The sequence below is a fragment of the Megascapheus bottae genome, chromosome 17 (genome assembly GCF_031878675.1).
Source record: "Megascapheus bottae isolate mThoBot1 chromosome 17, mThoBot2.hap1, whole genome shotgun sequence".
NCBI classification, from domain to species: domain Eukaryota; kingdom Metazoa; phylum Chordata; class Mammalia; order Rodentia; family Geomyidae; genus Megascapheus; species Megascapheus bottae.
The window spans coordinates 577928-695688 of NC_143525.1; the positions used below are offsets into that span (position 1 = coordinate 577928).

The window sequence follows — 117761 nt, forward strand, 5'->3', positions numbered from 1 at the left end:
AAGACCCTAAAGACCTGTTCATGGGGCTGGGAATGTGGCTCAGCGGTAGAGTGTGCACCTAGCGTTCATGAAGCTCTAGGTTTGATTATTCAATAACACATACACAGAAAAAAAACAGCACAAATGGGAAAGTGCTAGCTTTGAGCAAAAAGAAGCTCAGAAACAGTGACTAGGCCCTGAGTTCAAGCCCCAGAAAGAGAGAGGAAGAGAGAGAGAGAGAGAGAGAGAGAGAGAGAGAGAGAGAGAGAGAGAGAGAGAGAGAGAGAAGAGAGAGAGAGAGAGAGAGAGAGAGAGAGAGAGAGAGAGAGAGAGAGAGAGAGAGAGAGAAATCTAGTACCATCTCTTAGATTTCAGCCTTAGATCTCCACTTTAGCTGGGCACCCAATGGCTCATGCCTATAATCCTAGCTACTCAGTGTACTCAGTGTTGTAAGACAAGAATTCACAGAATATCCAGAAGCCATTCTTTGCCGGTTCGAATCTTGAAGTCTTTATTAAAAGGCCAGTGGCCGCATGGCGTCACTTCAAGACTCGCATCTCAAAGGCCAGCAGCCAAAAAATACATTCAGTGCAGTCTGGAAACAGGTCAGAAATGACAGAAACAACAGATACAATATCAACAGGATAATGGTGACCAGAGAATAGCCAGGACATAGTACATGGAGACAGGTGGCATGGTGTAATAGAGCCTAAGCTGGTTTAGTCTTAAATAGGCAGGCAGGGTCACAGGAAACTCCCAGTCCCAGGTACTGGACTGACAGGCCAATGCCTACCCTCATCTCCAAGGATGCAGGCACCACCCATCACCTGGGGAAGGGGGATTCACCTTTCTCCACCAAGAGTACAAGAGCCAGACCCTAAATCTCCTTATGGAAGGCTTTGTTTTCTCATAAGCAGAGCCCGCCAAGCTCACCTTGATGCTAGACATCTACATTTAATGTATAGCCTTTTCTCACCATTAGGCTTTCCAGCACTGGCTGGAAAAATCCCCCCCTTCCCCAGCAAGAGGTTCCAGGGTGACTGAGAAGCCCCCAGAACCTGGGCGGGCGCTGTCATGGCTGTGACTGTTTCCTTACTTAGGCTCAGCCACCTTATCTCATGAGGTTAACATTGGATTGAGGTTTAAAGCCAGCCTGAGCAAGAAAGACTGTGAGAATTTTATCTCCAACTAACCACTAGAAAATCAGAAGTGACTCAAAGTGGTAGAGCACTATCCGTGAGCTGAAGAGCTCAAGACTGACAAAAATAAAAAATAAATGGAAGTGTTAGCTCCTTTCGGAGGATAATTACCTGTGGTTCTAGGATCCAATAGAAGTGATGTAGTACCTCCTAGTTTTTCTTAAGTTAGGGCAGGATAAAGACAAAATGGAACTCTTTAAAAGGGTGACATTGCTTAGTGAATGATAAAGTAATTAGAAAAGTCTCCCCCTCGTTCCTTTTCCCCATTCTCCTCTCCCTTCTCTTCCCTCTCACTTTTTTCCTCTCCCTTTCATTTGCCCTGCCCCTCTCCCTCTCCATTTCCTTTAATTTAGGAGGATTCAACATTGTAGTCTAAAGCAGTTCAGAGAAAAATGATCCCCTAGCACAGCTGTTAACTGGCAGATGACTTGGGAATTTAGAGCAAGCCAGAGGGTCCTGATCACCCAACTCAGTACCATTGCATCTTACTGAGGTCAAGCCATAGAGAATTTAGGAGGTGGTAAAAGAACACTTTTCCCAAACCGTTAGCGTGATTCTCAAATTAAAAAAATATAACCTATTGGGTGCCGGTGGCTCACGCCTGTGATCCTACCTACTCAGGAGGCTGAGATCTAAGGATCACAGTTCAAAGCCAGCCCAGGTACAAAACTCCCTGAGACTCTCATCTCCAATTAACCATCAGAAAACTGAAAGTGGCTCTGTAGCTCAAAGTGGTAGAGTGCTACCCTTGAGTTGAAGAGCTCAGGGACAATGCCCAAGCTCAGAGCTCAAGCCTCACAACTGCAAAGAAAAAAAACTTACAGAAAAGGAGGGAGTGAGAGAATGGAAAGATTGTGAAGAGAACTGAGTCTTCCCGCTCATGCAGGACCACCTAGGAAAGAACTTCTCCACATCTAGCCATTGAAAGGCCACTGCAACCATCATTCAAAAGGGCCCAGCTGCTACTCAGACTAGAGGCAAATCTCAGCATTGTCCACAGTTTTGTAAGCATACAGAAGGCAAGAGTTTTGAATCATGGAAATGTCTACTCAGATTTCAAAGAAGTCCTAGCAGGCCAAGTCTCCCAGATATAGATCCAAATCTAAGAGGGTCTCCGATTCCCTGTGTATAATCTCAGAGAAGGTTATGCATGACAAAGATTCAATGAAAACCCCAGGGAAGCTAGACATGTCAAGAGCATGAGATACCTGCCAAGCTTGCCACATAGCATGAAGGAAGCCCTGAGTTCAATTCCTGGTTACCACATATACAGAAAAAGCCAAAAGTAATGCTATGGCTCAAGTGGTAGAATGCTAGCCTTGAGAAAGCCCAAGGACAGTGCCTAGGCCCTGAGTTCAAGCCCCAGGACAGAGAAAGAAAGAAAGAAAGAAAGAAAGAAAGAAAGAAAGAAAGAAAGAAAGAAAGAAAGAAGGAAGGAAGGAAAGAAAGAAAGAAAGAAAGAAAGAAAGAAAGAAAGAAAGAAAGAAAGAGGTAATAAATGGCTACTACCAGTAAGGCCAAATGGGTAGAGCTGTCCAAACCTATTAGAACTCTCATTACTATATCAGATGCCTCTGATGCCAGAATTTAATAAATGCTCTGTTGGGGTCTGATCTTACTTTGGTCCATCCTTCCTTGCTGTTCTATTTCTCCCTTTCAAAATGATTATGTTTACTCTGTGCCATTGTATTTTAGCTAAAGGGCAGAGGGGCTCATGCCTATAATCCTAGTATCCCAGGAGGCTAAGACCTGAGGATCAAGGATCAAAGACAGATCAGACATAAAAGTCCCTGTAAGACTCCTATCTCCAATTAACCACTCAAAAACTGGAAGTGGCACTGTTTCAAGTGGTAGAGTGCTAGCCTTGAGTAAAGGACACTCAAGGACAGAGCCCAGGCCCTGAGTTCAAGCCCCACAATCGACAAAAAGAAAAGAAATTCTAGGGCTGTGAATTTGGCCTAGTGTTAGAGTGCTTAGTATGGACAAAAACCCGTATTCAATTCAATAAGAGTGCCCAGGCTGGCTTTGAACCTCAATTTTAGATCTCAGCCTCCTGAGTAGCTAGGATTACAGATGTAAGCCACCGTGCCTGGCTCTCTTTCAGCTTTTTCTGTTTATGTGGTACTGAAGAATTGAACCAAGGGCTTCATGCATGCTAGGAAAATATTCTGCCACTAAGCCACATTCCCAGCCCCTCACATTGTTTTTAAATCATAGTTCTCCTAGCTCTGCTTCCAAATTAGCTGAAATTAAAGCTGTGAGCAACTGCGTTCAGCTCTGGGGTGGGTTTTTGTTATGTTTTGTTTTATTGCTAGTTTTAACTTTATTGAACCTCATTGTTAAGTTTGCCTTGAGTCAGGAGACTTGGAACTGGAACTTCTGAACAATGTTGGGATCATTAAAACCATGAGGTCTCGGAGATTGTCTGAATGCATTTTATACCCCAAGATTACAAGCTATGCCTTTGGGAGAGCAGTTGTGGAACGTTATGGTTTAAGAAGATCTATTTGGGTATCAAGTTGAGAAGAAGTGGATTTGTGATAATCTGTATTGTCAATTTGATTGGACTGAGAAGCATCTAGGAAGGATGATAAAGTAGACCTCTGGGCACACCTGTGTGAGGTTCTCCAGGGAGGATTAACTAAGAGGAAAAAATGCTCTGAATGTGGATGCCTTCCCTCTCCTCTGCTGTGATGGACTGAAACAATGAACCAAAGCAGTGAAAAGTCTATTGTTATTTATGTCTGTAAAGTGGCCTCTATTTTCAAGAGTTGTAAAATATTTAATAGTGCACCCTGCTTCAGTGGCTCATTTGTCAAATCCTAAGTACTCAGAGGCTGAGATTTGGAGACTAAGGTTTGAAGCAATGCAAGCAGAAAAGTCCACTAGGCTCTGCTTCCAATTAAGCAGCGAAAGTCAGGACTGAAAGCCTGGCTCAAGTGTTGAGTGTCAGCCGTAGGCAAGCAAGCCTAGCAATAGTACCAGGCTCCTAAGTTCAACCCTGTTACTGGACAAAAAACTTTTAAAAAGTTTGGCTGGGAGTTTGACCTAGTGGTAGAGTGCTTACTTTGCGTGCATGAAACCCTGGGTTCGATTCCTTAGTACCAAATAGATAGAAAAAGCCAGAAATGGTGTGGCCGCTCAAGTGGTAGGACTCTAGCCTTGAGAAAGCCCAAGGACAGTGCCCAGGCCCTGAGTTCAAGCCCCAGAGCTGGCCAAAAAAAAAAAAAGTTAACCCAAAAAGTCAATAGAAGGCCAGGTACTGGCCTATAATCCTAGCTACTCCAAAGGCTGAAGTCTGAGGATCAAAGTTCAAAGGCAATCTGGGCAGAAAATTTTATGAGACTCTCCTTTCTACTAAACTAACCTCCCAAAAGCTGAAAGTGGATCTGTGGCTCAAGTGGTTGTGAGCTAGCCTTGAGCAAAAGAAGTTCAGGGACAGTGCCCATGCTCTGAGTTCAAGCCCCTAGGACTGGCGAACAGGGGGGAGGAAATAAAGTCAGTAGGGGGCTGGAGATGTCAGCTAGCCTCAAATTGCAGATCTTAACTTTCTGAGTAGGATTAAAAGTGTGGGCCTCAAGCCAGGTGCCACTGGCTCATGCCTGTACTCCTAGCTCCTCAGGAGGCTGAGTTCTGAGGATCACAGTTCAAAGCCAGCATGGGCACAAAAGTCCATGAGACTCTTATCTTCAATTAACCACCAGAAAACTGGAAGTGGTGCTGTGACTCAAAGTGGTAAAGCACCAGTCTTGAGCTGAAGAGCTCAGGAACAGTACCCACGCCCAGAGTTCAAGTCCCATGACCTGCAAAAATAAAATAAAATACAAATGTAAGCCTTGGAAGCAGAGATGTGGCTCAAGTGGTAGAGTGCTAAGCTTGAGCACAAAAGAGACACAGGGACAGAGCCCAGGCCCTGAGTTCAAGCCCCATGACTGACAAAAATTAAAAAATAAAATCAGATAGAAAAATTGGTTCATTATAATTGGTGACAAATTATTTTCACTTTATAAACAAGAACCTTTCCATTTAAGCTAAAAACTGAGAAAATACTTATAAAAAAATAAATGGGGGCTGGGAATGTGGCTTAGTGGTAGAGTGCTTGCCTAGCATGCATGAAACTCTTTGTTGGATTCCTTAATACCATGTAACAGAAAAAGCAGAAGTGATGCTGTGGCTCAAGTGGTAGAGTACCAGCCCTGAGCAAAAGAAGTTCAAGGACAGTGCCCAGGCCCTGAGTTCAAGCCCCAGGATTGGTTACCAAAAAGGGGAGGGTACTATCTAGCTCAAGTTGTTAGAAACTTGCCTAGCATGTATGAAACCCTGAGTTCAATCCTCAGCATTTTCCCCTCAAAGAAAGAAAGAAAAAGAGACAGAAAGGGAGATGGGGAGGGAGAGGAAAGGAAAGGAAAGAAAAGAAAAGAAAGGGAGAAGAAAAGGAAATTGCAAGTTTCCCATGTCAGGTCCAGATGACCAGATGCCCTCATGTTGAAACCCTGGAACAGTGCTTTGATTTCCTAACACTTCCACCTTGCCTTCTTTCCCAGACCAAATAAACTCATATAGCAGGCACAAGACTAAAATTGATTCTCAGCTTGGACTTGGGAGATATCTTGGCTCACCTCTGTCCCCTGCCTCTAACTGTGATTCTATTTCCTACCATTTGTCCCACCATCAATGACTTTCCAACCACATCCATTACATTGCACCAGCATTTTTTCCCCCAGTCCTGGGGCTTGCACTTACAGTCTTGGCACTAAGTCTTTCCTTGACACTGTCCTTCTCAAGGCTAGTGCTCTACCACTTGAGCCACAGCACCACTTCCAGCCTTTTCTGTATATGTAGTACTGAGGAATCAAACCCAGGGTTCTGTGCATGCTAGGCAAGCACTCTACCATTAGGCTACACTCCCGGCCCCTGTTTAGTACTCTTTCTGACTCTCTATAAACACTTCAGATTGTAAGCAAGAAGACAGTCTCTCACTTTGGCTGGAGGCTCCCTCTTGCAGGTTTTTTTCCTAATAAACCTGTTTTGAGCTATCTCTTGGTCTACTCTTTCTCTTGCCTTCCCCCCCCCCCTTTTTGAACTAAACATCCAGCTTACTAAAGTCTTAAAGGGGTTTCTTCCCTTGATTATTTTTGTGGGTCATGGGGCTTGAACTCTGGGCCTGGGTGCTATTCCTGAGCTCTTCAGCTCAAGGCTACCACCCTAGCCTTGGGCCTGGGCATTGTCCCTGAGCTCTTCAGCTCGAAGCTACCACCCTATCCTTGAGCAAAGCTCCACTTCCCATTTTTCTAGAGATTAATTGAAGATAAGAGGTCTTTAGTCCCAAGCTGGTTTTGAACCTTGATCCTCAGATCTCAGCCTCCTGAGTAGCTAGGATTACAGGCATGAGCCACTGCTCCTGGCTTCCCTTGCTCGTTCTATTCCTCCTCATGTTCCTTGCCCTCCAGAACCATGGTGGTTGACTGCCATTCTCTAAGTGCAGCCTTTGATGCTGTGCTTGGTACTCGGGTACCTGCCTGGCCTCCAGCTTCAGTGCTTATGTAGGCTCCTCTCTTCTTCCAGCAATAACAGTCTAGCAGGGCTCAGCCTTGGACTCTCCTTCTGACTCCATGTTCCTTGAGTCATCTTATCCCACCCATGATTTCAACTTCCCTGCCACCCACATCCTCCAGACCTCCAGTTCTCCATTTCTAGTTCTCCTCCCTCCCCTGAGTTCCAGAGCCTCATGTCCAGCTGCCTGCAGGATCTCTCCCCTTGAATGTCTCAAGGTATCTCTGTTTCAACCTGCTGGGTCTATTTCTTTTTTTTTTTTTTTGCCAGTCCTGGGCTTGAGCTCAGGGCCTGAGCACTGTCCTTGGACTTTCTCAAGGCTAGCGCTCTACCACTTGAGCCTCAGCACCACTTCCGGCTTTTTTTCTATGTATGTGGTACCGAGGAATCGAACCCGGGTCTTCATGCATGCTAGGCAAGCACTTTAACCACTAGGCCAAACTCCCGGCCATGCTGGGTCTATTTCTATGTTCCATACCACCCTGATCAGTACAAGAGTTAACCCAAATGGTCAGGAACCACGTCTAACCAGGCCCATACTGGGGCTTGAACTCAGGGCCTGGCGTGCTGCCCCTTAGCTTTTTCATTCAAGGCTGGTGTTCGACCTTAGAAAGCGTCCAGCTTTTTGCTATTTAATTGCGGATAAGAATTCACAAACTTTCTTGCCCTGGGCTGGCTTTGAATTGTGATTCTCAGATCCCAGCCTCACTCACAGCAAGGATTGCAGGTGTGTACGATCCCTGCCTTCCACTCTCTCAGCAACCTTACTCCACTTCCTTTGTTCTGGCCCCCACATTACGTCTCACTTGGACCCTGCAGTGCTTCATTGGTTTCTCTTTTTCTGGTTCTCCCACTCCCAGCCTCTTCTGCTCTAGCCAGCACACAGGATCCAGCCCCTCCTACCCTCATCACTTCAGTTCTTAGAAAGCTTGGGACTCCCACCCCCACAGGGTCCTAGCACAAGGTAATTTCTCTGTTGAGAGAGTACCCCCTCCCTGTCTTGGCCTAGTTCATTCTTCCTCAACTTCAGATCCCAAAGCAGGAGCTTTTCTTCCTCTGAAAAGCTTCCTCAATGGAGTCAAGTCAAATAACTTGCTTACCAGAAGCCTTTCCAGTAGAGTGCTTGCATCAGGTCAAAATCATCCAGGCACATACATGGTGACTGAGTTGTGGTAGAGCCTTGGAAACATCAGCCTTCTGTTGATTTAGTTCAGTGTCAAGCTTAGAGCCTGCTTACAGAGAACCTTGAAAGGATAGATGGATGGATGGCTAAAGGGATGGATAGATGAGTATGTTGAAAGAAAATAAGACCTTTTCCTATGCTAAATTTAGGAACATCTACCACCCCTCTACTAAATTCTAGAGTTATTCATGTCAATTCTTGTTGTTCACTAAAATGATCTGGCAAGCTACAAAAGTACATACTGCAGGATTCCAACCCTATAACTTTCTGAAAATGGCAAATCCATGTTGACAGCGCAATGGTTTCTGGGGGCAAGAGGAGAGATAGAAACAAGAGGAAGACAGAGATGTTTCAGGTAATGAATGGATTCTATATGGTATTATTATGACTGTGTGTCCTCATACATTTCCCAGAATCCATAAAATATAAACATAAAGAGTAAACTCTAATGGGCTTGGGATTGTGGCCTAGTGGTAGAGTGCTTGCCTGGCATGCATGAAGCTCTTGGTTCAATTCCTCAGTACCACATACACAGAAAAAGCTGGAAGGTGCACTGTGGCTCAAGTGGTAGAGTGCTAACATTGACCAAAAGAAGCTTAAGGCCCTGTGTTCAAGCCCCAGGACTGGTAAACTTTAAGACTCATGATATAAGTTGTGAAAGTAGACCAGCTCATGGATGAATGGAGGTTTTGAAAAACTGGTCCCAGTCTTGTGGGAAATGGATCAGGTACCAGTCCACACACCAAGAATGTCTCTGAGGCTGCAGATCCAAGGAGACTTCCTGAAGGTGGTGAGTTGGAAATGGTGGGAGCAGAAAGACTGACCACTAAAGCTACATTAGACTGCTAAGTTTATCAGTACTTCCAGTGTGTGGTAGCCTACAGAATGCCGATAGAACCTAGAGGACCCAGGCTTTGTCTTCTACTCAACCAGCTAGTAAATATGGATGTGTCTAAGCCCCAGAGGAAAAGGCCTGTGTGTGGGGGAGAGTGTACAAGGGAGAGAGCAGCCATTTAAGCCAATTGGAACACAGGATATTTTCAGGGTCCAAGTCCAGCTGAAGTGTTATAGAGAGTCCTTGAAGGCCAGGGTACTATTCCACAATGAGGTGAAGAAAGGGCCACTCTCCAGCCTCCCACTCCCTATTTTCCTCCTGGGTTTCAGGGATAGCACCACCCTCTGCATTGTCTCTCAAAGGAGCTACCCAGGGCCACTTGTCTGCCTAGGGAAGGCTGTGCAAGTCTGCTCACCTGAGTATGGTGAGGGTGACCTCATAACTTGAAGGTTTTCTATGTGTCTTCCTGGAACAGCTGGAACTCTCAGTGGCTCTGATCACCCTTCCCTCCACTTCTGCACACACTGACGTAGGCTCAGGAGTGGAGGTCAGGCAAAGGGCCTCTGGCACTCAGAACACAAAGACATTCTCTGAGAGACACTGGGGTCTCCCCAGAATGCCTCCTAAGCTTTTAGCTGAACCCCTCTGTCACCAGGCTCAGCTCCCCTGAGTAGTGAGATTTCTATCTTTGACTTTTTTTTTGGGGGGGGGTGCCAATACTGGGACTTGAACTCAGGACCTGGCCACTGTCCCTGAGTTTTTCCAAAATTGGTCTTCTACCATTTGAGCCACAACTCTACTTTCAACTTTTTGCTGGCTATTTGAAGAGAAGAGTCTCTTTCCTGCCTAGGCTGGCTTTGAACCACAGTCCTCAGATCACAACCTCCCGGTGGCTAGGATTCCAGGCATGAGCCACCAGCACCTGCCTTCCTACTCTGTTTTCCTACCAATGTGCTCTCTAGAGGGGTTGTCCTCAAGGGCAGATGGTCCTTTTCAGAATAGGACTTGGGGTAGGTCTGATGTGAACAGGCAGAGATAGAACTGAGGAAAAGGGGGATGAAAACAGAAAACTGGGGGAGTGGAGGTAGAATGGTAGCCTGAAGAGCTGGGAGGAGGGAACTGGCAGAGGTATACGGCACTCGACTTGGCCAAGCATCTGGAGGCTGGCATGAGGCCTTGCACACTAGGCTGAAAGGCTCAGACAGACCAGGACCTGGCCAGGCCTGTACTCAAGCTAGGCAAGCACAAATCACACAAGATAGGCTGGGCCCCTGCTCTCCATGTTTCCCGCAAAAGGATCTCATTTGTGGAGTGCTTCCTACACATAGGACTTCATTTAGCTTCACAAGAGCCCCACAAAGGAGACTGTTAATAACCTGGCTTAGCTGCCAAATTCTGGTTTTGTTTTTTGTAAAAATGCTTAACCTGCCCGACCACCTGTGTGTGGTGTTAACCTTTAAAAACTCAGCATGTGCCAGGAGTGTGGCCTAGCATGCACAAGGCCTTCGGTTTGATTCATCAGTACCACAGACACAGAAAAAGCCAGAAGTGGATGCTATGACTCAAGTGATAAGAGTGCTGGCCTTAAGAAAGCTCAAGGACAGTGTCCAAACCGTGAGTTCAAGCCCCAGGACTGGCAAAAAGAAAAAAAGAAAAAAAACTCAGCTCCACTGAAGCTTGAGGCTGTTCTCTCAGCCTGAAGGTGCGGTGCAGTCAGTGTGCAGCTATTAAAATGATTCCTAGCTCAATTCACTAAGTGCTGGTGACTTTACTGTGGCACATACAAATCCCACATGAATGGCTGGAAAAAAACAGAGATGCTGTTATCATACACATTAACCCAGAAGGGAATCAATGCCCCAAGACTAATACAGTTAAGTAAGAAAGCTTGAATTCAAACTCAAAGCTGTCATTTCCCTGAAAGACCCTATGAAAGGTAGGGGTCAGGGCCTAGGGCTAGGGCAGGTGCAGAAAGGACACTGACTCCTATGACATGGCCCAGGAACTTCTGCCCCACGAGGTACAGTAATGGTTCCTGCCTGGCCCAGATCTCTGTGCCAGGAAATAGGCAAGTGCCCCCCTGAGCAGCCTACTGGCTCTTCAAGAAGGGCCCATGAGATCTTTCAAGGAAAATGAGCAAACCCTCTCCTCTGCCTTTCTCCTCCCCCAACTTCTCTTTCTCTTACAGGGCTCCTCACATTACTGTGGTGGAATGCTTCAAACATCCTATGAGAATGTCAATGGCTCACACCTGTTATCCTAGCTAGTCAGGAGGTTGAGATCGGAGGATTCTGGTTTGAAACTAGCCTGCACAGCAAAGTCCCTGAGACTTTTATCTCCAATTAACCACCAGAAAATTGAAGTGGTACGGTGGCTCAAAAGAGCTCAGGCACAGCACTCAGACGTTGAGTTCAAGCCCCATAGACAGCCAAAAAAAAAAAAAAAAGGTAACAACAAAAAGCTTTCTGGAAAACTGTGAGCAGTATCAGCTGACCCAGCACAGGAAAAGAACATAAACATGGAAACAGAATGTGTATACACAAAGCCTATCACTTTTTTTTTTAACTTAAAAAGGTTTTTATTGTTTAACTCACTTCCTGGGAAGTTAATTTTTAAAACACTCTTATAGAGTTTGTTCAATTGTGCTACATTCAGAAACACTGATGCTAACCCAAACCCTTAGCAACGGGTGAGAGCCCTTATCATGGCTCTGCCTGGTACAGTGGTGCCAGCCACCCACCTCCATGCTTTCTTCCAGAGATGTCCAATCCTTGAAGCTTCCTGAAACCCTGGACCCTGCAACGATGAGCCCAGAGATGCTCAAGACACTTTCTTGTCAGTCACTGGATTTTAACTTGCCTCCCATTAACTCTATAAAAGTGTTTTTAAAGATAGTATTGTATTATTATTTTGTATCAAGCCCTGGGTCACACTGGCTGCCTCAGCACAGAGGAGTTGGAGAGAACTCGGAGCCCATTGATAATGGGCAATCTTCTGCTCCCAGCCTTAAATAGACATAGAAATTATGTTACAGATGCAGGTACCGGTATAAGACATGCGAGTGTGCTATGTGCAGCAGATGACACTGTATGCGCATGTGTGCATGGAGGTGTGACATATTCCCACAGGAGCAGAGAGGTGGCAGGACATGGGGTGACCCCCTTTCACCTCTTCTCAGTCCCCCCTCTCTTTCAAGCAAGTCCTCCAATAATATGAAATCCATACAGGTAGTGGAAATCCCTTTTGTGGCCCACAAAAAGGATTTTTTTTTTCTCTTTAGAGATCAACCTTTGTACGTATTCAGTCAGTAAACATCATGCAGGCCAAGCAGTCATTATCTCAGTGAGAAGACAAAACCTGCAAGGAAGGACACATCCACGTGGGTGCCTCCCTCTTCCACACAGAGCAGGCTGACTGTCCACCATCTTAGGAGGAGGCAACTGGCAGAGCGATCTGCCCACCTGCCAGGGTACACATGGCGCAGGGTCTCTTGTATGGCGAGGCTTCCCAATCTAACAGTTTATCTTTCACCCGAGGGAAGTGGCAGGCAGGCTGGTGAAGCATCAGAGGATTCCAGTTAATTCCACCTTTGCACGACCACAGCTCTGTGAGCCCTCAGCTGATGTCACCCTGATGCCACTTCTGCAGGCTTTGCTCTGGGAAGCCTTGGGACGGAGTGCGGTGGGAGGGAAAGGGTTGCTGCTCCCAGTTCAAGCCTGGATTCCAAGCTTGATTCAGTCCAGGCCATTTTCTGAGTGGTGCTGGATACAAAACACAATCCAGGAAGGTCAAGCCAGTCCCCCTGGCTGACAAGTCAGGGGTATGCTGGGAACCACTCCCAGTGGTGAGAAAGGCCATAGTATGATCCCCAGTAGTTTTCTCCTTCCAGGCCCCATGTGAAAATTAAAAATAAAAGACAAATGAAAACAAAAAAAGGAATTTGAATTTCATCTCCAATTCTGGCCTTCTTCCTGGTGAGGTCCAGACATACATTCTAGAGGTCAGAGCCTTCCTAACAGCATTGTGTGTGGAAAGGAGCTCAGGCACCTCTATGCCCAGGACAGACTCCTCCCTGCGGTGTGGAAGCTGAGCCAGACTCACCCCACCATGGCGGTCTCAGAGTGCAGTTAAGCCAAGACTCCACCTGCCATCTTGGTCTCCTCCCTTCTGTTCTGAACCTGGGCTCCCCACAGGACGAGTTAGGCCAGGGAGAACCAGGACCAAAAGGAAGGCCCCTCAGAAGCCCTGTCCCACCATGCTGCAGATGACACACATTCCAATGCTGTCCCTGAACATGCCTGTACACAGGTCATGCAGCAAAACAAGGGAGGGGGCCGGGGAGAGGGGGCAGTCCCGGCCTCCTGCCTGCAGAGGCAGATGTTGCATGAGGGCGGTGGACTTCTGGAGGTGTGGGATGAACATGCTGCTGGTGCCCTGGGCACATGCAGGGACTCAGGATGCAGCCTCATCTTCCTGGACACCAGGGAGTTCCGGGCTTTTGCCCACTTCACCACACCCTTCTTTCCTATGAGGAGAGACAGGGGGCAGGGGGATCCCAAGGGTCAGAGCATGTACAGAGGGGTCACTCTCACACATTCATAAATGCATGCTTATCCCACACTCTTTCCAATATCCCATGGGTTCCCTGGAGCCTCCCTCCTTCCCCATCCCCTGACTCAGCTTACAACCCTTCTGTGGCTCCTTGCTTTCCTGAGATAAACTTCTCAGGAGCCTCTGATGATTCTGCCACGATGACTTTCCTGGTGTCCTTGGCAGATCAGTCAGGTCAACGATCTCAATTAGCCCTCAGCAGATGTGTGAGTGGAGGGTCTTTCACTGGCACTGTTTTCCCTTGCTCACAGGGCACTGTCATGGAATTTGGTTCCATATCTACTGGATTCCTATAGTTGACCCCCCATGCTTATACCTGTAATCCTAGCTACTCTGGAAGCTGTGATCTGAGGATCAGAGTTCAAAGTCAGCCTGAATAGAAAAGTCTGTGAAACTCATATCTCAATTAATCACCAAAAAGCCAGAAATGGAGCTGTGACTCAAGTGGTAGAGTGCCAATTTTGTGCAAAAGAGCTTACGGACAGCACCAGGCCTCAGGACCAGCACAACAATAAAATTCAACGAATCAAGAACATATGCTGAAACTCTGAAATAAGGTAAAAATCTTTTCTGAAAATTTCACTTAGCAAGTGAACATATGAAAATTAGAAAAGAATCAAACACGTCAACTCACTAAAGCAACAAAACCCTAAAATCAATAGGGCAAAGAAAAAAAAACTTAGTTCTCAATCTGGGGCAAAAAATTCACAAGAATCAACAAAGACTTTTCAATAATAAGCCTAAGCTGGGCACTGGTAGCTCATACCTGTAATCCTGTTACTCAGGAGGCTGAGATTTGAGGATCATAGTTCAAAGCCAGCCTGGGAGAACAAAAGTGTGGTCTAATGGTAGAGTGCTTGCCTAGCATGCACAAAGCCCTGGGTTTGATTCCTTGGTACCACATACACAGAAAAAGCTGGAAGTGGTGCTATGGCTCAAGTGGTAGAGCTCTAGCCTTGAGAAAGCTCAAGGACAGTGCCCAGCCCCTGAGTTCAAGCCCCATGACTGGCAAGGGAAAAACAAAACAAAACAAAAAAGCCAGCCTGGGAAGCGAAGTCCATGAGACTCATCTCCAATAAACTACCCCCCCCCCCCAACAAAAAAGTCAGAAGTATAGCTTGTGGCTCAAATGGTAAAGCCTTGATTACAAAGAAGCTCAGTGGCAGCTCCTAGACCCTGAGTTCAAGCCCCAGGAAAGGCATACACACAAATTAATGATAATAAGCCTAAATGTAAGTGGTCCTATCTCCTCAGATCAGATGACTATACTAAAAACATGATCCAGGGCCTGGGAGTGTGGCCTAGTGGTAGAGTGTTCACCTAGAATGCATGAAGCTCTGGGTCTGATTCCCTGGTACCACATATACAGAAAAAGTCAGACGTGGTGCTGTGGTTCAAGTGGCAGAGTGCTAACCTTGAGCAAAAAACTGTCCAAGGACAGTGCTCAGGCCTTGAGTTCAAGCCCCAGGAATGGCAAAAAAAAAAAAAAGATCCAATTTTTTTTTCAACAAAACAAAAATACCTCACAGGTAAAGACACTAGAGACTGAAAGCGGTAAAAATGGAAAATGACATGTTAAGCAAACAAGCAGAAGTCAAAAATAAACAAGGTCAGGTACCGGTGGCTGATGCTTATAATCCTAGCTACTAAGAAGGCTGAGGTCTGAGGGAAGTGTCTCAAAGCAAGCTTCGACAGGAAACTCAGTGAAGCTCTTAACTCCAATTAACTAACACAAAGTCAGAAGTGAAGTTGTAGCTCAAGTGGCAGAGACTAGTCTTCAGCAAAAAGCTAAGGGACAGTGCCTAGACCCTGACTCAGTTCAAGGCCGAGTACTAGCACCAAAAAGAAAAAGTAAGTAAGAAGCTTGGCATTAGCCATATATAATCCTAGCTACTTAGGAGGCTGAGATCTGAGGATTTCGGTTTGAAGTCAGCCTGAACAGAAAGTTTGTGAGACTATCGACTCCAATAAACTACTCAGAAAAAGCTGGAAGTGATGCTGTGGCTCAAGTAGTAGAGCACCAGTCTTGAGCACAGAGAGGCTCAGGGACAGCACCCAGGCCCTGGCAAAAAAAAAAAAAAAAAAAAAAAAAAAGTAAGCAAGGATAGCTAGCTTCATCATATCTGACAAAGCCAAGATTAGGAGAGATTAAAATTCATTACATATTCATGAAGATGATACATATAAATATATAGCAATAAACACACACACACTGAACATCCAATTTTATGAAGCAATCACCACTAGACATAAAGAGACAGAGATGCAAAAATAAGTGCCTCCAGCACTCCATTCTCAACAATAGATCATCCTGATCAAAAAAAATCAACAAACCTCAGAATTAAACATTGGAATTAGTCTTTTTTTTTTTTTTTTGCCAGTCCTGGGGCCTGAACACAGGGCCTGACCACTGTCCGTGGGCTTTCTCAAGTCTAGAGCTCTACCACTTGAGCCACAGTACCACTTCTGGCTTTTTCTATATATGTGGTACCAAGGAATCAAATTTGGGTCTTCGTGCATGCTAGGCAAGCACTCTACCTCTAGGCCAAACTCCTGGCCCTGAACTGACAGTCTTCTACAGAGTATTCAATTCAATGGAATATGCAGTTTCTAACAGTAGCTCACACAATTTTCTCCAAAACAGACAAACATTTCAGGCCATAAAAAAGTTTTGACAGAGGGCTGGGAAGGTGGCCTAGTGGTAGAGTGCTTGCCTAGCATGCACGAAGACCTGAGTTTGATTCCTCGGTACCAAACATATAGAAAAAAAAAAAAGCTGGAAGTGGTGCTGAGGCTCAAGTCATAGAGCTCTAGCCTTGAGAAAGTCTAAGCACAGTGCTCAGATCCTGAGCTCAAGCCCAGGACTGGCAAAAAAAAAATTAAAGCAATCTGAAGGAGCACGGTGGCTCACATCTGAAATTCCAGCTTATCCAGAGAGCAGAGATCTTGGCTTGAGGCCATCCCAGGGAAAAAACTTAAAGAAATCCTATCTGACTCATCAAGCTAGATAGCAGACCCAACTACCCTGAAGATTGCAGTACAAGGTTAGCATGAACAAAAACTTGAGATGTTCACTGGAAAAAATAACTAAAATTAATTTTTTTATTTGGTCCTAGGGCTTGAACTTGTCCTGAGCTCTTCAGCTCAAGGCTACCACCCACCCCTTGAGCCACAGCACCACTTCTGGTTTTCTGGTGGTCCATTGGAGATAAGAGTCTCACGGACTTGAGCACTTCAGCTCAAGCTCGCTTGGAAGTGTGATCCTCAGATCTAAGCCTCCTGAGTAGCTATGATTACCGATGTGAGCCACCGTGCCGTGCCTAGCAAGCATGAGCAGCTGAGTTCAATAACTTGGTACTGAAAAACAAAGACCTTAGGAAAAACAAGAACAAGACAACCAAAACTTAATAAAGATCAGAGCATAAATGAAGCAGAACTAAATGAACAATATAAAAGATCAATGAAACAAAGAATTGGTTCTTTGAACAGATGAACAAAATTGAAAAACAAGAAAACTAAAAGACTCAAATAAATAAAATTAGAGATGAAAATGGGGATATTACAATAAATTCGGAGAATCATTAGGGAATATTATAAAACCATATTCTAATAAGCCAGAAAATGAAGACAAAATGGGTAAATTTTTACTAATATGACCTATCAAAATGGATAAAGAGAATACAAACAATTTTGTTTAATTTGTAATGAATGATACTGAAACAGTATAATTTTCCAACAAACAAAAGCTCAGCTGTTTTCACTGCTGAATTCAATGAAACCATTAAAGAACTAATACCAATGCTCCTCAAGCTATTCTATGAAACAGAAAGAGAAAGAATGTTACCAAACTCATTCTATGAAGTCAGTGTTACTCTGATGCCAAACTGGATAAGGATAGTTAAGTAAGGTGGGGGAGAGGGAAAGTAAGAAAGGAAGACTTTTCTTTAATGAACATAGTTGCAAAAAGTTCTAAAAAAAAAAATACTTGAAAGGCCAGGAGTGCTTGCCTAGCATACATGAAGACCTGGGTTCAATTCCTTGCTACCACACACATAGAAACAGCCAGAAGTGGTTCTGTGACTCAAGTGGTAGAGCTCTAGCCTTGAGAAAGCCCAAGGACAGAAAGCCAGGACTTGCAAAAAACCAAAACAAACCTTGAAAACCAAGTTCAATTGGGTCAGGTATTTGTAGCTCATGCTTATAATTCTATCTGCTCAGGAGGCTGAGATCTAAGAATTGCAGTTCAAAACCAGCCCAAGAAAAAAAGTCAAGGACACTTTTTTTTTTTTTCCTGGTCCTGGGCCTTGAACTTGGGTCTAGGCACTGTCTTCAAGCTGTTTTTGCTCAAGGCTAGTGCTCTATTACTAAGAGCCACAACACCACTTCTGGTTTTCTGGTGGTTATTTGGAGGTAAAAGTTTCACAGACTTCCCTGTCCAAGCTGGCTTTGAACCTCAAATTTTAGCCTCTTGGCCACGAAACTCTTATCTACTCGTATCTACAGCTAGCAAAAAGCTGTAAGTGCAGGAGTGGCTCAAGTGGTAGAAACGCCCATCTTTGTGTGTGTGTGTGGGTGGGTTGTGGGACTTGAACTCTGGGCCTGAGTGTTATCCCTGAGCTCTTCAGCTCAAGGCTACCACCCTACCCTTTGAGCCAAGCCCCCCTTCTCATTTTCTAGAGGTTAATTGGAGATAAGAGTCTCAGGTCCTTTTGTGCCCCGGCTTGCTTTGAACCTTGATCCTCAGATAACCTCCTGAGTAGCTAGGATTACAGGCGTGAGCCACCACACCTGGCACTAGACATTATTTTGAAAATGAACTATACAACTTGTGGGTGAGGAGAGGAGGGAAAAACTGGGAGAGTGTGAGAGAAGAGGTAACACTGTCCAAAAAGAAATGTATTCTTTATCTGAAGTACAGATCTGTAACCCCTCTGTAAATCACCTTTATAATAACAATACATTAAAAAAAAACAGCATAGTACTGGCACAGAAACAGACATGAAAATCAATGTGATAGACTTGAAGTTCACATAGCTAGTCATCTGACTTTTGAACAAAGTACCAAAAAATGTACATTAGAAAAAGATACCCTCTTCAACAAATGATGTAGAAACTGACTATCTACACATAAAAGACTAAAACTAGATTTTTCACTCACTGTACAAAGTCAATTCAAAGTAGATCAAAGACCTTAATATAAGAATTGACACTGAAATTACTATAGGAAAAATACTTGAAGGAATAAGCAATGGTTTTCTGAATAGGACTCCAATAGTTCAAGAAATAAGAACAGAAATGATAAATGAAAAGCTTCTGCAAAACAAACAAAAGGCCAGGAGTGTGGCCTAGTGGTAGAGTGCTCACCTAGCATGCATGAAGCCCTGGGTTCGATTTTTGGGTACCACATATACAGAAAAAGCTGGAAGTGGTACTGTGGCTCAAGTGGTAGAGTGCTAGCCTGAGAAAGCTCAAAGACAGTGCTCAGGCCCTAAGTTCAAACCCCAGGACTGACCCCCCCCAAAAATTCCAGAATTAGACATCCATAGAAAGGTAGAAAGCCTTTGTCAGTTACTTATCTAACAATGGGTTAATATCCAGAATTACAAAGGGCTCAAAAAATAAACATAAAACAAATAATTGAGCTAACAAATTGGACAGAGTGATCAAAACAAGTACAAAAATACCCCTCCCCCCCAAAAAAAAAACATTAACAAGGGGCTGGGAATGTGGCTTAAACATAGAGTCCTTATCTAACATGCATGAAGCCCTGGGGTTGGATTCTTTAAGACAACATAAACAGAAAAAGCTAGAAGTGATGTTGTGGCTCACATAGTGGAATGCTAGCCTTGCCTTGAGTAAAAGAAAAAGAAGCTCAGGGACAGGGTTCAGACCCTGAGTTCAAGCCCCAGGGATGGCCAAAAACAAAATCAACATGGCAGCACTGGTGGCTCACATCTACAATCCTAGCTACTCAGGAGGCTGAGATCTAAGGATCTTGGTTTGAAGCCAGCCTGGGGCAGGAAAATCCATGACTCTTATTTTCAAAAAGCCAGAAGTGGGACCAGGAGTTTGGCCTAGTGGTAGAGTGTTTGCCTAGCATGCACAAAAACCCGGGTTCAATTCCTCGGTACCACATACACAGACAAAAGCCAGAAATGGTGCTGAGGCTCAAGTGGTAGAGTTCTAGCCTTGAGAAAGTCCAAGGACAGGGCTCAGGTCCTGTGCTCAAGCCCAGGACTGGCCAAAAAAAAAAGAAAAAGAAAAAGAAAAAAAAGCCAGACGTGGCACTGTGGATCAAGGATAGACTTAAGCAAAAGAAGCTCCAGAAACAATGCCCTGGCCCTCAGTTCAAGCCCCAGGATCCTCAAACAAAGCAAAGCAAAGCAAAATAAAACAAAAACAACTTTAGCCACAAAGGAAATATAAATCATAACACTCCCATTCCTTCTCATCCTATTTACAATGGCTATTATCCAGAAAACAAAGCAGTGGGGGGAGGTGGGGGAAAAAAACAAAAAGAAAAAGAAAACAAATAAGGATAGAAGGCTGAGGTGTTGGGGGGGGGGAGAGGATCTTCTGTGTATTGCTGGAGGGATTACTGGTGCAGCCACTTTGGAAATCAGTATGGAGGTCCCTCAAACAAACCAAATATAGAACTATCAAAAGTCCTGCTATACCACTCCTAGGCATGTATCCAAAGGAATGTAAGTCAATATACAAGAGATATACCCATATCTATTCATAAGTTATGCTATGGAATCATCTTAGGTGCCCAACAACCAAAGAATGAGCTAAGAAAATGTGGTGTGTATATACAGTAGAGGAGTATTTAGCCACAATATAAAATGATAAATTTATGACATTTGTAGGAAAGTGGATAGAACTAAAGATCATGATGGTAAGCAAAAAAATGCAAACAGACTATAGAGATCCCTGTTGTATATTTTCTCCCTTATGTAGGCTTAATTAGTGTGAAATCAGAGTGGAGGAAACAAGAAGGACATGGTGATGGGGGATAAATATGCTTATGTACATTGTGTTTGTATATGAAAACAGCACAGTGAAACTCATTAAAGTTGCAAACAAAGGCAGAGAGGTGGAAGGGGGATTTGTAGGAATAAAGTGTTTAAAATGGGACTACAGAATTTGATGACTAGAAAGGACTTAGTCAATTCTGATCAGTTGTCAGAATACAAAGTAGGTGCAGGATTGGGAATGTGGCTTAGTTTAGAGTGCTTGCCTAGCATACATGAAGCCTTGGGTTCAATTCTTCAGTACCATATAAATAGAAAAAAGCTATAAGTGGTGCTGTGGCTTAAGTGGTAGAGTGTTAGCCTTGAGCCAAAAAAGCTCAGGGACAGTGCCCAGGCCCTGAATTCAAGCTCCAGGACTGGCATAAATGTTCTTAACCTGTTTCACCATTAGGGAGCAGAAGGCCACAAGCACCACTGGATTGACCAGATAGTCTAGCCTTGACTGCATAGCCCTAATTCTGCTTGGCCTGTTGTGATAATTAATAGCTTTCCCTTTTGCTCTCAAAACTGGCCCCTTTTGTCAAATTCTGTAGGATCCCTCTACACCAAGTGCAATTCTTAAGCCCTGAGACTTAATGAACTCAGGAGATAATGTGCCTGATCCCGGACCACCTTTCTTTATTATTATTATTGTCAGTCATGGGCCTTGAAGTCTGGGCCAGGGCGTTGTTCCTGAGCTTTTCAGCTCAAAGTTACTGTCCTACCCCTTGAACCACAGCACCACTTCCGATGTTTTTGCAGTTAATGGGAGACCACAGTCTCACAGACTTTGCTGCCAGGGCTGGCTTTGAACTGCGTCCTCAGATCTCAGCCTCCTGAGTAACTAGGATTACAGGCGTCAGCCAAGGGTGCCAGGCCCAGACCACCTTTCTGAAGAGACAGAAAGCTACAGATCCCTCCTTATTAGGCCTCTCCTAGGCTCCACCTCTTGTTATTATGAGGACATTCCTTGGAAGAACACAAGGGAAAGAACAATTGTCTGAGAGCTGGGCTGATGTCTGTAGACACCTTTCTGGGGAACACATGAGCATCAGAAAGCAGGGTGAGCTTCTCATTAACAGTGTATGCATGAGGGACGCTGGGCCCAGCCTGGGGTAGGGGTTGTCCAGGAAGCTCCCATCTTGAGAGGGTAGAGGGTGCAATTGGGGCCCTATTCTGAGACTCAGCTGTGGGGACAGGCTCTATAAGAGCAGCCAATCGCAGCCCAGGAAGCAGCCCACAGAGGAGGCCCACGGTACATACGTCACTAGGTTCCCTGGAGCAGACATGGACCGCTCTTCCCTGCGTGCCTGCGGCTCAAATGGATTCCCAAAGGAACGTTTCCTCAGCATAGACTTGACCAGGATCTGGGGAGCACAGGACAGCATGAGGAATGAAGGCCCTAGACACCTGGGCACACTGGCAGCTCTGGCTCCTGAGAGGATGGTTGTAGTGTCTGCAGCCACTCCTTAGAAGGCCTCAGAACATTTTCACTGTCACAGCCTGGGTACCCGAGCAGTGCCCAGGGAAAAGCAATTCAGTCTCCCCAAGTTTTCTGGCTTATAAGTTCTAAGTCATCCTCTGTCCTCACCAAGCTTCCAGTGAGCAGGCCACAAGGCTCAGACTCCATAACATACCCTCTCTCCACAGGCCTCCAGCAAGCAAGCAGGGGTCACCAAAGCTGCCACCCGGGTGTCCTCCCGAAAGGCCCAAGCACAGAGCTAGTTCAAGCAGTCCACATGCCCGCTTCAGATCTTCCCAGAAGGATCGTACCACTGTGGTCCAGCTAGGGATGAGCTTGACTGAGTTCTTTACTTCCTCCTCAGTCACCTCCACCACACTGCAGTGCTCCTCCTCTGAGGGAAGGGGCTCCTCCCCATGCTTGGTCACCCAGGGGTGCAACTGTGGAGCCAGAAGAAAAGAGAGGCTAGGGCTGTAAGTGGTAAGATACCAAACCAGCAAGGATCTAAGATTTCCTACCAGCAATGACCTTGAGGAAGTCCAAAGCCCCCAAACCCAAGACACTTCATGTTCCAGGGCAGGCTCTCAGGAAGGGGAGCCAGGCCTGTTCTGTGGAGCCCAGCCCAGTCCAAGGCCTCCTGTCCCCTGACCTTGATATCAGGCACCCCAATTCTCGTTTCAGGATTCTTGTCCAGCATCTTCAGGATCAAGTCCTTGAGCTCCTCGCTGACCTCAGGCCTAGACAGGGGAAGAATAAAGACACAGGTGCACTGATGTGAACCCCTTTTCCCCACCCTAGGGGCTGACGCTCAACCCACACTCCTCCCTAGATGGACAAACAAGGACACATCCAGCGAGAAGGAGTTTCAGAACCAGTACAGAGGTCTGGGGCAGAGGTCATAAACAACTTTTTTTGTTTGTTTGTTTGTGGGGATTGCACTCTGGACCTGGGCACTGTCCCTGAGCTTTCAGCTCAAGGCTACCGCCCTACCCCTGGAGCCACAGCGCCACTTTCAGTTTTCTAGTGGTAATTGGAGATAAGAGTCTCATGGACGTTAGTGCCATGGCTGGCTTTGAACCACGATTCTCAGATCTCAGCCTCCTGAGCAGCTAGGGTTGCAGGCATGAGCCACCGAGCCCAGCTTAACAATTTTTTTTTGCCAGTCCTGGGGCTTGAACTCATGGCCTGGGCACTGTCCTTGGGCTTTCTCAAAGCTAGTGCTCTACCACTCAAGCCACAGCACTATTTCCGGCTTTTTCTGTGTATATGCTACCTAGGAATAGAACCCAGGGTTTCATACATGCTAGGCAAGCACTCTACCCCTAGGCCACACTCCTGGCTCTACAAACAACTTATTCTAAGGGGTTGGACAATTTCCAAGTGGCCAAGATGATGAGGATAATGTGAAAAGCCAGGAGGGACTTTCACTCTCTTCCCTCCACCTGCACATGAGCAGGAAAGGTCCTCTGTCTAGCTGAGGGGCACCTAGGCCCAAGGAGGCTAGTAGGTTGCTACACTGCCACCTAGGAGAGTGTGGGCAGGGACAGGAATCTGGGAAGAGGGGAACAGGACTACCAGCCTAATGGCAGCCAATGCCACTCAAACACAGCTTCTTTGTTACCATTCCTGGAGTAGCCATCTGTTCAAAACTGGGGAAGAATGAGTACCCATGTTGTGGGCTTCCCTCCCTAAAAACTCCTAGTCTCTGAAATCTCCTAGTCCCTAAAAACTCCTAGTCTCTGAAATCTCCTAGGTCCCAGAAGGAACTCCTGAACAGGAGGCCACGGTAGGAAGACAAGAAACCAGGAAATTATAGGCTAGTAGGAGGTAGACTGACTCTAGTTGGGTAGTGTCATGGCTACAAAACCTAAACCTTCAGCTCAAGGCTAGTGCTCTGTCACTTTGAGTCACAGCATCACTTCCAGTTTTCTGGTGGTTCATTGGAGATAAGAGTCTCACAGACTTTCATGCCTGGCTGGCTTTGAACCTCGATCCTCAGATCTCAGCCTCCTGAGTAGCTACAGGGCTCCAAAACTTCTTGAATGCTATGGCCTTGGACCATGTTAAGAATAAGCTAGTCAGATCCACTGTGTTTTAGGAACATCTGCCAGGCCTGTGTTGGATAGACAGGAGAGGGCCAAAGAAGTCATGGCTGGAGAAGTATGGGGAGAGGGGCTAAGGCCTGAACTTGGGCAGGGGCATAAGCAACAGGGCTTGAAGATAGATAAGAGGTGGACTTGACAGGGCTTGGGGACCACACAGGCAGTGGGTGCAAAAAGGACAAGAATCAGAGGACAACTCCAGTCACTTTCAGTCACTTTCCCACCCTGGCCACTCGAGCTGATGGTAGATGGTTCTAAAAATAAGAAGTCAGGGAGCCAGGCTGAAGCCACAGCAGCCAAAACCATCCGTAGAAGCAGGGATGATGAAGGAGCCTCCTTAGCCACCCCAGAGCTCAGATATCTCAGTAATGAGAGGAGTGGGGAGGAGACAGGGCATCAAATCCAACCTCAGCCCTCAAACCTAGTTCTCCTCTAGGGCCTCTGCTTGTCCACCTGCAAAATGGACAGCATTCTGGTATGTGGAAGACCCTCATTCTCTGTGAGAAAAGAGGAAGTTCCCCTTGGGATCTGTGTGACATTAGTTCTGTTGACCCAGGCTGGCCTTCAAGGAAGCTGTGGTATGAATGCATGACCCAGGGCCAATCCCAACACACTCCAGGCTTGACAGTCCCATCCATCCAATGAGATACAACTCCCACGCCTTGGAAACCCTCCACTCAAGAGTTCTGCTTTCCACCTGCCCAGGGGCCCCTCTCAGGGATCAGCGTCCCCACCTGCAACTCTGCAGGCTGGGGTGTGGTCCTCAAAGGGCAAAAGCTCTGCTAAAAGTCAGATACTCCTCCCCAGGAGTGGGCAGAGCCCCCTGGTTCCCTGGGTGGACAACTCACTCCTCTGGGAAAACCACGGGCTCGTTCTTGATCTTCTTGTGCAGGGCCAGGATATAGTCATCGATGAATGGGCACTGTGGCATGGAAAGGCAGATAGGGGTTGTAAGTGCAGGGTCATGACTATGCTGGTGGGGTGTCTGGTGGGGGGCTGGGGACAGCAGGCATCTGTCAGGGTCCCTAATTACTCTTGGATCTACTTTGAGGGACTTCATCTAAACTTGTCTGGGGCATGGCACAAAGCAGGGGCTCAACAAATAGGACTCAACACATGATTTGATGAGGGAACTGTGAGGCCCACTATACCTGAAGGTGGTACAGTTGCCTGAGCAAGGCCTTCACTCCCAGGGCCTGGCATTTGGAAATGTGTTTGCCAAGATCCCGGCTGTCCCCCAGTGTGGTCACTAGAGCTGAGTCAAATATTGGCAGACATCTTGGTCAAGTCAGAGTTGGATGTCCCCAAGGCTTAGTCTGACCCAGCGCAGGGAGCGCTTGGTTACATGCATGTATGGATACGTGAATAGCATTAAAGGAGAGGGGACAGAGGCCCATTGGCTGGACAGGAAGCAACACCATCTGACTGCTCCCTCAGATGCCTGCTATCCTGGAACCCCATGTTACTCCCTCCCATCACCAGGGAGTGAAGAGAAAAACAGAAGAAAAAAACCCTTCTCCCTCAGACCTGAGTCCCAGGTGGACGTAGGGAAGGGCCTGCATCTGTCACTCATACCTGGCTCACTGGTCCCAGCCATGGGACCAGAACTCTGGGATGTCCCAGCTGTTTCCCCTCCAAATCCCCAGAACTCACCTTCCCATAAACAAAGCAGTACAGAGTAACTCCCGTGGCCCACACATCCAAGGCCTAGAAAAAAAAAAAAAAGAACATGCTCACATCAGTTTCCAGTGAATACATAAAGCCCAGTAGGCTGCTGGGACCCTCCTTCCATCACTTACTCAACAAAATTCCCACAGCCTTGCTCCATGCTGGGCCTTCCATTGAGCACTGAGGATTCAAGCATGAACATAAAGAAGCTGCTGCCCTCCAGGGGTTCTAAGCCTCCCCATTTGCTGCTTCTATGACATAGATGTACCCCCAAAATTATTGTGTATATTGAACTTATACTCAGTAAACGAGTTCTTGCTTCAAGGCATCGTCCTTTCTCCACTAACCATTGGAGAAGCCATCCCCACGCCACTTCCTGCTTCCTGACACAAAAAAAGTATCCCTTATCCATTGTGAGGCCCTGCCTGCCACACTGGGATTTGAACTCAGGGCCTGGTGCTCTTGCTCCATTTTTTTCGCTCAAGACTGAATTCTACTATTTCAGCCATGCCTCCATTTATGGCTTTTTGATTTGTTTTATTTATTTATTTTTAATTGTAATTGGTAGAAGGGTTACATTATATTCGCTAGATAGGCTTTTTTTTTTTTTAAGTTAACTGGTTTAAGTGGTTTATTGGAAATAAAAGTCTCACAGGGACTTTTCTTCCTTGGCTTGCTTTGAACTGTGATCTTCAAATTTAATCTCAGCTTCCTGAGTATCTAGGATTACAGGCATGAACCATCAGCACCCGAATATACAAGTCTTTCTTTTTTTTTTTTTTGTAGGTCTTAGGGCTTGAACTCTAGGTCTGGGCGTTCTCCCTGAGCTCTTCAAGGCTAGTGCTCTACCATTCTGAGCCATAACACCACTTCCAGTTTTTTGATGGTTAATTGGAGATAAGAGTCTCAGGGATTTTTGTGCCCAAATTGGCTTTGAACTTCGATCTCCAGATCTGAAGATCTGCTGAGTAGCTAGGATTACAGGGATAAGCCACCAGCACCCGGCTACAAGTCTTACCAGTGATAAATGTCTCAGTCTTGGCCATTATATTATGCTATGTAAGACAATGTCCTTATTCTTAGGAAACATCTACTATGGGTAGGCATCTTAAGAGACATAGTCTCCAACTTAACCTTCAAATGGCTCAGAAAAATGGAATTGAAAAAGAAGCCAGGCACCAGGGACTCACACCTTTAATCCTAGCAACTCAGATCCGAGGATCTCAGTTTGAAGCCAGCCTGTGAGGCTCTTATCTCCAATTAACCTCCAGAAAACCAGAAGTAGAGCTGTGGCTCAAAGTGGTAGAGTGCTGGCCTTGAGGGAAAAACTTCGGGGTCAGTGCCTGCCTTCAGTTCAAGCCAGATGACTGATAAAAGAAGGGGGGGGAAGAAACTGAAAAAGATATGTAGAGAGAGACAAGGAAAAGAAAAATGAGCCAAAATATTAACAATTGATAAATCTGGGCAAAGTTGTACCTGATTTCTTTGTAGTATTCTTATAACTTTTCTGTAAACTTGAAACCATATCAAAATTAAATGTTATTGTTTTATTATGTAGTGCTAAGGATTATACCCAGAGTTTCACACAGGCTAGGCAATTAATCTACCTCAGCTATACCCGAACCCAAAATAAAAAGTATAAAAAATAATCTTCAGCTGGGTGCCACTGGATAATGTCTGTTATCCTAGCAACTTTCACAAGTAGTTAGGGACCTAGGATCTAGTAGCCAGAATCTAGATAAGACCAGCCCAGGCAGAGAAAAAAAGTACATAAGAACCTTCTCAAGGCCGGGAGTTTGGCCTAGTGGTTAAAGTGCTTGCCTATCATGCATGAAGACCCAGGTTCGATTCCTCGGTACCACATACATAGAAAAAAGCCGGAAGTGGTGCTGAGGCTCAAGTGGTAGAGCTCTAGCCTTGAGAAAGTCCAAGGACAGTGCTCAGGCCCTGAGCTCAAGCCCAGGACTGGCAAAAAAAAAAAAAAAAAAGAACCTTCTCAATCAAGAGCTGAGCACAGTGATGAGGGCCTGCTATCCTAGATACCAGGAAGTCTAATGTAGTGACATCTCTCCCAGGAGCAAGTCCTGATAAGTGAGGCTATATCTCAAAAATAAGGATCAGGGCTGGAGTGTGGCCTAGTGGTAGAGTGCTCACCTAGCATATACAAAGCCTGGGTTCGATTTCTTGGTTACCACATACACAAAAAAAGCTGGAAGTGGTGCTGTGGCTCAGGTGGCAGAGTGCTAGCCTTGAAAAATGTGTCCAAGGACAGTGGGTAGGCCCTGAGTTCAAGCCCCAGTACTGGCAAAAAGTAAATAAATAAAAATAAGAAGCAGCGGGGTGTTAGTGGCTCATACCTACAATCCTAACTACTCAGGAGGCTGAGATCTGAGGATTGTGGTTCAAAGCCAGCCCAGGCATGAAACTCCTTAAGACTCTTATCTCCAATGAACCCCCAGAAAACCAGAAGTGACACTGTGACTCAATGCTGTAGAGCAGAAGCCTTGAGTTGAACAGGGACAACCACCAGGCTCAGAGTTCAAGGGCCAGACTGACAGGGAGGGGGAGGGAAGGAAGGAAGGAAGGAAGGAAGGAAGGAAGGAAGGAAGGAAGGAAGGAAGGAAAGAAGGAAAGAAAAAGAGCCAAGCGTGGCTCATGTCTGTAATCCTAGCTACTCAGGAGGCTGAGATTTGAGGATCCTCAGAATCTGAGGATCAAGGTTCAAAGCCAGCCCAGGCAACAAAGGACCTGAGACTCTCATCTCCAATTAACCTCTAGAAAATGGGATGTGGGGCTTGGCTCAAGGGTAGGGTGGTAGCCCTGAGCTGAAGAACTCAGGGACACTGCCCAGGCCCAGGGGTAGGGCGGTAGCCTTGACCTGAAGAGCTCAGGCACAGCACCCAGGCCAAGTTCAAGCCCCATGATCCACAAAAAGAAAAAAGCAAAAGAAAAAAGAAGTATGGTTCAGCAGTAAAAGTACCTGCTTAAGAAAGTGTGAGGCCCCAAGTTCAAAACCCCAGAACCATCAAAAATCAATCAAAAGGGCTGGGAGTGTAGCCTAATAGTAGAGTGCCTAGGATGCATGAAGACCCAGGTTTGATTTTTTGGTACCATATACATAGAAAAAGCTGGAAGTGGTACTGTGGCTCAAGTAGTAGAGTGCTAGCCTTGAGAAGACCAAAGGATAGTGCTCGGTCCCTGAGTTCAAGTCCCAGGACTGGCAAGAGAATAAAAAATAAATAATAAAATCCCAAACTTACACCCCTGAGTTGTTTGAGCTCCAGATCTCATATGCGCCCAACAGCCTTTCTTCCCTCCCCTCTATGGCAGGGCTGCAGCTGCACTCTGAACTCCACAGGTAAGGCCAGGCCTGGACCCAGGTAGCACACTGGCTGCAGTTCCCTCTCAGGAGGTTTTGCCTACTGCACCTGTCACTCAGCCGAAAGCCCAAATGTCCAGGCCCTGGAAACCCTGCCCAGCCCCATAGCCCTAGGATCTCTTACAAATTCTCTCCATTCTCTGAAGCTCAAGGGCACCTCTACCTTCTGACTACAGCCCAGATCAACTGGCATTAACATCTCTAGAGGAGGCCGGGATCATTTGGCTGGAAAATGTGAGAAAGTCAAGGTTGAGAAGCAAGTCAGGCTTCACAGAAGAGATAAATAATGTCATTTCCTCAAAACAAGGACCCTGACACCTTCAATTTGGAACCTGGCCCCTGTTGCAAGCTTTTCTGTACCTCTATGTGAGCCCCCAACCTGACCCAAGCCCTGGGAGTCACCTTCCCACTGAAGCTCTGGCCGGAATCAGAAATGGCCTCTGGGGCCATGAATGCCGGAGTCCCCGCCGTGCTGGACAGCTGAGCATCATTCCCTTCAAACTGGTTGCTGACGCCAAAGTCAGCGATCTTCACGTGCCCGTCATCTCCCAGAAGCAGGTTGGACGGCTTAATGTCCCTGTGTACAATCTTCTGGCAGTGCACTGCAGAGAGAAGCAGCTGATGGGCTGGCCTGAGGCCCACTGCCCGGGACCTCCCTCCCTGGCCTTGTCTGCAGAGTCCCCCACACTCTCATCTTGTGAGGACCTCAGAAGAGGACAGCAGGGCTGGGTAACCCACTACATCATGAAGCTCAGCCCAGGCAGTTAGCAGCAGAGCCAGAACAAGGATCTTAGGCGTCATTGGGCTCCAAGTCTAGGGCTGACACAGAGGAAGAAGGTCAGAGGAATGTGGTGCCTGCAGCACAATCTGCAGTTTCATTGTCACCCAACCTGGTCAAAGACCTCTCTGCTCCCAGGACTGAACTGGACTGTGGGAACTGTGGTATCTTACCGATGTACCGCTCAGCCCTAGTGATCTGAGATTGGAGATTTTAGGAAAGCAGGGTATCCCAGGCATTGGCACCACCAGGATAAATAAGGTCAGCCATTTCCAAGAAGATTAAACTAGATCAGAAATAGCCTAGCGGGCCCAGAGCCTCTGCTTCCAGGGTTCAGCATTGCCAGAAAGAGACAAGCCACTCAAGTTGAAATGACCACAGGTGTTCCAGCATAGAGAAGGCACTGACCCCATTTCCCAACCATCCACTGTCAGCTCCCTGTTCAGCAAATGCCTTTCCTGAGAAAGGGGTGAGAAATGTCCAGCCAGTGGGGCTCTGTAAAATCATTTGGCAAATGACAAACATATATGCTGTTGCTGCTTCTTCTTCTTCTTTTTTTTTTTTTTTGCCAGTCCTGGAGCTTGAACTCGGGACCTGGGCACTATCCTTGAGCTTTCTCAAAGTTAGTGCTCTACCACTTGCACCACAGTACCACTTTCAGCTTTTTCTGTGTATGTGGTACCAAGGAATTGCACCCAGGGCTCTGTGCATACTAGGCAAGCACTCTGCCAGGGGCTATACTCCTGGCCCCACATATGCTTCTTGAATGCTTCTTGTGAGCTGCCTGTGGCTGTCTGCCTAGATTAGTAATTTTGTACGGCCCACAAATGATATTATGACCCTCAACAGAAAAAGCCCCCCCCCCCCCGCTAGACCAGCAGACCCCAGGATGTAGTAGAGGAGGAAGACAGGATGGGAAGGAAAAGAGGGCAAGGAAGCAGAGGACAGGAAGGCTAAGGGCAGAGAGAGAGAGTGCCTCTACCAATAGCCACAATACCAATGGCCCCTACCAGAGTACTGATACTCATGAGCTGCTTCATTTAACCATATGCTTTGCCCCAAACTCTAGACTCTCCATATGGGATATACAAAACACATGTCTATGGACATCAAGATCAAAGCATCTCTCAATACATTGCAATAACATGTCTAATTCTGATTTTGACTTCCTGCCTGCAACCCTCACCATAAACAAATACAAGCAAAACAGAAAGCCCATGACTGCCCCCGCCCCATCTTTCGAGCTCCCTTAAAAACATGTCACCAGTTGCCAGAAACCTCAGGATCCTCCACCTCCCTGCAGCCCTCACATCAAGGAGTCCTAGAAACTCAAGTTCAAAATACATTTTAAGCTGGGTATGATCACATATATGCATAATCCCAGCTGCTTGTAGGTAGTTATGGTAAGAGGATCAGGGATTGAGGCCAGCTTGGGATACACAGTATAAGAAGGAGGAAAAAGAAAAAAATAAGGTAATAAGAGAATATCTCTATGTATCTATAAACAGATGTAGATCTATAGATAGATATCCTCTCTCCCACTCCTAGATCCAACTGCATCTCATCACCTCCCCTGATGTACCTGCTCCCATCTGAGAATCAGGTGTTGGGCAGCCTCAATTTCCCCTCCACAGGGCCTGAATCATGGCACCGCAGTGCCTCTGTTCATCTGCCTATTAAACCTCTAGTCTAACTAGGAGGTTAACTCCAGGGAGCACCTCTTCAGTGATCAGCTGGGTCTTGGAGAGCCTTTAGTCAGCAACGACACAAGATGAGCTTTCATTTGCAGTGGCTAAGGATGATAGGCAACAGGCCCTCAGCAGTTCAGAAGGGTTCAAAACAGGAAGAAGGTAGAGCTGTAGTTTGGTAGAGTTGTGACTGTTGCTGACCTTACCCAGGGCAAAATGTCCCCTCCCAACAACTCTACACCCTATTATGGACTATCTCCCCCAAGAACCTCATTAAGCTGAGGATATTAGAGGCTCCTGTCCTGTTCCTGTTATATTCTAGGTCACACTTCAGCTGGGCCTCCACCCTTCTCCCCCAGGGAGAATCTGGTTCCAAAAAGAGCCAAGATTTTAGATAGAAAGGCAGCGCCCCATGGTCCCCAACCCAGGTGGGAATCCTAGATGTCTGTGAGCATGTGCTGTACCTACACCTGTCACCCCACATGGCCACCCTGCCTCCCTCATATCCCTCTCCACTGCTACTGCACTAATCCTAGCTCCACCATCTGTCACTTGGGCTATAGAAATAGATTTTTCCCTGGCCAGCTGGCCATCTCTCACCCTCCACCCAGCTGCTCCACAGAGATTCAGATGGATGAAGACTCGCCTACCTGGAGCAGGAGCCTCCCAATGCCAACAACCTGTAGTCCTACAAATCCTCTACAGAGGCACGCCCGGACCTCCCGGGGTGGCCTGGACAGTGTTTCCAGCATCACTTATCAATCACTATCTCCCACACGGGATGAGTCAACCAAATGGAACTGCTCCCCATCCTCCCCTGCCTCCAGGGCCTCCTCAGCCTGGCCAGGCCGCCACCTCAAAACATCCGCCTGGAAGTTCTAGGGGCAGGCGGGGGAATCTCCAGCCGGCGCACAGTTGGTACTTATAAATGAAGGACGGGAACGAAATAAGCAAATGAGAACGCTAATCCCGGACACAGAAGCTGCGGCCGCATCCCGTACCCACTCCCCGCAGCCTCCCCCTTCTTCACCGTAAAGGTAAACCCAGCCTCCCAACACCCACACACAGGCACCGTGCCAGACAGCCGGGCATAAATCAAATCGCATTCGTCCCCGGTCTCCTGAGGCCTAGGGAGAGGCTAAACTTGGCCAAGAACTCCTCAGAGCACAGATAAGGGCCGAACCCCGCACACGCCGCCAGGAGCCGGCCGGAGCTTGGCGCATGCCCAGTGAAGAGAGCAAGGGCCGCCCACACGGCCAGCCCGCCCTCCGTGACAGCGGATTGGCAGATCCGCGCGGCGGGGGCGGAGCCGCCGGGCCGGTAGGACCCGGGCCCAGCAGCTGAACCCAGGCGCTGAGGCTCCCGACCCCCGCCAGCTCCAAGCCCGGACTGCGGCGCCCCACACTCACAGTACTCGAGGCCCAGGATGACGTCCCGCAGGTAGAGGCGAGCTTGCTTCTCGGGGAAGGGCTGGTCGCAGGGCACTTCCATGACCGGCCTGGGGGCGGGAGCGGACGCGAGGTGCTCAGGGGGGCTGGGGGAGCTGGGGCCGGGACGGAACGCGTGGCTGCACAGGCCCCCCAGAACCTCTGGAGGCCCCCTGCTGCTCCCATGTCATGCAGATGTGAAAGTATCACTTTTCAATCCTAATTTCAAATCGGCTTTATCTAAATTTCCCTTGGTTTATGTATCTTCTAAGTATTTAAAAGTATCTATAATCAAACAACGACAAAGATGCCATTTAAAGCAATGTTTGTCGAACATTGTTTGCCAAACTCTGAATCCAGCAGTCATGAAATCAGTTCACTGGGTAGCAGCAACTGTAATAATAAAAAATAGATACTGTTCTATTACAGAGATGGATAACAATATAGACATATATTTCTTGGTTTTGAATGCAGGCAAAAACCTGAGCCTTCAAAAGATAGCACTCCTTGTCCCCCTCCCCAAAGTAGAGTTTAAGAAATCCTCAAACAGGGCCGGGAGTTTGGCCCAGTGGTAGACTGCCTGCCTAGCATGCACGAAGACCCGGGTTCCATTCCTTGGTCCTGTGGGACCAAGAAAAAAGCCAGAAATGGTGCTGAGGCTCAAGTGGAAGAGCCCTAGCCTTGAGAAAGTCCAAGGACACTGCTCATATCCTGAGTTCAAGCCCAAGACTGGCAAAAAAAAATCCTCAAACAGAGACAAGCTACAGCTTGCATTCAGGACTTCCCAGGGAGTGCCCCCCAGTCTGTCCAGCTCCATGGCTACAGGGCATACATGTGAGAAGAGGAGGCTTCATTAATAATTTGTTGGGTGATGCTGGGCAATCCATTTTTCCAGTGATCCTTCACTTCTTTTTTTTTTTTTTTGAGATTTCTCAAGAATGCTTTTAATTTTAAAAACAAAAAATAAGTTGTGACCGCTTCCCATGTCAAGGAAGAAGATCCTTCACTTTCCCTCTCAGAAATGGGAGCAAGGAGTCCCACCCATTCCACTCATAGATTTTCACTTAGTAAAAAGTGAAAAAAATGCTTTTGTGATTTGAATGCAGATAAGAATTGGGTTCCACCTCTATATTTCTCTTGAAAACACTGCTTTCTTCCTCTTCTTCCATCCAACCTTTCCAGTTTTTCAAGGTCTGGGGCATGAACACACACACACACACACCTTTTCTAGAGGCATCTCTGACTTCCAGCCTGCAAACCCCACCAGCCTTCAAAGAATAGCCTCTTATTTACTAGAGACTGGCATTTCTAAAGGCAAGGTCTAGGTCTCTGATTTCTCCTGCAGTATCTGGCCCTTGGGCTGGAGGTCATGGGGAGGGAAGAAAGGAAAACTGGCTTACAAGTGACCGGCCTTATCAGATGAGAAACTCACCCTTTTCTCAGGAGGTCAAACACTGAAAGAAAAGAAGACATAACCAAGTTGACACATCATTCACCGCCAAGGTCCCTTCCTGTTCTGAACGATGGAAAAGGGACAGGCATGCAGGCATACTCAAGGATGGGACAGGAGAGGGCTCTCAGGATATCAGAGGAAATAACTGGATAAGAGTAGAGTCTGCTGTGGACCTGCTTCACTTGATGCTCAGGTGCTAGGTGAGACCAGCAGAATGAACTCTTTTTTTGTTGTCAATCATGAGACTTGAACTCAGGGCCTCGGCACTAGCTCAAGGCTAGCATACTACCCCACCACTTCCACGTTTCTGGTGGTTAATTGGAGACAAAAGTCTTGCAGATTTTGGTGCCCAGGCTGGCTTTGAACCACAATCCTCGGATCTCAGCCACTTGAGTAGTTAGGATTACAGGTGTGAGTCACCAGCACTCAGCTATGGACTCTTTTAGAGGCGGAAACAGAAGCTCAAAAAGGGGACAGAGGGCTAGGAGAGTGTTTGCATAGCATGCATGAAGCCCTGGGTTGGAGTCCTCAGTACTACATACACAGAAAAAGCTGGAAGTGTTGCTGTGACTCAAGTGGTAGAGTGCTAGCCTTGAGCAAAAAGTGTCCAAGGACAGTGCCCAGACCCTGAGTTCAAGTCCCAGGACTGGTTTAAAAAACAAAAAAAAGGGGGACAGAAAATTTCCTAAAGGTCATAGCATGCACACAGATAAAAGCAGGGAGTAAAGACTAAAGTCTTGTCCTCTAGTTCCTAAGCTGGTTCTCCTTTGGTCCCACTTTTTTTTTTTTTTAATTTTTGCCAGTCCTGGGGCTTGAACTCAGGGCCTGAGCATTGTCTTTGGGTTTTCTCAAGGCTAGAGCTCTACCACTAGAGTCACAGCACCACTTCCAGCTTTTTCTCTATATGTGGTATCGAGGAATCAAACCCCCGTCTTCATGCCTGCTGGGCAAGCAATCTACCACTAGGCCAAACTCCCGGTCCCATAGGTCCCACTCTTTGAGGCCTCTTCTAAGCCAATGATAAGGCAGACATGAGGAATTTAAATAACATGCATTCTAACAAGGATAATAAATAATATGTTCTGCATGTAATAGCTAATTTCCTTCTGACAGCACTCTATGAGGTAGACACCATTTTCATCTTGTATTATCACTATCATTTTCTTTTGTAGCAGGAATAAGCTGGATTACTCACCCAAATAGAGATTGTCCTCAGCTGGGTCATCCAGGACCTGATAAAAGGAGCAAAAACACAGGTGAGGTTTGAGGAGACATGGGCTGGGGACTCAGGCCTCCTGTCCTTGTCTGCCCTGAGATGCCTAATACACTTCAGAGCCACCCCAGATATGGACCAGGAGCTGTACATGTGCCAGATGGATGGAGCCTCAGCAGTCACCAACCCCACATGCCGCATAGCATCTGGCTCTTCTCACTTCCTGTGGAGAGGATGAGCTCACCTTTGCCTCTGGAGCACCTCGGACCAATCTGAATGGCCTTCGTGCCTCCCTGGAGCCCTTCCCAAGTCTGATTTGTCCTTGGGGGCAGAGAGCTCAGCTATATTTGCTCTCTTAGAAGGACCCCCAAATCTTTGCCAAATGCCTCCCTGCCTGGGAACCACTCACATTACCCCCAGGGCATGCTGACTTCCGCTTGCTCACCACTACCTCCTACCTCGATCAGTTTGACCACATTCACGTGGTCCAGCTTCTTCAGGATGGCGATCTCCTGGTACACCCGCTCTAGGGGCAGCAGCTGCTTAGCTGGTCCTCCCTGGACAGCCTGGGAACCTCTGGGGGGAGGGCGACCTGTGACCAGGAAGGGAGTCAGGCCTCTGTCCCAGGACCCAGGCTTTGCCACAGCCTGAACCCTGTCTAAAGCAAGACTTATGAAAGGCAAGATGGTGATCCGTCCAAGTCCACCAATGACATCCCATTCCCCTGCCTTTGTTTCCCTCTACTCGTGTTTATAACACGACTAATTAGGAGCGGATCCACTCCTTCCCTTCCCCTAGCAGGCTAAGAGCTCCCAAGAATAGGGCAGACAGATACATACGGGGAAAGCCATACTGCTTCAGTAGCTTCTTTTTGGAAAGAACTTTCATTGCCTAAGGAGAGAGGGACAGGAATGTCACTGTGGGCAGACACAAGGAGCTAGAACAGGCTGATTCCATGGAGACTGAGGTCTAGACAGACCCAATGGACATCTCTCATTGACACTGAGTAAGTCACCTGAGAATCAGTCACCTTCACTTTTCTTGCCTGCAGAGGAAGCTGGCCTCTGCATACCCTGAAGGACAGACAGCCTGCACCTTTGAGAGGTTACAGGCTCTCATCATCACCCACCACTCAGGTTTCTAGGGCCCAGCCTGACAATAACACCCTCCTATGGCAGACTCACATAGTGTCTGTCTTCACTTTCGTTGTAGGCCAGTCTCACCACACCATAGGCACCCTGTAGACAGACACTGGTTAGCCACATCTGGATAAGACACCTTCCCTAGGACCAGCGAGAAGACAGATGGCCAACCTGCCAACTCTGGTCCCAGCCCCTGCATCCCATCCCTACCCCACCCCCAGATGACTGGTGAGTACACCAGCTGATGGGGAGGAGAAGCTTTTGCCCCAGGAACTGCCCTTGCCTGGCTCACTATGGCTCTAGGCCCTTCTAATCTCTATCTAGAATCCTGGGGAATAAGTTACCAGGAGTCATCACACTGGGTACATATTCAGGCTAGGACAGTCTGGGCTCTGATTTCCATTCCCACCACAAGACAAGAATCATGTTGCCCACATCCTTGTCCTGGCCCAGTCCTACCTTGCCAATCTCACTCTGCAGTTTGTATTGGTTGAGTTGCACACAGTCCTGGGAGAAAAGAGGAAGCATCAGGCACAGCTTGATCCAGAGACAAGACTGTTCTCACATTAAGAGCCTGTCCCTAGACTATAATTCCCAGAAAGTCAGCTCTCACTAACCTTCCCTGTTTGGGGGGTCCCTTGACTATGCCATGCTCCCTCAGTGGTAAAGAAAAAAAGTGCACTGATTCTTGCCTGGGCTCTGGGATTGAGAAAACCTTTCTCTGTGAAAACCAAATAAGTAAGAGTTTGCAGAAGCAACTGAATGTGAAAGTCTAGCTGTAAGGACAAGAGAGATATGTGAGATTTGGGGACCCCCCAAAAAAAAATCAAGGCTCTGACATCAACAGATGGCTCAGTTTGCAAGTTCATGTTCAGATCCAAGTAGCAAGGCTAGGACCCACAGGAGATCAGAAGCGAGAAGAATGCTACAATGCCTCAGGCCAGAGTGGACTCTAAGAGGCAGGATTATAATGGGGAGAAATGAGGCTCAAGCTGGGAAGACAGGGGTATGGGTAAATATCATATATTCCATATATTTTTTTTTCCCTGACATTGGAGGCCCATTTTGTGTATGATAATACTAAGGCTTGAACTCAGGGCCTGGTTCTGTTAGCAATCTAGGCTGATGCTTATTACTTGAGCTCTACCTCTAATTCTGGCTTTAAAAAAAAATAGTTAATTGGAGATAACAGGCTTTCTTGCTTGGGCTGGCTTTGAACCTGAATCCTCTTATCTCAGCCTCGTGAATATCAAGGATCACAGGTACAAATCAGTGATTCACAAAGAAAGGACCTATTCCCCAGAACTGAGCCGTAGGTGGGACACGGGCTTGCTAGAGGCAATCTTTGGTTGAGATGGAACTTCCCTGGGATGAAGCCACACTGTTGGGTAATGAGCTCTCCAGCTGAGGGTATGTAAACCAATGCTAGCTAACTATGGCACAAATAGGGACAAAACAGTCTTTGATGAAGTCTCCCTAGACAGCTCAGGAACAGTTTCACCAACCTCTGTGTCTGAGATGGCCACATGGTGGGACTCAATGGTAGGTCTCCGCCAGGCACGAGGAGAGATGTGGCTGGCAGGGCCTGTGGCATAAGGCCCAGCCTGGGCCTCCAGGCAACTTCCTGCTGGCCTCTCCTGTAAGGAGAACTTTCTAGCTGAGAGGCTGGGTCGTGCTGGGGGGAGCCTTGAAGCGCTGCCTGGGATCACAGAGGCAGCTCTGGCCCGGGGCCGAGTGTCCACACCATTCCTGGGAGGCTCTGAGCTTCCATCTTCCTCTTCCAAGTGGGTCACATTGATGGCTGCCACCCGCTCTACCAGCTCTGCTCGAGGGTCCTGGCAACAGACAGCTGGGCCCCCCTCCATGGCCTTTGTTGGGGCTTCTCTGCGCAGCCTTGTTGTGAACTTCAGAGAAAACAGAGGATCTCACTCTTGGGTGCCATGCTGGCCCCAGCAGGAGCTCAGATTGGGGTGCTGCTACCATTGTGAACATGGCACTGTGGGCCCCACCCCCACCTCTCTGTTTTGGTCATCCCTCGGCCCAGGCTGCTAGCACCCAAACTCAGTGTGTTCCTACTAACAGAACCGCAAGACCATGTGCCAGCCCTCTAGCACTCAGTGTCCCCACCTGCAAAAACAGGCACAGCCACTAAAGCCATGCTGGCTTCCTACGGAAGCGGAGAATCTGGTGTTCTGGAATCACCACAAGCAAACACAGGCAGAAGACTAGAAGCCAAGTTGCACTGAGACAGTCCAGGGTCAGTTCAGCGCCCAATGGGACACTGCCTAGTGACTCATCAGTCCCAACCCTCTGACAGTTAACTATCCCAGCATGGCTTCCTTTTGATGATGAAAAGGCTACCCTTGTATTGCAGGTCTCAACACCTCCTACAGGGAGGCCTCTTGGATGGATATTCCAGCCTTTCGTCCTTCCACAGACTTCCTTGGAGCTCGGTCTCCCTCACCTCCTCTCACCATTTCTAGGACCCCTCGCCCCTTTCCAGTAGAGCCTTGGGTCCAGGACAGGGCCCACTGGAGGAGGAGGCATGGCTTTCGAGCTTCAAGCAAGACATCATCAGTGCAAAAGTTCATTCTGTACTTTTTTTTCCCTTCAGTTTGCTCATGTGTCAAACTGTGTGCCATATCTTCTCACAGGCTGAGATGTTCCCTGGTGTGGCCTCGCATTGACCCAGAACCTCCTGCAAAACAAACCAGGTCCCACACCAAACAATAGCCCGAGCTTCAACCCCAAAGCAACATCCAGCATCAGTCTCACCCCTTATTTGTCTTCAATGACCTTGGCCCTGGGCTGAATCCTCACTCTTGGACTGAGACCCCCTCTCTGCCTCAGAATGCGTACTGGTGCCACTCCAACCAAATGTCCCCACCCCTTCTTCTTGGGTTGGACTCAGCCTCTTCTCCGGAAGAGGAAGAGTGGACTCCTGACCCCTTGCCCTTCCTGTCTGTTGACGACTTCCTCTGTCTCCACACTGTAACTTAGAGACCGTGTGTCTCATGGATCTCACGCCTGCCCTGACTCTCACCTCCCATTCCTTACTGTAACAGGTGTCAGGGAGGCAGAGTTGGCATGGGCGAGCCCAGCTGGGTCCTAGTCCTGTCTGCTTACTCACCTCCTTTAGGCCCTGACCATGCTCCCTCCCCACTGTGAGCCAGGACCTGCCCCTCTGTACCATGGATACCAGGCTTTGCCAGACTGCCCAAGCCACAACCAGGCTTGGAGATAGGATGTGGGTGAGGACATGGGTCAGAGCCTCTTCCTGGCTCCCAGTGGGAGCCCAGGGGCAGTGAAGGTGCTGCTGATGAAAGAAAGAAGAGAAAAAAGAAAAGACAGCTAGCTTGGCAGTAGGAGAAAATTCATTTGCAAAAGGAGCAACCCCAAGCCAGGCACCAGTGCTGGGCACCTGTAATCCTAGCTACTCAGGAGGCTGAGAGCTGAGGGTCACAGTTCAAAGCCAGCTTAGACATGAAAGTCCATGAGACTATTATCACTAATTAGCCACCAGAAAACCAGAAGTGACATTGTGACTCAGTGTAGTAGAGCACTAGCCTTGAGCTGCAGAGCTCAGTAACAGCCCTCAGGTCCAGAGTTCAAGCCCCACCACTGACAAAAGAAAGAAAATGACTAGTTACTCAGGAGGCTGAGATCTGAGGATCAAGGTTCAAAGCCAGTCCGGGCACAAAAGGACCTGGGACTCTTACCTCCAATTAACCTCCAGAAAATGGAAAGTGGGGCTTGGCTCAAGGGGTAGGGCAGTAGCCTTGAGCTGAAGAGCTCAGGGACAGTGCCAAGGCCCAGAGTTCAAGCCCCATGATCCCCCCCCCAAAAAAAGGAATGCCAGAGTGACAGGGGCCTCCAGACCTGGCAGGACTCCTCCCTCAGGTGATCAGTTCTTCTCCCTCCCCCTGCAGGCTTAGCTCCCTATTACCAGGTGAACAGCCAGAAACAGGGGCTCCCTTTGTCTTGTCTCTATAAGACTTCTTGCGTCTTCAGTAGTGACAGGTGCACAGTAAGAACCTGGTATGTGTTTGTTGAATAAATGAGTGCTTGGCATGGTGATCATTACAGTTCCTCTCCACATTAAACATATTGGAAAGCAGCCTCAGTGGCAAGCTCAGGACCATGCCATAGGAGTCTGGGGAGCCCAGGGTCAGGAGCACCCACATTCTGGTCCCAGGCAGAAACCAAAGGAATGAGAGTCACCACAAGAAGTCAGAAGCTACCCAGGCCCATAAAATTTGCATATGCTTTCCCTTAGGTTGCTACCCACATAAGAGGCCACCTTCCTATAGCTTCCTTCACTGTCTCAAGATGGGAACAAAGGAGCCCAGCAAGGGGCAAGGATGGGCCTTGGCTCCCATTGCAGGTGGAAGCAGTCTGAGATCTGTCACCCAGTTTAGGCCCCAGACTGCCAGATTGCACTCCTTTCTAGCTATAAGCCTGTAGATAGGCTTGGATTTCCCAAGCCTGGCTACTTTCAATTTTCCTCATCTGCAAATGGGGGCAAACAGCAAGTCTTGCTTGCTCCCCAGGTGGCTGTAAGATAGAAAGGAATGGATGTCTGGGAGCTCAGAAGTAAGACGTGAGTCTGGGACAAGCTGGGGCCCAGATGGATGCTTGGGCAGGGGCAGGCTGTGAGAGCTGACGTCAAGCCCTCCCTGTTTCCCTCCCTCCTGCTTGCCTGGCTCAGATTCAGGTGACTAAGCAGGTCGGGAGGGAGGCAGCAGGGGAGGCCCGGGGTTCCTGCCTCGTGTCCAGGCGACAAGGCCTGGCACTGGAGACTGTGCATAAGAAGGCAGACTGAAAGAAAGGGTGTGTGTCTGAGTGTGAGAGAATGTGTTGGAGCAGGGCTGTGGGCCAAGCATACTGTCTGTGTGTATTGTGGATCTTGTACTTAGGAGCAAATGTGCATGAGGACAAGAAGCTTTGCATGTGGTTTCTGTGGTTGTGTATGTGTGTGTGTGTGTGTACACGTACGTTCAGTTTACTTGTATGTATTTGAATGCCTTTGGGAGGGACATGTGATTCAGACGCAAGGAGGGAAGGCACCCTTAGTCCCAGAGGTCAGGATGAAAGCTCCCAAAGATCTCCTGTCTCACCAGGTTGAGGCTACCCGTCTACTGAACTGGCCTGTTCCCCAAGGCATCCATTCAAAGGGCTTTGCCAGGCCCTTCCCAGTTGAGGTCTCACTAAATGGCTCTGTTGAAGCAGAATCAGAAGGTAACATGCATTTCATGGGTCTCAAACAGGGAGATGGACAGACAGGCTGTCTTGGACTTAGGGTGCAACATGGAGTCTTGTGGTCACTTCCCAGCGGATTGGCTAGGTTACAGCTCCCAAACACAGCTCCTTACTCCCTGGGTAGAGCTTTTGTTCTATCTTTCCAGATGGGGCTATGCTGCCTGGGCAGGATGCGAAGCTTCTGAGAACCTCAGCCATCCTCAAGTGAATCAAACAGATAGTCACCATCCTGCCTTCCCTCTTGGCCCTGTAAGAAAGTGGATGGGTTGTGGACACAGAGCAATTTGTGCAGCTGGGATGTGTGTATGCATCTGGGCGGGGGGGCAGGGGAGGAGAGAGAGAGAGAGAGAGAGAGAGAGAGAGAGAGAGAGAGAGGGAGAGGGAGAGGGAGAGGGAGAGGGAGAGGGAGAGGGAGAGGGAGAGGGAGAGGGAGAGGGAGAGGGAGAGGGAGAGGGAGAGGGAGAGGGAGAGCGCACACCCTGATATATGCAACCCACATGGGCTTTCTGGCTCCGAAATGGCCTGGCACAAGCTTCTCCTCCCAGGCTGTGCCCCACTCCACCAACTGTCTGCCACTCCCAAATACACAAGCTTCTGGATTCAGAAGGCATGAAAGTCATAGGTGACTTCAGATCCCATTCTGAGTTCTGAAAGGATTCTTAGCAGCAGGCAGAGGCAGGGGACCAGCTAATCGGGCCAGGCAGAGGACTTGCAACTGTAACTGGCAGCGGATTCAAGGCCCGAATGGGAGAGGATTGGCCAAAAGGGAAAGCTGCAAGTGAGTGCAAATCACTGGGCAAGACCCAGAAGTGGTCCTCAAGTCCCTGAATCACTTCCGGGTAGCTTGTTTCTACTCTTGACAGCATCTGATGCCTTGGCAGAGGTCTCCCTCTGCAGCTCCTGCCCCCGCCTGAGATGACTCAGTACCCTCGAGGGAGGCCCAGGAGTGTGGTGCTAAGTCATACTCCAGGATGCCTGCTGTGAGGACACCCATCCCATCATCCCTGAGGGGCCCCAAGCATTGAAGTGCTGGCCTGGCCTGGCTGCTCTTAGGGCACCCTCTGGCCCATCTACCTCTGCCTCTCTTCATCCTCTACATCCATCAGTGCTACCAGCCAGTTTCTTCACAGCTAGCTACCTCCTCCCCTCCCTGCTCCTGGGCATCTGAGCTCCAATTCAACATCTTCTCCAGAATTGTTCTTCCTCCTGTCTCCACTAGAAAGATGAGTGATGGCATCCTCTCAGTTCTCACTGAACCCAGGAGCCAGAGGGATTCTTTGCCCCCTCTCCCACCCTTGCTCTCATGTCCCACACCTACTCTCCACTCCAACTGCCTCACACTACTTGAACTTCCTACACTGCAGATTCTGTTCTGCTGCCAGGCCTTTGTACAAGCTGTCCCTGCTGCCAGGAACACACCTCCCTCTGTTTTGTTGCCTGGAGGATAGCTTAAACATGGCCTCCTCTGAATACCCTCTCTGATTTCCCCACTATAAGCTGGGAGAGCTCACCAAATTGGACTCCTTAAAAAAGGACAAACTTGGGACAGGGAGTTTGACCTAGTAGTAGAGTGCTTGCCTAGCATACACAAAGACCTGGGTTCGATACCTCTACATACATAGAAAAAAAAAAGCCAGAAGTGGTGCTGTGGTTCAAGTGGTAGAGTGCTAGCTTTGAAGAAAGCCCAAGGACAGTGTTCAGGTCCTGAGTTCCGGCCCCAGGACTGGCAAAAAAAAAAAAAAAAAAAAGGCCAGACTTAGTCTGTAAATATGGCTTAATGATAGAGTGCTTGCCTGGCATACACAAAGCCCTGGGTTTGATTCCTCAGTACCAGGCTCTCTGAGTTCAAGCCCTAAGACTAGCACAAGAAACACACACACACACACATCCAGATTCAAAAGAGTGAAGAAAAAGGCTAGATTCTGACCTCTACTATCCTTGCACTGTTTCTGGGGTCTCCCTGTAACCCACTCATCCAGCCCCTCCCTCCACACTAGTTGCTAGTAGGAGGGTTTCGACCATGCAAATATGATTAGCATTCCCCATAGTTCTTCTAGGAACTTGGTATCCAGGGGACAGGGGCTTCAGAAAAGGGCCTCATAGTATGGAGTATTGCCAAGGACACTAAGTCCTGGGATATAAATTTATTTACATCAATTATTTATCATGCAACAATGATCAGTGTCTAATATATGCCATGTACTATGCTAGATGCTGGAACTAAAAGACAAAGTCCCCTGCTCTCACACAATATAATTTCTAATAGAGGAAAGAAGCAACAAATAAAAAAGCCAGCAATTAGACTGGGAACAGTGGTAATTCTAGTTACTTGGGAGGCAAAGATAGAGATTTTGGCTGAAGACCAATAGCCTGTGCAAAAGAGTTACCAAGACATCATCTCAATCAATTAGCTGAGCATGGGACGTATATGACCAGGATTCCAGCTAGAGGGAAGGCATAGGCATAGGGCCATGGTCTGAGTTAGGGAAAAATCTCATTACCCTACCTGAATAAGAAAACTAAAACCAAAGAGGGCTGAAGGTGTGACTCAAGTAGTAGAACATCTAACAACTATGAAGCTCTGAGTTCTGTCCCCACCAAGCACAAAAAAAGGGGGGCCAGAAACGAATAGGGCAGATAGTATAGCTGTGAAGACAGCTATGTCAGAGAGATGGGAAAGGATGGGTGGGAGACTGTAGCTCACACCTGTAATCCTAGCTACCAGGAGGCTGAGACCTGAAGATCACCTTTGAAGTCAGTCCAGGCAAACAAATCTGCAAGAAAGCCAGACATGGAGCTGTGGCCCAAATGTAGAGCTCCTACCTTGAGCAAAAAAATTAAGCAACAACCCCCAGGCTCTGAACTCAAGCTCCAGTATCCCCCCCTCAAAAAAAAAAAAAGGAATAAAGGGTGGGGAAGGCTACTGCGGTTGGGGAAGGGGTCCTGGAGCTTAATGTCTGAGGGACAGCAAGGAGACTGAGGTGGCTGGAGTGGGAAGGAAGAGACCCAGGAATTACATCTAGAGAGAAAGCCCTGGGCACAGTGCTGGGCCAAGGGCTGGCTTCTTGGAGGGGGTGACAGTGAAGCTCTTTTAGGATCCACCAATTAGGACTCCGGAGGCAGAGAGGATGAGAGTTCACACTGTGCCTTTCCTGGAGCAACTGAGGGCACAGTTCGGGGGTGGAGCAGAGCTCTGTGGACAGATCAGAGGCTTGGACAGCAGAGGAGAGTTTTAAACAGGGGTGTGACTCAGTTATTTGGATGAGGTTTAAAATTATTCTGACTGTTGTTGGGACTAAGGGTTGGGAGACCATGGAGCAGGCAGAAGGTCCCCAAAGTGTTTGGATCTAGGACAACAATGGCACAAGTAGGTGTACAATCGGTATGTGCTGGATGCAAGAGGCGGGCTTGGAGGGAAGGCCCGGGCCTCTTCCCTGGGATGTTCAAGGGCACCGCTGTGTGCTTCTTCCACATCCTGAAACCACCTGGCTAATGCGGACGGGGACCACGCACCACCCAACAGACCTGTGGCCCGTGACAGCCTCTGTCCACTCCTGCAACAGCCTGGACAGACAGACAGACGGACAGACGGACGGACGGACGGACGGACGGACACACACACACACACACACACACACACACACACACACGCACGCACGCACGCACACCTTTCTCCTGACCAGCAGGGCCCTTGTCCCCGTGACCCGTGATCACACACCACTCCATCTGAAATCCCCCCCACACAGGCACACTCCTGGGTCCACGTGACACACGCACACCAGCCTCCAAACACCACGCACGGCTCCCCGCGCACGTGTGTGCGGTCCCAGCCCCAGCGCGGCGCCCACCCCGCCCCGCCGCCGCGACGCGCGCCTCCGCCGCCCCCTCCCGCCCCAGCCGGGCGCACTGCGCAGCCAGCCGCGCGCTGCAGCCGTCCGGCTCGGCGCCCCCGCCCCAGCCCGCGGGCTCGGGGGAGGGACGCGGGAGGACCGTGGGAGGCGCGATCCGCGCAGAGCCACACGTGGGTGCACCCATCGGGCCCACTCCTCACGGACACGGCCCTCGCCAGGAGCCGGGGGCGGTGGACGGCGCGCCGGGTACGGACGCAGCCCCGCAGACCAGAGCCAGGCAGGGGATGCAAACGGCGGATCGTCTGCATGGGTGCGCTCCCGGGTGCCGACCAGAGCGGGCTCCGGGAGACCCTCTGGGTTCAGCCCCCCAGACAGGGATAATCCCCGCACCGACCTGGTCCCGCTGTCCTCACCGACGAAGCCTCACAGACCGCCCGACTCCCCGGCAAGCTAGGAGCGGGCGTTCGTATTCCAGCTCCTGCCTCTCCCGCAGACCCCTACCTCGGCGCGGGGCTGACTGTCCCCGCGACGCCCCCCCGGGCGCGCCGCTTGCCCCGCGGCACTGGCTCCGCCCAGCCCGCCTGGCCGGGGCCCGGTTCGCGGCGCTCAAACCGCCGGCGCCCCGGCTCCAGGCAGCGCTCGCCACCCCCCTCCACCCCCCCCCCCCAAGCCGCCGCACCCGGCCCGTGCTCATTGGCTTTGTCGCACAGATCCAGCCAATCAGAGGCCGAGGCTCCCGCCCACTTTCGGGGGCGTGGCCACAGAGGGTGGTGGCTCGGGAGGGACCCCGCGGCGGGGTTGGGCCTGGTCACGCCCCCGGCGCCGGCGCCTGCACACCAGCGGCCTGGGGTACCGGGAACCCTTCAGGCCACTTCTTGGGCCCTGAGTTGGGACTGAAGAACGGAGGTGCTTACCCAAACAGCCCAGTTAACCCTCCACAGCCTGGCCTTCAGGGGCGAGAGCGCCGCCTCCCCCGGGTGTAGGTGTTGTGCGTGATGAGGAGGGGCAAGGTAAGTGGCCAGCAATAGAAGGCCCAGGCTGAAGCAGGAAGGCCCTGGATGGCTGGTCCATGAGTTTAGCCTTCTGCTGAGTGTGGGTACGAGGAGGAAGTTTAGCAGAGAGCTTGGAGTGCGATGGCATTCGTGTTCCGGGGAGGACTCTGTAAGTAGGAGGCAAAAAGAAAACCCCCTAACTTGGGCAGAGGCATCCGGGAACCCAATGGAGGAGATGACTTTTGCTAGTGAGAACTCGGAATTCACCTGTCTTTTGGCAAGCTCAATAACTCCTGGTTCTGTTTTTCCAAGTTCTTCACTTGTGAGTCCTCACACAAGTGCTTGCACCCCAGCAGAACCCCACATCACTGACCTGATCATTGTCCTGCCCTCAAACCGGAAACCTGGGAGTCACTTGCAAAGGTTCCTGCCCCAACCAGTCTAGCACCAAGCCATGCCATACTGCCTTTTAAATAGCCCAGGATCCGCCTGCTTCTCTCTACTCCTCTGCCCCTCCTGTAGCTCAGGCCGCCCAGATGCTGAACTAGCATCTCCTATTCTCACTAGTCTTTCTCCACATGGTAGCCAGAACACTCAGTTAGAAACCCAAATTTTCTGGGCTCTGGTGGCTCACACATGTAATCCTCGGAGGCTGAGATCTGAGTATCATAGTTTAAAGCCAGCCAGGGCAGAGAAGTCTGTGAGACTCTTCTCCAGTTAACTACCAAAAAGTCAAACATGGAACTGTGGCTCAAGTCATCCTTGAGTGGGGAAGCTAAAGGAGGATCCAAGCCAAGAGTTCACATCCTTCTACCAGCACCAAAGGATGGGAGGGGGGAGGAGCAAAAAACAAAAACACCTCAACTAGTCAGCTCCTGCTCAGAATCCTCCTTGAATCACCACTACCCTGGGCCATTCAAGCCTACACACCTGCCTGCCTAGCTCCTACCTAGGCTCAATGCATGTCACTGTTGCCAGGAAACCTTATCCTCAGATCTCAACCTCCTGAGTAGCTGGGATTACAGGTGTGAGTCACCAGCACCTGGCTATAAAACATTTTTGTTTTTAAGGAAGAGGGGACTCTGTGCCAGGTAGAATCAGAATTCTGGGCAACAGCCCATACACAAGTCTCAGGGAAGACAGCTCTGGGCTAATGTCTAACACACAATTGGAAGGACTACCTGAGTAAGTGGATGTGGGTTTTGAGCAACAGCATCAGACATTGACAGGGCAGGCAGGACATGGCTGAGATACCTTCTTGGATTTGGCAACATGGGCTGTGCTAATGATCTTGGCAAGAGGTAGGGGTGGAGATCAGTTGCAGAAAGAAAGGCAAACTGGTCTTTCTGGAAGGGTGGCACTGGAGGGAGGGGAGAGGGGAGTAAGGAGAAGGAGCAGGAGGGAGAAGAGGGAAACAGTACAGGGTAGGACAAAGGAATGACTGAGAAGGAGCCCTTTCTGTTGTTCAGGAGAGAAGGCGAGAGAGATGCAGAAGCAGCTGAGCCTGCAGGAGGAGGGTAGCAGGAGAACCCAGGTTCTTGGCTGGGGAAGAGGTCAGAAGGCTAAGGATGTAAGGGTTAAAGGGGCAGCCCGTGCCATCCACCGTGGAAGTGCTAGCCCCACCTATCAATTCCAATGACTTAAATGCAAATAAAGGGAAGCCTGCTCCCGCTGAGCACATTGCTCAAGGCAATGACAGGAGTGCTGAGAGACCCTGCCTGGTATAAGTCTAGGCCTGGAGGACAGTTGTCCATCAGACAGAGCCCTTCTTGGTCAACTGCAGTCAAGACCCTTCTTTCCTACTGGATTTCCTCAGGGTCCCTTTTTATTTATATTTTTTTGTGCCAGTACTGAGGCTTGAACGCCTAGGTGCTGTCTTTTAGCTTTCTACTTAGGGTTGCTACTCTACCACTTGAGCCACAGCTCCGCTTCTGGCTTTTTGGTGGTTAATTGAAGATAAGGTTTTCAGATTTGTTTACCCAGAATGGTTTTGAACGTGCAGTCCTCAAATCTCAGCCTCCTGAGCAGCCAGGATTACAAATGATAGGCATGAGTCAAGGGTGGCTGGCAGGATCCCAGTTCTAAGACATCCAAGCCTCTCCTCTCCTAGTCCAGGAGGCAACTCCCAGGGTTCTCTGCTTTACCCACTACCAGGCCCTCATAGCCCTGGGAAGAGGGTGTGCAGAACCCAGGATGAGAAGAGCATCAGAGTTCAGCTGTGCTGGACCAGCGGCCTATGGCCAGGCCTTGCCAGTCCACTCACCACTCTTACTAGTCAGTCCAGGAGAACCTTAGCTCCCTTTGGCGCTGTTTCTCACAGACAGGCACATTGACTTCTGAGATTTGGAAAGAAACCAAAGCAGGTATGTGCCCTCGCTTTATTATACTTCATCCCTTGCTATCTCCAGATGTCTCTTGGCAAAGCAGAGCAAACCCCAGGATCTGTGGCTGGAGCGAGGAGCCCAGGTTTTGGCTGAGGCCTCTGTTCTTATCTGAGGTAGCTGAGTGAGGATTCGTGGCTAATAGGGTTGTTCTGGCCTGACACACTCAGAAAGAGGCATTTTCCTATGGTGCCATACCACGTGCCTCTGCGTGGGGTGAAGGTATGCTCATACATTGTATTTCCAGGACCTAAGTTGTTGAGATTCGCACTGTGCATGGAGGGCTATGAGCATGTGAAGAGTAAGTGGGGTACACACATGAGAGGTGAGTGAATCACTACATGGTACAGAAGCACACTGTACACTTGCTGAGAATATTTGAGATCCTGCCCAGTGCTAGCACCTGCCAAGAGGTCCTGGCTCCAAGCAAAGTCTCTCATACCCAATCCAGGACTTAGAATGTTCTAGAACAGTGATTTAGATTTTATTTATTTATTTATTTGGTGACAATACTGGGGCTTGAACACAAGCTCTAGGCACTTTTTTACTCAATTTGGTGCTTGAGCCACAGCTCCATTTCTGGCCTTTAATGGTTAGCTGGAGGTAAGAGTCTCATGGACTTTCTTGCCTGGGCTAGCTTCAAACGTCCATCCTCAGGTCTTAGTCTTCTGAGGCATGAGCCACTGACCCTTCCTTAAGGGAACAATGTGTTTTTATGTGTGCCGGTCCTGGGAACTCATGGCCTGGGTGCTATCCCTGAACTTCATATTTACTCAAGGATTGTGTTCTACCACCTGAGTCACAGCACCACTCTCAGCTTTTTGGTAGTTAATTGGAGATAAGCGCCTCATGAACTCCCCTGCCTAGGCTGGCTTCAAACCACGATTCTCAGATTTCGGCCTCCTGAGTAGCTTGATGTGAACCACCAGAGCCTGGCTCAGATCAGCCTAGGTCCATCTATACAGATCACATGGCTGTTCCTTCAGCTTCTGGCATAGAAGGTAGGAGGTGAGCCAGGCACTAGCATTGCCAAAACATTCCCCAGGAAGACACCCAGAAACAGGGCGTGAGCAGACCTAACCTACCGAGCTTTCTGCGATGATAAAAATGTCCTGTGCTGTCTAATATGTCAGCCACAGTCACAGTTCACTGAGCTTGTTTTTGTTTGTTCTATCTGATTTTAAATCACTTAAATTTAAATCACCCCCTGGGGCCAGTAGCTGCTGTGTTGGAGAGCTCAGATGGAGGGAAATTGAGGCAGAGGACAGATAATGGTAATGAAAGTCCTGGAAATGTACACAAAGATGGCGAACAGGTATGTGAGGAACCCTACCCGGCTGGAGCTTTGTGGACCCAGAGTGGCCAAAACTGGGATAGAGCTCCCTCGGGGTGTGGAGTTGGTGACTGAGCCCTGAATTACACAGCCTTGACCAGTGTCTACCCTGAGCTGCAGGCACAGTTGTGCCTTCTGTGCTCAAGGACAGGCAACTCTCTGAGAAGACTTCTGCACCCCGGCCAGGCTACACCAGGCCACGCCAGAAGCCTTGAGCTGCATCTAGTGAGGACCACGAGTCGTAGGTCAGGAAGTCTTCATGTTCTCCTGCAGGCCCAGAGTGGAGCTGGTAGCTGCGGGGTCCTGTCCATCCTGTGGGCACAGTGCAGCATATAAGTCAACCCTGGGGAGGCCCCACCATGTGTCCCAATGCAGACACAGGGGCCTGCTCTCCTGGAAGGTCCCCATTTAATATTTCTCTCACCTCTCCCACCACCATATCCTCTGCATACTTGAACTTCTTCTGCTTGTAGTAGTGCCTCTTGGGCAGGATGTGGAGCAGCAGCAGATCACAGAGGACTGTGGCCTGGGGACAGGAGCCAGGAGAGATGGAGCATGGGAATCTTGGGGGGTGGGGGGGTGGGTAAGGAAGCTTCTAGATCTCTATTTACAGTCCCTACCAACTTCGTGGGTAGGAAGAATCCTCAACTTTATACTTCAGTTTTCTGGAGAGGGGAAGAGAGATGGTAAGGCCCTCAGGGGACCCAGCCAGCCCTGTCCCACCTCTCTCCAGTTTCTCTTCCAGATTCAGAGCTTCTGTTTCAAATACTCTGTGGGTTTCGGGTGGTGGTGGTGGCAGCTGATCCATTACCATTGAGTTTTATATTTATAGTTTTACTTTTTGCCAGTCCTGGGGCTTGAACTTAAGGCATGGGCACTGTCATTGAGCTTTCTCAAGGCTAGTGCTCTACCACTTGTGCCACAGCACCACTTCTGGCTTTTTCTGTGTATGTGGTCCCAAGGATTTGAACCCAGGTCTCTATGCATGCTAGGCAAGCACTCTACCACTAGGCCACACCCCTGGCCCTACAGTTGAGTCTGAGTGAGGAACTCACTGCTGCTGTTGAATGTAGATGAAGAGAGGCTGACCCAGCACCGCAACCGTGTTCTCCACTTACCACCCCGAAGATGCCAATCCCAGAGCCAATGGTTGTCATGGTGGGGATGATGTTAAACTTCCCAGCCTGGGGGCAGCCCAAGGGAAGACAGTTAGCAGACCTAGGATGGGGCCTTCCCCAGCGCTCCCCTCTTGACCCCGAACTGTCCCTCACTGCCAGTTGCCCAGGGCTCTGACGTGAAATGGAAACTAGATGCCAGTGAGCACATCTGAGTTAAGACCTGGGCTCTGTTTCACTCGCCTTGCCATCCACCAAGATGTCGAAGCGAATCCCAAACACCTTGAAGAGGTGACGGCGGTTGGTCCCATTCTGCATGAAGTACCTGGCAAACCTTGGGGAAGGGTGAGGGAGAGGAGAAGGTAATGAAGAGCAGTAAGGAGGAGGGCAGGAAGTGGCGCCCCATCCCCCACCCTGCAGGGGGAAGTTGCAAGACACTATGCAAGAGTTTCCCTCCCAATCTTTGCCCTGACCCCTGCTGCCACCAACCAGGTGGACCTTGAGGGGACAGAGGCCCAGGATAGGGGATCAGGCCTCCAACTCAGGCTCCTGCACAGAGTGGGAACTGGCTAGGGACTTCTAGTCCCTTCAGAAGATACTCGCTCAGTCCCACAGGTTTCTGGAGGTAGAGAAGCCAGCAGGACCCCAAAGAGGAATGGCAGTGGTGTGGCTGCGGGGAGGGGGGGGCTGGAAAATACCTGAAATTGAAGCCTGGAGACACAGCTTTGTCCCCGTACAACCCATGGAACTCATAGACGGGTTTACAATGTCGTATGTGCCAGTCCAGGTCACAGTTCCAGTCAATAGTGATGCCAACCACCCCTCCCTGTTGGAGACACGAGTGTCTAAGATCTGGAAACTCAGGACTGAGAAATTCCTGTCTAGATTACATGCCTGTAATCATCCTAGCTACTCAGGAGACTGAAATATGGGAATTGGCGTTCAAAGCCAGTCCAGGAAGAAAAGTCCATGAGACTCTTATCTCCAATAAACTACTCAGAAAAAGCCCGAAGTGACATTGTGGCTCAAAGTGATAGAGCTCTATCTAGCCTTGAGTGAAAAAGCTCAAGAACAGCAACCAGCCCATGAGTGTAAATTCCACGACCAACAATAATAAAAAGCTAAGTTGGAGGCATGAGACAAGTGGTAAGGCACCAGCTGAGCAAGCATCATGCCCTGAGTTGCATGCCCTGGATGCAGCAAAAACAAAACAAACCCCGTCTCACAGCTGGTGCCACTCTCAAGAGAGATTTTTCTTCTTTTCTTGAGAGAAGACACTGAAGAGCTGCCTTGGGTCAGGGGCCTGCCCCTTTCTGTGGCCTCACCGCCTGCTTATCACACTCCACTCTCCAGCTTTCTGACTATTTCTAGAATACGCAAATTTTCTCCTACCTCAGGATCTTGGTACAAGTGATTTATCCACAGCTGAAGCTGGTGCTGAAGCTTCCCTTACTTGGCAATTCAAATAAAACCTGCCTCTTGTTATTCTTCCATGTTGGCCCTCAAGTGTTTGTTTATGAAACATTTGTCACCTTGCAATCGTCCTTTATTTGTTGATTATGAATTTATGTATTTCATTTCTTGAAGCAAAGGTCTCTGTAGTCTAGACTAGCCTCAAACTCTCAATCTTCCTGCCTCAGCTTCCAAAATGCTGAGATTATGGAAATGTACCATTAAGTCCAGCTTAGCCTATTTATTTTGTGTAATTGTTTATTTTATCTTCTTTTGTTTTTCCAAGTACTGGGGTTAATTGTTAATTTGTTGGGGTTTTTAATGGCACTGGGGTTTGAATTCAGAGGCACGCCCTCACTCAACTTTCGTGTTTGGTTATTGCTTTACTACTTGAGCCATGCCTCCAACCCAGCTTTTTACTGGTTCATTTGGAGACAGAGCCTCACAGACTTTTCTGCCTCCATCTCCAGATCTCCTCCTCCTGAATGGCTAGGACTCCGTGGGAACTGTTAGTGTAGTTATGAACTCATCTTCTTCAAGACACTGAGGCTCAGGAAGATGGAGCTGTCTAGGAATCGAATACTGACTCCTTAGCTCCTTTAGAAAGAATCAGTGAAAATGGAGCGCTCCTGGCAAGGCAGGGAACTGGACAGCTGGGGTGGAAGGGGCTGAGCAAAGAGGTGGAAAGGAAGGTGGGGAGCTAAGCATGGAGTCGTTTCCTATAGGAGATGGCAGGGAGAGTTCTAGGAGCAGGAAGATCTAACTTGGGTTGCAGTTGGTATGTGTTAGGAAGTGAAACTCCCTCTAGAGGTCAGCTGAGCCCTGCTGGCTAAACCCATGGCTAACATATGCTTCTCACAGCTGGCCTGGGTAGACCCTGAGGCCTGCAAAGCTGAGAGCATTTACTATAGGTCTGTTGAAGTTGTGTGTGTGTGTGTGTGTGTGAGTGTGTGTGTGTGGTGCAGATTTTAAACTCAGGGCCTTAGGCTCTTGTTTGTCCTGGTGCTCTAGCACTCATCAATCAATCAGTGAATCAATTGATCAGGAGCAGGACATCAACAAACATTCAGGTGACAATATCTGCTTATAGCTACTCATTCTGGGCACCGCTTCAGTGCCAGACCCAGCCACACCCTGTGAGGACAGCAGGCTATAGACCCAGGTACATACTAGGCCTGTACCAGGGAGCCTAGGGAGGATGAATCAAGCCTCACAGGCCTTCTTGGGATCCTAGACCAGTGCTCCCTATGTCTGCTGCTACCCGTATACCTTTACAGCCAGGATGCTGAAGTCCTGGCCGGATTCCTGTACCAGGTAGCCGAGGTTGAAGACAGGGCACAAAGGGTGCAGGGTCTTGTGATGCAGGCAGTTCTTTAAGTAGGTGATATTTACGTCTTCTACCAGGTTACGTCTGTCAGGGCAGAGGACATGGATTGCAGCCATATGTCAGCCATAAGGCGCCCATGGTCTCCCACAGTGCCTGAGGACTCTCCCAGGCTCCAGAATGATCTCTAAATGCCCATCCCAACAGGCTTCTGCCCACAGAGCAAGAGCAGCAGGAAAGAGGGAGATGATAAAGAGTTGGAAACAGCTGGAATGTCCAAGAACAGCTTAAATGTCTCCCAACATTTCCCACAAACCTGTTGACCTTGAAGCGTGGAAAGCTGATGCTGTTCTTGATGAAGAGGGTAAAGTTCTCGGCCTCTCGGAGAAGGGCAGGGCTGGGGGAGAATCATACTTTCTCACCACCCCTCCCCAGGGGCACCCATGTGCTTCACAGGGCAAGATACGGAGGAGCCTGGGGCTCTGCAGCCACGGAGCCTCACAGGACTTCAGCCAAGGGGACCCTCTGGCCTAAGCCACTCAATAGCGTGAGAATGGGGTGGGAGAGAAGCAGGATTAGGCTCTTTCCAGATCCAGATGTCTGTGTCAGCTGGGGGCCCCCCGTCCCCACAGAAAGTATGGGCATTCGTTACCGTGGGACCTTGTCATCCATCTCCACGGGGCACCAGCCAAAGATTTCACATGTCCTCACAGTGTCATTGAAAGCCACACACTTGCCTGTACGAATACCTGCAGGAAAGGAGGAGCCGCGCTATTCCTATAGGACGAAGGAAGTCCCCTGGAGGACAACAAGGGCACAGAGCTGAGGAAGGAAACACATCAAGGTGTGGACAGGCCCACAGAATCAGGATGGTTAAGAGGGAGAGACAGGATGGATGCTCAGGTGAAAGGTGTGGACACAGGCAGAGTGTGGCGTGCAGGCATGGTGATTGGTGTCAGTAGTGGCCACAGCGGTGCCAGGAGGATGCCAGCCTTACCTTGGGCCTTCCTTTCCGCCTTCCCAGGGGTGCAGCTGCTGTCATCTTTGCACATGCCTCCTTCTGGGTTCTGGGGGAGGAGAGGTACTGGCCCCAAGCCCTCCCACCCGTGGGGCCCTGTGGACGCCATCCTGTCAATGCCCACTGGGCCTTCTCTTCCCCGTTATCTCCCCAGTGGTCCAGGCAGGACCAGCATCCTCACCTCTGCACAGTAGCCTTGAGCCTGCTGGGGGGTCACGATGAAGTTGGTCATAACCACAAAGGAGTTGTCCCCCTGCAATGAGGGGCAGGGGGGCCTGGGACAATGGCATATGACCTGGCAGCCTCTACACCCCGTGACAGCACTGTAGTGTGAGAGCACCAGGTTCCCAAGGAAACTGAGGCCCAAAGGGCAAGGAGCAAAGTCAGGACCTCCCAGCCCGGATCCAGGGCTGTGGGGAGGAGGTGCACCCCGAGTCAGCTCACCTGTGCTGGGAAAACGTAGTCAGCCACATCCCAGACCTGGGGACCCAGGCCTTGGAGCTGGGTCACTGCCAGGCCCTTAAGCTTCACGGACACACTGCTAATGAGGCCACTTGAGGTCTGGTAGCCCTTCTCGAAGACAAACACCCACCTGTGGGGAATTAGGGGTCTGAGCAGGAAGTGAGCAGGACATGGCCTCAGCCCTTTCTGGGACCCACCACGTGTGTCATGGCCTTCCTTGTCTTTACCACACGCTTCACAGTGCCCTCTGCTTCCAAAGCCCAGGAAGGAGAGGCTTGACTGGAGACAGGACGCGGTGCCTACCTCCCCCTGCTGGCCTCTGTCTGGAATTGCATCTTCCTTGTCCTGAGAGGATGCTGATTCCCTGGGATGAATGAGCTAGACCTACCTCCCAGATGCTTTCCCCAGGGCAGGGCTTCCTGGGGCCTACAGCCCAATCTTCTTCAAGAAGTCTCCTCCCTTCCCTTCCTCCTTTTCTCCCTCCCTCCCTTCCCTCCTTCCTTTATTTTTAAAATATAATTTTATTATTATTATCGTGTATACGGAGCAGTTATAATTTCATAATTCGGGCAATGCTTACATTTCTCTTTTGGACAGAGTCACCCATTTCTTTGTGTTCCCCTAGTTTCCTCTACCTGTCCCTGCCCACAAGTTGCACAGTTCATATTCCATATAGTATATATTGAATAGAATGACGTATTCTTTCTCCCTTCCCCCTCCCTTTGTGAGCCTTCCCTTTCTCTCCCCATCAGAAGTCTAAAAAGAAAAAAAAAAACACCCATACAATAACACCATCATCATTACCATGACCAACAAAATAAATAATCCATGTTTCCATTTCTTGGAATTTCTTTTGGTAAATAGTGTGGTAAATGTTCTGGGGAATTATGCCTTTGGGTTCCTCCCCTACTGGTATCCAACTTTTATTTTTGTTTTTGGCCAGTCATTGGACTTGAACTCCGAGCCTGGGCATTGTCCCTGAACTCGTCAGCTTAGGACTACCGCCCTACCCCTTGAGCCACAGAGCCATTTCCAGTTTTCATGTGGTTAATTGGAGATAAGAGTCTCATGGACTTTAGTGCCCTGGCTGGCTTTGAACTGTGATCCTCAGATCTCGGCCTCTTGAGTAGCTAGGATTACAGGTGTGAGTCACTGCACCCAGCTATGTTATCCTTCTTCGATCTGACTGTGTGTAAATGGCTAGAGTCCTGGATAAGCTATCATGTCCCCTTATATGATTGATCTAGCTTCCACATATGAAAGAAAACATAATACTTTCCTCACCTAACATGATTTATTCTAGGTCCATCCATTTCCCTGCAGATAACATAATCTTATCCTTTCTAATGGATGAGTAAAATTCCATTGTGTATATGTACCATAGTTTTTGGACCCATACATCTACTTTGCTTTGCTTCTTCCCCTGAGATGGCAGAGCACGAGGGCTCAGAGGCTGATCAATAATATCCAACAACCATGTCTCCCTGGCTGTCTGATTTATAGTAAGTTGTTTGGTCTGTCCATTACTTTCTTATCTATAAAACAAGAATTTAAAAAGTATTTATTAGCCAGGCATGAGCTTGTAATCCTAGCTATTCAGGAAGCTGAGATGTAAGGCCTGGAGTTTAAGCCAGCCTAGGCAAGAAAGTCTATGAGATTCTTATTCACCAAAAGAAGCCAGAAGTAGAGCTATGGCTTAAGTGGTAGAGTTGTAAGTATAAAAAGCTCAGACGGACAACACACAGGCCCTGAGTTCAAGCCTCAGAATCAGCGCGCGCACACACACACACACACCCACACACACACACCCTTATGTTAAACAAGTTAATGCCTAAAAAAAACTCCATGTATATAGCATAGGCTATAGCTATATAGACACATTAGTTCTGATTCTGCTGCAGTGTTGAAATCTGGTTAGAGAGAGGGGTGTGCCCACCTCTCTCCCGGGTCCCTTTCCCTGGCAAGTAGGCTTCTACCTCGCAGCTCCACTCTCAAGCGTGGGCCAGCTGTTTTATGAAAGGGAGAGCTTCCCATATTCAGAACTCTGCTGCAGGAGAACCAGAGCTTCTTGACATCCCAGGGGATTGTTTTCTCTTTTCTTCCCAATACCAATACATCACTCCGTAGATGGAAAATGTGATGCTTGACCGAGTACCCCCACCCTCCCTGAACTCAGAGGCCAAGCAGCACTGTGCCAGCATGCCTTCTGGGAACCCCCTCCCTGCCCCCCAACACCAAGCAGCACTGTGACCGTGTGGGGATCCCCCCCACCTCCCCGCAACACACACAGGCTGTGCACTGGGACCAGACCATTTCTGGGCTATGATGGCCTTCAGGCTGCTAGTTTTGGGATCCGAGGGAAAAAGTTAAATCTAGCATTAATAATCTTCATTCTGGTAGTAATAATAGTATAATTACGGCACCAGGTCTGCCACTCGAAAGCCATGTCTTCATGTGGCCTACTGTCCTCAGGAGAACCGTCAAGAGGGTCTGAGGTCAAGGACACAGGGGTGTCTTCAGGAGCTCCTCCACTCCCCCTCCTCCTCCTCCTTTTTTCTTAGTACATGTTCAGCACATATGCTAGGGCTAGGGTTTGAACTCAGGCCCTGAACACAGTCCCTGAGCTTTTTAAAATTTCTTTCCTGAAGGCTAGAATTCTGCCACTTGATCCACAGCTCCACTTCACTTCTGATTTGGGGGTGGTTAACTCCTTCCTATCTGGACTGGCTTTGAACCACAATCTTGAGATCTCTGCCTCCTAAGTAGTGAAGATTACAGGCATGAGCCATTGGTGCCTGCTAATGATTTAAAAAAAAATGGTACTGAGGATGAACTCAGAGCCCCTACCACTGTGTCACATTTCTATGTCTTCCTAGTCTTTCTATCATGGGGATTTCCTCTCCAAAGACCCCTTGGGGAAGAGAACAGGTGTTGTTGCTAGGTTTAGGGAATAGCTTCTGCCGCTACTCCTCCCTCCTCTTTTCCCCTCCTCCTCCTCCTCCTCCTCCTCCTCCTCCTCTTCCTCTTCCTCCTCCTCCTCTTCTTCCTCCTCCTCCTCCTCCTCTTCCTCTTCCTCCTCCTCCTCTTCCTCCTCCTCCTCCTCCTCTTCCTCCTCCTCCTCTTCCTCCTCCTCCTCCTCCTCCTTTTTCTCTTCCTCCTCCTCCTCCTCCTCCTCCTCTTTGTCTTCCTCCTCCTCCTCTTCCTCCTCCTCCTCCTCCTCCTCCTCCTCCTCCTCCTCCTCTTCCTCCTCCTCCTCTTCCTCCTCCTCCTCCTCCTTTTTCTCTTCCTCCTCCTCCTCCTCCTCCTCCTCTTTGTCTTCCTCCTCCTCCTCTTCCTCCTCCTCCTCCTCCTCCTCCTCTTCCTCCTCCTCCTCCTCCTCCTTGTTCTTCTCTCGTGGGGCTTTAACTCGGGATCTAGGCACTGTCCCTGGGCTTTTTTGCTCAAGGTTAGTGCTCTACCACATTGAGCCATAGCTCTGCTTCTGGTTTTCTGATAGTTAATTGGAGATAGAGTCTCAGGAACTTTGATGCCCTGGCTGGGTTCAAGACAGCGATCCTCAGATCTCAGCCTCCTGAATAGCTAGGATCACAGGTATGTAGCCCTGCTTCTTTTTTTGAAACAAGGTCTCCCTCTGTAGCCCACGTTGATGTTGAACTTGCAGTTTTCCTCCAGCCTCTTGAAGGTTAGGACTATAGACACCTATCACTATATCCAGCCAAAATTATATATTTTTTGCCAGTCCTGGGTTTGAGGTCAGGGCCTGAGCATTGTCCTGGAGCTTTCTCAAGGTACAGCTCTACCAACTTGAGACACAGCACCCCTTCCGACTTTTTCTATGTATGTGGTACTGAGGAATTGAACCTGGGTCTTCCTGCATGCTAGGCAAGCACTCTAGCACTATGCCAAACTCCTGGGCCCAAATAAGTGAACATTATAGAATGACTAAACAACCAGACAAACAAAAACTCAGCTGAGCCAATTAGAATTCTTCTCCCACAGAATTAGCTCTTTGGACCAGGCTGGGTACACAACCACACTCCTCTAATCAAAGTGTTCCATTTCCTTGACCACAATGATTGGTTCTGGGATGGATATACAACCCAATCCCAGCCAGTAAGAGCTGGACCTCGGCTTGAGAACCATGCAGAGCGGAGCTGAGAAGAGGAGAAGGATCCTGGGTGGCTTCATATAAGAGCTCAAACTGGACCAAAACTCCTTCACATCCACCCAGAGCTTGCCTCCCAGTACTCTGGTCATGGAGACCCAGTTGGATCTGAAGCCTGCATTCATACCCAGCTTCTCTTTTGAAGATTAGCTTGGTTTGGCCTTGGTCCCAGAAGCCAAACAAACTCTGGCAAACGCATCCTCAGCTCTTCCCTTTCCCTCTGCCCATTGGTGTCCCACCATTTCGGTCCCCTGGCATGGTACCCAGCACAAAGGCGTTGCCTACATGGGCCGAGAATGTGGCCTAGTGGTAGAGTGCTTGCCTAGCATGCACAAAGCCCTGGGTGCAATTCCACATGCACAGAAAAAGTCGGAAGTGGTGATCTGACACAAATGGTAGAGCACTAGCCTTGAGAAAGCTCAAGGACAGTGCCCAGAGCCTGGGTTCAAGCCCCAGGACTGGCAAAAAAAGAAAAAAGTCCCTGTGTAGATTTCTCCCAGCAATAACATACCCCCATTGTTGTATTCCAGAATCACTTGGCGATTTCTGAGTCTATGATTTCAAGAGCTCTGCTGGTAGCTCTGAGGACAAGTGATAACTGTCATCCAGAGAAGAACTGGCTGGTTCTACCAGCGTGTCACCTGGTTTGATCTCTCTCCCTCACATACTCCAGCCCCACATCCGCCTTCTTTTGCTGGTCCTGGGGCGTGAACTCAAGGCCTGAGCACTGTCCCTGAGCTTTCTTTCTGTGTGTTCCTAAGTTGATAGAAGGCTTCCTTCATCTAAGTTGTGTTCCAAAGCTTGTCCCTCTGTTCCACTCTGTCTCTGCCTGTTCATTCCCCATCTGGGGCTGGAGTCTAGCTGTGGTGTTCCCTGCTGCCTGCTCTGCCATACTCACGGGACTAGACATGCAGAGAGACATCTAGGAAAGGGAAGCTGCAGAGCAGAGCTCATTAGTCCTCAGAAAAGAGCAACATTTCTCCTCTACCAACTGCCCCAAGTAGCAGTGGGGGAAACCAAGCCTCTAGCTCAGTCTGCAGTTGGGGGTTGGGGGGGGGGAGGGGAGAAGAGTCTACCGGCCAGTGCAGTACTAGAGAATCGCCAGATGAGGGCGACAGAGATAATGTAAGTGACAATCCAAGTCAGGGACACCCAAGCCTGGGCAGGAGCAACAAGAGACCCCGCCTTTTCAACGCTGCTGTGTGCTCTGGGCTGTTTCAGTGACCCTCTCTGAGTTTATTTCCTTTCCAGGATCTCAACGCCTTCTTTGGTATCATGAAACTGGTTCAGATCTTGGTTAGCCTCTCTTTTAGCCCTGGGCCTCTGACTCCTTCCCCAAACACATGTAAAGAAGAGTGGAGGAGACAGACTTTGGGAGGGAAGAAGATGAGGAGGTGGTCCAGCTCAGGCTGGAGGGCAGCCGGAAGAAACCCTTAGCAGCATCACTGCTTCCTCTTCCGCCCGGACAACTACACATCAGGGCCTTGGCGCCACTCACAGCCACTTATCTGAAAACAGCATAGGAAGCCCTCATAACAGGGCACAAGTAGCACCCTGCTGCCCACTCGGAAGTCCCCGAATGCCATGATGGTGAGAAAGAAGGCAGAGCAGCCAGATGCTGGCATCTTAGTTACTAGGCAGACTAAGAGTGAAATGGTTCAAGGCCAGCCCAGGAGGAAAATTTGGGAGCCTGTATCTTGAAAATAACCAGAAAGAAAAAAAAATAGCAGGACTGGAGGAGTAACTCAAGTGGTAGAATACCAGCCTAGCACCATAAGATCCTGAGTTCAAACCCCAGTACTGCCAAAAGAAAAGAAAAAAAAAAAAGGTAGAACAGAGGGGTTCCTCCTCCTCCTCCTCCTCCTCCTCCTCCTCCTCCTCCTCCTCCTCCTCCTCCTCTTCTTCTTCTTCTTCTTCTTCTTCTTCTTCTTCTTCTTCTTCTTCTTCTTCTTTTCTTCTTTTTGCCAATCCTGGGGCTTGAACTCAGAGCCTGGCCCCTAGTATTATCTTTTTAATGCAGGTACTGAGGCTTGAAGTCAAGGTCAGGGCATTCTCCCTTAGCTTTTCTCCAGTCAATGCTGTGGCTCTACCACTTGAGCCACATTTCCACTTCTCATATTTTGCTGCTCATTGGAGATTAGAGTCTCAGCTCAGGCTGACCTCAAACCACAATCCTCAGGCCTCAGCCTCCTGAGTAACTAGGATTACAGGTATGAGCCTCCAGCACCCAGCTTACCCAAACACTTCTGAGCAGGGACAGATGCAGACACAGCCCCAGGGATACACCCAGCAGCCAGGTCATTGGTTAGATGGCCAGACACAGAGTGTGTGTTAGACTTGGAGGTTTGGTCAGGACACACACACACACACACACACACACACACACACACACACACTGAAATGACACAAGGACAGGCCTATCATGGCTTCCAGGACAATCAAACTGATCTCAGAAAAGAAGTGACCTCTGGGTGATGGTCCCAGGACAGCCAAGGAAAACCCCCTGCGACTCTGACCTGTACAGTGATGCAGTGGGATGCACTCAGAGCTATCTGGCATCCCTGATCTGGCCAAGCCATTCTTGAGGCCAGATGTTTGGAACCTGAGAGTTTCTTAGCTTCCAGAAGTCCCTAACTCAAACCGGGGAGGTAAGAAGAAAGCTTGTCCTCTGGCCTGTCCCATGAGGTGGGGCTTTCAGCTCATGAGTGTGAGTTTGTGGGTGAACAGAGACAGAAAGAGCGTGCGGTAAGCACCACTCATCACTTGAAGAAAGCATTCACTAGACTCAGTTCCTGAGGTCCTGGCATTGTCTCTGTCACCACACACTTGGAGCAAGGGTGTCCTCCTGCCTCAGTGGACCTATCTTGACAGTCAATTCATAGGGATTCCCATTCCTTTGGAACAGCATGGTGCTGTCTCCAGCACATGGACAGGAAGGGGGCCCTCATGGCATTCTGGGGCTCAGAGGACAGACCTAGGTGTGGGGTGGAGGAGGTGGGGGAAGACTCACCCAACAACATAGGCCAGAACTACCAGCTGGATCACCCGGAAGATAACGCCCACCTTCTTGTTTCGCACCAGCACCATTCGAGGGGTGTCATACTCAAAGAAGAAGGCTGCCAGCTCATCCTGCAGCCGCTGCCATCGGGGTGGCATGGTGAAGCCAGGACTGAGCCTCAGTACCGTCTCTGCTTCAGCGAGCACCCAGGGCTACTGCAACGTCTTCCCTGGGGCAGAGAAGGTGGGGTCAGAGGTCAGGAGTCCCAGGTTAGCTCAAAGGTGATTAGGTTGGAAGGGAGAATCACAGAGTGGTCACAGGAGCTCTTGGCTCCTGGCAAGCAATAAACTGCTGGCTGGTTGTGCCCATGATAATAAATTCCCAAAGATAGACAGAGGCGGAGCTGGTGGGGCCACCCAGCCCAGCCCCCACTGCCCCCTTAGGCTCCGCCTGGACCCTGCTGAGCCTCCGGAAATAAGGGCTGTTGGCCGGAAACCACCAACCACAGAGGCAAAGATAAAATTACTGGCCACCTCCCAGTCGGCAGGAACCTGACAGGATAGATCTGGGGGTTCTAGCCAGGGTCTGCGTGTAAGCTGGGCATAAGCTCAGTCAAGAACTGCTTCAAAGTCAGGGACAATTTTTGTCCCTTTCCCCATACCTTATCCCCCTCCCCTTCTCTCTCCCCGCCCACCCATACTCCCAGGGTCTGCAGGCAGCCCCATGCATAGGTACCTGCAGGGAGAAAGAAGGAGGAAGAGGGCAGGCCAGTCCCCATCCTTCTGCTTGGTGTTGTCTTTCTACACTCTTGCCATCATCCATTCGTCCAAATTCAAGCCTGGGCGTATGCACATCAACTTTAGCAGCTGGGGTGTCTCCACTCCCAGCTTCCTGTCCTTCCATCCACCCTGTTCTGTTCATACTTCCCCATCCCTAGAGAGGAAGAAGGAGGCAGCTATTCACATTAGCCAGCGTCACGTAGGTCCCATATGTCATGGCGGGGGGGGGGGGGGGGGGTTGGCCTAGCACCTAGCTGGAGAAGTCTGATACAAGACACGCCCAGCTTTGCCACCTGTTGGGGTTTGGGGCACTGCCTGGGCTCTCAGCCTGCTTCTTCATCTGTAAGGGGGATGTAATAGCATGTCCTTACAGGCAGAGGACCCTAGAAGATGGACTACACTGAGGACAGAGGACTTGAAGCCAGTTGGAACCCGACTCCTGTGCATGTACCCATTTGCTGGCTTCTTCCATGGTGATCCGGCGCTTTGTGCCAGGGCCCCACACAACCAAGCCGAAAGCCCCCTCCCCCGGCTCCTCATTTTGCACATGAAGCTTAGAGAGGAGAAACTGGTGCTTTGAACTCCCTGGAGTGGTTCTGGAGGTACCGAAGGTTCCAGTTTGAAGCAGCAGCCACCCCAGTCCAAGCTGAACCTCCCCCCAACCCCCCAGCTGATAGGAGTTTTCTTCCTGACAAGCCATTAACAGGGAAATTGCTCTGGGCAGGAAGCCAGGCCCTTGGGGCTGGGAATCTTCAGGGCCCCCAGCTGCCTGTGAACAGAGTTACTTTCTGGAAAGCAAAGGGGTTCCAAGGAGATCAGCCCACACCCCCAAGAGGCGTTTCCATCCCAAAAGGGACCTCAACCAACTGGCACCACCTTCTATGGGGTTTGCGAGAATCAAATCCCACACTGTTCCAAGGCAAAGACCAGAGATGGTAGGATCTGGGACTGGAGTGGTGAACACGCTCCTTTGGCCTGGTCTTGACCCCAGCTGACCCTATGGCTGATGTTACAGGAGGACCCAGGCATGGGTTGCCTGTGGTAGGAACAGATGGGTGCTGAGACTAAGCTGCCCTGCATCACTCCCCAGGGACATTCTCCGGACACTCACACCAGATTCTGGAAAGGGGCAGATAATAAATGAGAGAGGAGAGAAAGTGACAGAGTGCTAGCTTTGAGGAAAAAGCCCAAGGACAAAGCTCAGGCCCTGAGTTCAAGCCCCAGGACTGGCACAAAAAAAAAGGCAGCCATTGTTCAGCCTGTCTGTCTCAAACACCACTCTTCCCCTCTTCCCCTTCCTTCTCCTCTTCCTTTCTCTTCCCTTTCTTCCTTCAAGAAGCCAGGCTTAGAGATGGAGAGGTAGATCAATGGACAGACTTGCTTGGAGTAAAGCACACACACACACACACACACACACACACACACACACACACACACACACACACACATAGCACACTGGCTTCTATTACAGCATGGATATTGGCCTTGGCATTCAAAAAACAGACTGGCACAGAGGACAAGATATTAAAAAAAAACCCAAACTGATGGAGATTTTTCACTGGTTCTAAAACACATCTTTCTTACCCTTGACCCCAACTCTAGCATGCCCAGGAAGAGACACTTCGTTTATTCTGGGGTCTTGGGTAAGCAGGAGGCAGAAATCAGACTTTCACATACTAGAGTTCATGGGCACCGTGAGGTAGGTATTAGAATCCCCATTATCCAGATGTAGAAACTGAGGATCTAGTCCAAGGTCACAGAATAAATCATTCTCATGTCTGCTGATGGCTTGAAAAGAGAATCCCCAATGTTTGACGCCTGGCCCAGGTCCCACACAAAGACTCCAGCACTTGAGAGCTGCCAGACCTGCCTTATAAGCCTAAAGGCAGGGTGACCAGCTTGGGTACTGGGCCAGGCCTTGTAGGGAGACAAGGCCCTGTTGCCAAGTGCTCAGCCCAGGGGAAAACTCCCCTGTCTGGCTAAATTTAGCAGCTCTGTGGATGTGGAGGGGACTATGGCCCATCCTGGGGCCATTACCCAGGCCTGGAGGTCAGCCTGAGCCCTCGAGGGGTAGGCACACACACCAGCCAGTCTTCTTACACACTCAGGCCCCAACGACTCAGGGGCAACCTCACTGTTGAACCCCCCCCATCATGGCCTAACCCCGGTCCTGCGGCAATACTGACCAACGGGTTCAGAGGCTCCATCTTCCCCCAGCTCAGAAGAATGCTATGTCTACATGTCTACTCAGCTCCTCTCTGGCTCCTGCTTCTTTTGGTTCTCACTGTGTGTGTCTCTGGTCAAATTGGGTTGAGGTGTAATTCACATGTAATTAATTTTACCCACTTTAGACAAACAGCTTGATGAGGTTTCATATATACATATAGCTACCTCCATCCCAGGCCAACATTCTAGAAAGTTCTTGGCTGATTCTTCGTAGTCAATCTTTCCCAAGCCCCAAACCTAGGTAATCACAAATCTGCTTTGTCTTTCTAGCTTTGCTTTTCATGGACCTTCATTAGAAGCGTGATCACAGGCCAGGTGCTTTTTGTGTTTTACCTCTTCTACTCAGCCTAGTGTTTTAAGAGTCTTCCATGCCACTGCTTTTATTTGTTCCTTTTTCTTGCAGAAGAGTATTATATTGAGTGAATACATCATTACTTGATTTATCCTTCACCCATGGATGGATGTTGGGGCCTTATAATGATAAGGCTGCTACAACTCTTGGGCGTAGGCCTTTGGAAGAAAGGAAAGGCCTTTCTCTTCCTAATCTCATTTTACTTTTTTTTTTGCCAGTCCTGGGCTTGAGCTCAGGGCCTGAGCACTGTCGTTGGACTTTCTCAAGGCTAGAGCTCTACCACTTGAGCCTCAGCACCACTTCTGGCTTTTTTTCTATATGTGGTGCCGAGGAATCGAACCCGGGGCTTCATGCATGCTAGGCAAGCACTTTAACCACTAGGCCAAACTCCCGGCCCCTCTCATTTTACTCTTATGTTAGCTGGTTGTGGGGCGTGAGCTCAGGGCCTGGCACTGTCCCTGGGCTCTTTTGCCCAAGGTTAGCACTCTCATGTTGAGCCACAGCACCACTTCTGGCTTTCTGGTCGTTAATTGGAGGTAAAGTTCCTGCCTGGGCTGGATTTGAACAGCCATTCTCAGATCTCAGCCTCCTGAGTTGCTAGGCTTAAGGCATGAGCCAGCAGTGCCTGGTCCTTTATTTCTCCTAATATAACTCCAGTGGGACGCCTCTAGCCACTGCAGGCGAGGGGGAAAGCACAGGGGCTAGGAAACACCAAGCTCTGGTCTCTGGAGGGGCAGGGGGACCCAAGGGCATTTTGGCAGCTGCCACCTCTGAGACCAAAGGGAGTGTGCCAGGGCTTGTCCCAGAATTCCCTCCTGGGTGAGCAGCTGGGAGGTAAGGAAACCTCTGTTTACCTTGGCCGCTCCATCATGGCCTGTGGACTCCATGCTGTGGAGCTGGACAGCGCTGGGCTTGGGCAGGAACTGATGGGGACAGAAATGAAGCGGGCTTTGCTTTGAGGCCCCAGAGGTTGCCAAAACCGCTGGAGCCACACACCTCCAACTTTCAGTCCTGCCAGCCACCTCAGTTCCACACACTGTGACGGTGAGCAGGTAGAGAGCCTTGGGTGAAGCACTGCTCGGGGCCTCAGGTTCCTTATCCCTTAAAACCGAGCCCTGGTCCCTTCTTGGCGTTAGTCAGAGACTATGACAGCTGAGGACTAGATCTCATAGATTGCCCATGTGGCAAAGTGAATCCTCTGCCCACACCAGTTCCAGCTATGAACTCCATGCACACTCTGTCTCCCCCAGAAGTTCCAAGAGCTCGGGCATGCTCAGCCAGTTGGCTTCCTATGTCCTTGCACAGGCCTAAGCTCAGAAAGACCCTGCACTCAAATGATCTATCCCTATAGGCTTTTAAAAAAAAAATGTGTGTGTGTGTGTGTGTGTGTGTGTGTGTGTGTGTGTATGTAGGTGTGTACACATGTGCTAGTACTGGGGCTGGAGGTAAAAGTCTTATAGACTTATTTTTCTCTGGCTGACTTTGAACCCCAACCCTCAGATCTCAGCCTCCTGAGTAGATAGTATTACAGTTTTTAAGAATCATTGTAGTGCTTGAGCTAAACCCAAGGCCTCTTGCATGCTAGGCACATACCCTTCCACTGTGCTATGTCTCTGGCCCAGAAATATTCCTTGGGTCCAGCCCAATAATTTTTAAACAATATTCCATTTTTAATAGGCCACTCAGCAAATTATGCGGTCAGTCCCGCCTCTGACCCAGGACAGCTGGGTAGAGAATTAGTTAATACATTTTCAAGGTGAGTCACCCTGTCAGAGGAGACAGGAACATGGCTAATCCCTTCCTAGAGCTTGGCTCTCACAAAGCCAGGACAGGCCTGTGTGTTTCATACCTCAAGAGGCCCAGAGATATTAGCAGAGGGAAGCCATGGGCGAGGAAATGGGATTTTGGAAGGACCACAGGTAGATGGGGTCCTAGGGGCTGAGGAATGAGGGAGAGAAACCTCAGGGAGTTTCAGTCCTGAGACCTGCAGGATCAGCGAGTTCAGGCTGCAGTGCCACCCCCAGCCTTGTTTTTTGGGGGCTGGTATGCTGCTGGGAACCAGTGGTTCACATCTGCAACCCTAGCTACACAGGAGCCTGAAGACTATGGTTTGAAGCCAGCTTGGGTAGACAAATTCAACAGCCTCCTATAGTCAATGAACCAGAGGAAAAAAAGTCAGTAGAGGTGTGGCTCAAATGGTAGAGAAAGAGCCTTGAGTGAAAAAAGCCAGGCAAGAACATAAGGTCCTGAGTTCAGGCTCCCAGTACCAGCACACAAAAAATTACCTTAGAGATGGTATATGAACCATAAAATGCTACAAAGAGGGGCTGGGAGCATGGCCTTGTGTGTGCCTAGTATGCATGAAGCCCTGGGTTCGACTCCTCGGTACTACATACACAGAGAAAGCTGGAAATGGTGCTATGGCTCAAGTGGTAGAGCGTTCACCTTGAGAAAGCCCAAGGACAGTGCTCAGGCCCTGAGTTCAAGCCCCAGGACTGGGAAAAAAAAAGAAAAGAAAAGAAAAGAAGTTTGTGTTTAAACTGTCACGGGCTATCTGTCCATGTGAGCAGGCAGTGGAGGCTGGTCAGTCAAGCCCTGAGAAGCTCTGTGTTGGAGGGAGAGACCCATCCAGGTGATGGAGGAATTCTAGACTCTTGCATTGCTGAGGTCCAAGTGGGCACCCACCAGAAAAGACACTTGTGGAACTCCACTCTCCCAGACACACAAACAACCTTTATTTCTCTACCAGGCAGGATGTCAGCAGTGGGTACAAGGCCTGGTCCCTGGACTCCATTTCTCTCTTGGGCCTTCCAGAGCTTTGGAGGGGAGGAAGCATAGCGGGCAGGCTATGATGGGAAGAGCAGGCGGGACAGAAGTCTTGATTTACATATAAAAGAATCATTTTGTACAGGCTCGGGAAGAGCAAAGACAGGTATTTGCAGGGTTCTGCTAGGTCTAGTTTTTGCCAGAGAAGAAGAAAAAAGCAGTTAAGAGAGATAAAAACAACAAACCTGTCTCTTAAGTGCTATCTTCCTCCCACCTGTTATCCACAAGCAGATGGTGGGTCACCCGAGAGGGAGGGAGGAAGAGAGGGAGGGGAGGAAGTATGCTTGGGGGGCAGCCATCCTGATGACCTCCTTCTGTGTGTGGGGGGGGGGATGGGGGTGGGATGGGCAGAGTGAGACCTAAGACCTGCACAATCTCCCAGCCAGGCAGATGATGCCACACACTGGGTGGGTCAGAGTCACATATGTGTCTAGAGGTCACATCTGGCCTCTGCTGGATAGATCAGCCACAGCTGTCTGTTTGGGGTGGTGAAACCTGAACTTGGGAAAAGGGGGCTGAGGACTGCAAATGTAGCTGGAAGTCAGACAGGCTGTTCAAGTCCTGGGGGCAGGGGGAGGCGCAGTCCATGCCTGGCCCCTCCTTCCTGTCTGCGTTGTTCCCTCTGACCCCTCAAGTCTCTGGGGGCCTGTATATATAAACAGAAACAGGCTCCAGCTCTCCTGAGTCCTTTGTGGGGCAGGGCCAAGTTGGGGAGGCCCTCCCCCACACGTCCCCATCCACACAGCTGGGCCCAGATGGCTTCCTCTGACCCCTCCCCCTGCTCCAGGGCCAAACCGACTCCAGACCAGAGGTCAGAGCTTAGAAAAGTCCAGGCTGTTAACAAACATGTAAAGTGCAGCCACAGGTTATGAAGCAGAGGCCCTGCTGAGCTAGGAGGCGCATGGGGAGGGGTGCTGCAGGTCTGAGGTGGGTGATGTGGGGCCATCTGTGGCTTTTCGGAAGAACCTTCTGGCCTGGGGCTTCAGGAAGGGAATGTCCCAAGAGAGCCATGGCACCCACAGTGAGGAAGAGAATGAGGAGAGGGACGCTGGGGCCAGCCTCAGTCCTCAGTTGTCAGTCCTGTGTGTCATGTAGGGTCAGGTGATCAGATGGGAAGCGTGGTGGCAGGGTTTAGGGACAGAGGACCAAAGCCTGGGCATCATCAGTCTGAGGTCCACAGAGAGCTTCTCCTCTACTCTATACGCTCACTTCTGGTCCTTTTTATCTGGAAAAGAAACCCGAGAGCACATTAAGACATACTCGTGACAGCACACACATTTCAAGCTGGCCCCCTCCGGCCTCCATTTCCCTTGGGACAGTCTCTTCTCCCCACCATGGCTTTGCCCAGTTCTGATGCTCAGCCTGGCCAGTCCTTCTGAGCTGCAGGACAGACACCCTGCCCTTGCTGCCACCCCCCCACCCACCAGCACCCTACCAGGCTTTCCTTCCAACTACCCCCCAGAGATAACTCTTCTCCTTCTGCCCATCTTGATGTCCTAGCTCGTCGCACCCACTCCGACCCTCCTGTGGTGGGATCACACAGAAACCCAAACGCAGCCTCCTGGGCCCCATTCACGGCTCTTCACTGTCCAGCAATACCCTGGACCTTCCCTGACCCATCTCCACTCAGCCTCTGCAGCCCTCCCTCCCCTAGCCCAGCTCCTGACAGTGGCTCAGCGGCATCTGGGCAGAACCAGGGCTGGAGCAGCAAGATTCTCAGCCCCCAAACTGACCCTGCTCTCAGTTCTTCCCATAACACATCCTTGTAAATCCGGAGTATGCCGCAGCATCAGGCTTCAGCAAAACTTCCCTAAAAGGTCACTGGGCAGCTTGGGAACGAACATAAAGGGTCCCTTCCCCCCCCCACCCCAGCTCTGTCCCACTTTAGGAGGCCCAAGGGACTGCAGCGGCCCCACTGGCCCAGGATAGAGCAAGCACACACCCTGCCTCAGGCACAACCACAAGAACCCAGCCTCATCCCTCCTGTGGGTCCTCTCCCCGCTCTCCTTCAAGCCAAACTGTACTCAGACCAAAGTCAACATCTCCAGTCAGTGGCCGAGGTAGAAATCCTGTCTAGCACCAGCTAACCCTCAGCCAGGCCTCCCTCCCAGACCAGCTCGGCATCATTCCCCAGCCCCTTCGCTGTCTCCCATAGTTACCACAAACCCCACAGGAGCTGCGCACGCTGTACAGCTCCTCTCACCCTGAGCTAACACCCAGCACCTTTACCTCATTTTCCACAGCCCTTGATGCCCTGTGGGCCTCAGCTCTCTGCCTTGGCACCTCAGCCACCAGCCCCATTACAAGAACCCTTAGTCTATGCCAGGTCAGGTTCAGTTCTGTTGAACTTTTGCTAGAACCATGAATCTTCTATAAATGACTCCAACCCCTTGCCTAGCAGCCCTTTTAAGCTACCCTAACCTCCACTCTCTCCTTTCCCCCCTCCTGAAGTGCCCAAGATTCTTCTGAGCCCAGCAACCATTGCTGAACAGCATACAACCTAGGGCTTTTCTGACAACTGAGAAATTTTAAGCCGTGGGCAGAATTCTTTCATTTTCAATAAAACTTGAGATTCCTTGGCTGTTAGGCCACTAGGCGCATCTCTTGAGAAAGTCAAAGAAATCAGGCCGGGCACAGCGGCTCACACCTGTAAATCCTAGCTATTCAGGAGGCTCAGATCTGAGGATCGCGGTTCAAAGCCAGCCTGAGCACTAAAGACCGTGAGGCTCTTATCTCCAATTAACCACTAGAAAACCGTGGCTCAAGGGTAGGGTGGTAACCTTGAGCTGGAGTTCAGGGACAGCACCCAGGTCCAGAGTTCAAGCCCCATGATCACCACCACCACCACCACCATCAACAAAAAGTCAAAGACGTCACCCAGTGTGCCTGGCCCTGGTGGCTGCAGTTTCTGGCACTGGATTTATTTCCTCTTAGGCCTCTATCAGAGGTGTCCCCATAGGACGAGCAAAAAGAATCATGTATGGCTGTGTGTGTGTGTGTGTGTGTGTGTGTGTGTGTGTGTGTGTGTGCGCGTGCGTGTGTGTGTGTTGGTCCATTCTAGCTCCAAGAACTGTGACAGACCCCTCTCTGGCTGAGTGCTCCTCGCTCTGGCTGAGTATCCCCTGCCTCTGCTGGTCACCCCACTCTGAGTTGAGTGTCCCCCCTGCCCTGCCCTGCTGGTCACTATTTAGGTAGATCTGTGGAAGGCCAGCTTCTCCAGAGAAAAGAGGATCCTTCGTCAAAAGATAGATAGATAGATAGATAGATAGATAGATAGATAGATAGATAGATATTTTTTAGTAACATGCAGCAGTTGATTGGGCTGCAGGGGAATGGGGGCTCTTATGGAATGAAAGGCATGTGGTTTATTTGTATCCTCCTCCTGCTCTCTGAGACAGGGACACATTCCCACCAGAAGTGGCCCCCAGTGTTCTGGATGCTTGAAGCAGGCTCAGCCGCTGCCTGGCCCAGCACACCCCCCTCCCTGGCCATCCCCACAGTCTGTGGTTCTGCACACAGTCTTCCTTCTCCTGTCAAGTCAGATTCTCTCTTGCTCCCACCCCTAAGGTGAGAGACTCAACCCCATTTAGTCTGGGGTCCAGGAAGTAGTCAGCAGCTGCCAGTGTTAGGCTTGTGCGAGTGTTCTGAGAATGCCTAGATAGAAATAGGCCACATACAGGGGTCAGGGCAACATAGTCCTGGGAGGTAGGGCAGGTGTGGTAACAGGTGAGGAGACCAAGGCAGCACAGCTGAGCAGTGCTCCCACATTCTCCGTGCATCCCCACAGATTAGACCCCCCCACCCCCCCACCAGACATTTCAGCCTTTTACTTCTTCCACTTTGTGCTGCAACAATAGTTGCCCCATGCAGGGGGGGGGTGAGGGGGAGACGAAAGGGGGGGTGGAATCTGGTCCACCCACTGTGATGTCTACCTGTCTACCCCAGCAGGGCTCAGAGCAGGTGGGCAAAGCAAGATGGAGAGGAGCCAGCAGAAGAATGGAGCATCGACACTCACCTTCCACGTGGTGCCGGGACAAGTATTTGAGGGCCTCGTCAAGCAGGATGACAGGCAGAGATATCTGCAATACCACTCCCCACTGGTGTCCACTCAGGGGAGTCACCTGGAAGATGAGCTGATGGGAGAAGGGGTCCGGTTAAGGCCAAGCTGAGGAATATGTGGCCCAGGAACCATGTAAGGCCTACACAATAATGTTACGTTGACAGAATGGACATATCCACTCCTCAAATGCTTCTTCTTGATTGCCTGAAGCTGGAGACCTGTACTGGTAATTTTACATGATCCACAGGGGATCTGTAGGTACCCCAGGAAGCAAAGGGTACCCTGCCTTGGCTGACCCAGCCCTAGCTGTCCACCTGAGGCCCCTACCCTTTGCCCACTCTGCTGAAGTGCCATCCCCTCTCTATTGGAAAGGAGAGCTCTTCTCTAGGAAAATTCTGGCTTGGGCCCACCCCAGGCCCAGGATATCCCCTCAAGCAAGGGGTCTCCATCTCTGTCTGGTCAGACCTCATCTCTCTGTCCTCCGAGCAGCATTCACTGCAGAGGAGTCTAGAAAGGCCCAGAGCCCCACCAAGGCATCTGATAGATAAAGGTTAATTGGTTCCTGTCACCCCAGTAACTGAGGAGGAAGAGTTAGGCTTCTGGGGCAACTCACAGGAAGAGGTGGCACGAGCAGGATCAGAAAGTGCAGAGCCATGGACACAGCCACGGCTGCCAGCAGCCAGGGGTTCAGCCAGGGTGGCATCCGAAGGAGAGACTGGTTCTCAGAGACACTACCAAGGACACGGGGGCAGGGGGAGGGATGAGAGGCTCAGCTCAGGAGGTGTCCCAGGACACAGGAAGCCTGTGTGGATTCCCGTCTCAGCCCTTCCCTGACTGGAGTGCAGAGCCAGGGACGTTGTCATCATGGCCCATCTAGCCCTCTGAGGCCTGGACCCCCTTTCTTTGTCTCTCAGATCCAATTTTAGACCCTCCACTTCTTCAACCCCCAACCTTGGCTTATTTTTCTCCTGGATCCTAACTCCCCCCTTCCTTCCTCCCACCCCCAACTCTCATAGCTTCTTCTAGCCCCTTCCCACCCTTAGAAACCAATTCTGATCAGCCGGCCTACCTGTTGAGGGCATTGCACATTTCAATGGTTACCAACACAGACAAAGCCATGGTTGTAGGGAAACGGGACTCAAAGACCTCACAGTCGATGCCAGTAAAGAGTGGGTTGTCCTCTGAGCACTTCAGGAAGTTTCTCTGTGGGCACCGTGGCCGGTCAGGAGGAAGAGTTATGGGTGGCAAGAAGAGAGCAACCCACCACCCCTGCTTGCAGCCATGCGATAGGAGGCTGGGGAGGCTGGGTTACATCTCCCAAGATAGGGCCAGGGAGAAACACGTGCACAGAGAAGGGTACTGGGGAAATATGGGGACAGCCACTGGCATTGGCGGGGAGGGGGGATGGAGGCACCTGTGAGCCGTAGGACTAGGGGAGAGCTCCAGATTTTGCTTTAACCTCCTGGGTCTCTGAGATACCTGAGTGTAACTGACAGACTAGTAAAAAATTTATCCATGAAAATCTTCCCATGTGGAATTGACCTTGGTGGGCTAGAGTCAAGGCCATGCAGGCCTGTTCCTCCATTCCTGCTCCTTCCCTTCCTGCTCTTGCAACTGAGTGCCACCACCCCACGTCCTGCTTATGACACAGATGACGTAGCCAGGACATAGCCTAAACACAGCTTCCCCGTGATGAACGGAAGCTGTCAGAGCCAGGCGCCAGTGGTTCCTGTCTGCAATCCTAGATCCTCAGGAGGCTGAGACTTGGCGCTGGGGGGCAGTGGTTGGGGGGGGGAGCTGTAGTTCTAAGCCAGTGCCTAGCAGAAGACTGAGACTGCATCTTCAATTAACCAGTGAAATTCTGGACTGCAGGGTGGCTCAAGTGATAGAACACCGACCATGAGCAAGGTAACAGAATCAGAGGACAAGACCCCCTGAGTTCAAGCCCAGACACAGAAAAAAAGGAGCTTTCAGCCTCATGGCTCTTGAAGCCTCAGAGGGTTTTCTTTCTATTCCTCAAAATCTACTGTGAAAACATTCCAGCTGAGGACATTCAGATTCTCCCCAGTCTCAAGCTCCTACTCCATGGGCCGCTACCATTCACGGCCTTCCCATGTCACAGTCTGTTCTTGGGAGTCTCAAGGTCTCAACTTGGAGACCTTTCGAGGTAAGGGTTTAGAACTAGGGGCCTGCTGTGAAATAATGCTCTAGAACTTGCAGCATATGTGCTAATGGGCTGTCTGAGCAGTAGCTGCTCTGTTTCCTCTGCCCACGGGTGCAGCTGATAAGGCTGCTCTATACACCCTATCTTGGGTGCAGGAAGAGGAGTTACAGAAGACTAGGTTTGTCTATACCTCTTACAACAGAGATGGAGAATCTTATCTTTGCAATTTTTTTTTGCTAGTACCACGGTTAGAACTCAGAGTGTCAAATAGTCTCTCTTAGTTTTCTTGGCTCATTACCGCATTTCCAATCTGTCATTTTGCTGGCTAACTGAAAATGGAGTCTCATGGACTCTTCTGCCTAGGCTGGCTTTGAACTGTCATCTTCAAATTTCAGCCTCCTGAGTAGCTAGGATTATAGGCATGAGCCACCTATACCAAGCTTGAATCTTACCTCTTCTAAATAGACTATGGGATTAAAAAAAAATCCAAACCCACACTCCAGCCTTTCAGGCAAGTGTGACTTTGCCCCTCTTGCACACTGGAGTTGGCATTGGAGCCTTGCACACTCTGCTCTGGATAGGGGGGCTACCACTGAGCTACACCCACCTGCACCCCTTTGTATTTGGTGCTGATCATACAGAAGGGAAAATGTCCTTACCTGAGGGCTTTGCTTTACTCAGCAAGGCTCCCCGACTTGTCCTCCCTACCCTCCATCCCAAATAGCTCCTTCTGATGAGGAGCTCAGGACTGGCACTTCTGCTCTCCTAGGTATATCACGAGCCCTGAGGGATCCCATTCCTACCTGAGAAGCCTGCTTACGCTGCTTTCCTATCTGCCTGCTTCCTATTTTCCTTATTTTGTTTCGGAGACATCATCTCACTATGCATCACAGGTTGGCCTTGAACTTTATGATCCTCCTGTCCTGCCTTAGCTTCTGCAGGACTTGGATTACAAGTCTGTGCCTCCACACCTGGCTCCCCTTTGGGTTTCACTAACTTCACATATACGCCTTTACCGAGTATCCGGTGTCATCCTAAGCACTTCACAATGATTAATTTAGTAATCGTCTTGAAAGTTGTGTGAGAGAGCGTTATTATCTATTTTATAGATGAAGAAACCAAGGCACAGAGAGGGCAGGTAGCTCAGCCAAAGTCACACAGCTAGCATGTGACTCCTGGAGCCAGGATTCCGATCTTATGCCTTCTACCTTTAGCTACTCTGCTTTTTGGTAGTTGCTTCCACAAATCCTGGGTCTTTGGACTTCTGAAACCCAACAACTCTAGCTGAAAGTTCTACCGTAAGGTGGCTACCTAGCTGGTGCTGGTGGCTCACGTCTGTAACCCTAGCTACTCAGGAGGCTGAGGTCTCAGGATCGTGGTTCAAAACCAACCTGGGCCTTTTGGTTGGCAAGGAGCCTGTGCGACATCACAGAGGAGGCATGCAGCTGGATGGTGGAGAGTAGGGGGCCCTCAGTCTACAGGACGGTGACATCCTCTAGGCTAAAAGGAAGCAGCACAGCTCCACACTCTAGGCTGCGGTGCTTCTGAGGCCCACAGGAGCCAGATTCCCCAGGGTGACCTGTGGCTCTGCAGGGAAGGGGGCAGAGGGACCAGCAATGTTTGGGATGTGCCAGGAATGTGCCAGGTGCTAGTGGCTCACACCTGTAATCCCATGTACTCAGCAGGCTGAGACCTGACCGACCATGGTTCAATGCTGCCTGGGTAGAAAAGTTGGCTAGATTCCATCTTCAAAATCACCAGCAAAAAGCAGGGCTGCAGGGGTGCCTTAAGTGGTAGAGCAACAGCTAAGCAAGCAGAGTTGAGCAAGGGCAAGGCCCTGAGTTCAAACCCCAGTACTGCCAAGAAGACCAAAAAAAAAAAAGTGCCTTCTGTCTAGGCTGCCATTCTTTTGTTTGTTTGTTTTAAAACCAGTCCTGGGGACTGGATTCAGGGATTGAGCACTGTCCTTGGGCTTCCTCAAGGCCAGTGCTCTACCACTTGAGCCACTTCTGGCTTTTCCTGTGTATGTGGTACTGAGGAAGCTAAAGCAAACCCGGGTCTTCGTGTATGCTAAGCAAGCACTCTGCCACTGGGCCACGCTCTCAGCTCCATTTTTATTTTATTATTTATTAATTTATTTTTTTTTGTGGGTCGTGGGGCTTGAACTCTGGGTCTGGGCGCTGTCCCTGTGCTCTTCAGCTCAAGACCATCACCCTACCCTTGAGCCACAGCCCCTTTTCCATTTTCTAGTGGTCAACTGGAGATAAGAATCGCACATTCTTCAGTGCCCAGGCTGGCTTTGAACCGCGATCCTCAGATCGCAGCCTCCTTTGTAGCTAGGGTTACAGACGTGAGCCACCGTGCCAGCTTGGGCTGCCATTCTGTGCAGAAGGAAAGCCACCCTTGGGGCCAAGTGAGGAACCTTCCAAGCCAAGGCTATGCTGACGGTGACAGCTTCTGGAGCTTGTGTCCGAGCTGCCCTGTGCGAGGCCAGGGCAGGTACCTCCCAGCCAGAGGCCTCTGGTTCTGACCCTCAGAAATATCTGCTGACCCTCTGCCTGAAGTTCCACCATGCTGCAGTCACTCCTTTGAGACCCGCTCTGTTTGGAGGCTCCTGGGTGAAGGGAAGAAACCTCTGGGTGTTTGTGGCCTTTAGTCCCCTAACTAAGGAAAGGTGCCTGGGTGTGCTCACCAGCTGGTAGAAGGTGAGATGAGGTCCCTCTGTGTCATACAGGAACCACCAGGTGGCAGCTGCCACAGTCGCCAGGCCTACGTACACTGCAGATAGAGGGAGAAAGGACGGTACAAGACACAGCTGCGGATCTCTGTTGCCCTATTTCTTGGGCTTTTCTTAGAGAGCCACTCTGTCTTGTTAAGTCGTCAGGTTCTTCTCTTCTGTTGATCTTGGACATGAACATGCAGGCTGGAGATGCAGCAGCCATTCTGTCACCCTGAGGGACACCTGCTTGAGAATGGAGCTACAGCAGAGCCAAAATATGAACGGTGTTACCATCTGTGGCCTGGATCCAGCCACACCTAAAGTATACCTAGTCCTTTTAGGTACACAAGCTCCTAGAGTTTCTTTGGCAACAATGGCTAAGTTGAAGTGTCTACATTCTGCAGACTTAACTGGCACAGCTCCTTAGAAAGCTTAGGAATGCAACCGAGGCACGGCTCCTGCTCACCTCCAATAGCTAAATACCGGAAGAAGAGCCAGCCACTGATGAGGGCCTCTTGAGGGTTCCTGGGAAGCCGCTCCATGATGTCCAGGTCTGGCGGGTTGAAGCCCAGGGCTGTGGCGGGAAGGCCGTCGGTCACCAGGTTCACCCAGAGAAGCTGCACAGGGATCAGGGCTTCGGGCAGGCCCAGAATTGCTGTGAGGAAAATGCTAGAAAGAGAGGCATATGCTCTAGCCCCAGCAGGCAGAGGCACAGTCTCGCTCACAGCCCAGGATGGAGTCGCCCTGTCTTAATTACAACTGTCTTTTGGCTACCACTGCTGCCACAAGCGAGGTGCGTGCGTGCGTGCGTGCGTGCGCGTACAAGCCAGGGTAAGCAAGCAGGGCACCACCTATTTCTGCCCAGCCTATCTGCCTCAGGACTAACTCTGAACTTCCAGCCTAGTAGGGAAACACACACCTACACACACACTCGTGCTTAATCCTCCACAAAGGAGGACCTGTTTTTTGTTTTAGGTTTTGGTTTTGTTTTTTTTGTGGGTCATGGGGCTTGAACTCTGGGCCTGAGCCCTGTCCCTGAGCTCTTCAGCTCAAGTCTACCACCCTATCCTTGAGCTAAGCCCCATTTCCATTTTCTAGCGGTTAATTGGAGATGAGAGTCTCAGGTCCTTTTGTACCTGGACTGACTTTGAACCTTGATCCTCAGATCTCAGCCTCCTGAGTTGCTAGGATTACAGGCGTGAGCCACGAGGGCCCGCTAGGACCTGGCTCTTCTGAGTCTCTAAGCTGGGGAGCTGGGGAGGTGGTCAGAGTGGTGGCGGGTGCTAGAGGGTGGGTTAGATCATGTTTATGGATCGGCAGGCATGGATAGATTGATCCCTGGTCCAGAGGGCAAGGGAGGAGGAGCTTCGGGGCCTCACCAGACGACCTCGCCAACGTTGGAGGAGATGAGGTAGCGTATAAACTGCTTCATGTTGCTGTAGATAGCTCGGCCCTCTTCCACCGCTGCCACAATGGAGGCAAAGTTGTCATCCGACAGCACCATCTCTGCAGCTGACTTGGCCACAGCTGTGCCTGAGCCCATGGCGATGCCAATCTCTGCTTTCTTCAGGGCTGGGGCGTCATTCACCCCATCACCAGTCTGTGGGCCAGGTCAGAGAGGTCACACCTGAGACGTATTCCTTCCACTGCTCTGTCTCACCTCACGTCAGCTATCCAAGTTGTAAAGGGAGGATGGTGGTTCAATGCCAGCCCGAGCAAAAAGTTTGCAAGATACCCTCTCAATTAATAAGCTAGGCCTGGTGGCTCACACCTAAGTTCCCAGCTATGTGAGAAGCCACAGATAAGGGGATTGAGATCTAAGGGCAACCCTGAGCAAGACTCAAGATGCTATCCAAAAAATAACCAAAGCAAACAAGGGCTCAACTGGCAGAGAAACTATAAGGTCCCAAGTTCAAACCTCATAAAACAAAAACAAATAAACAAACAAACTCATAGTTGGGTGCTGGTAACTCATTCCTGGAATCCTAGCTATTCAGGAGGCTGAGATCTGAGGATCATGGCTTGAAGACAGCCTGCACAGGAAAGCCAATAACCACCACGACACTGGAAATGGCCGGGAGTAAGCCTAGTGGTAGAGTGCTTGCCAAGCATGCGTGAAGCCCTGGGTTTGATTCCTTGGTATCAAAAAAAGTTGGAAATGATACTGTGGCTCAAATGGTAGAGTGCTAGCCTTGAGGAAAGCCCAAGGACAGTGCTCAGGCCCTGAGTCCATGCCTCAGGACTGGCAAAAAAAAAAAAGGGTACTGGAAGTGGAGCTGTAGCTCCAGGGGCAGAGCACTAGTCTTGAGGCACAAAAGCACAGGGACAGTGCCCAGGCTCTGAGTTGGAGTCCTAGGAGCTTAGACAGGGGGCTGAGTATAAGAAAATCAAATTGTAGAGAAGATCAAGTCTAAGTTCTGCGAAAATGATGATGTGAGGTTAGAGAAGAAGGGGGCAGGGATGAAATTCAAGTTAGATATGGAATCAAAGAGAAACTGAGGTTGGGAAGAAAATTGGTCAGTTCAGGGATAAATTCAAGGTTGCAGTCAGAGTCAAGAGCCAGGGAGTCGATGTAAAAGTCAGGGTCAAAACTGAACTCAGGCTCAAGATTAAAAAAAAGAAAAAAACAAAAAACCCCCACAAAATTAGTCAAGTGCTGGTAGCTATGCAAGATCCTGATATATGAGGATTCTAGTTTAAAGCCAGCTCAGGCAGGAAATTATCACTAATTAATAATTTTTGTGTGTGTGTGTGTGAGTCTTGGGGCTTAAACTCTGGGCCTGGACACTCTCTCTGAGCTCTTCGGCTCTAGGCCACCAACCTACCCCTGAGCCACAGCACCACTTCTAGTTTTCTGGTGGTTAATTGGAGATAAGAGTCTCTCGGACTTTAGTGCCTGGGCTGGCTTTGAACTGTGATCCTAAGATCTCAGCCTCCTAAGTAGCTAGGATTACGGGAGTGATCCACCAGAGCCTGGCTAATTAATGATTTTCTTAAAAGCCAGAAGAGGAGCTGTGGCTCAAATGGTAGAGCACTAACTTCAAGCAAAAAAGCGTAAGGACAGCTCTCAGGCCCTGACCTCAAGCCCTAGGACCAGAGCAAGAGAAATAAAAGATTAAAGGGCTGGAAGGGTGGTTCAAGTGGTAGAGGGCTTGCCTAGTAAGCTCAAGGAGCCACCAGGTTCAAACTCCAGTACTACTACTAGTAGCAGTAATAATAATATAATTAATTTAAAAAGCAGATTAAGATAAAGGCCATGCCCAAGTCAGAGGCCAAGTGAAGGTTATTCAAGTTTGAGTTGCTGTCAAGGTCAAGATTGGAGGCCAGATAATAACTGAGGCCAAACAAAAGATGGGGAAGGTAGATCTCTGGGATGAGTTCAGAGCCTGGTTCAAGGCTAGAATTCCTATCATTATCCAACTCAAAGCAAAATATCTAGTCCAGATGGAGGTCAAAGTCAGCACAGAGGTCAAAGATAAGGGCAAAGACAAAGTTAACCACCAGTTTACAAGCCAAGAGGCCAAAGGCTCATGCCTGCAACCCTAGCTACTCAGAAGCCTGACATCTAAGAATCGTGGTCCGAAGCCAGCCATGGTTGGAAAGTCCATGAGATTATTAAACAGCAAAAAGCTGGAACTGGAGCTGTTGCTCAAGTGGAAGAATGCCAACCTTGAGTAAAAAAGCTAAGGGACAGCACCCAGGACACAAGTTCAAGCCCCAGTGTCAATACAAAAGCAAAAAACTGGGATGAGTGAGCAAAACAACCAGATAGCCACAATCAGGCCAAGCCCTCCCAGCTCTGAGCCCAGGATTTACCATGGCAGTGACCTCATTGAAAGACTGCAGGTTCTCCACAATGCGGGACTTGTGCGTGGGCTCCACGCGGGCGAAGCAGCAGGCCGTGCGGCAGGCGTGACGCTGCTGCTCAGGGCTGAGGTCATCAAATTCTCGGCCCGTGTAGGCCTTGCCCGACACGTCCTCCGTGTCCCCAAAGATGCCAAGCCGGCGGCAGATGGCCACAGCTGTGCCTTTATTGTCCCCTGTGATCATGACAACTCGAATACCAGCCTGGCGACAGCGGGTAATGCAGGCGGCTACCTCCGGCCGGGGCGGGTCCAGCATACCCACACAGCCCACGAAGGTCAGGTCTGTCTGTGGAGAGGGCAGATGGACGCTGGGCCTGAGCTCAGGCCTGACAGGCTACCTGGGCAGTCTCCTTCGGGAGAACTCGGCTCCCAGCACCCACCTCATACTTCACAAACTTGCTGCTATCGTCCAGCTGCATGTCCTCCTTCCTGGGGGGCTCATCCCGGGTAGCCAGTGCTAGGCAGCGCAGGGTGTCTGAGCCCGAACCCCAGTCCCGAATCTTTGCTAGGATCTGCTCCCTGGAGGTGGCGTCCAGGGGTACTGTGAGGCTTCCCACTCGGACTGAGCGGCAGCGCTCAATTACACTCTCAGGAGCCCCCTGCAGAGGGGAGGGGAGAGGGAGAGGGTGGGAAGCAACTCCATCTCAGGAGGCTGTCCCTCCCTCCGGCCTAAGAGAAGATGTGGCCATCCCGGTAGGGAAAGACCACCCAAAGGCATGCAGCAAGGCATGGACCACATTCCATTTTTCAGAGGCTCAGGGTGGGACCCAAGGGGCCTCTATGCAAGAAAGCCTAACTTACAGGGACTGGGGAGAAGGTTCTGTCTATGAGGCCTCTGGGGCGGGGGTGAGCCTGGCATTCTCTGTACCTCTGCCTGGCAGTCCCACTAGGATTTTGATTCAGTAGGAGGGGGTGGTGGTGTCAGCAACTGCTGGGGGGTGTGGCCTGGGGAGGTGGGTGGAACTTCGTGGAAGAGTGACAGGCTCCTTAGCAACACTGAGGTCTCTCTTGACCTCACCCTGGCCTAGGATTTCAGTCCCATGAAATGGAAATCCTGGATGAATTCCAGGTCATGTGGTAAGGCACTGCCCCTTAGCCCAGGCCCTGGCGCAGGGTCAGGGGCTGGTTGGGTCCCTTGGTCTCACCTTATCCCCACCATATCCGGGCGCTGCTCTCAGAGCCCCGCAGGGCACGGCTATCCCTACTTCAGACTCTCGCTTGCTCCGTGGGTCTCACACCTTCCTGGTCACAGTTCAGTGCTGGAGCCAGGCCCCCTGTCACCCCAGGCCACACAGCTGGGCCCCCTAGTCACCCCAGGCCACACAGCTGGGCCCCCTAGTCACCCCAGGCCACACAGCTGGGCCCCCTAGTCACCCCAGGCCACACAGCTGGGCCCCCTAGTCACCCCAGGCCACACAGCTGGGCCCCCTTGTCACCCTACAGAGGCAGGTCCCACCTTCACGAACATCTTGCTGCGCTGGCCCTTGGGGCTGGGGTGGGTGGGCGTGCAGTAGACGGACATGGACTTCCGGTCCCGGGAGAACTCGAGGGTGAACTCCTTCCTCATGAGCTGCTTGATGACCTGTGGGTCCAGGCAGGTCAGGGCATGGGGGACAGAGCCAGGGACGCAACCTGCCTCTCACTGGCCCTAAAGAAGACGCTCGTGCAGCTGTACACCTCTGAGCCTGGAGTTCAAGGCCCTTCCTTCCTCCCTCTGGATTTCCAGAGCTCACAGGGACTCGCCACCTCCACACCTCTGTCCACATCCCATGGACCCTCTCTCTGCTCTGTAGCTGCCTTTCACCCCATGTCTGGTCCTTCCTCCTCCCAGAAGCCTCCTAACACTGTTCTTTCTCTCCCGTGTCGGGATGTCCTGGGAGCCCCCGCTGTGCAGCCCCTGCCCTGGCCCCACTCACCGCATTGCAGACACCAGCTCGCTCCACCCGGGACAGGGCATTCAGGTCAGTGTTGAACACATTCATCTTCTCTACCAGGCAAGTCAGGGCTGTCTCCGTGGCCTCTCCCACCTTCTCGTACACACCTTTGGCCTGGGGACCCCAGGGCACAGGGAGTGAGGGGTTTGCTGCCCCCGCAGGACATCCACAGCCTCATCTTCCTTCTACTCCCTTCAAGTCCCCCAGACGCTGCTTTCCCATGCGTGGAGCGCCTTGCTGCTGATCTGGGGTCAGATGGTGTCTCAGCAACACTCGGCCTGTCTCTCAGGCCGTGGCAGCAATGTCCACACACCCTCCTGCTCTCCCTCTTTGAGCCTCTCAGCTCCTTCATCAGGTATGGTAGCTCAACCTGCTGCCTGGGCCTCCTCCTTACCCTCACCTTCTCTCCCCGAGGCTCCCCTAGCCCCTGCCTCCTCTGCCCTGGACCAGCTCACCACAGTCAGTGCCTGGCCCATGCAAGACCTTCCTCCCTCCCTCCCGAGCTTTAGAGCCCTATGCCCAATTTTGCCTTAAGAAGTTTATTCTTTTTTTTTTCCCTGCCAGTTCTGGGGCTTGAACTCAGAGCCTGGACACTGTATTTGAGCTTTCTCAAGGCTAATACTCTACTACTTGAGCCACAGTACCACTTCTGGCTTTTTTCTGTGTATGTGGTACCAAGGAATTGAACCCAGGGCTTGGAGAATACTAGGCAAGCACTCTACCACTAGGCCATACTCCTGGCCCTAGGAGCTAGTTCTTTAGGGACTCCTTGGGGTACAACAAGGGATCCTCTGACTTCTTCCTCTCTTTTACTTAAGCATTTCACCAAGTCCTAACTCTTAAATCTCTCTGGCCTTCTCCCACTCCTGAAGTTCCAGGCAGGATTTAGCTGGCATCTCTCTGGACTGAACATCCACTCAGGGCTTCCTGGCCCCTCCTGTCCTGTTTATGCTGTTATCTACACAAAGAGATCCTTCCTTCCTTCCTTCTTTCCTTCCTACCTTTCTTCCTTCCTTCTTTCCTTCATTTGTACCAGTACTGGGGCCTGAACTCAGGCCCTAGGAACTGTACTTTAGCTTTTTCTCTTAAGGCTTAAACTGGTACTCTATCACTTGAGCCACAGCTCTACTTTTGGCATTTTGGTAGTTAACTGGAGATAAGAGTCTCACACAGGGGGTTGGGAATGTGGTCTAGTGGTAAGAATGCTTGCCTAGCATGCACAAAGCCATGGGTTTGATTCCTTGGTACCACATACACAGAAAAAGCTGGAAGTGGAGCTGTGGCTCAAGTAGTAGAGCACTACCCTTGAGAATGCCCAAGGACAGAGGTCAGGCCCCGAGTTCAAGCCACAGAACTGGCAAAAAAAGAGTCTCACACAAGGCCTGGAGCATGACCTACTGGTAGCATGCTTGCCTAGCATATACAAAGCCCTGGATTTGATTTCCCAAAACCGCATATACAGAAAAAGCCAGAAGTGGCTCTATGACTCAAGTGGCAGAGTGCTATCCTCGAGCAAAAAGTGTCCAAGGACAGTACCCAGGCCCTGAGTTCAAGCCCCAGGACTAGCAAAAAAAAAAGTCTCATACAAACTTTCTTACCAAGGCTGGCTTCAAACTGCCAATATTTGGATCTAGCTAGGATTACAGGCCTGGTTTTTAGGAGATAGTGACTGCATCCCTCTCCTGGCTCAAAACCCTTCCATGTGCCTTCAGTGTGGCACGGCTCTGGTTAAGCCTTCCCCACAGGTAGGAGTATCCTCTCACCTGCTCCGTTTCCCTGTTCCCACCATACCAATGGCTTTCAGTACTGGACACATCTGGCTTTTATAGACTGGGCCTTTCCTGGGCTATGGCTCCGCTTCCTGTACTGCCCCATCCTGGACACTACCTGATCTCTTCCCATGCTCCATTGTCACTGCAGGCCTGATGTTGGTCCTCTCAGCCAGGGGGCGCCAACGATAGAGTTCCAGAGCCAATCCAGCAAGACGGAGGCGTGGCAGGGTCACAGGTATGTATGTATGTCGCTGTTTCTTTTCATGCCGGTACTGAGGCTTGCAGACAGGGCCTGGGCACTGTTCCTAAGCTTTCTTGCTCAAGGCTGACGCTCTACCAGTTGAGCTATTTCCAGTTTTTGTTTTTGTTTTGTTTTGTTTGCTGGCTATTGGAGGTAAGGAGTCTCATGGACTTTCCTGCCATGGCTGGCTTTGAACTGGGATCTCAGCCTCCTGAGTAGCTACGATTACAGGTGTCAGCCACTGACTCCTGGGTGAAGGGCCTGTCTGTGGATAGCGCTTGGATATCAGGGAGGCCATGAAGGGGACTGGCACCTACCTCGTTGTAGTCCAGAGCTGAGTCGTTGCACAGGGCACAGATGGTCGCCAGCTCCACCAGCCCATCGAACTGCCCGCAGTGCACAAGCTGCTCCCCCTGCCGCCTGGGGAGCAGGAGGTCAGAGCAAGGCCGTGGTCCCCACCCCCGGGGGCCTCACCCACTACCCCCTGACCCTGGCAGGCCAGGATGCCCAGAGGCTCCCTCCACTTCCATCCACTCACACTTCGCCCTCTGGGGTGTACGTGGTACCCGAGATAGTGAATTCATGCAGACGGCAGGAGCCCGGGTCCGCTTCCGCCACCACGAACATCTGTGGAGGACAAGGGTGAACTCGGGTGCTGGGCAGTAGTTTCCCTTCTGTGTAAAGCCAGAGAAGATGGGGGTCCTTGATGGAAGCTGCTGGGACACCCAGCGCCTGCCTGTGCACCTGACACAGACCCTTCCCTCCTAAGGCAGTCCATTTCTTGTCTGTCTCCACTTCTGCAAGGGAGATGGTTCTTGCGTTCTGGAAGCTTCCTTGCTGCACATGGTTCCAGTGTCCAGCTTAGCACCCAGGGCTTGCTCATCACTCTGCTTCCGGGCAGCAGTGCAGCAGCAGTGCCCTGGAAACCCTCTACTGTGCTCCCCAAAGCTTGACTTCTGTCAAGGAATGCATCAGATGAAATCCTGCAAGTGTGAGCTGGTCGAAGGCCATGGGCCGCTCACTCACCTCTCCTGCATCAGGCTCTAATGAGCCCAATGGGCTCTACTGAGCTAAGGAGACTGAGGCTGGTTACTGACTCAAAGAGGAGTCATGGGAAACCCAGAAGGGAGCTACCCACCTCTCTCCAACCACTCCACTGAGTCATGGAGGAGCCTCTGCCAGAATCCCGGAACATGTGGAGAGTGGACCAGGATGTGGGAATTCGTGCCAGGGAATGAATAATTCCTGCCCCAGCCCTTCTCGGGTCACTGGAGCTGGCATATCTAGTGACAGGCACTGTCTACCGTCAGGATAGCACAGGATGGAACTGGGTCCGGGCCCACTTGGCTCAGACCCCAGGCCTGTTCTTGACTCTCTCTGGGGTCCTTTCAGGTTACCTGGCAGGGCTCACTTAGCAGCCGGGCTTCCGATGAGGACGCTGGGGAAGCCACAGTGACACACAGGTTCCAGTGACATACATGAAGCCATGAACACATGGCTGTGCTCCCTAAACCTCTCTGAAGCCAGCCCACAGCTTCTCTCCCTCTCTCATCAAACAGGAGGAGGTTGGGGGAGGAGGCCGGTGTCACACAGCCCCAGGGGACCCCAGGCTGGCCCTGGCCACTCACTCACCCTGCAGACAGACATCTGATTGGTGGTGAGCGTGCCTGTCTTGTCGGAGCAGATGACGGAGGTGCAGCCTAGGGTCTCCACGGAGGGCAGGCTCCGCACGATGGCATTCTTGTGTGCCATGCGCCGTGTGCCCAGTGCCAGGCACGTTGTGATGACCGCTGGAAGGCCCTCGGGGATGGCAGCCACAGCCAGGGCCACAGCGATCTTGAAGTAGTAGATAGCGCCACGGAGCCAGGAGCCACCGTGGGCTGGATCAGCGAAGTGGCCGATGTTGATGACCCACACCGCCACGCAGATCACCGAGATGGCACGGGACAGCTGCCGCCCAAACTCATCCAGCTTGCGCTGCAGTGGTGTCCGCTCAGGCTCCACAGCCGCCATCTGGCTCCGGATCTTGCCCAGCTCTGTGTTCAGGCCTGTGGCCACTGCCACACCCACCGCCTTACCCGATGAGATGTTGGTGCCCTGACCAAAGAGAGGATAACGGAAGAGCTGCTTAGTCCCCAGCCAGGGCCTGAACCCCGGGCTCCTCTGGGCTGGTGCGGGCTCTTGTAATGTAGCTTTGTCCATGTGTATCGTGTTTCCAGGCATTCACTGTCACTGCTGTCTATGGGTACAGATTTGGTCCATCACCATGTCCCCCAAGTCCTCACACAGAACTTGCTGTAGGAGGCTTCAAATGTGACACTGACCAGGCAATCCACTGGGACCCACTGTTCAAATCCACCAAATGGAGATTCAACCATCATGGCCACCCAAGAGTGTGTCTGACAACAATCCCAGGCAAATAGTCTATAAATGATTTCGGGTTGGAGAAACCCTCATTGTCCTCAGGTCCTGGTGCAAGGGACAGGACCCTTGTCTTCTTATGGAACAGAAGACCCAACTGAGGCCCACGTCTCCATGAGTGCCCTCAGATGGGTGCCACACGGGGCGGAGCGGGGAGCAGGCTGGGAAGTGCCAGTGGAAACTGCTCTTCCACCCTGAGCAAGGCCAGGGTGGACAGCTAGGCCACCCCTTCTCAGAGGAGACATTAGTGCCCCTGTCCCTGTCCCAAAGCAGCCAGGACAGGGATCGCAGGAAGAGCTCTGCATGAGCACTCACTCTCCAACTGTATTCGTTTCCAGGCATGCTCCTCACTCTTCTCCCAGCTGGCCTGGCCCTTCCATGGGGGATCAGGTGCTCCAAGCTTGGCAACAGGCCGCCCATGGGCAGCTGGGAGTCTCTCTGAGACCACAGGGCAGCTCTCTCCCAGTAGTTAAAACCATTCTCCCCCAAAAGAACCAGGGACACATGCCCTGGCCTCAGTTTTTCCCATCTGAGAAATGGACTAACATCCGCCTCCTTTTTATCTTTCTTCTTCTTTTTTTTTTCCCCCCCAGTACTGGGTATTGAACCCAGGGCCTCACAAATGCTCAGCAATAACTCTACCAATGAGCCATTCTCTAGTTCTCCACCACTTTGTGGCTCTCTTTACTCTGCAGGATTTTCAAACTGAGTTCCTAATGACGATGCCTGTGAGGCTATCCTCGCAGGAAAGAGTGAAAGCTCTAGGCCTGGGGTATCTCTGAGTTTATATCCCTGTTTTGCTACTCGCTGATTGTGTGACCTTGGGCAATGTACTTAACCTCTCTGGATCTGTTTCCTTGCTGGAAAATTCAGATAAGTAAATAATACTGATAACTTTCTTTCAAAGGTCTGTTGTAAGGATTAAATAAACTATTATGTGTGGGCTTAGACAGTGCTAGGCACCCAGGCCTCCATAAATACAACTATTATTATTATTTTTTTTTTTTGCCAGTCCTGGGCTTGAGCTCAGGACTGAGCACTGTCCTTGGGCTTTTTCAAGGCTAGAGCTCTACGACTTGAGCCTCAGCACCACCTTTGGCTTTTTTCTATGTATGTGGTACCAAGGAATTGAACCCGGGTCTTCATGCATGCTAGGCAAGCACTCTACCACTAGGCCAAACTCCCAGCCACAACTATTATTTTTATGATCAATTTGCAGTATTGCTAATAACCAGTGAACTCCTTTCCTATGGGAGTCTTAAGTAATCTGAATGTCATTTTTGTCATTCACATTGAGGCTGTGGGTGGAGAACTTACAGAAAACAGCATATTCTTCTTGTCCTGGTTCACGGCTCTGGGGTCTGGGATGGCGTCCGTGTGCTTGGTCACAGACACAGATTCACCTGGCCATGGAACTGGGTGTTATTCAAGCATCCCTGAAGGCAGGCCTACCCCTGCAGGCTCCACCTGGCCCCTGGGCCTCACCGGTCAGAATGGATTGGTCCACTCGCAGGGCAGTAGACTTGATCTCAATGAGACGGAGGTCGGCAGGCACTTTGTCTCCCACTGTAGCGGGAGAATGGCTCAGCTAAGGATGCTTTGGGGCTCTACACCCCAGGGAAGATAGAAGGCTCCCAGGAACCAAGGCTAGGGATCAGCTAGGGTCCCTGGGGTGGGCCCTGGCAATCTGTCCATCGGGCTTTGGCCAGAGAGCTCTGTGGGGATCCGACAGCCACCCTGTCTGTATACACAGCTGGGAAGATGGAGGGTGAGGGACAGGGGGCTTCTCCTTCATGTCAGAAAGAGAAAAGAAGAGTTGCACCCACCTGCCACTTCCACAATGTCTCCAGGGACAATGTCCCTGGCACGGACTCGCTGCACGCCTGTGCGGTCTGAGCGGATCACCTTGCCCATCTCAGGCTCATACTCCTTCAGGGCTTCAATGGCACTCTCGGCATTACGCTCCTGCGGAAGGGAAGGGTGACCAGTGACACCCCTGGGGCCTGGGGTGGAGGTGGAAGAGGAAAGACCCATAGATGGAGATCCAATCTAGGGACCCCGGGGCTCCACCCCTGGGCCTCTCACCTGCCAGACGCCCACAATTGCATTGGCCACAAGAATCATCACGATGACCAGAGGTTCCACAAAGGCAGTCGTGGTCTCCTCACCCTCCTCGAACCAGGCCAGGACCTGCGGGATCACAGCTTATCAGCTGCGCTGGTCTGCGCCCCGCCCCCGGCCCTGCCCTCTGAACCCTGGATCTTCTGTTCACACTCTTGTCCAAGGAGGCACCTTGGTGTGGAGAAGGCTGTTCCCCTGAGGAGCTGTGACTGTCATAGCCCATGCCCCACCCAGGCCAAGCTTGAATGGTGCCCCAGCAGCTGGGGTACCCAGACTGCTTAAAACTGCTTCTCCTCTCTGGTCCCCATGACTGGAAGTAGCAACAGCAGTGGTAGCACCAGAGAACTTGCCAGAACTACAGGTGTGTGTGTGTGTGTGTGTGTGTGTGTGTTTTAGGAGGGGGATTGTGTCTGTACTGGGGCTTGAACTCAGAGCCTGGACACTGTCCCTTAGCATTTTTGGTCAAGACTGGTGCTTTACCACGCCTCTGCTTACAACTTTTTGAGTTAATTGGAGACCAAAAGTCTCAGACTCTCTTGCTTGAGCTGGCCTCAAACTGGGATCTTCAGATCTCAGGCTCCGGAGTAGCTAGGATCACAGGCGTGAGCCACTGGTGCCAGGAAGAATTGCAGTTCTTAAACTCAACCCAAACCTCCTGAATCAAAAGGTGTTTCACTGGCCCACATGACCACAATATACACTCAGGTTCAAGGTGAAGTGACTAGAGACTATAATTTCCAGAGCATATGCTGCATGGTGGAGACTGGTCAAGTGTCATGTCCACTCTTTGACCAAAGTGAGGACTCACAACCCAGCTGTTTCTGTGGATCCACTTGTGCCACCAAGGACAGAAGAACCCTTTTGACTCTGCCATTTCTGGCATCTGCATGGATGCATGCTTTCATGAGAGCTCTGGTTTCCTTGGGGCAATAGCCCAGATGACCAGACATGACCGGAGGGGAAGGGGCACTCCTAGCCAGCACCCCCTGCTCCTCATTTCAGGTTTCCAGACTGAGATCTCCTCCTTGAGCCCCGCTGGAATCAGGGCCAGGGTGGGAATCACCCGGCACTAATCTGAGTGTGCTACTCAGCCACCAGCAACTATTTCTGACCCCTCCCCACCTCCTCACCAGGCCCCACAGACTATGGCGGTCCCAGGGACAGGCCCAGCAAAGATCAAGGGGACACCACCGTCAGGAGAAGGTTACAGGAGGTCAGAGCCATGTCTGTGCAGAATACTGGAAGAGGCCAAGTTAGGGCCAGTTCCCCTCCTCAGGGACAGCTAAGGAGGTCTGAGATTGTTTTGTAAAGGTCATGACTGTGAGGTCATGACCTTCTGGCATCTGGTCAGGGGCACTGCCTAAACATTCTGGGTTTTTGCTTTATTTTTGTTTTTATCAGTCATGGGGCTTGAACTCAGGGCCTGGGCACTGTCCCTGAACTTCTTTTGCTCAAGGCTAGTACTCTACTACTTGAGCCACTTCTGGCCTTTTCTGTCTGCGTGGTATTGAGGAATCAAACTCAAGGCTTCATGCATGCCAGCCATGCACTTTAGTACTAAGGCACATTCCCAGCCATAGTGTGGGGTGTGTGTGTGTGTGTGTTTGTGTGTTCTTGTTTGGTTGTTGGTTGTAGGGCTTGAACTCAGGGCCTGGGCACTTTCTCTGAGCTCTTTTGCTCAGGGCTAGCACTCTACCACTTTGAGCCACAGTACTATTTCTGGTTTTCTGGTGATACATTGGAGATAAGAGTCTCATGGACTTCCTGCCTGAGCTGGCTTTGAACTGCGATCCTCAAATCTCAGCCTCCTGAGTAGTTATGATTATAGGCACGAGCCACCAGTGTCCAGCTATGCCTGAACATTCTGCAGGACATAATACATCCCACCTCACTAAGAGTTATCTGGTCCAAACATCCACAGTACTGGAATTCAGAGATCTGGGCTGAGATAAGAAGAGCTAGGTCACACCACAACTTAGAAAGCTCTCTGACCTATGTAGGGTAACTCCTAAGACGGGGTGGGGGACACAGGCGTAGAGACAAGAAAATGCTGGTCCACATAGCACCTGGACTTTCTCAAGGCTAGATCTCTGCCACTTGAGCCTCAGCACCACTTTGGGCTGTTTTCTATGTATGTGGTGCCAAGGAATCAAACCTGGTCTTTGTGCATGCTAGGCAAGCACTCTCTACCACTAGGCCAAACTCCCAGTCCCATTTTCTTAAAGCTGAGTGCTAGTAATCGTAGCTACTCAGAAGGCTGAGATCTGAGAATCATAGTTCAAAGCCAGCCAGGGCAGCAAAGTCCATGAGACTCTTATCTTCAATTAACCACCACAAAACCAGAAGTGGAGCTATGGTTCAAGGTGGTAGAGTGTTAGCCTTGTGCAAAACAGTTCAGGGACAGCACCCAGGACCCAAGCCCTACAACTGACAAAAGGAAGAAGAAAGAAGAAAAACAAGAAGAAAAGAAAGGAGGAGGAGAAAGAAGGAAGAGGGTACAGATCACGTAGGAGTTGTGGGGCAGTGAGCGTCCAAGCACAAGATGTAGAAGTCTGCAGGGCAGGGAATATTTGGGGGCCAGACAAAAGGAGAGGTGCCCAAGGCCAAGGAGAGAGCCGGCCCAGACTGACCCCTGCTGGGCCCCGCTCTCCCCATAGAGCGGCCCAGCCCCACAGGCCAGTGGACTCCACTTACAAAGGAGACCAGGGCAGCCAGCAGCAGAATGCGCACCAGGAGATCCTCGAACTGCTCCAGCACCAGCTCCCACAAGGACTTCCCTGGGAACAGGAACAGGCATGAGGCCCGCCCCAGCCCTCACCCACCCTGAACTGCACCTGGGAAGGAGCCAGAGGCCCTCAGGGGCTCGGGTGGGCAATGCCTCCTTCTTGAGTGGCAATGTGCTCGACTGTGACCAAGACAAAGCACGGCCCCATGCTGCTGTGTCCCCACCTTACCTTCTTCCGTGGGGAGTTCTGCAGGATCCAGGGGTCCGCAGGAGCACGGGGCCAGGGGAAGGGGGAAAAGACTGTTACACGGAGAGCTGATGGGGTCTGCGCCCCTCCCCACCGAGCCCACCTTCCTACACCCCCGGGAGGAACCCCACAGCCCTGAGGTCTCGGCACACACACGGTGGGAACGAGGTGCCTCCATCCCTCGCCCCACCCCACCCTGCTCAAACTGAGCCATGGTGCAGTGCAGCCCTCAGAGCCAGGGCACTTTCCAGCCCAGCCTATCTCACAGAAGGGAAACTGAGGCCTGGAGGAAGGGGTCCCCAGGGCCCTCTGCATGGCTCGTCTTCAGATGGCCATACAGCTCTGCCCCACACCAGGGCACCCACGTGTTACTACCAAGCACTGCTCAGGCTCCCTGGATCTTCCAGACAAGACCCCAGCTGTCAGCCCACATTCCACGGAACCTGTGACGTTCGGCTGTCCCTAGCCCTGCCCAGGCCTTCTTCGAGGCCTTTCCTGGCCCTACAAGCCCAGGTTGGGCAGACACCTACTGCAGCTTGCTTGCCACCTATATCCCTTACAGCTCCTAGGGCACCTAGCAGCCTGCGACCTGAGGTCACCGAGTCCTTTGAATCTTTCAACCCAACTTCTGTGCATGTGAAGAGTAAGGATCAGAGTGGCCAAGCCACTGGAACAAGGTCACACAGCAAGATGATCACCCCAGCAGCTAAGTGGTCTATGGGGGGCTCTTCAGAGAGGCTCCCAGTCTCAAGCTCAGCTCCAGCCATCTCAGGCCTTGGCTGGCCCCAGTCTGCATCATCAGCAGCCTCAGGTGGGTAGGCTTGATGGCTGCCTGCTGGCCCACTTCCGGTGCTGCCTCCCGACGCAGAGACCAGGTCAGCATGTGCACGTCCTGGCCCTCAGGCCTTCCTTCCTGGGGCTCGACGGCGTGGATGGCCTGGGTCTGCACCTGGCAGACCCACGGACAGCAGCAAGCACCCAGCTGGACTTCAGGGATCTGGTGGGGGACGGGACATGTAACCTAAAAATACACTTTCTAGCATTTTCTCTAAAGTCCTATTTTAGGCAACGGCTGACATTTTCCGTGGAAAATGTAATCTCCAGTGTCCTGCGTTGAGATTAAAATCAAACAGACTTTTTCCTTCTGATCTATTTAACTGAAGTGCACAGGAAAGGCTGGGGGAGGGCCGGGCCTCATTTCTGGGCCAAGGAGCAGGGCCTTTACTGGTGGTCTTGCCATGGCCCCGCCTTTGAAACAGCAGTGCCCACACTGCACACTTCATCCCACTCCAGCCTCAGTCTACCCACAAGTCTCCCCAGTCACCTTTTCAGGGCTCCTGACCACGCAGGGAAAGTTCATCTGCAGTCTCACGTAAATCCCTCCTGCTGTGATCCTGACCCCACACATGGTGTGTGCACCACACACCCTGGGATATTCATTCTAGGCCAGGCTGGCCCTGAGGTTAAGACACAGGTCTCTACTTTGTTGCCTTCCATTTGCCCCTGGAAGGATTGGGGGAGGGGGGGTGTCTCTTTTATTTCTCTTTTCTACCTGCCCACCGGGAACTTCCTTCCTGTTCCCTGACCCACAACCAAATGACAGAGGATCGAGGTCATCCCTGATAGGTCTGGCTTTTCCTACCTTATAACTTTTTGGCTCCACGAGTTTCCAACTCGAAAAGGTTCCTGTTCAGAGCCATGACCCTGTCCAGCACAAGGAATGCAGCTCAGCTGGGTGGAGGAAGGGCATTTCTAGTTTTATTTACTTCACTCATTTCAACTGAAGAAGCCACACACATGGAGGGCTGCCACACCGGGCAGAGCCACTCCAGAGCTCTGACCCTCTGCCTGTGAGGCAGAGTTCCTGCTGGCTAAGCTGCCCTGGCACCCAGCAGAGTGAGGTGTACTGTCTGTTCCTTAGGGGGTTCTAGTTTGGTTTTGTGTGTGTGTGTGTGTGTGTGTGTGTGTGTGTGTGTGTGTGTGTGTGTGTGCGCACGTGCTGGTCCTGGGATTTGAACTCAGGGCTTGGGCACGGTCCCTGAGCTCTTCTGCTCAAGGTTAGCGCTAGATACCACACTGACCCACGGCACCACTTCCAGTTTTCCGATGGTTCACAGACTTTACTGCCCAAGCTGGCTTTGAACCGTGACCCTCAGATCTCAGCCTCCTGAGTAGCTAGGATGACAGGCGTGAGCCACTAGTGCCTGGCTTTGCATGTTGTTTTGAGGCAGGGACTAACTATGTAACCCAGACTCATGCTCTCCTGCCCCAGCCTCCCCCAGTGCTAGGGTGGAATGCTCACCATTGTCCCTGGCCAGCTACTGAGTTTGGGGGTTACTGCAGTAACCTATGTCTGCCCCAGTCTGGCTCCCCATTTTCGCATCCTGAGGAGGCTCAGCCAGTCTCTCCCATGAGAAGGGAGGCCCAGAGCACAGAGGGTCCTTCGCCTACCTTGAATAGCTGTCACCAACCCAGAGCCATGAGCACCTAACTCTGCCAGCACCAGACTCTGGGGCCACAGGACTCTCTCACTAATGTGCATCCTGGGTTTACAGGACAGCCAGTCGAAGCACCGAGCAGCTGTGTAACTGATTCATGGTCACAGTTAAGAAGTGGTGCAGGGTACTGAGCTGGGCCTGGCTTCTGACCTGTCTGAGTCTCCTGTAGTAATTCCTAGGCTGTCTTGCCTTCCCCACCTCCGGTCTCAGTCAGGGGCAGCTGGCATCCCACGTGCTGGCCACTGGGCCTCACATTCCATCAGTCCACTAAAGTCACCTGGTCCTCAAGTATTTAGGGCTATGAGGCCCTTCCTGCTTCCATTGTCAATCCCCAACCCCTCCATTCTGCTTCCACACAAATGAGTCCCAGAGCCAATGAGAGAGCCCAGTGGGCTATCATACCCCAGGGGGCCTGGGTAAAGTCCCCTTGAAATAGTGGCCTTGTGCCCTCAGCAGTGATGGGTACCGGTTTTCTAGGTAGGGAAATGCCTCACCTGCCTGCTCAGTATTCGCTGCCAGCCCCAGAGATGGGCAGAGATTAGTGACAGGTGTTCCTCCGGGCAGGCCGGACGGGGCTAGCCCTGAGTCACATGGCCTCTTTATTCTCACCTGGGCATTTTGCCAGGACAGGGAGACTTCCCCCAGCTACTCCGGGCATTGTTGCCAGAACTGGGAAGCCTAGGATTTGGTGTATAGACTCCAGGTCCAGGAGTAGAGTGTAAAAAGGTGGGGCACCCGCGGCTCACGCCAATAATCTTAGCTACTCAGGTGGCTGAGATCTGAGGATCGAGGCCAGCCTAGGCAGAAAAGTGTGAGAAACTTGTATCTTCAAGTAACCAACGAAAAGCTGGAAGTGGAGGTCTGGAGCAAGGGAAGCTGGCCACAGCCCATTCACAGAGCTAGAATGCACACCCTCCTCGATGCCTTGTGAGTGCTGCGGCCACAGGTTCCGTACTGTTTCCCCTCGGTGCCTCGTGGGCACTGAATGACTGAGGAAAAGCATGTGGGCAGCACAGCCCTCAAACCACTGGCTGTGTGGGGCGGGACTGTGCTCAGTCCCGTGTCTCCAGCTGTCTTAAGACAGGCTTCCAGATCCTTCTGGGTCTTCTAGACCTGCCCTGACAAAAATCTCACCCCTGTCCTGGCCGCCATCTCTCTGCAGCTGGGTGGGAGCACCCGGGCCCCTCCACTCCTTCCATCAGACAGGAGAGAAAGGGGTCCCTTTCTCATCAGAACCCCTGCTTCCAGCAAGCTTTGCTCCCTACTGCCCTAGGTCTGACCAGTCAGCAGTTCTGCCACCAGGAGGGCGCCTGCAGGCTGTGTCCTCCAGAGGCCTCCTGGACCCAGTCATTGTTTATTCAGTTGCTCCTGCATTAGGCCAGACCCTGTTCTCTGCCTGGAGCCAGGGAGAAGCAGAGTGGCAGGCCGGGGTGCCCAGGGGCTACCCCCCCAGGTGAGTGCACCACCTGCTCCCTTAATCCCACCTGGATTCCTTCCTCCTCACCACACTGGAAACTGGAATTTCGACTTCTAAATGTCAGTACCAGCTAGGAGAGGCGGGCGCTCACCAAGATCTTCCTCCAAGGTAAATTTACAGAGCAATTAAATAGTCACTTAGAGAGGCAGGGAGAGGCCCTGCTGGGCAGAGCCCGCCCAGCCCACCTGGCCCTGTTGTCTCCAGGTCTTCCTGGAGTGGACAGCCTGTCCCCGTGCCCTCTGCGGGGGCCACTCAGGGGCCTGTGGCTTTTCAGAGGGTTGGCGGCCTAGTTGGCTTCAAAGCAAGACCAGTGTGGCTTGTTGCACTGTGGGGTGGACCTGGCCCTGCCTCAAGGACAGAGGGGATCCACGGAGGGGGGAGGGGGAGGGGTGAAATGGGGAAGGGATTCCAGCCTACCTAGCAAGGCCCCCAGGCCTGACATCCAGAGCGCAACATGAAACACCCTGAGCCCTCCCCTCAGGAGTCAGCATCAGGTCCTGTAAGGTCCCTAGGGGATCTCAGGTCCCATCTGGGCTACACAGCGGTCACCCAGTGAATGAGGCCACTCCAATTGCCCTCCTCACCCACTCTCATGGCCTGGTTTCCAGGCTCATGCATATGGGTTTCCTAAGTCCCAATGGCAACTGGGCCTGGGCTGGCAGAAAATAAGGCCACAGCCCAGACAGCACTGGTAGGGCCTGAGCCAGGCTACCCTCTCATCATTCTGAAGCAGCTGTGGGTCGCTGTACCCATGACACAGATGGGTAGCATGAGGCCTGGGAAGAAGAGGTTCCGGCTGGTTGGCAGCTCACTCTGCAACCTTGGGCTCTCCAGGGCCTCGGGTGCAGACCTGCGTGGCAGGATATGCCCAACCCAGACCAGCCTCTGGCCTTGGCCCACATCCAGCGAGGAAGACAAGCAGCCCGCTCACAGCCACACAGAACTAGACAGTTCCTGAACCTACCACGATGCCAGGCCTGAATGGCAAACAGAAGAAAGGCAAAGGAAAACTAGCAGAGGACATTCCTCCAGATCGCTATGTCAGCCTCACAGCACTGGCCAGGCAGCAGGGAGTGGGCAGGTCAGCTGACTGGACATCATGGACAGCAAGTTACCAGCCGATGATGTGCTAGAAAACACCCTCTCCCTCTTGAAAAATTCAAAATCCTGCGATGTTGTACAAAACCATGTAATCTGCAGTCTATAATCCTTGTAATGCTGCCATGTTATAGAAGCTAAAGACCATCAGAAATGGGAACTGACCCCGGAAACCATGGCTCATGCCTGGAATCATAGCTGCTTAGGAGCTGAGATCTGAAGATAGCAGTTCAAAGCCAACTGGGGCAGAAAAGTCCCAGTGAGACTCTTATCTCCAATTAACCACTCAAAAGCCGGAAGTAGAGCTGCTATGGCTCCAAGGGCTACAGCATAAACTTGTGTAAAAATGAGCTCAGGGACAGCACCCAGGCCCTGAGTTCAAGCCCCACAGACAACAACGAAGAAGTGGGGCCTGGGGTCAAGCCCATGTGTACTCCAGGAAGCTCCCAAGAAGGCTCCTCATGAGATCCTCTCCAAGAGCACAGTAAAGTTGGAAGCAGGGCAAAAAAGCTCATATAATCCCCTCCCTTTCCAGAGAAAAAAAGACCCTAGAGCCTACAGCTGGGGCCACAGCACTCAGACTACCTTAGAAGAAGGGAGAGGAATTGGGGACACTAGGACAGGGCTCAGGAGACCTTACTGTAGAACTTTTGTATCTTCTGAAGGTTATACTGTATGTAAGTTATTCAAACAATAGATTTGGCTGGGTGTGGCGGCTCGCGCAAACACACACACATATAATTTAATCCCAGCTACTCAGGAGGTAGAGATGAGTTTGAGGCTAGTCTGGACAAAAAGTTAAGACTCTCATCTCAACAAATTAAGTAGAGTAGTATGAATCTGTCATCCTGGGTACTCCAGAGCCTGGAAGGAAGAGGACTACAGCCCAAGGCTCACCCTGCCTAAAATGTATAAAGCCTAAAGGGTTGGGAGGCATAGTTCAAGCAGGAGAGTGCCTAAGTTACAAGATCAGGACCAAGTTCAAAAGTCCAATATGGTCAAAATTATTTTTTTTTAAATTAAGGGCTGGGAATGTGGCTTAGTGGTAGAGTGCTTGCCTAGCATGCATGAAGCCCTGGGTTCCATTCCTCAGTACCATATAAACAGAAAAAGCCGGAAACGGTGCTGTGGCTCAAGTGGTAGAGTACTAGCCTTGAGAAAGCTCAAGAACAGGGCCAAAGCCCCAGGATTGGCGGGCATGCACACATGGACACACACACACAATTAATGAAAATGAATGGAACCAGATATGGTGGCATGTGCCAGTAATCTCAGCATTGAGGAGGCTAATGTCTGGGCTACACAGTGAGCCCAAATAAATAATAAACAAGTAGATGAAAAAAATGTAAATGAACTTGATTTAAAAGATGCCAATGCCCCCACGCGTCTGCTCTGCTGGCGCTGTGTGAATCCATTCCCAGTGCCAGGCAAAGGAGGCATTTCATGAGTATAGGGAGTCTGAGCTGGCACAGTCTGGCAGACTCACTGGCTAGGCCACCTAGACTCTGAGGTTAGAGGGAGTGGGGAGGGGAGGGTGAGAGCTAACCCCCACTTCTATTTTCACCAAGTCCCAGGGAGAATTTGCAAACTTTAGGACTTAAGCAAATGACTGCCTTGTGGTTTCCAGTGCTAACGACAGTGCAGGTGCACAGATGCCTGGGGGGAGGGGGAGAACACTCATCCCTGGGGTGTCCCTTCACCCGCAGCCCCACCTACTCTACCACTCGGGTTCTGACTTGGCTGCCTGCCCACCTCATCTGCTGCAGCCGGAGACGTGATCTCACCCAAGAAGCACAAACAACCCAAAGAAATGGTCCTACCCAGGTGCTGGGGCCTCTCACCTGCAATCCTAGCCACTCAGAAGGCTGAGATCTGTGGGTCCTGGTTCAAAGCCAGCCCTGAGTAGAAAAGTCCATGAGACTCTTATGTCCAATTAATCAGCAAAAGACCAGAAGTGGAGGGGTGGTTCAAGTGGTAAAGCACCAGCCTTGGCTAAAAAAGCTAAGCCACAGTACCAGGAGAGAGAGGGAGGTGGGTCTCACTGTAAGTGGAAGAGCAAGACCCAGAGAGACTGAAGGCTGGACCAGGATTATGGGGCCACAGAGGGTCCAGGCTAGGGAAGGAAGGGGTCAACCCATCTCGGAGGCTCTGGTAACAGAGGCACTACTCAAGCCACCTCCCTAGGCAGTACAGCGCTGATGGACAGCATAGGGCAGCTGGCTCTCCACGGTGTCTTGTCACATAGTAGGTGTTCAATGGACACGAGTTTTTATTTTCATACCGGAGCCTAGCAATGCTCTCAACCCTTCCAGCACACAGCACTTCCTCTGGACCCACACCACCATCTTTAACCAGGGCCAGTACATAGACCTGGGGTGGGGATGGGGGGGCTCACAGGACCTCCCAGAGCCTCACCAGGATAAAATGCCGAGCAGGGGCCAGGGGGCAGCCTCACTCCCCCAGTGGAGACACAGTAGAGTCCAGCTAGAACCAGGGATTCAGCCAGGGTCTTGTGGGAACAGGGTCTGTGACTCCCGGGACAGAAGCGAGGGCTGCGCCTCCAGCCTTCCGTGGAGCCAGGCTAGAGGTCCCCGCATCGCCGGAGGTGGGAGAGGGACCCCAGCTCTGCCCCAGGCCCAGCCGGCCCTGTCCTCCCAAAGCTGAGGACGCCTTTCCTGCCAAGTCATTAAAGGGGGATATTAAATAATATTTATCTCCCCGGTTCCTCCCACAGCTTGCCTAAATATAGCAACTAATTTTTTTTCTGGAAAAAGGATTTCTGCTTCAGAAAGATAATATTTACATAAGAGGTGGTTTTCATAAACCAATACAAACCCCAAAGCGCCTTTTCTGACAGCTCTTCATAATTTCCCACCCGGCCTGAGCGCCTGGGGTGGCGGGGCGGAGAAAGGGCGAGGCCCGGCGTCCCCGCGCGCGTCCCCGCAGGCTCCTCTCCCCGCAGGCAGGCGGACGGGAAGCGCGCGGGGCGCAGGGGCAGCGGGTCCAGCCCAGAGGTCCACCGGCCGGAGGCTGCTCCAGTTCCAGCCTCCGCCGCGGAGCCTCCAGCCTCCACGTCTGGTCCGCAGTGCCGGCTGGGCGGCTCCGGCGGGGAGGCTTCCTCCAGGTCCCCAGCCAAGGGCCCCTCTGGGAAGCCCCCCCAACCCCTGAGGTCCCCGATCGGCCGCCCCAGGACGCTGGGGCTCCCGCCACAGCAGTGCATTGCGCCCCTGGTCTCCGCCAGCCACATCCGCCCCCGGGGCAGAAAGAGGAAGAGCCGGGCAGAGGCGGGGGACGGGGGCGCTCGGGCAGGCTGCGCCTCGGGGCGGGGGGCGCCGGGCTAGGGTCGGGGAGCGCCAGGCCGGGCGCTGCCCCAGGCGGTACCCGCAGGCGTGGCGGCCGCACCTGCCCGGACGGGCGGGGTTCGGGGTGGGGGGCAGAGGAGCACGGAACGGGCGCCAGGGCGCGAGGGGCGAGCCGGGCCGGGGCGCGGGGCCGGAGGGCGCCGACCCCAGCCCGAGCCGCCCCACGCCCGGGGACGGCGCGGCCCCCCGCGCCGGCCGAGCCTCCGCCCCGGCTTCCGGAGCCCCGCTTCCTGCCCGGCCGCGCGTCCGCGGGGCGCTCCCCGCCCGGGCCCGCTCACCGTTGGGGCCGTGGCGCTCCCGCGCGCCGGTGACCTGCGCGGGGCTCAGGCCGCGCTCGGCGCTCACGGAGAAGCGGCGCAGCACGTCGGCGGCCGCGAGCAGGTGCGCCTCCTCCATGCCGCCCGCCGGCCGGCCGGCCGCCACCTGTCCGGGGCTACTGCGCCGGGCGCGGGCCGCAGCTCGGGCGGGCGCCGTGCGAGGCCATGTCCGCGCCGGGACCTTCCCCGACGGCAGTGGCGGCGAGCGCGGCCCGCGCCAGGATGCGGCGCCCGGGGCGCCCTCCCCGGGGCGGGGCGGCGCGGGGCCCGCCCGCACCCACACCCCTTCCGGCCGCCCTCCGAGCCGCGGCCCCGCCCCGCCGCCCGCCCGCCGGCCCGGAGGGGACACTGAGGCTGGGGCCGGAGGGGGCGGCACCGCGAGCCCCGGGGCCCCGGGGAGCAAGGAAGGAAAGCTACGCGTCCCGACCAATCCGCGCAGCCCGAGTGGGATCTAGAGGCAGCCCGAAACCTGCGGCTAAACGGGTTCCCGAGGACGCGGCCCGGTGCCGTCGGGCGTCTCCATCCCGTCCCCGGACGGCCTGCGAGGACGGCTGCTCCTCCTGGTCCAGAGCGGAGGAGGGAAAGCCGGCTCGGCCCGGCGAGGGGCCGGGCTCAGAGGCCCTGGCCCCGGGGGGAGGGTGGAACAGACGGCCCCACTCCAGCATGTACTGGAGGGGATCCAGAGCAGATGAGGAGGCTGTGAGGAGGCGGAAGGTCCAGCCTGATGGGATCACGGCCCCTCGGAAGGCCCGACGCGGGCTGGACCGCCCAGGAGCCGGGGTTCCAGTGTGGCTGTGCGCGCCGCCGCTGCAGGCTCAGCCTGGGTCGCTTGACCTGAGCCCCAGCTCCCCGGCTGCACTGGCCCTCCTCTTTATCCTGCCTCCACCCCTCCCCACTCTGCCGCACACTAAGGAGGGTTGGCGGGTTCACTCAGCAGCTCTGCGAGGGTTTGGGGGGGGGTCACCCTGAGCCAGGGCTCAGTTGTGTCTTCTTAAGCCTGTGCTGTCTTTTGGATCTGAAGTCCAGTATCCCCAGGTGCTGTCACCCTGGCCTTTCCCCTCCTGCACCACATCACACAGACACAACACATCACAAGACGCCTAGCCTGCGAAGGGGGAAAATAGCAGGCAGGCCTAGGCTGGGGACAGAACCCAGAGCTCTCCATTCGAGACGACCTTCCCAGAAACACGAAGCCAAAGAAACTCAAGCCGCCAGACTCTCCTCCTCTCTCAGAGACAAACATCCTGGGGTCTGACTTCACCCAAGCCACTCCCACTGCACCCACCCTTCGCGCTGAGCGGGTCACTTGCTAGCAGGTAGGGCCAGAAGGACTGATTGTTTGCTCTGTCTGCCTGGCCCTTGCTTCCTTCCTTTCTCCTGCCTACCCCAGCCTACCTCCAAATCACAAGCAGTAGAGCAGCTGTGGCTCCTGCCTGGTGGGCTGGTATGCCATCAGTGTCCACTGCTCAAACTGCTCCTATCACAACCTCTGGACATTCTCAACTCCCACCAAATCACATGCAGCCACGCTCACTCCCATACCTGCTCAGGTACTTGTCTGTCCCCAGTTATGTCCTCTGTCTGTTTCTGGACAAGCAGCTGGTGGCAGAATTAAATGAACACAGGCAAGCTGCCTACAGAACAAGTCTATCTTGTTCATCTCCAAGCAGCCATGAACTCAGACCTCCAAACCTGGCACCCAGCTCTTCCCAAGAGGCCCATAGGAGCAGATGGTGGTAGAACACACTGCAGACACCTGCTTGGATGCTTTACCAGGGAACCAGGATGGCACTGGGAAAAGGCAGATCTTCCCTAGAAGGAACTGGACACAGGAAGATGAGGATGTTGCAGGCAGTCCAGAGTAGCACAAGTCACAAGTTGAAGAGGGCGGGGGGCTCAATTATTTGCTAAGGATAGAGATCCAGTCCCTCACTGACTGGCAAACCACAGAGTGGGAGCAGGAGTCAGGAGAGCAGGTCCAAGAAGCATGGTGCACACACAAGAATTTCCCTGGATCTTGTATTGAAAACGATTTTATTTTTCATTTTAAAGGTGATGTGCAGAGGGGTTACAGTTACATAAGTAAGGTAATGAGTACTTTTTTTTAACAGTGTTACCCTCTCCCTTATTTTCACTTTCCACTTCCTCCCAAGTTCATTTCCAACATAGTGTCTACAAAGTATCACCATTTATGTGATCTCCCTTCCCTTCTGCAGATCAGATAAATTTATATACAAGACAAGAGGTACAGAAATAAAACACGGTGACAACAGTACATAAACCAAAAGGGAAAAGAAAAGCAAACAATACATTATAAAAACCTTGGGCCGGAGTTTGGCCTAGTGGTAGAGTGCTTGCCTAGCATGCACGAAGACCCAGGTTCAATTTGTCCATACCACATACATAGAAAAGCCAGAAGTGGTGCTGTGGCTCAAGTGGTAGGGCTCCAGCCTTGAGAAAGCACAAAGTCAGTGCTTAGGCCCTGAAGGCCCAGGACTGGCAAAAAGAAACAACAACAAAAAAACACCTCTCGTTTCCATTTCTTGGAGCTCATTTTGTTAAGCTTCATTTTATATGGTCCTATGCACCTAGTGATTAAGCTGTTGGGATCCTCTGCTAAGAATACCATAGACATAATCTCATTATGAGGGAAACCTGCAGCCTTATGTAATGGTGATGCTATAGGCCCAGGGCCCTCCTCTCTAGCAGCTTAGAAAGCGCTACACAAACAACACCAAGCCCCAATTAGGGCAGTAAATAACTAGTTTCTACCCCTTTACCTTGGGATGGCACTCCCCTGGGTAGCCATAAACCATTTGGGCCACAGCATCTCCCCAAAGTGACCTTCAGGTCTGAACAACCACAGACCCCTTTTCTACCATTTGGACAGTATCCATAAATCCTGGCCCGCCATGTGAAGCCCCTAGTCCTCGCGTCCACCCTAGAATCTCCTCCTCCTCTCTACCCCCCAAACCCCACAGGTTATATAGGTCACCCCTGTACCTGGATGTCTGGGTGTCTGTGTGGTTATTGGCAAAATCTGTAATTATCGAATACTATGTTTCTTTGAGTCTGGCTTGCTTTGCTTAATATATTTTTCCCCAGGTCCTTCCATTTCCCTATCAATGGGGCAATGTCATTCTTTCCAATGAAAGCGCAGAAATTTGCATCTCTACCACGTTTTTTTTTTTTGGCAGGGGGAGGTGGGTCATGGGGCTTGAACTAGGCCTGGGCATTTTCCCTGATCTCTTCAGCTCCAGGCTACCTGCCCTATCCTTGAGCCAAGCCCCACTTCCCGTTTTCTAGAGGTTAATTGGAGATAAGAGTCTCAGGTCCTTTTGTGGCCTGGCTAGCTTTGAACCTTGATCCTCAGATCTCAACCTCCTGAGTAGCTAGGATTACAGGTGTGACTCACCACACCCAGCTCCTCTATCACATTTTGCCTGTATATCACATTTCTTTTCTTTTTCTGTTTTTTTTTTTTTTTCTGGTCCTGGGGCTTGAACGTGGGACCTAGGCTCTGCCCCTGAGCCTCTGTGCTCAAGGCTAGCACTCCACCACTTGAGCTACCGCACCATTTCTGATTTTTTCTGTTTATGTGGTACTGAGGAATCGAACCCAAGGCTTCATGAATGTTAGGCAAACACTCTACCACCAAGCCACATCTCCAGCCCCATACCACATTTTCTTTTTCTTTTTCCTATTTTTTTTTTTTGCCAGTCCTGGGCTTGAGGTCAGGGCCTGAGCACTGTTCTTGGACTTTCTCAAGACTACAACTCTACCACTTGAGCCTCAGCACCACTTCCGGCTTTTTCTATGTATATAGTACTGAGGAATCAAACCCAGGTCTTCGTGCATGCTAGGCAAGCACTCTACCACTAGGCCAAATTCCGGCCCATACCACATTTTCTTGATCTATTCATCTGAGGGGCATCTGGGTTGGTTCCATATCTTAGCTGTGGTAAACAATGCTGCAATGAACATGGTTGTGCTGGTAGCTTTAGTGGGGCCTTGTTTCTGTGGTCATTTGCATAAATGCCCAAGAGTCCAGTCTCTGGGTCATAGGAGAGCTTTATGTTTAGTTTTTTGAAGAACCTCCAAACTGCTTTCCAGAGTGGTTGAACAAGTTTACATTCCCACGAACAGTGTAGTAGCATTTCCTTTGGGCCACATCCCTGCCAGAATCTGTCATTATTATTTTTCTTGATAATGGGCATTCTAATTAGAGTGCTGTGGAATCTCAATGTCATTTTGATTTGCATTTCTTTAATAGCCAGAAACATTGAACATTGACCATTCTTCTTTCTTCTTCACAGAAGTGTTTCTCTTTAAGTTATTTCTTTGAGGATTTGTTTCTGGCGGTTTTAATTTATTAGCTCTAAGTATATTTTAGATATTGAGGCCTTTGTCTGTTAGTAAAGATCTGTTAGCTGTCTAACAGATCCAACAGATCTGTCTGTGTGCTTTCTATTTATTTTGTTAGCTATGTCCTTTGCCATGCAGAAACTCTGCAATTTCATGCAATCCCGTTTTTCTATCCTTTCTTTGATATTTTGTGTTTCTGGGTCTTTATTTAGGATTTAAAGACCCAGAAATGAACCCACAGACGTTTGATAAGGGAGCCAAAACACAGGATGGAAGAAAGACAGCCTCTTCAACGAATGGTCTTATACATGTGTAGAAAAGCTCTAACTGAAGTTAGAGCCTGGTATATCACCCTGCCCCAGAATTAATTCCAAATGGATCAAAATCCTCAATTTAAGATCAGATACCCTGAGAATATTACAGGAAGGGATAAAGGAAACACTGGGGCTCCTTGGCACAGGTTGAAACTTCCTAAATAAAGATCCAGAAATACAACAAACCAAAGAAAGGCTTGAAGACTTTAAAACAATGTAATAATGGCTTCTAGAAAACTCTCCCATGCGACAGGTGCTGGAGGCTCATGCCAGTAGCCCTAATTTCTCAGGAGGCTGAGCTCTAAGGATTGTGGTTCAAATCCAGCCTGGGGAAAAAAGTCCATGAAACTCTTATCTCCAGTTAACCAGCAAAAAGTTGAAGTGTAGTTATAGGTTATGTGGTAGACCGCCTTGAGCAAAAGGCCCTGAGCTCAAGCTGCAGTATCAGTACACACACACACACACACACACACACACACACACAACCAAAAACAGCAACGACAATAACACCCTCAGAAGTCTCCTGTGGTGTTGGTATGGGAAAAGGACTGCCAGGGAGAGGTGAATCTGTGTTGAAGAAGCTGAAGAGCTGGGCCAAGGCAAATCTGGGGCTCTGGTGGACATTCTTCACTAATGGTTCTGAGTTGGGCCGGGCAAGGTGAGAAATCACACACTGTCCACTGGCTTTAGCTGCTAGGTGTGGGGAAGATCTCAGTACTGAAGCCTAACCTAGATGGAACCTAAGCCATCGACTGTAGAAGGCTTAAGCCCTTGCTTAAGGATTGTGCCTAGAAGCCTGGTATTTGGACCACGGTTCATGAGCACTGGTGATGCTGACACCCCTTCCCTTTGTGGCTCTGCCATCTTCAGTGTGGTTGAGGTCACCACCTACAGCCTCAAGCAAGGGTAAGGAAAAGGAACATGGAGGTGGCACTGGAGGACCCGGAGGTGATAAGGTAATTTCTTCTCTCATTCCATGGGTCAGAATTCAGTGATATGTCCTCACTCAACTTCAAGAGAAGCTGAGAAGTTTAGTCTAGCTGCCTTCAGAAAGAAGAAAAATGGTTGGGGAATGGTCTCAGCCACATGGGGGATAATAAGCCTACTCCCAGGGCTCAGGATAATCTCGCCCTTTCCTCCCCAACCCCTGTGATTTCCATCGAATGAACCCAATTTCCTAGGTCCAGAGGTAAGTATATGACTGTCCTAGCCACAGCGAACCTACATTTCCCTGCTCACAGAGATTGGTAGGATCGGGAGGAACATATGACCAGAAGTTAGCCAATAAGAACGACTGACTTGGATTTTGTTGGAATGCTGAGGTAAATATTCTTACCACTAGTAACGTGGCAGCCCAACTAGTAGCTACTGAAGCCTGGATAGCCATCTTGTTAGGTTAGAAGTTGGATATACTCTGGTATCATATCCTTAAAACCCATCCCTCCCTTGAGAGGCTGAGTCAAAAATACCTTAAGTCTGAGATCAGCTTTGGCTACATGGTGCTAGGGCCAGCCCATGCTACAGGATGAGATTTTTATCTTACAAAGAAGTAAGGCACCAGTGGCTCATGTTAGGATCTTTGCTATGCAGGACACTGAGCTCTGGGTATCAGGGTTTGAAGCCGACCTGGACAGAAAATTCTTTGAGATTCCTATGTCCAATTAGACACCAAAAAGACAGAAGTGGAGGTGTGCCTTAATTAGGAGAGTCCCAGCCCTGGTCGCAAAACAAAACAAAAAAAGAATTACCTCCACTTTTTTGGTGTCAGTACGCTTGCTGGGATTGGGGATCTCTTGCTCTTGCTCAGCCTTCTCTGCCTCAGCTAGCATGGAACCTTGATCCTCAGATCTCAGCCTCCTGAAAAGCTATGGTGGTACCATAGCCACTGGTACCTGATAATATTTACCTCATTTGGGAATGAGGTGTAGCTCTGTGGCAAGTGCAAACCCCTGGGCTTAATTCCCAGCTACTACAAGGCATAAAAGCAATACAGTAATCACATCATTGAATTCTGCATCAATCCTGAGTAAGAGTTCCTGTTCTTCTCATTCCAGACCATTTAAATGTACTTCAGCTTATACATTTACATAGGACTAGATGTCCGAAGCAGAACTTTCATGCTTTGCTGTGGCCACCTTGAAACTGTCATTTATTTTGTACTGGTACTGAGACTTGAACTCATGGCCTCACACTCTTGGCTTTTTCACTAAAGGCTGGTACTTTACCAGTTGAGCTACAGTTCTACTTTGGCAGTTTTGCTGATTAATGGGAGATATAAATTTCCTAGACTTTCCTGCCTGGGCTGGTTTTGAACCTTGTTCCTAAGCTCTCAGCTGCCTGAATGGCTACAATTACAGGCATGAGCCATGAGGGACAGGCCTCAAAACTCTTCAAATTTAAATTTATCTCTGAACTGTGCTAGGTGAGTGAAGTAGGTGGGTGGTGAGACGTGTGTGAATGCAGGAGACTTGGGTCATTGCCAGATCACTTCTACTAGACCTCCTAGATTTGAGCATAAAAACCAGTGGGGAATGTGGGAACCCCATTTTCCATTTCTTGTTGACCCTGGGTTAGCCAGCCATCTAAGCATTAGGGGCTCCGGTGAGGTCCCAGGCAACCAGGTTACATCTGCAGTTCACTGTGAGCGCTGCCACCTGCAAGTCCCCATGGCCTCCCCCACCCACCCCTGTGAACCAGAACCAGTTTCAGGTAGGAAGAAGGCAATACAGAGGATGGAGGGTCCCTGGTACATCCCCTTCCTCACATTACTGCCGTGGAGGAACAAGCTATTTGCATTAAACTTGTTGGCACAAAAGGCCTCTTGCACCCTCGGGTCCTTTATCTTTTCATAACATGTTGGTAGCATGGGTCCCTAAGAACAAGTGAGATGCCAACAGCCTGTGTCACATTTGTGGCCAGTTGTGAGGCCTGAACTCAGGGCCTGGGCACTGTCACTGTACCTCTATGCTTAAGGTTAGTGCTCTACCACTTGAACCACAGCTCCATTTCTAGCTTTTTAGTGGTTACTTAGAGATAGAGTCTCATGTACTTTTCTGCCCTGGCTGACTTCAAACCTGATCTTAGCATCCTGAGTAGCTTAGATTGCAGGCATGAGATACTAGCACCCAGCTCTTGAACATTTTTTTTTTTTTTGCCAGTCCTGGGCTTGAGCTCAGGGCCTGACTCTGTCCTTGGACTTTCTCAAGGCTAGAGCTCTACCACTTGAGCCTCAGCACCACTTCCGGCTTTTTTTTTTTCTATGTATGTAGTACTGAGGAATCGAACCCGAGTCTTCATGCATGCTAGGCAAGCACTCTACCACTAGGCCAAACTCCTGGTCCCTGAACATTTTTTATTGCCTCTGACTGAGACTCCAAGAGATCAAGACCTAACCTCCTCATTGGGGAAACTGAGGCCCAGGGAAATGATGAGATTCAAAGAGGGACATGGAGCCAGAGAGGCCAAGTTCATCCCAGATGTCCCATTAGTCATAAGTTGACAACTTTCCTTAGAGTTTGGCTGCTGGTGCCTTTGCTGGGCCAGGACATGGAGGTAACCCTGTAAGGATGGTGGAGAATTGCTAGGTTTGTGTGGGGATCCCTATGCCCTGAGAAGGGTCCTCTCCAGGACAGTAGCAGGGAAGTTGAGCTTAGCTCAGGTGATGGAGGCTGGCTGGGAGAAAGGCCGGAGGCTGGGTTCTAACTTCTGTCCAATTCATTCAGCCACTCATCATTCAACCAGAAATATGTAGCATTGGTCCAGTATGCATCAGATTCAGTGCCAGGCCCTGTAGAGATGGACCTCCCCAAACCCCCAAGAGGGCAGCAAGCCATTGTAATCACAAGTAACCACACGTAGGGACAGACTGTAGGTTGGGCAGCCATGCCTGGGAAACCTGGCAGGCCCAGGTCAGGAGGTCAGGAGAGGTATCCTAGAGAAAGTAACACTTCTGAAACTAGAAGCAAGGAGGGAACAGTGTTCCTGACTGAAGGAATAGCCTGTGCAAACTTTGGAGAATGCCCTGTCCATTTTGTTCTACAGGCAATGGACAGTGCCTGCTCTGGAGAGGAGTGAGTGGCAAGCTGTCCCACCACTGACCCTTTGATGTGTAAGTGGGATTGCATCAATATGGATACAGCAGCCAGCCACGATCCCAGAACTAGGGAGGTGGAAACAGGAAGATCATGAGTTCAAGAAGAAAGTACCCAGCCCAGTAGATTTAGGCCTGGCCTTCTACTTGGAGGTGCAGCACCTGGTAAGCAGATGTGGTGTGGCACTCTCTCAGCCCTGAAGCCAAGCCCTGATTCTGAGTCTTGGGCCTGGGCCTGCTTGGAGAGGCCCTCAGGGAGGAATAGGAGGACTTGGGCTCCAGCTGCTCAGAGCCTGTAATACTCCATGCCTTCTCACACTTCAGGGAAGCAAAAGGGAAGATAGGGAGAGATGGTGACTTCCTGTTCTGGGAGGCCTGGGCAAACCAAAATAATCTGTGTGAAGCCACGCCCCTGGGGGATGTGACCTGACCAGATGCTAGAGCAGCTGGCACTTACCCAAAAGGGCTCTAAAAGAAAGATCACACGCCCCCCCCCCCCGAAAAGAGAGAGATACCCCATGAGCCTACATGGGGCTACTGATTTCCAAAACCCATTTCTTGCTCTCTTAGCACCAAGAGAGCAAGAACTCTCCTCTTCCTCCTCCTTGCAGGAAAGCAAGTGGGCCAGACCTTGCATGGAATACCGTGGCCCTCCAATCTGGAATCTGGATTGGAGGTTAATCAGTAGTTAGAGAGCTAGCCACATCTTTTCTAACACCTTACCCCACACTTTCAAATAAGCTTTGCCTCTGCTTTGACTTATTTGGGCCTTGAACTTGGATCCTGGGTGCCACAGCACCACTTCTGGTTTTCTGGTGATTAATTGGACATAAGAGTGGCACCGAATTTCCAGCCTGGGCCCGCTTTGAATCGCAACCCTGAGATCTCAGCCTCCTGAGTAGCCAGGATTACACATGCGAGCTACCAGTGCCCAAATGCTTTGACTCATCTCCTAATTCTTTACTCAGTGTAGAGAAGAAAAGGACCCAAGATCCTCAGACCTACGTCACAAGTACTTTGTTCTGGATCCTTTGGTTTGGGGATCCCTTGGGGTAAGGTTCTTCTGCACCCATCAGGGTTCCAAGGCCAAGGACCCCACGAGTCTGGAACCTTCTTCCCACCCTCGGCTCCTGGTGGAGATTCTACCCAGCCTCACCTTCTCTTGGCTGCCCCCTCACCACTTCCTATAGTCTGGCCACGCCTGATGCACCACCCCCAGCAGAAGATCTAGTCTCTGGAGCTTTGCTGAAGCTCACCCTGGATGGAGCCTCCCTCTCGCTTGCAGCAAAATACTCAGCCTGCCCTGCTCCTCCTCCTTTTCCCTCCTCCCCCGAGAGTAGACACCCCGTGTGCTCCTTCCTGCCCTGAGAAACAGAGACCAAGCAGCCTGCTGAGCCCAGGGAAGAGGGGTTGTCATCAAAGAAGAGCCTGGCTAAGGGCTGGTCCTGGGCACATGTGCAGTGAGGCCCAAGGAGCTTATTGCCTTTGTCTCTTGCATCCTTGGCCCACGCAAGCCCACAAAGGACAGGGCTGGACCACAGGCTTGCTGCTTACTCCTCAGCAGCTTGAAGTAACTTCCTGTTGTCACCCCCTTATCTCCCTGACCAGACTGAGGAAAGGAAGTTGTCCTCTCCCTCCCCCAGATAGACAGAGGCATCTCCAGGAGTTCAGGAAGGCGCAGCATGTCGAATGTCAAGAGGATGGGCTTGCTCCTTCTAGGCCTGCCTTCCTCTATCTGTCTGCTACGACTGTCCTTTTCCTAACACAGCCCTAGAGCTGCTTGCTCCCCTGTTCAAGAGCCTTCCAAAACTCCTTATGGCTTATCCCAAGAAAGATCAACTCCATCCTGGGAGTTTGGCCTAGTGGTTGAGTGCTTGCCTAGCATGCATGAAGCCCTGGGTTTGATTCCTCAGTACCACATACATAGAAAGAGCCGGAAGTGGTACTGTGGGCTCAGGTGGTAGAGTGCTAGCCTTGAGAAAGCCCAAGAATTGTGCTCAGGCCCTGAGTTCAAGCCACAGGACTGGCCAAAAAAAAAAAAAATCAACTCCGCCTCTCGTCCTTCAAGACCAAATGATCAACCTTATCTCATTCCCAGATCCTGTCACATTCACCAGTCTTTTCCTTATGTCCTCCAAAATGCCTTTGCCCATATTGCTACCTATCCTGAGAAACTCGTCGGTTTTTTTCTTCAAAATCCTCTAGGAAATCCCCTGCTTCTCCCAGGAACCAGTGCCCTGCACCTCTGTCTGCTTGAATTCTCATGGGCAGCCTCCAAATTGTCTCTCCTGGGAAGGCTGTGCATTCTCCCAGGCAGGTGCTGTGATTTCCACAGGGCTACCCCTGATGAGGCTCAGCAGAAAGTTGCCCCATAGGCTGGGGATGTCTGTTGGTAGAGGCTAGGTTTGCAGCCCTCAGGGTTTCATTTTAATACCCAGCCACTGGGCCAGGAGTTTAGCCGAGTGGTAGAGTACTTGCCTAGCATGCATGAAGCCCTGGGTTCAATTCCTTGATACTACATGCACAGAAAAAGCTGGAAGTGGTGCTGTGGCTCGAGTTGAGTAACGCTAGGTCAGTACCCAGGCCCTGGTTCAAGCCCCAGGAGTGGCAAAAAAAAGAAAAAATACCCAGCATCTGGTCAGTCTGGTAATCAACTTCCAAGCCTCTCAACGATGTTGGTTAAATGAACACAGGCAACACAATATGACAAGAAAAGTAAATCAAGTACCAATACTGAAAATAGTAGAAAAGTGAAAGAATGAGCATCCGTGTCCACGTGCTTGCATTGTTCTTAGTACACAATAGCTATGTTTATCAGACTTTGAACTCTCAATAGGCAGCAGGTTTAAGGCTCAGACAGGACCTGGAATTTGCTTCTGACTACATAATGTGCTAGACCCCCCCCCCCCCCCCCCCCCCCCGCCCCACCTGCCGAAAACGTTAGGCACAAGGGCACAATCCCTTAGCACCTTGGCAACAGGGGAGAGGCCTTACTGGGAAGCAAAGGCCTGAGCAGCCTGCCTGCAGGGCAGCTGGGTTAAACTAAAACACAAAACTCCTATTTGCCTTGGAAATTGTGCCTTAGGGAACAACTTGAAAAAGGAACTTGAAATGGGAACTATTTTCTTTAGAGGCTGTTGGAGAAACTGAGGGTCTGGCCCTGAGGGCAGGACTGGGGTGGGGGCGGAGGGTCAGCAGTACTAGGCAGAGGCTGCCTCTGGAGGCTATTGTCCTGCCAGGTACAAGCCTGACTGTGCAAGCTGGGGACTCCCTCCCCTCTGACTCATCTCACCTGAAGGGGACAGGACTGTGTCTGGAGCTCTAGATTCCTGGTAAGACCTTGCCCATTGGGCCCTCCAGGACCATGTGGCACCAGGCCTGGCCCTTTCCCTTGGCTCTCAGACTGTTTGTGGGCCTCCTGCCCACTGCTTGGAGTCATGGTTTCCATGACAGCACTGGCCATTCTCTTCCCCGAAACCCAGCTGTCCTGAGCTTCCCCTTCGGTGCCCTTTCGGGCTTTCTGCTCCAGCGATGCCAAGTCCACACGCCGGTGTTCCCTGTGTGGGCAGCCAGCCCAGCTCCCTGGGGATATCCTGCCATTGTGACCCAGCGCCTGAGCCCTGCATCTGCCAGGTTAGCCCTGGTGCTTTGAGTCCTTTCCAAGTCCTTAGGTGGAGCCTGGCAGCCGGGGAGAGATTAGGGAATGGCAGAGCCAGGCACTATGTCTAAGATATTTGAAGCCTGGGCAATGAACAGCCTCAGGGAAGAGGCTCTGTGACCCATCGCCCACCCCACGGGTGACCTTGGCATGTCCTCTATCTCTCTGGGCTCCCTCCTGCCTTAGCATAGAACATCAGGGGAGCATGTCACTCCCAGGGAAACTGGGACTGCTGGCTGTTCCAGGGCCTTGTGTGGAAAGGGAGCTACCCTGGGACTGGGTCATGTAGCTGCCAGCACCAGCACGCCATGAAAATGCCCAGATTTGCACACTGCATTCTATTTGCCTTAAATTCCTTGGAGCCTCATGCAAACAAGGGTCATTTGCATAATCAAATCAGCTCCTAAAGGCAGTTGCTGGGTAGGAAAGATGTCTTTGGGAGAGGTCCATGGGATTAACTCCTCCAGACAGGCCCAGGGCAGGTAGCACCATACTTCAGCTTTTGTGATTGTTTTGACACAGGGTCTTACCACAGTAGTCTCAGACTCAATCAGCTTGCCTCTACCACCCCTGTGCTGGGATGACAGACAAGGTCGGTCGGTTGGTCTGTCTGTCTGTTGGGTCAGTCGCTGTGCCTGGATCTTCACTTAATCCTTTCTTTCCTTTTCTAAAGAAGGTATTAAGTGGACCCGGAGTTTGGCCAAGTGGTAGAGTGCTTGCCCAGCAAGCACGAAGACCCTGGTTCAATTCCTCGGTACCACATACATAGAAAAAAGCCGGAAGTGGTGCTGAGGCTCAAGTGGTATAACTCTAGCCTTGAGAAAGTCCAAGGACAGTGCTCAGGCCCTGAGCCCAAGCCCAGGACTGGCAAAAAAAGAAAAAGAGGAAAAAAAAGAATGTATTAACTACAGTTAATACATGACAATGATCTCCCAGAGCCCCCTGCAGACAGGTGAAAAATCCGTGACTAGCAGCAGCATTAGATAGTCATCCCTTGTTATTTTGTGGTTCACTAACTGCTGCTTTGCAGATTTTCACCTATTACGCAAGAGAGACCACCAAGATAGGAAAGAGATCACTATGTTTTTGTCTGCTTGTTTTGCCAGCCTGGGGCTTGAACTCAGGGCCTAGGCACTGTCCTTGAGCTTTCTCAAGGCCAGCATTCTACCACATGAGCCATTGCACCACTTCCGGTTTTTTCTGTGTATGTGGTACTGAAGAATTAAACCCAGGGCTTTGTGCACACTAAGCAAGTACCCTATCACTAGGCCATGCTCCTCGCCCTTGTTTTGTTTTTTAAACCCACAATACAGCGAAGCTGTAATAAGTGAACTATGATATCTCAAAGGACAGCTGTGAACCCTTCTGTATACAACCTTTATTTACTTGCTTGTTGGTTTGTTTTTGGTCAATCATGGGGCTTGAACTCTGGGCCTGAGTGCTGACCCTGTGCTTTTTCAGCTCATGGCTAGTGCTCTACCACATTGAGCTGCAGCACCACTTCTGGTTTTCTGGTGGTTAATTTACAGATTAGAGTCTCATGGACTTTTGTGCCAAGGCTGGCTTTGAACCACGATCTTAAGATTTCAGCCACCTGAATTACCCAGGATTACAGGCGTGAGCTCCCGGGGCCCAGCTTGTACATCACCTTTATAATAATAATTAAAAAAACATGTTAGTGTATTTTTTTGCCAGTCCCAGGACTTGAATACAGTGCATGAGCACTGTCCTTGGGCTTTTTCCAGGCTAGAGCCCTGTGGCTTAAGCCACAGCACCATTTCCAACTTTGTGGTACTGAGGAATCAAACCCAGTTCTTTGTGCATGCTAGGCAAACACTCTTACCACTAGGCTAAACTCCCGGCCCCAATAATAATTTTTTTAAGGAATACATTAGCTATACAAGGTGGATTTTTTTTTTTGGGGGGGGTCATGGGACTTGAACTCTGGGCCTGGGTGCTGTCTCTGAGCTCTTCAGATCGAGGTTACTACCCTACCCCTTGAGCCACAGCCTCAGTTCCTGTTTTCTAGTGATTAATTGGAGATAAGAGTCTCACAGACTTTAGTGCCTGGGCTGGCTTTGAACCTTGATTCTCAGATCTCATTCCTGAGTAGCTAGGATTACAGGTGTGAGCCACCATGCCTGGCACAAGGTGGATTTTCACTGTAATATCTCCATACATGTATACAATATATTCCAATCAATCTCACCCTCTCCATCACTCTCTCTTCACTTGCCTTTAGAAGAGTATCTTCTACATGTTCCAAGAAGCAAAGACTACACACTGGACCACAGGAGAGCAGGCCTTTGCCCTTCTCTCTGGCCCCAGACCCTAGTCTTTACCATCGGGCTGTTCACAATGTTGGCAAGCTGTAGCAACAGCCATGTGGGTTGAACTCCTAACCTGACTGAGACTTGAAAGCCCTGCTTTTGGTCTCTGAATTATATAGCTTGTCAAAAAAAACCACCCCAAAATAAACTCTGGGGCCGGGAGTTTGGCCTAGTGGTAGAGTACTTGCATAGCATGCATGAAGACCTGGGTTTGATTCCTCGGTACCACATACATAGAGAAAGCCGGAAGTGGTGCTGTGGCTCAAGTGGTAGAGCTCTAGCCTTGAGAAAGCCCAAGGACAGTGCTCAGGCCCTAAGTTCAAGCCCTAGGACTGGTAAAAAAAAAAAAAAAAAAAAAAAAAAAAAAGCTTAAAAAACGTCTCTGAGAATGAACTGGGGTCTCTTTGGCTCCCAGTATATCTTTACACCCTAAGTCCCCAAGGGTACCCACCCTTGCTTAGGCCATTGGTTTTAGCTTCACTGTGTGACCTTGGAGACTGGAATTCTCTAAGCCTCAATTTTCTCCTTGTAATGTAGTGACATCAGGTTTTCAGATTCCAGGCCCAAAGTCCCAGGAGTTCCTAGTGAGGTCTGGCCAAGTACCACCATATGCAAAATACAGACACATGGTGAAGGGCAGAGAAAGGAGAGTGAGTACCCAGCAGCCTTGAGAAGATAGCCCTTCAGCACATCTCCAGTTGTCTTCAGAGGTGCAGGTGCTGGCCTCAGGTTAAGTGGGGAGAATTGGGGGTGGAGGTAAAGAA

General features: G+C 50.8%; 3 protein-coding genes across 4 annotated transcripts; all 3 read right to left on the reverse strand.

Moving 5' to 3' along the window:
- Nucleotides 1–10502: 10502 nt before the first annotated feature.
- Nucleotides 10503–46406, reverse strand: Camkk1 (calcium/calmodulin dependent protein kinase kinase 1). 2 transcript variants are annotated; one of them, XM_090349333.1, is made up of 16 exons: nucleotides 46297–46406; nucleotides 38191–38589; nucleotides 37145–37192; nucleotides 36728–36781; nucleotides 36383–36434; nucleotides 36002–36135; nucleotides 35526–35562; nucleotides 34310–34331; nucleotides 32860–32948; nucleotides 29387–29586; nucleotides 25591–25644; nucleotides 24786–24859; nucleotides 22485–22572; nucleotides 22147–22275; nucleotides 21637–21740; nucleotides 10503–13274 (listed from the first exon to the last, which is right to left on the reverse strand). In XM_090349333.1, the coding sequence occupies exons 2-16, from the start codon at nucleotides 38548–38550 to the stop codon at nucleotides 13202–13204; spliced, it is 1518 nt and encodes a 505-aa protein (XP_090205459.1). In that variant the 5' UTR covers nucleotides 38551–38589; nucleotides 46297–46406; the 3' UTR covers nucleotides 10503–13201. The 2 variants fall into 2 exon arrangements, with proteins under 2 accessions (XP_090205459.1, XP_090205458.1); XM_090349332.1 differs by having other exon boundaries at nucleotides 10504–13274; nucleotides 46190–46406.
- A 3701-nt stretch (nucleotides 46407–50107) lies between these two features.
- P2rx1 (purinergic receptor P2X 1) lies at nucleotides 50108–63330 on the reverse strand. Its single transcript, XM_090349337.1, has 12 exons — nucleotides 63048–63330; nucleotides 55855–56002; nucleotides 55592–55663; nucleotides 55390–55459; nucleotides 55045–55141; nucleotides 54709–54789; nucleotides 54338–54479; nucleotides 52315–52442; nucleotides 51860–51950; nucleotides 51620–51685; nucleotides 50926–51027; nucleotides 50108–50813 (listed from the first exon to the last, which is right to left on the reverse strand). The coding sequence occupies exons 1-12, from the start codon at nucleotides 63191–63193 to the stop codon at nucleotides 50748–50750; spliced, it is 1209 nt and encodes a 402-aa protein (XP_090205463.1). The 5' UTR covers nucleotides 63194–63330; the 3' UTR covers nucleotides 50108–50747.
- Nucleotides 63331–69105: 5775 nt separating this feature from the next.
- Atp2a3 (ATPase sarcoplasmic/endoplasmic reticulum Ca2+ transporting 3) lies at nucleotides 69106–102365 on the reverse strand. Its single transcript, XM_090349330.1, has 21 exons — nucleotides 102202–102365; nucleotides 93471–93488; nucleotides 93211–93293; nucleotides 90481–90585; nucleotides 90222–90360; nucleotides 89881–89961; nucleotides 89713–89798; nucleotides 87607–88071; nucleotides 86513–86601; nucleotides 86292–86394; nucleotides 83944–84075; nucleotides 83484–83609; nucleotides 82408–82626; nucleotides 81978–82313; nucleotides 79541–79761; nucleotides 78628–78830; nucleotides 78135–78220; nucleotides 74348–74481; nucleotides 73892–74009; nucleotides 73234–73351; nucleotides 69106–70443 (listed from the first exon to the last, which is right to left on the reverse strand). The coding sequence occupies exons 1-21, from the start codon at nucleotides 102317–102319 to the stop codon at nucleotides 70424–70426; spliced, it is 3000 nt and encodes a 999-aa protein (XP_090205456.1). The 5' UTR covers nucleotides 102320–102365; the 3' UTR covers nucleotides 69106–70423.
- Nucleotides 102366–117761: the final 15396 nt, after the last annotated feature.

Bases quoted from the DNA above. Each gene is read 5' to 3' on its own strand.
- P2rx1 (XM_090349337.1), bottom strand. From the start codon at position 63,193: ATGCCACCCCGATGGCAGCGGCTGCAGGATGAGCTGGCAGCCTTCTTC. The intron at 56,003-63,047 runs GTGAGTCTTCCC...AATTCCCCACAG, and splicing joins GTTCTGGCCTATGTTGTTGG to GTGGGTGTTTGTCTTCGAGA. The intron at 51,028-51,619 runs GTAAGTGGAGAA...TCCTGTCCCCAG, and splicing joins GGATTGGCATCTTCGGGGTG to GCCACAGTCCTCTGTGATCT.
- Atp2a3 (XM_090349330.1), bottom strand. From the start codon at position 102,319: ATGGAGGAGGCGCACCTGCTCGCGGCCGCCGACGTGCTGCGCCGCTTC. The intron at 89,799-89,880 runs GTGAGGCCCAGG...TTCCATGGCCAG, and splicing joins GGACCAATCCATTCTGACCG to GTGAATCTGTGTCTGTGACC. The intron at 74,482-78,134 runs GTGAGCACACCC...CGGTGCCCACAG, and splicing joins ATCTCACCTTCTACCAGCTG to AGAAACTTCCTGAAGTGCTC.
- Camkk1 (XM_090349333.1), bottom strand. From the start codon at position 38,550: ATGGAGGGGGGCCCAGCTGTCTGTTGCCAGGACCCTCGAGCAGAGCTG. The intron at 36,435-36,727 runs GTGAGTCTGCCA...CTCTCTCCTTAG, and splicing joins AAAGTGAAGACAGACACTAT to GCAATGAAAGTTCTTTCCAA. The intron at 25,645-29,386 runs GTGACTCCCAGG...TTTTTTTTCTAG, and splicing joins GCCAGAGCTTCAGTGGGAAG to GCCTTGGATGTGTGGGCCAC.